This window comes from Trematomus bernacchii, unplaced genomic scaffold, assembly GCF_902827165.1.
Source record: "Trematomus bernacchii unplaced genomic scaffold, fTreBer1.1, whole genome shotgun sequence".
Classification (NCBI taxonomy): Eukaryota; Metazoa; Chordata; class Actinopteri; order Perciformes; family Nototheniidae; genus Trematomus; species Trematomus bernacchii.
The window spans coordinates 1,253,085-1,397,263 of NW_022987668.1; the positions used below are offsets into that span (position 1 = coordinate 1,253,085).

At 40.9% G+C, this 144,179-nt stretch overlaps 2 protein-coding genes across 2 annotated transcripts in view; both read right to left on the minus strand.

Moving 5' to 3' along the window:
* Positions 1 to 2,551: 2,551 nt before the first annotated feature.
* On the minus strand, positions 2,552 to 72,940 carry LOC117487213 (contactin-associated protein-like 4). Its single transcript, XM_034135884.1, has 26 exons — positions 72,827 to 72,940; positions 68,933 to 69,029; positions 65,143 to 65,253; positions 59,719 to 59,912; positions 46,797 to 46,944; positions 42,566 to 42,769; positions 36,583 to 36,758; positions 31,875 to 32,015; positions 30,746 to 31,013; positions 29,403 to 29,552; positions 28,668 to 28,839; positions 22,377 to 22,483; positions 21,644 to 21,763; positions 21,003 to 21,203; positions 20,346 to 20,508; positions 18,138 to 18,265; positions 16,481 to 16,651; positions 15,122 to 15,340; positions 10,953 to 11,192; positions 7,516 to 7,622; positions 7,293 to 7,389; positions 6,770 to 6,903; positions 5,798 to 5,885; positions 4,277 to 4,480; positions 3,627 to 3,698; positions 2,552 to 2,772 (listed from the first exon to the last, which is right to left on the minus strand). The coding sequence occupies exons 1-26, from the start codon at positions 72,938 to 72,940 to the stop codon at positions 2,612 to 2,614; spliced, it is 3,987 nt and encodes a 1,328-aa protein (XP_033991775.1). The 3' UTR covers positions 2,552 to 2,611.
* A 57,220-nt stretch (positions 72,941 to 130,160) lies between these two features.
* LOC117487263 (zinc finger protein 253-like) overlaps positions 130,161 to 144,179 on the minus strand; it is an 18,256-nt gene continuing 4,237 nt past the window's right edge. Inside the window, exons 2-4 of the mRNA XM_034135954.1 lie at positions 144,136 to 144,168; positions 143,627 to 143,675; positions 130,161 to 131,038 (exon numbers count right to left, since the gene is read on the minus strand). Of these exons, the coding sequence (XP_033991845.1) occupies positions 130,172 to 131,038; positions 143,627 to 143,659 (900 nt within the window). The 5' untranslated portion in view covers positions 143,660 to 143,675; positions 144,136 to 144,168 and the 3' untranslated portion in view covers positions 130,161 to 130,171. The remainder of the gene's footprint in view (positions 131,039 to 143,626; positions 143,676 to 144,135; positions 144,169 to 144,179) is intronic.

Consider the following 144,179-nt stretch of genomic DNA (forward strand, 5'->3'; position numbering starts at 1 on the left):
CAGATGCATGTTATATCCAACAGAAAAGTCACATGGTGAAGAAAAGAGCCATCAAACAGCAAGTCTTTAAGTACCAAACATGAAGAGATGTACATTTTCTGAGGCTAATTTGCTGTGTTTGAGTTGTATTAAGGCCGCTACACACCCACCTGAGACCAAAGAACGCGTACCGAAGGCGTCCCGACTTTTACGTCAGCTACGTCGCCTGCGTCGGCTACGCCGCCCGCTACGCCGCCCGCTACGCCGCCCGCTACGCCGCCCGCTACGCAGCCCGCCTACGAACACACCACAAATACTTCAGTCGACGAGTGGCAATAACTGTCCTTACCAGCAGGCAGCGGTAGTGTGATCAGCCAATCAGAGTGATTGCTTGGGCCGACTTTCTCTGAAAGTCGGCCCAAGCACACACGGCGCGGGAGGCATCGGGAGGTGTGAAAATGTGCCGTAAAGAGACGACGGTGCGGGACACTCCAACCTGAGTAGGGCGCCGCGAATGCTCGACTGCCTCTGACGGCCTCTGACTCCCAAAATCGGGTTGGTGTGTAGCCAGCTTTAAAGACTCCTGTGTTGTTTACTGCCGGAACATAGTGACATCATTATTTTACACAAGCGCTTCTATTGGCTAGGGCTCAAACACATCGTACGGGATAGGCTAGGAGGCGGGACATCTCTAAGCGGTTGATCAATCACAAAAGAGCCAGCCAGCTAACCAATCAGAGCAGCTCTGGTTCCAGACAGAGGGTGAAAAGAGGTGCTGCAGCCCAGGCAGTAAGAGAGAAATACAAAGGTTTTTGAACATTAAAGCATGGAGACATGTCACAGAGACACTAAATACTATATCTATGAATAGAGAAATTAATGCACATTTAAATGTTTGCCAACCTAAAAAGAGTTTAAAGGGTATCTATTGATCTAACTTATAATCTTGTGTTGGTTAAGCATCTCTGCATTTATAAAACAAGGTGTCTGAGTCAGTAATAAAACTGTAGGATTGTAATTGACTCAAAAGAAGAGAAAAGTCCGTCTCATAAAAAAAATCACACATTTATTTTTCACTGAACAGTTTTGTATTTCTTACTAAAATATCTGTACAAGTTCAAATCTCACAGCGAGTCACTCCACCACTCTGACATTACAAACATCCTCCAGACCATGATGATGTGTTTCCAGGAGAGAAACTAAACCACAAACTCATTCCTCAATTTAAAGTGACGTTCAGTAAACAGTTCACTCTGCATAAAGCTTCCTCCATTGTCTCTATCTGTGTTTATATGAGTTGTGTTTGTGTTTCTTTTCCCCTCCAGTAGATCTGCAGTGAGGTGCATTATGAGTGTATATTTTACATGTTTGATTGTTATAAATACTATGGATTAGATTTTTTTAAAGGTGTCTTTCTGTGTTGTATTTGGGTCAATGGTGGAATTGTGTTAGCCCCAGATCCACCTAAGGGAGTGGCGTAACACTTGGTAACAGAAAGTCCAACATAATTGCATCCTTCTCACTTCAATACCTACTGTTTGAAACAAAACTGTAAGCTGGAGGCACAGGAAAGCCACAGAAAGAAAAACAAACAAGCAAAAGGAATACAAAGGAAGAAAAATAAATAAAGATTTACGTTTTTCATTTCATTTTTTCAGCGACAACATAATGAAAACATAATATTGATAGGAAAAACTTTGAGATAAAATGAAAAATGTTCAATGTGAACGGATCAATTTTGCCTTGCCACAGTTCAAACAGTAAGCAAACAAAAATACAAAACACAAACTTTAAATATCCAGCAATCCAATGTATTTAAATAACTTAAAACCAAACACTGCTTCCTTTACTTTAAAAAAACAGTTCCTTTTATAACCGTTTTAAACATTTCAACACGACCGATTTATATTAAAGGGGACCTATCATGCAAAATGCACTTTTGTACGTCTTTTATACATGAATATGTGTCCCCGGTGTTCCAGGGAACTCACCAAGTGTCAGAAAACACAACCCTCTCTATTTTCCTCCATACCCAAATCTCTAAAAAAGGGGCTGCAACGGATCTGATAAAAACTGATCCAGATTTGAACACTGTCCTGACGTCAGGACGGTGGCGCTACGGCTATTGGGCCAACTCCACCAATCAGGAGGAGACAGCCACGGCCATTGCCGTTCGAAAGCGCTGGAGACGCTGTAGTACATATGCCAGGCCTCTAGATGGTGCTGTTCTCACAGAATCTGCCCTTGCACAAACAGAGCTATAAATTGTCAAATTGAGCAAAATGAGGCATGGCTAAAATGCATGATCTGTTTGGTATTTAAAAAAAAAAAAAGTATAAATATGCCTTATATAGGTATGGTCCTACACTATATTATTCAAATATAGCATGATAGGTCCACTTTAAGTCATTATTTTGAAGATTCACATCATTAATTAAATATTTACAATTCCACTGCCAGTATTGACATATTATAAACACTTTGTAGTTGTGCATCTATTTACAGTCTTTACAAAAGTACAACCACAGTAAGAGAAAAACCAAACGTAGGAACATGAGTGTAAAGTGTGTGTGTCAGTCTGTAAAGCACTGAGGCTTGACAAGGCATCGGTCTGTCTGGGTCAAAGCTCCTCCTAAATGTAATATTCTCTCTGGTTCTCGCTCTGCACACCGCCCTGCAGGCTGTCCTCAGGCTTCACTTCCTGGTTCTGGCACGTCCCTTTCCGCCTGTAGAGGACTCGGGCCGTCACGGCTAACGCTGACACGGTCACAAAGATCACCACCGCGATCACGCCTGAGAAGAAGAAGAGGAAATAGCAAAAAGAATTAGCGGCTCAGTGGAAACATGGGATTTTACACCTTGTTTTATGTGATAAATACTATAATAATAATACATTTCATTTATATAGCACACTTTGAAAACAACGTCATCTCAAGGTGCTTCACAATGCTATAAGGAGAAAATAATAAAAGAAATACAATTAAAAGATATATCTGTGGAGGCGTGTGGCGCAGTGGATAGAGGCTTTGTGTTGGGATCAGGGGGTCACAGGTTCAAACCCCACTGCAGTCAGCATGTCGTTGTGTCCCTGAGACACTTCACCCCAAATTGCTCCTGTGGGGATTGCCCACAGTATTGAGTATGTAAGTCGCTTTGGATAAAAGCGTCTAACAAGTGACATGTAATGTAATGTATCTAAGAACATATTGAATAATATATGGTATGAAAAAAAGAAATGTTTTATGTGATAAATATTGTTTTTCAACTCTGAGTCACAGTTGATTGATAAGGATGTGTTTACTTACTTACTTAAATACAAATAACAATGTTATGAAGGACAGCTCAAGGCTTTTATTGAAACTATCACCAAAACACTCACACATAGATCTTTATCATCTTTTTGTATACTTGCATTGTTTCTAACCGAGTGAGGTTTGAATACCTTACGTTCACCAATTTGACGTTACATAAATTACATTTCTTTCCCCCAAAAATAAGCAGACAAACACATAATAAATCAATAAATCAAATTAAAGAAAACATTTGTTGTCATCACATCCAATTGCATCCCCACTCACACAGGGACACTTTCTGCCTGATGAGTGATATTAACATTAGTGTGAGAGTGAAACACGTTGCTGCTTTACCTCCAATCAGAGCCGAGTCGCTCCTCATGGCGTTCACCAGAGGCTGACCTGCTCCCACTGATCCGGACTGACCTGCAGCACAGAGACAAGAGACATGAGACACAGAGACACGAGTCAAGAAAGCACAAAGAGAAACTCCCTCCCACGGGGATTTTAGGCTTTGCAGACCATTTACATGCACTAAAACCGATATAACACTACAGGAAAGAGAAAACGCCAGATAGCATAATAGGTCTGAAAATGACCTGATCAGATTTTGGCCACTTTCTGATGTCATAACGATTTTTTGTCTTGTGTAACCATTAGCCAATCACCAACCAAGGTAACCCCCCCCCCCCACCTTATCACCTGAATCTCCTCCTAGAGCACCTTTGTGTTCTTTGTAACCAAATCTCTCTCAGAGGGGCGTGGGGAGGGGCTCCTTATTTTCATCTAAAGTAACAGACAGAGAATCAGCACTTTGGAAACAGGGCTGAAACAGAGGGGATTATGGGTAATGCTGCAATGATCTGTTTGGTGTTTCAGCCAATCAGAGATATGTTCTGTATATATCTGAGACCTATAATATATTGATGAAAGACAGTATAATAGGGGACCTTTAAAGTGTGAATGAAGTGACCAGTACAGAAAACACACATTTCTCCTCTGACCTGACAGGTGGTGTGTGGTTTCTGCTGCGTAGGGATTGGCTGAAGTGGAGCCACATGTGTTCGGGAGCAGAGGGCCGGTGACGAGGTCCGGGTGGAGCAGAGCGGCTTTCAGAGGGCTGACGGAGTTAAAGAGGACGGCCGACAGACAGCCTGTGAAGCCCAGAGAGGAGAGACGAGACATCTCTGGGTCCAACTCAACAGAGTCTGGAGAGGAGAGAAACATATATTAAAGATGGATCAGGAATCAGGAGAAACCTGTGGTTTGAGATTTGACCGAAAGATCTGTGTTTCTGAAACGTATTATAATGATATACCGCCTTTTAAATTGTTGTTTTTCAGCCAAATACCAGCGCAAAACATATTTGGAAGCACAAAAAAACATTTATATCATACAGTGCTGCACCATTAGTGTCTAATTTACTCAACGACAACTTTATTTCGATGTATTGACCCCTACCTGACTTGTAATGCCTGTTGTAAAATGCCATTATATAATGTGTTTTTACTGTATTTATTCCTAAAAAGTATTTTAATTTGTTTTGTAAAGCACTTTGAATTGTCGCGTACAGAAAAGTGCTATATAAATAAATTTGCCTTGCCTTGCCTTGCCTTGCCTAAAATGTTAACAATACATACATCTGACTTGCACAATAATGAACATGCAGGTAATTCACTTGAAGTGAGCATCTCCACTGTACGTGTTGGTGCATTAAAATACAATAATACCACGATAACCCTACTGCATATGTCAGCACAATGTCTGTATCATTTTTAGTTTGTTAGAAAATATGTAATGTTTTTAGTGTTTGTTGTTTAGTGTGTAACTTCCGGGAAAAGAAGGAAATCCAATTATAGTCAAATCTAGCATAAATCATGTCTTCTCTTGTTGAGATGAATGTATTTTATGCACGGTCCTTGTTGAATAAAGACAAAATAATAACTTTAATAACAACAATAAAGAATGCTGCTACAGCTTTCCAGAACAAATGACAATGCAATGTCTTCCTCCAAAGAAGATGCATTATGTAAGAAATAACAGAAGCATCCTGAAAGAACCAACATCTTAAAGGGAACATCCTGAAAGTTGTTGTGGCTTTTGTTCCTCTCGCTTCTTGTGAAAAGTTTGAAAACTAGTTGGGAATATTCTTTCTAAAAGAACATATTCAGAACATTTTGAATGCATCTTTGAATAATAGATACAAACTTCAGTTCATCCGGCTGAGTGGTTGGAATATGAATGATCTTTGTCGTGTAAAGATTGTGCCTTTTCTGTTAGTCGTCTGTCTGCCTTTTTTCTCTGAAGCAATTCTCTCAGTTAAAAGCTAGTCCGTTGCATCCATTGTGTGCGTGTGGTTTTAATCACATCACATCTTAGTGCTTAAAGGCTCCAGTATTTAAATGTATTTCTTCGTAGAGTACAAACAACAGCTGTCCCTGGGATGATAAAAGTTAGCAGCAGCGGTCTGAGAGACTGTCTGAGTGCTCTGAGCTGAAGGCCTCGTCTGGTTTCTTCAGACTCACCTGGCACTCTGCCGAGCACTAGAGACCGGAGGCCGTTCAGTTCTGCATCCGACGTCAGATTGAAGTCCTCTCTGGTGTTCTGGTCAATCTAAAAGAGGTTATAAAAAAGTGTCACTTCAAAATAAGCAACCCGAAAAAAACCTGCCAGAATATAAATACTTAAAAGGATGATTACAGAACTTTGGCAGAAGTAATTCACTATGAAACCTCCATGTTTTTGCAGAAAGGATGCTTTAGTTTTTTGTGATTTTCCTTATTATTGCACACTTAATGCATATTTATGTGTGGTAAAAAACAACCATGCAAGACAAAGCAAAAGGATGCCACATACTAAGGATGGATTGAACTTCTTATAATTGTACTGACAGGACTTCAGAATCAGTGAGACAGTTTCATCTGGTTGAAACACAGTTGAAGAACCAGCTGTGTATCATCAGCATACATCATGTCTAACTGCAAAGTGCTCTCATTTATTACCTTTCCCTCTGCAAGCTATTTTTAACTAATTATGCTTATAAAAAGTGGGGTGTACAGAATTGGCAATATCCAAAAGTGAGGCGGACATGTCTCCAGCATCCCCAGCGTAAACGACACGGACCTGACAACTAAAATGAGACATTTTAAGCATGAGGCTCTAGTGCTCAAAGCTTAAAAAGCTAGTCTTATTTTGAAGGTAAGAGAAAAAGCCTGCTTGTCGGAGCTGATAACACGTATGAGTCCGTTGTTTCACTGCGGCTCAGATTTATTATCTGTGAGTATTTCCAGCAACTCGTCCCTGCATGTCGTCTTCTTGTAGATTCTCCCGCTGGTCACTGTAGTAGACTGACAGAGAGGCTGCTGGGAACTACAGGGTGACTCTGGTTTTAGTACTGACAGTGTGTGTGTGTGTGTGTGTGTGTGTGTGTGTGTGTGTGTGTGTGTGTGTGTGTGTGTGTGTGTGTGTGTGTGTGTGTGTGTGTGTGTGTGTATTACCTGCAGAGAGACAGCGTCTGCCCTCCTGCTGATGCTGACAGCATGAAGCTGTGCGTTGTTGAGGTTCCTCACTTTGCTCCTCAGGATCTCTGCCTCTCTGCTGCCGTCCAGCCTGTAGCGCACCTCCAGCTTGTCTGAACACACACACACACACACACACACACACACACACACACACACACACACACACACACACACACACACACACACACACACACACACACACACACACACACACACACACACACACACAAGGCTTAATACAAATACAGACTTTGTGTAACACAGTTAAAGCCCTTATCATAACAGCACAATGCGTGTGAGCGAACAATATCAATATAAATCCTGTAGGCACAAAGGAGCAAAACATGTAAAGTTACCAAAGCTGTGGATTCAACAGAACAGGAAGCAAAAGGCTGCTCCATTCGGCAGAGAGACAGACATTAACCTCATACAGATCCTAAAGGCAGAGCTACAATCGTAAGATAAGTTAGTCTTTTTTAAATAAAGGTAAGAGGCTCACCGTGCTTGTTGAGCAGCACAGCGAGGTACTCTCTGTGGAAGGAGCTGACGAAGAGAAGCAGAGCCGGACTCTGACTCGTCCTGAAGCTCAGGGAGATGTTCTCTCCTCTCAGGGAGATGTTCTCTCCTCTCAGGGGGATGTTCTCTCCTCTCAGGGAGATGTTCTCTCCTCTCAGGGGGATGTTCTCTCCTCTCAGGGAGATGTTCTCTCCTCTCAGGGAGATGTTCTCTCCTCTCAGGGTGAAGTCAGAGGAAACGGAGCTGCCGTTCAACACCGACTCCCTGAAGGTGTAGCTGACGGATGTTCCCGACTTGAAGCTGGCTGAAACCTCTGCAGAGAGGGAGATGATGTCAGGAAGTTTAATAACAGGGTGGTAGGAGCGATTGTCTCCTTTGTAGCATTATAGTAAGCAGGTGTAAAGCATAATAGGCCCCTTTAAACGCTGATACTTCGATAAGGTTACTGTCTTTAGGGGAAATTAGTCATTTTTACCTTTTACATTTTTAATCCCATGATAGCAAACACCTGAAGGTAAACTACATCAGTTCATCTGGGGGATTTTTCACTATCCATTAGGCAACGCAAGTCAATTGATATAACTAGTTTCAAGACAAGGCAATTCAAAGTGCTTTTCAAAAAACATTAAAAGCATTAAAACAGTGTTAATGATTATGATTACAGTTGAAAAGACAATTTAATTTGGCAGAAAAAGAGAGAAAATGAACACTAAATAAAGATAACCCTATTTGTTTTCTTTTCGAATACAGATATCACAATATTACTGCTATTATAAGTTTTGTGTGAAAATCTGAATATTTTGACAGCCCTGTCAGTTTGCTGCCTTCAAGGTGTTTTAACACACACACCTAGTCTTCTCGTTAATTACGTTCTCACGGGAACAAAGAGTCGTCACATCAGAAACACAACCTCCTATGATTAAAAAAGCACACCAGCTGTTTTTTTATGTTAAGACATTACAGGAAATCACAGGTCTGGGTGTTTAATTATCAGATTAATTTGGTCAGCTGCTTTCTGCTGAAAGTGGAGCAGCAATTATGCGTTGTCAGAGCTGCTGTTCAAACACTACATACATCACTGAGTTATAAGATGGAGAGCAAAGACATACAGTGGCTTTATACTCATTCAAATGATATGATCCCTGCAAAACTGTGAACCAAACCTAACTTTAGTCAAACTCAACTTTTAACAGTAAAGGCAAAAGGCAAATTCAGGCAGTAAGCCAAACCTATTCGAATGAGTGAAAACACACAGAAAATTAATCTGTAAAAGCTTCTTGAAATTAAATGTTGACCCTTTGAAAAAGACAATATTTTAAACAGCTTTTACTGTATGGTAATGTTGTTCCTAATTTCTCGTTCCAACACAAAATGATGGTGACATTTCCACCCTAACCCTAAATCTAACCTGTTACCCCCCAAAGCTTGTTTGCAATGTAACACATTCAGTATTCAGTTCAGCAGGTCAGCAGTTTTTGGACATCAGCCACACACCAAAAGCCAAACGTTTCCGAAGATAAGCATATGTCAGGATTAGTTTCCAGGGAAATGTTCATCAAACAAAGATTGGAAGAGGAAGAAATTGTAGCAAGATCATTTTGCCACAAAAATTACTTGAAGGTAAAATGATTTCCCCAATTTTTCATACTGGTACAGTCGACAATAGGGTCCTTAAATCCCCATCATTGTGCCCCAGGTGCTGCTGGGAGATTAGGCGTACCTCCAGAGACGGCAAAAGTACACACATCCTTTACTCAAGTAGAAGTACAGATACTCGTGTTTAAAAATACTCTGGTAGAAGTAGAAGTACTGACTAAAGTTCTTTACTCAAGTAAAAGTAAAGAGGGCTTTGAAATGTACTTAAAGGGGACCTATCATGCAAAATGCACTTTTGTACGTCTTTTATACATGAATATGTGTCCCCGGTGTTCCAGGGAACTCACCAAGTGTCAGAAAACACAACCCTCTCTATTTTCCTCCATACCCAAATCTCTAAAAAAGGGTCTGCAACGGATCTGATAAAAACTGATCCAGATTTGAACACTGTCCTGACGTCAGGACGGTGGCGCTACGGCTATTGGGCCAACTCCACCAATCAGGAGGAGACAGCCACGGCCATTGCCGTTCGAAAGCGCTGGAGACGCTGTAGTACATATGCCAGGCCAGTAGATGGTGCTGTTCTCACTGAATCAGCCCTTGCAAAAACAGAGCTAGAAATGGTCAAATTGAGCAAAATGAGGCATGGCTAAAATGCATGATCTGTTTGGTATTTTGAAAAAAAAAAAGTATAAATATGCCTTATATTGGTATGGTCCTACACTATATTATTCAAATATAGCATGATAGGTCCACTTTAAGTAAAAGTACCCATAACTAGCAGCTGTTTTAAAGAGTACCTGACCTCCCTTTATATTAATAGAACAATAATGTCATTGTTAGCTAATGAATGTTTCCATGCTGAACAACGGCAACATGACAACGTTTTCATTGGTCCCTCTTCTTTAGAGAAGACCAGGAAATGATGGATACACGGATCGTGTTCAAATCAATAGGCACGCAATGACTCTAAATAATAATGATCACGCCACCAAACACACATTCAAACTAAAGGAACCAGCCTGTTTGGGAAATGTGAGAAGTAGAAAGTACAGGTATTTGTGTTCAACATGTAAGAAGTAGAAAGTACAGGTATTTGGGTTCAAAATGTAAGAAGTAGAAAGTACAGGTACTAGTGTTCAAATGTAAGAAGTAGAAAGTACAGGTATTAGTGTTCAAAATGTAAGAAGTAGAAAGTACAGGTATTAGTGTTCAAAATGTAAGAAGTAGAAAGTACAGGTATTAGTGTTCAAAATGTGAGAAGTAGAAAGTACAGGTATTTGTGTTCAACATGTGAGAAGTAGAAAGTACAGGTATTTGTGTTCAAAATGTAAGAAGTAGAAAGTACAGGTATTTGTGTTCAAAATGTAAGAAGTAGAAAGTACAGGTATTAGTGTTCAAAATGTAAGAAGTAGAAAGTACAGGTATTTGGGTTCAAAATGTAAGAAGTAGAAAGTACAGGTATTAGTGTTCAAAATGTAAGAAGTAGAAAGTACAGGTATTTGTGTTCAACATGTAAGAAGTAGAAAGTACAGGTATTTGTGTTCAAAATGTAAGAAGTAGAAAGTACAGGTATTTGTGTTAAAAATGTAAGAAGTAGAAAGTACAGGTATTAGTGTTCAAAATGTAAGAAGTAGAAAGTACAGGTATTTGTGTTCAAAATGTAAGAAGTAGAAAGTACAGGTATTAGTGTTCAAAATGTAAGAAGTAGAAAGTACAGGTATTTGTGTTCAACATGTAAGAAGTAGAAAGTACAGGTATTTGTGTTCAAAATGTAAGAAGTAGAAAGTACAGGTATTAGTGTTCAAAATGTAAGAAGTAGAAAGTACAGGTATTTGTGTTCAAAATGTAAGAAGTAGAAAGTACAGGTATTTGTGTTCAAAATGTAAGAAGTAGAAAGTACAGGTATTTGTGTTTAAAATGTAAGAAGTCAAAGTAAAAAGTCGTTAGAAAAATAAGTAGTGGAGTAAAGTACTGATACCAGAAAAATGTACTTAAGTACAGTAACGAAGTATTTGTACTCCACTACTTCCACCTCTGGGCGTACCTGTGTGGCAGAAGGCTCCGGTGAAGGCAGAGGAGGAGCAGTCGCAGGAGAAGCTGAGCGCTCTCTCCACACAGCGACCCTGGTTCTTACAGAGCGAGCCGTAGCTGCTGCAGTGACCCGGACACCCGGCCTGGACCCCGGGGGTGATCCTCGCCCTCTGATCCAGATCCAGGGTGACCCCGTTCAGCTGCAGAGAGCGAATACACCCCCGAAAACCCTTCTGCCTGGACGCTGTGCCCCCTGAAGAGAAGACGCAGAGGAGACACTTCAGCATGCTGTATTGCATCTTGCCTTTTCTCTTTTTATATGACTGTTAGAAAAATATCACTGGTCACCGGCTTGAGCTTCAATAATCAGGATCCATGTATTTATTATCCTCTCCAGAATGGAAGTAGTCATCACATACAGAGCATCAACTAGTTCCTGAACAGTGTCCTTCACATGCTGATATCCAAGAGAGGGAGTTACACAGTCACAAGATGGAGGAATAGAAAGCAGTATTCAATGTTTACTTCAGATTAGCTCCACGTCAGAAATGATCATGCTTGTCATATGTCTATCTCCATAGAGGCTGAATCATCATGTTAATCACATAGCTATCATATGCCTAAAACAGTCCTGATGCTCTTCTAGGTAATCATACATCCTGTCACGTACACAGCTACAGTTGGGATACCTTTGTTATCATGTGTTACTCTGATATTGGAAGAGTACATTCAGTATTTTCCCAACAATGTCTCACTCTCTTCTTCACTGCAAAAGCCGTTTTGCAGACAGGAAAAAGGAGTGTGATTTGAGGAGATACAGATTTGAAATAAGTGTAATAATCTGCCAGTTCAGCGAGATGATTAGGCTAACAAAGAAATCTTAAAATAAGAATAAAAATGATTGAAATAAGAAACATATCTGGATGCTAGAAAAGGGACGAATGTCTAAAAATAAGCAGAAAAATACAGATATGTTGTTGCTTTAGGAATAGTTGTCATGGTTTCTCATAAATAAATACGAATCTGACTTTAAAGGACCCCATGTGATTCTTAACACAGAAAAGATCTGCGGTATTCCCGACTTGAGTTATGCTTCCGACAGAGGACATTTACTTTAAAAAAAGTTAAATTGAACTTCATATTTAGTTCACCTTATTTCTTTCTTTTCCCTGCAGAGCCTCTCAGACATCACTCGTGCAAAAAGGTGCAGTTTTTTCAAGCCTGATGCTCCTAGAGCCAAACTATTTTGAGCAATTATTCCGGTTCAATAGCCCGTCTAACTCGGACAATTTAGGGCCATTTTGTGCCACTTTACTTTATGTTCCCGGAAGAATTTAATTGACGAGTAGATGGAAAACTTTTTGACCTTTAGACACGATAAATGTGAAACCCATACTAATGCTACAGCAGCTCATTATAGGAGCAAACCTCAAATCACAATGCTTTTTATAACTACTGACTATTTGTTCAAAGGAAAATGTGCTTTTTAATGTAAATTCACACTTTCCAAGCAGCGTTTCCTTCGTTTCTGAATAGTATTAAACTTCCTACCTAGTTTTAATCACAAAGGTTTCATTATTTCCTATTTTCTAAGTGCAGATTGATTTGAAAAAGTCTGCACTACTTGAGTTGATAGATATAATTGGGAGGGATGAAACCCTCTGTAATGGTCACACATGCAGAGTGAAATGTGTTCTCTGCATTTAACCCATCCTAGTACCAGGAGTCTAGAACCAGGAGTCTAGTACTAGGAGCCACTGCTCCTAGTACTAGACTAGCTATTGTACAGCGCCCGGGGAGCAATGGGAGTGATGGGGGAAGGGGGGTGTCCGGTGCCTTGCTCAAGGGCACCACGGCAGGGCAGGAAGGGAACTGGGAGCTCTCCAAGTAGCAGTCGACACACTATTTTAGGTCTGGTCGGGGACTTGAACCGGCTCCCCTACAGCTCCCAGTCCAAGCCCCTACTGACTGAGCCACTGCCTTCATATATTGATATATCTCAATCAAATATAAATGCAGATGTGATGTTCTCCATGATGGAGTATGCAAGCCAAGCAAGCCTTTTCTTACCATATATTATTTAATCGAAATAAAATCGTATTATTTCTGTGATCAAATTGCAGGGTGACAGTGACTGATATCACATTTTATAATAAACAGCTACATAAACAAAGATTTGTCACCACCTTCAAACTGAATTTCTGAAATGATGAGCTGATGAAACGCTGTGAAACAAAAACTGGCAGGTGAAAAATTCAAGGCTTTTCATTGGTTGTTATCACCATACTGAAGCTGGCAAGCCGTCAATCTTTCTGACAAATCTCCCGTTCTGCCTGGCATGTTTTTCCCCTTCCCAGCGCATCATTTAGACTCCAGAAGTTATTGTTTTCTCACATTACAACCTCGAACTGTCCTCCAAGTTTACTCTGCTACCATATAATTGTCTCAGAGCGCCAAACTGGCAACTTGGAGACGTTTATGATGAGATAAACAGCTTTCTGGGACTGCAGCGCTGATGAGGTTCATATCAGGGCTCGGAGTTTCATCAGGAGCTGTCAGGAAAGTTCCTCCACTAATGGACTCGATATAAACTCTGCACCAAGGTTACTGGGAGGAAACTGACCACTACAAACAAGACATCATCCTGAGGACTTTATCTCAGTCTATTAGGTGTTTATAAAGGTATCAGTTTCATAACCTTGGCCTGTGTTTCGTTCATTTGCTGAGGTTTGGGATTGATTGATCTTTTTTAAATCTGTCCGTTTCAATGTGGATCAATAAGCAGACAGCTGCTCCCTGGACAGAGTGAACTAAGATAGGAGCTTTAGTGAGGAGTATTGCTGAAGGCTTAAAGTTTCCATCACTATCTGTTTACTTCAGGAGGCTGCCAGCTTCCCTTGGGGTCAATAAAAAAAGCAATACCAGTACAGAGTAATCTTTGTGTGTGTGGGTGAAAGAAAAGGTACAGAGTCAAGGAGAGAAATTGAAAGGAAGGCAGAGAGAGAAATATGGTTTTCATTGAAGACTGAAATGAAGGGGAGGTTAACTTCTAAAAGTTTTTTTTTTTTACATGGATATAAAACATTCATAGTTTATTAAATATTAAGATTCCTTAGACGTTGTTTCCTGCAAATGACGCGTTTATCCGCCCGGTACCGGGGGGGCGGTGCGTAACAGGTTAAAGCAGTTTTGAATTGCATTTAAATTAAGTTAGCTACATTTTCATGAAAACTGGGATGATCAACTTATTCTCCTTGGACATGTACATCGTTATATTAATCAAAGCAATCATTAAAACGTGCGGTCAACAAAAAGTACAACGGCCCTGTGTCACCCTCTCTTCCACACACACACCTCACGCAGGTGAACAGGATTATAATGAGTGCCGCCCATATCCATGCGACCCAAGCCAACCAATCAACAGAGATCAAACAAACACCCTATATCAAAAACAAACGCATTGCTATATACGTTTCATGGCTCCTACACATCCCTTCATCTGTTCATCCCCATCGCCTTACGGCCCGTCCACACAGCGGCGTGCGTTGAAAGCTTCCCCATTCACTTTGAATGGGGTGACGTCACTTTTCGCCGAACTGCATTGTGGGAAGCGAAGCGGAGCTTTGCTGGCATGGCTCGCTGCAAAAGCTTCTGAAGCTTCGGTGGAAGCGTCAGCCAATCAAATCCCGTTTATGCAAATCTGCCAGTACAAGCGCTAGCCAATGAAACCGCGTGTATGCTGGGAGAGACACACTGCAGGTCATTTCCTCATATTCAAAAAAATTGAGCAAGCTTCAATGCACGCCGCTGTGTGGATGGGCCGTTACTCCCCTTCATTCATCCCCCCTCCTTCATCTCACACTTCCTACATCCCTTCTTCCATCTGTACATCACCACATCCCTTCCTCCCTACATCCCTTCATCCCTATCTCTCTACATCCCTACATTCCTTTCTTCCTTCATCCCTTTCATCATCCCTTTATCACTTCCCCCCTACACCCCTCATCCATTCATCCTTTCCTACATCCCTTACAATCTGTCATCCCTTCATGCTCTTCCCTCTGTCTCACATAATCCCTCTATTTAATGTTCAATATCTCCTGTAGATAAATCTTAGTACTTGCTAGTGAGCATGTGTTCAGCAGCCACACACACACACTCCATACACACACACACACTCACCTATAAATAGCTGGCTGTTGAGCTGCAGGTGGATGTGCCCGTCAGCCGGCGCCTCCTGAGTGGCAGCCGGCAGCTCGTCGAGGCGCAGCGACGCCTCTTTAACGTTTCGCTCGGCGCGGATGCGGTGCCACCGGTTATCATTCAGCGGAGAGTCGGCCTGCACACGAACCTCCAGAGGACCGTTCCCCACGTCGAAGGAGAACACCACCTCAGAGGAAGCTGAGGAAAAGAGGCAAGAAAGTAAATTCAAGATTCAAGGCTTTTATTGTCATGTGTGCATAGCTACAGTGGAGTTATGACAATTACATTCTTAGGTCACAGGCTCCTCCCACAGTGCAACACAATAAAACAGATGAAATAGTGCGAGTAAATAAAATAAAATATAATATAATAGAAATAGTGCAGAATAGTCTATATACAAGTAATTGGAATATGGATATATATAAGTATTCCTGCACATATTTAACAAAGCCAAAGCCCTTTCACAGCATATATTCATGTGGTGTTTATTCGTGGATTGGAAAATGACGTACATTTCTCACTTTCTGTTATTATTTGTGGGAATTGAGACTTATTTCTCTCCATATGCGATGCAAAAAAGTGGGATTTGAATTGGCATAAGCCGGAAAATAGTTAATGTCTTGTTGTGAAAGCCTTGTGACTTATGAAATGCCTCGCTGTGTTTCATCATAATTTGGCAAAACTGAAACCAACACTAAAATAAATCATTTGAAAGAATCAGATATTTGAAAAGAATAAGTAAAGGCTTTAGTCTCAAGGCAAAGGGTGTCATTTCTTTGTCAGTCCAAATTCTGCAGCTTCACACATTACTAACAAACATGCCAACTTTCAAGAGAGACATCTGATGGCCGGCTGCAGCCTTAAATCCGATTTCCTGCATAAGCTAGTTTCTTATGTGGAAATATTAATATATATATATATATTTGTGTATAGGTGTCATATAGGTATCATAAAGAGTGACCTGTCTACAGATGAGTATTTTCTTTGAAAGAGTATATTAAGGGCTGTTGTCATAAAGCACATAACACACTATGTGATCTACCATATAATATTACAGCCAGATGATTTCAACAGTAATGCACTACAGTGATAATATAACTATAAACCATGGTGGGCATAAAGGAAATGTGTTGCAGTGGACTAGAACAATGGCACTGCAGTGATTTCCCAGAGGCGCTCTTGGCTGAAACTTGTTTTATTTTTAGGGTTGAGGAGTTCTGAGACGGTCACCTCGAGCCGAGTTCAATCCAGGTGAAACTTTAACACCCGGGTCGATCCCTCCTGCTCACATCTGAGCGCGGTCCGGATTAGACTTCTAACTGGACGGGTTTTACTTACAGCTGAGTTCGATCCGGATGAAGTCTTTGATGCCCAAGTTTTCCAGGAAGACTCCGGAGGATGAGGTGGTTTTAAACAGGAAGGAGACGTCTGCACTCAGCTCTGCGTGGAATGTGGGAAAGTGGAGGTACGACGTCTCCTTGTCGAAAAACGCAGCATTCCAGACATTTTCTGGGGATAAATGGAAAGCTATAAGCATCATCCAGGTCAGGGGTGTCCAAACTACGGCCCGCGGACCATTTTGAAGCCCTCAGCAAATTCAAAAAGCATAATGGAATATGGCCCACAAATGAAACTTGTGCTTGTCTTATATTGTAATACTTAAAGGAAACCTATCATGCTATATTTAAATGATATATTGTAGGGCCATACCTATATAAGGTATATTTATACGTTTCTGTTTTCAAAATACCAAACAGATCATGCATTTTAGCCATGCCTCATTTCGCTCAATGTGCTGTTTGCTGTCTACGGGTCTGATTTTGCTGACCACGCCCCCCTGCAGGAGAGGGTAGCCGTGCTCTGATCAGCTGCTGGGCTGACAGAAGAGGGGGAGAAAAAGAGATCTCCGTGTTTTATTATATAGAGTCGTTATTCATTTGTTTTAAAGCTCAATAAATAACAAAGAAGACCTTTGACCGGCACTTTTCTAATTTTGTCCGGAAGATTTAAACTTTAACGGACATCTTGACCGGCGAAAGAAACTGAAACTGAAACTCTGCCGCACGGTCCCCTCGTTCCTTGGAAGAGGCGGAGAGGTGGGTGTTTGTCATCTGCTGGTGGACTAACCGGAGAGAATTACAGTGCTTGCCTCGACGGGGAGGGATTGCATTGAATTAAAGCAGCGGGAGCAAACGCTTGCCTCGGGGAGGGAGAAAAAAAGCCACAGCGGAGAATAAACAGAAGGGTAACCATGGTAACCAAGTCTTCTTCGCTGCTTTTGTGGCAGACTACAGCGCCACTTACAGGCCTGGCATATGTACTACAGCGTCTCCAGCGCTTTCGAACGGCAATGGCCGTGGCTGTCTCCTCCTGATTGGTGGAGTTGGCCCAATAGCCGTAGCGCCACCGTCCTGACGTCAGGACAGTGTTCAAATCTGGATCAGTTTTTATCAGATCCGTTGCAGCCCCTTTTTTAGAGATTTGGGTATGGAGGAAAATAGAGAGGGTTGTGTTTTCTGACACTTGGTGAGTTCCCTGGAACACCGGGGACACATATTCATGTATAAAAGACGTACAAAAGTGCATTTTGCATGATAGGTCCCCTTTAAATATAGTATTCATGTGTTAGTAAGACCACTTTTCAAATAAATTCAGTCAATTCAAGTTGGAAACATTTTCTAACATATTTTAGTTGATAAGAAAAAAGCCCAATGACTTATTTACATAACAAGCTTGAAATATACCCTTCATATTTCTCCTTATTATAATCAATGTGAGGCTTCTGTTTTAAGGGATGAGCTGCCATCACTCACAAGCATCATCTACCTACATTTGATTGATTTTGCTAATTTATAACTGAACTTATGAGGCAGTATACCTCTAGTGAGCGGCCCAGCCCTTCGTATATTTTTCTGTATGTGGCCCTCGGTGAAAAAAGTTTGGACGCCCCTGGTCCAGGTCTTTTGGTTGCAAAAGAACAAAAATATTGACTTACTGTCCCCGTGGCAGCGCAGGGGCCCGACCCTGAAGGCGCTCTCTGAGCCCGGTCTGTGGACGTCTCCAAGAACCAGAGAGCGGACCGGGAGGGTCTCCTTATGGGTCAGCAGCCCCGAGTCATTCGCCCTGAGAGGTGGGGAGGAGACGAGAGGGGAGGAAGAAGAGGAAGAAGCTGGATTTAAAGAGGAAACCAAAGACTTGAGGGTGAAGAAATAAGAATAAGTTGGAGAAGCTTGTGACCTAAGATTTTCATCGGCATAACTATACACTGTAGCTACGTTCGTATGACAAAATAAAGAACCTTGAATCATGATCTTATTATAGGATAACTTATATTTTAAGTGTTTTCTGAGTATGGTAAACATGCCTTACGGTCAATTAGATTTTGTAGCCATGAACTTGAAAGGTAAGTGAAAGAAAAAGGCTTTGCCCGGATAATCTTCATTCATTACAAATATGTTCCGTCTGTGAAAGAGGGGGGAAATGGTTGTTGTTGCCAGGAGGAGATAAAAAAGTCCATGCTATTAAAACTAAAATAATGTATGTTCCTTCCAGGTGAGTTATTAACTTCTACAAGCCCTAACACAAAGTTATTGTGTGTGTGAGCAAGTTACGTAACATTACTGTGTTGCTGCCTTTGAGCACAAAACAAAACAAATCAAGAAAATCCCCTAATGAACTTTTCAAACATGTTTTCGCAGATGAAACATTGGAGAAAATTATCCCAGATTTTTCCTTATTTTTCTTACTGGCTTTAAAGGTCCCCTGTTATTCTGTTTTTCATCAATATATAATAGTTCTCAGATATATACAAAACATGTCTCTGAAGTGTTTGGCTCCAAACACCAAACAGATCATTGCAGCATCCCATAATCCCCTCTGTTTCAGCCCTGTTTCCAAAGTGCTGATTCTCTGTCTGTTACTTTAGATGAAAATAAGGAGCCCCTCCCCACGCCCCTCTGATGCCCCTTTCACACCGGCGCTTTTTCCTGTTCACACCGCAGCGGCGGCGCGTCATAGCTCCGGAATGCGGTTCACTTCCAGCTCCAAAATATTGTCGGTCCAGAGGCAAGAGCTTCGGAGCTATGACGCGGCGTCGCTTACGTCTCTTACGTCTCTTACGTCTCTTACGTCGAGGCGTGCAGGAAACCTTACTTTGACCATCCGTTCGCTGTTATTGATCATTGTGGAGATACATGGGCTGTACAGGTTGTCATGTCCGACTATCAGAAGTAGAATCATAATGAAAAATACACCGGTAAAATGTGCCTGTAGAAAACGGCTTAGCAAGTAGTCAGTTTAGCTTCGGTTGCTATGCTAACATCACCCATGTTATACCAGAGAAACTTTCATAACAGCGTTGTGATGCCAAACAGCGTCAATTCAGACTGACACACATTCACTAAAGGGGAACTGGGGATATGTATCAGCTGCTTGTGTGACAGTCAGACAGTGAATACTTTAGAGCCGTGTGAGCTAACCCGGAGCTAACGGGAGAATAAACTCCCGTGGAAGAGCAGCAGCACTGCAGCAGTCGGTAAATGCAGCTGAGACACATTAATAAACAATGAACCACGGCACTCTGGAGAAAAGTATAAGGTTGGAGAAGTCGTTATTTAATTTAATCTGGCTTCGTATGAAGCAACACGATCATCGACCCGACACAGTCCCCGGCCCGTTGTTGTTGTGGGAGAAAATCAGCGACGTAAACGGTGACGTCATGACGCAGCAGCGGCAGCTCTGGGCAGTGTGAACAGAGCGGGAGCTGAAAAGGGAAACCGGAGCTGAACCAGAAAAGCTCTCGCTAGGAGCTAGAAAGGGAAAAGCGCTGGTGTGAAAGCCGCATGAGAGAGATTTGGTTAAAAAGAACACAATAGTGCTCAAGGAGGAGATTCAGGTGATAAGGTGGGGGGGGGGGGGGGCTACCTTGGTTGGTGATTGGCTAATGGTTACCAAGCCAAAACATCGTTATGACATCATAAAGTGGCCAAAATCTGATCAGCTCATTTTCAGACAGGTTTTTATATAAATGGATCAGGACAAAAAGAGAGAGAATCTTTGTTCCTGAAACGTTCAGAATCTCTTTACACAGAGGGGACACATGTTGATGTAGAAGAGACGAGAAGAAGTGGATTTTGCATAACAGGTGACCTTTAATGCTTCCCTTAATTTGTAATTCGTGTTGCTATCAGTAAGCGTAAAGTACCAGTGAGTGCGTCCAGCGTCACAGTTGCAGTAGTGTTTGGGGTCCACACAGTTCTGCTGCAGACCACAGGCACACTGCTGACTTCCTGCTGGAGCTCCGCCCCAATACGTCTGCACCTGTCCTCCACCCGGACCCCCCACCCACCAGCTGAGCAGAGGGCCGTCTGCAACACAAAACACACACGTTTTTACATTTCTTCCTTTTTTCTGGACAATGAACTATGCAGCCCTTTACTGCTGGCCTCATCAGTGCTGCTTGGTACAGTATATGTTTAAATGTGTTGTTCTTTATATGATTTGTATGTATTTTAACCTGCACATGTAAAGTCTTGAGTACCTTCCTAAAAGCACTTGATAAATAAAATGTATCTTTATCATTATCATTATTATATGTGTGTTCATATTCCTAATTTAGTATATCGTACAGGGGGCTAGCATGGCTGTTAAACTTTAAACTTGTAAAGCTTGAGAAGTGCTATTAAAATAAAGTAATTGTTATTATGAAATGATTGTTTTAATTAATTTAAGTCCGTCATGAGCAAACACACTAACATCTTAGGAGTCATATTCATTTACAAATCCTAATTCAGCTTTCTTTTTGGTACTGAAACTTTATATTAAACTCTATGATGTTTCACAGGATACTCCACATTTGTACCTGGTGTGTTGAGGAGGCGGGACTTCCTGCAGAGGTAGATCACTTCCTGTTCGCAGTGCTCTGATTGGCTGATGATGGCAGTCAGCTGCTCCTCTTCAGCCGTGTATTCAAAGTGAGCTGAGTGCTGATTTTTCCCCGGCGACGGTCGGACCCTCGTCAGATCTGTGTTGTTGTGTTGGATCACCGTCCACGTCTGGTCCTCTGGAGGAGGGAGACACAGAAGAAAGGACATTTAAAAAATATGCATTTATTTAATGTTTTATTTCCGTTTATGTGGGACATTTAAATGCCTTTAGAGGTCATGGCTGCAAAACCTGTCTTGTATGTATTTCATCCCATCCTTTTGCATTTTATAGTTTTATAGTACAGTTTAGTTTGCTGGTATTTAGTTCATTTTATTATCTGTGTGTGTTTATTACACTTCATGTGTTCTGCTTTTACAAGAAAGCAACTTTTTACAGTTTGAAAGATGCTATATAAACACATTTTATGATTAGATATGACAATACTAGGCAAGAAATACGGACAAATATAATGGGGAATGAAAGAGACTGTACAAAGAGAGAGAGAGTGTGTGTGTGTGTGTGTGTGTGTGTGTGTGTGTGTGTGTGTGTGTGTGTGTGTGTGTGTGTACTGTATACCTGTCATGTTGCAGTATATCAGCTGTGGTCTGATGGGCCCGCTGCCGTCAACATCAATGTAATAAAACCCAGACGTGTTTCCTCTGTGTTTGTACGCCTCACAGGACTGCTCGTATATCGCTGAGGAGAGACACACGGCATTATCTTCAACATCATAAAGATCACAGTCAATTATGTTAGCTGTCTTTTGTTGGAAAACTGTTTTTCGGAAGTATTTCTCGAAAACAGTCAAAGCTTTCCTCCCAAAACAGGCATTGCACTGCACTCAATAATTATTATCTTAAGTAGATGTCACTACACACATATTGAATCTTATATAATTTTAAAAAATCTCTTTTACAGCAGAGGGAAATAAAATGTTATTTTTAATTAGTCCCTTCATTTTTAAAACCGTTTTTATTATATATTTAGCTTCCTGCTTTTTTCCTATTCTAAATCCTCTCCACCCTCACAGCCTGACCTTCTGCAACAACGTCTGCAGGGACTTTTCTTAAAAGCAGCATTTTGTCTCACTACAGGAAACATGTGGACACACACACACACACACACACACACACACACACACACACACACACACACAACACACACACACACACACACACACACACACACACACACACACACACACACACACACACACACACACACACACACACACACACACACACACACACACACACTCCATGCTGTGTGTGTGACCTTTAAACAACAGTGAACAGAGCGTTGCTCTTACAGCTGTGACAGGTGGCTCCGCTGTACCCCGTGTCGGAGCAGTTACAGTGGAAGGAGCTCCAGGACTGACTGCAGCTGCCTCCATGCTCACAGTGACTCAGAGAACACCTGAGAGACACACGGAGACACACGTTAAGGTCAGATACCAGCATCCACTGACCCACTTTACTCTGTTTGCGCGATGGGTTGAGGGTCTAATAATAATAATAATACATTTTATTTAAGGCGCCTTTCATGAAAACAAAGGACACCGTACAATTTGTTAAATATTCTAAGAGGTAAAAGCAACAGAACATGATAAAAACACAAACAAACCATCATGGAGAAGACAATTAAAGTGGACACAAATGATAGGGACAGGTTATTCAGGGGAAACGGATGATAGGAAGCACGACAGTGAGTAGGCTGATCTGAACAGGTGGGTTTTGAGGAGGGACTTGAATGTGGTGATTGTGTCAGACTGTCGGATGTGAAGGGGGAGAGAGTTCCATAGTTTGTGTCTACTACTTTTAGTGCTTTTTCAAACCAACAAGTAGAGAGGTGGGAGTGGAAGTTATAAACCCTCCAACAGGTAGTTATAAAAACCCTCAAACAGCACCTTAGCATCGGTCCTGATGCCCCAGGTAGTGTGCCTGACGTTGAAGCAAATGTTCAAGGTTCTTTATTGTCAATCTGACATAGTTACAGAGTAATTATGTAGTTGAAAATCTTATGTCACAGGCTTCTCCAACAATGCAACATAATAACATAATAACAATAAGAGCATGAGCAATACAAAAATAATAATAGTTATAAAATGAAATAAAGTTATGATGTGGAATAGTGCAATAGAGTCTATATACAAGTTATTGGAATGATATATATATATTAGGTATTAGATACATACTACTGAGTAGCAGATGAATGTTTGATGTTGTTTCAACAGTTCAATTTTTTAACAGTCTCACTGCCCGCGGGAAGAAACTGTCTCCGAATCTTCTTGTCCTTGCCAGGATGCTGCGGTAACGTCTGCCAGACGGCAACAGAAAGAACAGTTTGTGGCTGGGGTGATGGGGGTCTTTGATAATCCGTAGAGATTTCTTCCTGAGCCGCTGGGAGTAAAGGTCCTCCATGGATGGCAGCTCCGTCCTGGTGATGTGCTGTGCAGTTTTCACCACCCTCTGTAAAGCCTTACGATCGAGGTCGGTGCAGCTGCCGTACCAGGCCGTCATGCTGCCAGTCAGGATACTCTCTATCGTGCACCTGTAGAAGTTGCAGAGTATCCTGGAATCCATTTTGAACCTCCTCAACCTGCGGAGGAAGAAGAGCCGCTGTCGAGCTTTCTTGGTGATGGTGGTGGTGTGAAGAGACCATGTCAGGTCCTCAGTGATGTGGAACCCAAGGAACCTGAAGCTGCTGACTCTCTCCACCGTAGTCCCATTGATGGCGATGGGGGCGTGTCCCTCTCCCTGCTGCTTCCTGTAATCCACAATCAGCTCCTTAGTTTTGCTGATGTTGAGATGGAGGTTGTTATCCTGGCACCAAGATGTCAGGTTTTCGACCTCCTCTCTGTACGCCGTCTCGTCATCGTCTGTGATCTGGCCGATGACGGTCGTGTCATCAGCAAACTTCACGATGGTGTTGGAGCTGTGTGTGGCCACGCAGTCGTGAGTGAACAGGGAGTAGAGGAGAGGGCTGAGCACGCAGCCTTGAGGGGCACCGGTGTTTAGAATCAGGGTGGAGGATGTGATGTTTCCCACCCGCACTGCCTGGGGTCTGCCCGTCAGGAAGTTCAGGATCCAGTCACAGAGGGCGCTGTTGAGCCTGAGGTCTCTGAGCTTGATGGCCAGCTTGGAGGGCACAATGGTATTGAATGCTGAACTGTAGTCAATGAACAGCATTCTCACATATGTGTTCCTGTTCTTCGGGTCCAGGTGTGAGAGGGCAGTGTGGAGGGTGAGGGCTATGGCGTCGTCAGTGGACCTGTTTGCTCTGTAGGCAAACTGCAGGGGGTCCAGAGAGTCAGGGAGGGAGGAGGTGATGAATAATTTGACTAACCGCTCAAAGCACTTCATTATGATGGAGGTGAGTGCTACTGGGCGGTAGTCGTTGGGGCAGGTGATGATTGTCTTTTTGGGGACAGGAACGATGGTGGAGTGTTTAAGACATGTGGGGACTACAGACTGCAGCAGGGATCTGTTGAAGATGTCTGTGAACACCTCTGCCAGCTGAACTGCACACACCCTGAGAACACGGCCAGGGATGCCATCAGGTCCAGGAGCCTTGTGTGGGTTAACCCTTTTAAAGGATTTACACACATCTGCCCTATTTAAAACAAAAGGGCAGTGTAGCTCCTGGTCCCTCTGTACCTCCACAGCCTGGCTGCTCTCAAAGCGTGCAAAAAAACTGTTCAGCTCATCTGGGAGAGATGCGCACGCAGACACTCCCGCAGCACCCCCCGCTGCTCCTTTGTAGTCAGTCATTGTCCTTAGTCCCGCCCACATATTCCTAGTGTTACAGCCTTTGAAGTCAGATTCCATCTTTTCTTTGTACTGTCTCTTTCGAGTGGCAAAACGAGGGTACAACAATTTCTGTGTACCCTCGTACGCAAGTTCGAACGCTCAATGGACTTCTGGATGATCATGGTATTTTTGTACCTAAAGTAAGGGAATTTTGGCTTTTATGCGCTACTGAGCAACTTTCATAGACGAGGCCCCACATTTAAAGCTGTCCAGTTCTTGTTATACATCTATGACTAAACCAGCTGCCCTACCGCGCTGTGAAAATATACTTTGGTGCAAAAGTATGTACTAGTCAAGTGTGCATAATTAGATCTAGCTGGTTGTGGGAACTGCAGCGATTTATTGGATTGTAAATAAGTGTCTGTCCTCCAACTTCACATAACATTTATCATGAACTGTGGCATCTAAAATACAGAAAGTGGAACATGCTTGAGCTGCTGCTGTTAACTTTCTCAGAGTCAGGACTGAGCTGTGGGCGGAAAGCAAAGAAAGGAAACCAAAGGAATAACAAAGGGTTATGACATAAGAGACAGAAAGAGGAAATAGAACAAAATGATGGAGACACTGTGGAGAGAGAGAGAAATCCAGGAAGAGGAATTAAGGTTGAGAGACGGATCGAAGGAGGAAGCAGCGACGTCAACAAAGGGGATGAAGGTTGGCATGAATGGAGCTCAGCGGCCACTGTAAACATATTTTTAAGGAGAAATTAGGTCAGCAAAATGTGAATGCAGCGAGACTGAAAGAGAGAGAGAGAGAGAGAGAGAGAGAGAGAGAGAGAGAGAGAGAGAGAGAGAGAGAGAGCAGCTTGTATTTTTAATCTTTAAATCAGTGGGAAATTCACTGTTAGAAAAAGCCTGACTCAGCGGACTGAGTTGTCAGATAAAGGTTGTTTTTTTTGCAGCAATTTCTTTTTAACTGAAAGTAGACATGGAGGTGCGTGATTATGTATTTACTCCACTAAATTAAATATATGCCATTGTTGTCTCCTTATCTGCAAACATACATACACGCACTTCTTGCAGAATAAGTGTATTTTTCCAAAGTCTCAAGGTAAATTCAGTGTGCGTACGGTGAGTGCTTTCAGAAAAGAATGCAGGTTTCAGGTGAGGGGCTGGAGAAATGTTAATCCATTTTTCAAGACGACATTTATTGCAAATAGAGCTGCTCAGAGGATAATTTGTATGCCGTATACCAGTGAGCTGGAGTGATTTATAAAAAGGTCTAATGTCATGTTTCTGAGAACAATGTGAACAATGTGCTATTGCTCACACTCACAATTTTTTTGCAATTAAGACGAGAGGCTGAAAAACATGTCAATAATATTGATTCTGTCAATAAAATAGATTTTTATATTGAACAATAATGTGTCTTGGTTCACCAGAGTTTACATTCTCATGATTTATGTCTGTATAAATAGTTCTAACCAGTGGCCGTATGTTATGCTCAAGTATATTGTCATTTTGAGGTACTTGAACTATAACTGAGTCTTTGACGGTGGCTAACAGGTTCAAACATGCTACAACAGCATGAAACATTTTCCCTCAAGGAAATGAGATACAGTTTCAAAAAAAATAATTGATTCACATATAAAATGACAAACGAGCCAAAACACATGCAAACGATGAAACATCTTCTCCAACAAGACAACAGAAACGGGAACACTGAAAAGTGACGCACTAAGCCAAAGCACATAAAGTAGCTACAAAGCTATAAAGTTGGCCAACTGTCACTGTAGCTGGAAATGTACAGAATATATAAGTTTTACCGGCTTATTTTAACAATGTGATCAAATCTCTATAACAAATCACCTCTGGCTGGCAGAGAAGTCTCTGCTCCATAGTTTCTCTTGGAATAAAATCACACTGTACATTTTACATTTATATATTCAGTTTAATATTTAATATTCCATCCGTCACATACTTATGTATATATTATACCTTGCTAAAGCAATATATAAATATCTTGTTATTGTTCATTTGTAAATTCAACATGTATATTTTCTACTTTCTTGTTTATTTCTTGTCTTTTAATTTGTATTGTACAATGCCATGTCTTTTTATATTGCTGCAACACAAACATTTCCCAAATTGGGATCAATAAAGTTCTATCTTATCTTATCTTATCTTATCTTATCTTATGATTCCATCCCTATTATTGCAGAACTGCTGTAAGCTAGCTAATGTAGCTAACCTAGTTATTTCAAATAAACTTACAAAATACAAAAACTATGAAACAGACCAATCCTGCGAGTTAATCTAATTTAATATAAATCATTCAGACATTTGGTGTTTCTGACTTGAGTTCAGAAAACTCCCTCAAAATAGTGCTAAAAGTAAGTTATATAACTTTAAAATTGGTTTACCCAAAGTAAAAGTTGGCCTCCATGTGCAATGGAGTCCTGACAATCAACAACAATCAGCATAAGCAAGAAGTGTATCATGATGATGATCATCTGGCAACAATATCTGAACAGCAGTAGCAGAAAGAAAGCTGTTTTTTAAACCTGCCAATAATCTCTTTTACTGACAATAACGTCGAAACAATTTGTCCCCAACTCAATCCCACACTGAGACATAGAGCCAACCATCTCCCAATGTTGGTGTGTTTGAGTGTGTGTGTGTGTGAGTGTGAGTGTGAGTGTGAGTGTGAGTGTGAGTGTGAGTGTGAGTGTGTGTGTGTGTGTGTGTGTGTGTGTGTGTGTGTGTGTGTGTGTGTGTGTGTGTGTGCGTGTGTGTGTGTGTTCTTTTAACAAATTATGCTTATAAAAAGTGGGGTGTACAAAATTGGCAATATCCAAAAGTGAGGCGGACATGTCTCCAGCATCCCCAGCGTAAACGACACGGACCTGACAACTAAAATGAGACATTTTAATGAGGCTCTAGTGCTCAAAGCTTAAAAAGCTAGTCTTATTTTGAAGGTAAGAGAAAAAGCCTGTTTGTCGGAGCTGATAACACGTATGAGTCCGTTGTTTCACTGCGGCTCAGATTTATTATCTGTGAGTATTTCCAGCAACTCGTCCCTGCATGTCGTCTTCTTGTAGATTCTCCCGCTGGTCACTGTAGTCGACTGACAGAGAGGCTGCTGGGAACTACAGGGTGACTCTGGTTTAGTACTGACAGTGTGTGTGTGTGTGTGTGTGTGTGTGTGTGTGTGTGTGTGTGTGTGTGTGTGTGTGTGTGTGTTGTGTGTGTGTGTGTGTGTGTGTGTGTGTGTGTGTGTGTGTGTGTGTGTGTGTGTTTGAGTGTGTGTGTGTGTGTGTGTGTTTGCGTGTGTGTGTGTGTGTGTGTGTGTGTGTTTGAGTGTGTTTGAGTGTGTGTGTGTGTGTGTGTGTGTGTGTGTGTGTGTGTGTGTGTGTGTGTGTGTGTGTGTTTGAGTGTGTGTGTGTGTTTGAGTGTGTTTGAGTGTGTTGCTTCTCACAAATAACTCATAAAGTGAAACCACATTTCAGCTCAAAGACAGAAAGCTGCGTCTCACTCCGTCTGAAGCTTTATAGACAGAACAGAAACTGAATTGTTTTCTTAGCGAGAAAACATTGAGACTGGGACACTGCCGCCATAATCTCTCTGTTTCCAGTCCTCTGCTGTCTAATAATCCATGAGCAACCCAATTTCACAGGAAACCAGTCACAGAGCCTTCAGGGGGAGATTAGGAACTGAAAAGGCTTTTTGACACAAACTATTTGGTATTACATATTATACAAAGTGCCTAAGATGGATAAATAAATGTAAGAACCAATTTACTGCAACGTTTGCTTTTATGTCAACTTTTCCTGAACAAACTGATGGTCTGACCTGTCGATGATGCCGCACATGTCGATCTGCAGGTGACTGTAGTTTCCCATCAGCCTTTGCTGCACCTTTTTTAGGTCCACAGGCTGGTTGTCGACAGTCAGGAGACGCATGCAGCCCTGGAAAGCCTTGAAGGGGTTCACACACTGATCGCTGCTCCCCTCAGAAGGACAACCTGACCCAGAAGAGGGAACAACGTCAGAAAACGTACAATTCCATTCAATTCAATGCAGTTTAAAAATACAGGTAAGGTATGACAAAAAACGACGGACAAATGTCTTGTAAAATCTAAAGATGCAATGAAATGTGCAATAACCCCAGTCTAAATCAACACATTATGATTATTTAGAAAATGTATATTATACAAAGCTTGAGAATTGGAACACTAAACAGAAGATATGTTAAAATATATTTCACTCATACATCTACTGTAGAATTGGACGATAAGGTTTATGTATTATACACAGTAGCATTGGCACGCTTAAAAACACCTAAAACAATTCCCTTAAATCTAAACTAAGCTAATTCTAACTAAATGGTTAATTGTATCACTCTAAACAAAGGTTTAATGAACAGAAAATATAATAAACATATCCACATTACAAGGGGAAATAAATGCATTTCAGCGTAAACTTGTTCTTCACTCTTCTCTGAAGTTTAAAAGTCCTCTGCAATTATTTCAGATGATAAGAACCTCTGACGATTGTGCATGTGTTCATGTGTTTGTCCCTCTCTTACCACCAAAGAAGAGTTGACCGTCAGTGGAAACAGGAAACGGGGGGCTGGCGTTGGCCGTGTCTCCTTCCCACCCGTCCACAGAGACGGAGAGATGTCCTCGTCTGGAGGTCAGCTCCACAGAGTGCCACTGACCGTCATCCAGAGCTGATCCTAAGTACACAGACATACAGAATAGAAGATAATAGAATAGAAGCATTTATTGCCATTATACAAGCACAACGAGAAGAGTAAAGCTACTCCTTTTAAGGTGCCATCAAAACATTCAGAAAAGACAACATACAACAGTGACACGCATGCATTCATACATACATACAATAATAACAGAAATATACAATATACTGTCCACAAAGATACAGATATACAACTGTCTGGTCTTTATTTCCTGGAGGTTAGGATTATAATTCCAGTCATTAACTTATCGATCTCTGTAGGGAGATTTCCCGTGATTGCCTTGGGCCTCAGGGAGGTCAGAGGTGGAGTTTAGCTACGAATCAATGTTGTAAAAACTGGTGAGGATTCAGTATCTGGCTTAATCACCCTACAGGAAGATGGCTGAATGGATTTTTCTGTTCTTCACGCCTCAAGATTGACATTTCCATATTATTTCATAGTTACTACTACATCAAAAGTGTGGAAATGTATTTTAGTCTGTTCTGTCAGCTTTCTGTCTATACAGAATATAAAGTAACCTTGGTATTGTGCCAATTCTTCAGTTTTTAAGATAGAAACAAAGACCTTGACATGCTTCAAAATCAAGCTATTCAGAGTTTCTTTAATAACTCAAAAGGAGCTCAGAGTGCAGACCAGACAAAGGCCAAATGCTACTTTTGCCCTGCTAAGGAAAGTGAAAAATAAAGTCTTTATCTGCTCCTTGATTTAGATCGTCTCCAAATATTTAAAGGGTCACTCTGTTGCCCATGCTCCAAGTGTAATGAATATTCTGTCGTTTTTTTAGTGAGACCATAACTAATAGTATTACAGTAATCACATTTATATGTAATAAAAGTGTGCATTAATGAATCTGTGCTAATGAATTGGCCGTACTCTAGCATTATTTTTGAGATGATAAAATCACACTTTTGTTATGTATGTATGTGGTTAAACTCTAAATCAAATATAACCCCTTGATTCTTAACTTGTTGGCAAGGATTTCAAAGTAGTTTTTGAAGTTTTGAACCCTGTTTCTCTGTTTGAGCTTCAGAACAAACAAGCAAGAGTTTAGTTACGTATGTCCTGCTTGAGCTGAAGAGAATTATCTGCGATCCATTGCTTAATATGTAAAAATACAGTTAAAAAGGGGCAATAATTGGTCCTGAATTTGGTTGTTTTGGGGTCAGACTGACCTGCACTGAGCTCCAGTGGCGCTCTCCCAGATGTGTGGATCTGTAGATGAAGCCGGGTTTTACTCAGGTACAGCCAGACCGCCCCTCCTTGCTTCGGGAGGTCAAAGGTCAGCAGCAGCCCCTCCTCGTTCCACGTCCGAAACTGAAACCCCACCGTCATGCTCGATGAAGACCGTTCACTCATCCTCGGTAACCAGAGGAAGCTTTGGGGACTGGTGAACGTCATCGCAACAAAAACGGGTTCATCACAGGAGAAGGTCACGTTGCCCTGAGATATGTGGAGAGGAGGGAGAGAAATGAATACAGAAAAAAAGGGAAAACTCGATAACGCATGAATTTGAATTAATTTCCAGAGCTGCATGGCGGCGCCCTGATGCAGAGATCTCATCAGCAAGAGTCCTTAAAAAGCATGCGAGTATTACCATAATGATAATAGCTCTGAATAAGCACCAAGAGATCAAGCTGAATTTACCCCAAGGTCAGAGAGGAGGACAGAAAAAGAGAAGAGGAACGAGAAATAAATAATAAGGGACTGGGAGCATTTGGGCATCTTGTTTGCCGCCCCATTGTCAGTGGTAGAAAGTAACTAAGGGCATTTACTCAAGTACTGCACTTAAGTTTTGAGGTAATTTACTTCAGTATTTCCTTATTATCCTACTTCCTACTTTTAATCTAATACATTTTCTTGGTAAAAGTTGTACTTATTACTCCACTACATTCATTTTACAGCTTCCGTCGCAGATTCACATTATTAATATGAACAATAAACTGATGAATCAATGTGTTTCTGAGTCAGGAAGTGACATTTTCTGTTCTGACACCGCAGTATCCATCACACTTCCACTTGCACTCACCATTACACTCAAAGTTACTGGTATTGGAATGAACTTTATCTTTGCCTGGTTTGTGGAGGAATACATGGTCAGACGATTTTGTTTTTGGATTCTCTGTGCACGACCAAGTGTTTTCTTCCCATGTTTACCCCCTAGTGGCTTTTTTTGTACAGCCTAATTGTTGGTGTCTCCAGGATCACATTTTTCCATAATGATTCACACTCAGACTCACAATGTTAAAGCAATAGCAGCAGTCGTTAAAAAACCTTTTATTGGCACATTGTGAGCCATTTTACCTTCAGAGTGATGCGATGGTCTCTCTGCTTGGCGAGGTCTATCATGTTCACGCCGTTGTACTCCAGGTTTTCCAAACAGCCGTGGAAATGTCTGTTGATCGACCTCTGAGAGCCGAGAGCCTGGTCTGCTCCCACACTCATCTGTACGGAGGAAACGTGAGCATAAAGACCAATACGTCAATACAACTCAAGCAGGTGTGAATGTTAGTGTCAGAAACGTATCACTCGTCACCGGCTTGAGCTTCAATATCATGATACATGTATCTATTATCCTCTCAAGAATGGAAGTAGTCCTCACATACAGAGCATTTGGTCCAACTAGTTCCTGAACAGTGTCCTTCACATGCTGATATAAGAGAGGGAGTTACACAGTCACAAGATGCAGGAATACCGGTTGTTGTAGGTAATCATACATGCTGTCATGTACAAAATACTGAGTTTTTCTGAAAATGTTGGCTTTTTTCTGAAAATCTCAAATTTCTGACTTTTTCTCAAAATGTAAAAATTCTGACTTTCTCTCAAAATCTAAAAATTCGGACTTTCTCTCAAAATTCTGACTTTCGGCGCGTTTACACCGCAGTACTTTTCCCACTTTAGTTCCGATATAGTTCCGAAATGTTGCGTTCACACCAAAAAGAGCCGGAACTAAAATTAGTTAATGAGAACCTTTTGTACCCCCTTTTCCGTCCCTGCTAGAGAGCAGGGACTTTCGTGGGAGAAAAAGGTTCCTATGTCTGATTGGCTGGGCGGATTGCAAACCACGCCCCGTAAAACTCCAAAAAAGTTTTGTGAAGCCGCCATTTTATTATCCTCGCATTAGCATTATTAGCATTAGCATTAGCCCAGCTCAGAAACGCAGAGAGACTAACTTATGGCAACACAAAAGAAAACATGGGAGTGGTGGAGATGAGGAGGTGTCGCCAGTCCCCAACTACGGGGACTTCCGGCCGGGGACTTCGGGTGGCAATATACGCCGTGAAGTTGTTTGCGGCCTGCCAGTAAACCCAAAGCAGAAGAAGAAGAAGTGACGCTTCATTTGCCTAATCCTCGAGAAGGGTCTAGCTGCGGCCGCGGCCAGTACACGACACTACACGACACGCCCCCTACACGACACGCCCACCTGACACGACACTACGGTGGCTGAGAGACATTACCGTACATGGCAGATTAAAAGCGAATTGACGACACTGACGCTGACGCAAGGATATTTAAGGAGACATGAGGTTTACAGAGAACAGACAAACAATATGGCGCACCGAGTACAGGTAATTAACGTATTGTGGTTTTAGATATAATTACATACTATTTAGGTTCTCGTTTGTTTGTCGATGTGGCTGTTTAGCGCAGTGTAATTGTGTTTATTTTGCTAATTTGTATTTTAAATATTAAATGTAAAGGAATGGAATACATATATATATATATATATATATATATATATATATATATATATTTTAGCTCTTAGCTTGACATGCTCAACGTTCAGTTAGCATATATGCTAACTGAACATGCTCGTTCAGTTAGCATGTCAAGCTAAGAGCTAAGATATATGTATATATATTAGCTTGACAGATGGAACAATGCATGTACTCGCATTTTTACAAGAATCTGATTTTGTGTAAGTTTTAAATATTCATTGAAGGTGTCTTTCACATTTGAATGTTTTAAAAAAACAAACATGTATTAGCTGCTATACTGACATGCACATATGTATAATTATATTATTATTTTAAGTGTGGTTTAAAGTTAAATGATATATAGTTATTGGGTAGAGCCAAGTAACCCAGGTGGATGCAATCAGGCCTCTGTTTTTAGATGGGGTTTGTGGCCATACTGTAGGCCTGACATTTAAACCATAGACTGTATATATAAAGATGTAAACTAGCTGAAGGGCTTTCTGTTCGAACCACAGTGACATCTAGAGGTTGTTTTGTGCATAACATGTCAACCAAAAGGGTAGAGCTGGCTGAATCAGATGGAGTTAAACTTTTTTTTTTTTTCAACAAGATATCAAGACACAAAATGTGCTCTACCAATTTAAATAGGCTTTAACCCCCTGCAGGTCAATCCTGGCTGCTTACATTTTTATTTAAAATCATGTTGATTTTACTGTTGGGATCAATTTAAAAGGTTATTATTATTTTTTTAAGCAGACCAGCTTGAATAGTGCCCCTCTGATTTTCCACATGATGTTCTGTTCAATAAATGTTCATTGAGGAAAACGGTATCAGTGTCTTATTGTATATTCATCACAGTGAATGCAGTGAATGCTGAACTTGCCGGACCATATACTGTAGTTGAAAGTACACAATGAAACACTGGCTTGCTTGTATCAAATCAATACAATTCCCACATGCCCTACCCCGGAACCTGCGGTCTTCAGACTCTGGCCCCCCGCACCAACCTGCGATCCTTCGGGGACAGAGCCTTCAGTATGGCAGCCCCCACTCTCTGGAACGCTCTCCCTGCGGAGATCTGCAACATCCCCACGCTTGACGCCTTCAAAAGGGCCCTCAAGTCTGCCAAGGTCTTTGGCTCCAAATCTATTTGTTTTGTCTGTCTAACTGTTCGTCTGACTGCCTTTTGTTATGTTTGTTTCTACTCCTGTTCTTTTTAAAGCGACCTTGGGTCTCATGAAAGGCGCTATATAAATCCAAGTTATTATTAATACATCATTGGAACGGTAAGAATCTCAGCTACAACACTGACTAAAGCCTTCCCATCTCCAGTATGCCTACATGACAAGCATTTTTATAATATACAGTAAACATATCTTTGACTTATTGCAAAATTATAAAATGAAATTCACCCCTGCTGTCATTCTGGCTTTGACTGTTCAAATGAGATGTCAACCATCAAAATGGGATAAGGGGTTCCAGAAATATCACTGTGCAAAACACACCGGCCAATTTTGACCGATAATAGTATGGGAAGGGGGGTATGACCGAACGCAAGAGAAGAGACAATCATCAAGCCAGATACCAAGGTATTTACAACAGGCAACCACTTCAATTACTTTTCCTTTATGGTATTGTTATTTGGTTTTTATTAGTGCTTTTGTCGTTTTGAAGGAAATTAAAATACTGTATTGAGTTAGTTTCTTCTGTTTTGGAAGCCTTGTATATCTTTTTGGTCTTGTTAGAAATACCCCATGGTAAAACTGTGTTCTAGCAGCAGTTAAAGAAGCTTAGTTTGCTGTCTTAGACTGCCAAGATGTATTAAGATGGTTTGTTCACAATTTACACATAAAACCTAAATGTTCATCTGTTTATTGTTCTTCTTCCTTTATATTCAAAGCATGTTGATTGTCTATTGGCTATATCTCGACATTATGTTAATTTGATCATACTTGCCATACATTTATTTTAATTGATGCGATTCCTTCAAAGGTTTTGTAATAGACCCCTAGTACTTTTAATTTATAAAGTAATAATAATACATGTGAATGATTGAGCTCATTAGTGGCCTGACTGGCCCTCCTAATTTGTTCCTTAATGACCCCATGATGTGATTATGTATATCTTAAAACCTTTAACAACTATATTTAGATGTTCACAAATATCTACATTTATGTATAAAATACATGTGTAGCAGTTAGACAAACATAATCAATAGATTATCTCATTAATACCTATTTTATATATTAAAAAAAGTTTACTAAACCACCGTTTGTTGACAAAATGATTTGGGTTGAAAGTTATACTGTTGTGTCTCAAACGGATAGACTAGGTTATTAATTTATTTGCCTAATAGTTGCTTAAAATGCTACAATAACATTTGCAATTCGTTTTTAATCTGCCATGTACGATCTCAATAATAATAAGTGTCGTCAATTCGCTTTTAATCTGCCATGTACGGTAATGTCTCTCAGCCACCGTAGTGTCGTGTCAGGTGGGCGTGTCGTGTAGGGGGCGTGTCGTGTAGTGTCGTGTACTGGCCGCGGCCGCAGCTAGACCATATTGTAATCCTCCCTCAGGAACTTATTCCGGTGTGAACGCGTTAGTTCATGAGAACGAAAGAGTTCTCATGAATTAAGTTCTCATGAACCTTTGTGGGAAAAGTACTGCGGTGTGAATGTGCCTTTTCTCAAAAAATTCTGACTTTCTCTCAAAATCTCAAAATTCTGACTTTCTCTCAAAATTCTGACTTTTTCTCAAAATTCTGACTTTCTCTCAAAATCTCAAAATGTGGACTTTTTCTCAAAATCTCAAAATTCTGGATTTTTCTCAAAATACTGACTTTTTCTCAAAATCCTCACTTTTTCTGAATACATACAAATGTTAATAATCACTCGTCACCGGCTTGAGCTTCAATAATCATGATCCATGTATTTGTGATCCTCTCCAGAATGGAAGTAGTCATCACATACAGAGCATCAACTAGTTCCTGAACAGTGTCCTTCACATGCTGATATCCAAGAGAGGGAGTTACACAGTCACAAGATGGAGGAATAGAAAGCAGTATTCAATGTTTAATTCAGATTAGCTCCACGTCAGAAATGATCATGCTTGTCATATGTCTATCTCCATAGAGGCTGAATCATCATGTTAATCACATAGCTATCATATGCCTAAAACAGTCCTGATGCTCTTCTAGGTAATCATACATCCTGTCATGTACACAGCTACAGTTGGGATACCTTTGTTATCATGTGCTACTCTGATATTGGAAGAGTACATTCAGTTAGTGTGTGTTTGTGTGTGTCCCTCACCTGGTCATGGTCCCAGCGGGTGAGTCTTGGAGGGATCTGCACCCACAGAGTGTTCTTGTCCACGGTGAGGTTGAGGTGGGTGCTGTGGTGCTCCACGGTGACCTGGTGCCAGTGCTGGTCGTCCAGCAGGCTGCCCACAGACACCATGTGCTGGCTGTCAGGGGAGGAGCTCCTGCCTGGAGAGCGGGAGGAAGACGAAGAGTGAGATGAAGAGGGTGGATGAAAAGGAGCGGTAACTCCAATTTAAACTTTTTTATTTAAGTGCATTATTATTTTTTTTTTCAAATCATTATTGTTTATAATATTATTATTTATATAATATTTTATTTTTTTAAACAGCACTGTATTTGTCTTCACCTGTTCTGTTATCGCCCAATAAAAAATACAAAAATAAAATACAAGAATAAAATGCTTAAAACCTCACATTGATTTAAAAATATTTGAGGTTTATTCCTACAGTTTTATTCCTGGTGTTTTATTCATTAAAATAGTTGTACCCTCATATCTGCAGTTTTTTTTTAACAGCATAGGAAATACAGCTTCTTCACCATTGGTTCCCCATCTCTCTAGGAACACAATATCGCAGTTTACTTGAGGTTAATGCTGTTTTTATGTCTCTAAATTAGTAAATTAGTGTCAAACTTTTCAGCAGGGGATTAGATCTCAGGATAAACTGATACAAAAAAACCTAAAATGAAGGTGACAACACATAATGAATACTAATGGTGGCAGAGATCGAGGTAGAAAAGTGTTATTAAAAAGGCAAAGTGAAGACTGAGCGCAGAGCTGAGAGAAGGAGGTGAGGAGGAGACGGAGCTTAAGGCACTCGGGTCATTAAATATGAATTAGATATTGTTTGAATGGAGTCTGTGTGGTCAAAGGAGTCGAAGAGAAAGAGAGACAGAGAGAGTGAACCATGTTCAGTGATCAATCATCATTGATCTGTGAGACAGATACTGAGCAGAGGAGAGACCACAGAGGCAGAGAGTACTTCATCAGGAGGTAGTGTGAGAGAATGAGAGAAACAGGGAATTGATGTCAAAGTCAAGTGTATTAAGTTACTGATCTTTCCTTGCAACCCTGTCTCCTATAAATAAAGCTTTATATCCTAGAGATTCTCATATACAGCTAGCTTTCAGCAGCAACTACATTTCAAAGGAAACACAATGACGTTCAATATCAGCCTGTTGCAACTAAAGCATTGTTTAACTTTCCTTTAGTTATGTTTATGCACTTAGCATTTGGTTAAGTTTTGGTAAATCGCTTTGTCTTGGTCTTTACTAAAACATTTAATTTTACTTTACTAAACTGTACTTTGCTTTACTCTAATCAGCTTCACTTCACTTTACTTTACTTACCTCTATATTTACTTTCCTCTATATTTACTTTACTTTGCTATCTGAACTTGACTTTACTTTAAAACACTTAACTCACTTCACTTAAATGTACTTTACTTTCCTTCGCTTTGCTTTACTTACTTTACTTACCTCTATATTTACTTTCCTCTATATTTACTTTACTTTGCTATCTGAACTTGACTTGACTTTAAAACACTTAACTCACTTCACTTAAATGTACTTTACTTTCCTTCGCTTTGCTTTACTTATTTTACTTCCCTCTATATTTACTTTCCTCTATATTTACCTTATTTTGCTTTTCTGAACTTGATTTGACTTAAATTTACTTACATTTATGGATATGTGTTCATCAATCGTTAAATCACAAAAAACTTCTGTCATAGATTAACTTTGAATTGAAGTGAATTTGATCACTGAGCTAATCTTAATTCATAGAAAGTTTGGTGAACTTGACACGCAGTGGATCATATTGCTATCTGTGCTGATGTTTGAGGAAACAAGACATTTAGAGGGTTTAAAAAGCAGGAAGATAATATATTAGCACCGCCTCATCTTCCAATGTTAAGGTCCTTACACACCAAACTGACACCAAACTGACACCAAACTGACACCAAACAGACACCAAACTGACACCAAACTGACACCAAACTGACACCAAACTGACACCAAACTGACACCAAACAGACACCAAACTGACACCAAACTGACACCAAACTGACACCAAACTGACACCAAACAGACACCAAACTGACACCAAACTGACACCAAACTGACACCAAAGAACACGTCCCCACGGAACGTCGTCTCACGTCTCCTGCGTCTTGGCCATGTGTCGCACTGGAACACACCGCAAAGACTTCAGCCGACGGCCAAGTTGCACGTATGAACTGCGCATGCGTGAGTGGCAATAACTCTCCTTACCAGCAGGTGGCGGTAGTGTGTATTCGTCATTCAAAAGAGGCAACAACCGGAAGACAGACTGCGTGATACACCGAGAGAAGAAGAACAGACTGCGTGATATAAACAAACAACAAATAGCGTGTGCGTTCCATTTTCACTCTACAGCGAGAAGCTAATGGGGCTTTCCTGAACCTGTGTCGAGAGCTGGAGTTAAATGAAATCTCAGATTTGCCTTCTTAACAGTTTGTTTGGGTTCCTCACTTCCGTTTCGCTTCTCATGCACTGATTCGCTAGCTGAACAGCCAATCAGAGTGATTTCTTTGGCCGACGGCCTTTAGCCGAAGGTGTCGGCGCGGCCGAAAAGACACGACGGTGCGGGACACACCAAGACACACCAATCTGAGTAGGGCGACAGGACGCTCATCGACGGCCGACGGCCCGACATCTATCGACATCTATCGACGGCCGAAATCGGCTTGGTGTGTAAGGGACTTTATACGATCTTGCCAAAAGGAGCTTTCTTTTATCCAGTAAGCAATGAGATGAACAATCAATAACTAGGATTAGTAACTTCCTGGCCTCTAGGTGTCTGTTCGCTCCATCATGGTTATGTAACCTTTTAAGAAACAATCTCTTCCAAAACTAAAACTCATGCAGACACTTCCCATTTCCTAAATCTCCAGACTTACTAATGGTTAATGTACTGGTTTTCAGGGAGCATCCACAGAATTCATGCTGCCTTTTCAAAGGGACTTTTAAAGGTAAACTATGTGAGAAGCTGCTTAAAGTTCCTTGAAATCTTTGAACTCTTTAAAGTGCAGGTTGTTAGATGACTTCTGACAGCTCCCCAAGGCAATATCACCTAATCATCTGCTGTCTGCTGCTGCATTACGACTCTCCACAGAGACTCTAAATCTAATTTTGTTGGAAGACAAAGACAGCTCTTATCAGATGACAGACTGTAATTGTTTCCGTATTTCCATTTCATTTCGTTCATCTTAAACGATTCAGACGGAGCGCATGCACGCAATCAGTCAACACAAGAATAATATGTGAGAAACAATCTGCTCACAACAAAAGCTCCAGGAAAACAGTTCAGGAAGGTTTTGTGTTTGAAGACTTCCAAAGAAACCTGGCATTAAAATGAATCCTGAGAAGAAGTCGCCACTGCATTGATATTCCACGGCTGTTCTGCCTTTTGTGAGTCTTTCTTAAGATGCATGAAAACCATAGCAAAGTTTGACTTTCTGTCATTCTACGTGGGTTGTCACATTTTCGAGAACGGTCTCTGCTGATAGAAACAAGCAGACACTGTAATCGTTTCTTTCATTTTTTCCATTTCATTTTCATGGCAGTGGTGTCCTCAAAAATCATAGAACACCATTTTTAGAAGCGATAGAAACACCTTCAGAACAAGTTTTAAAAGTCTCCTAATATGCTATTTTTAGGCATATATTATGGGTCTCAGATATATCAAAATATATATAAAACATGTCTATGATGTGTTTTGCTCAAAATGCCAAACAGATGCATTTCAGACATCCCTCATATCGCTCTGTTACAGGTGAGTTCCTTTTTTATTTCCTGCTTTTGTACGCATACTCTCTCCAGTACAGGTTAGCTCTGAGTGTTAGCGATGCTTGCTAATGTAAACAAAGACCATATTACGTCCAAAACACGTCGGCATTGTTTCTGATAGCAACGTTTCTGATAGGGCCGTGGGTCCACATTTCAGATATTACGTCATATCGGACGCAAATCTGGATCAGCTCCGTTGTACCCCCGTTTTAAGAGATTTGGGTACGGAGGAAAAGAGAGAGGGTTTTATTTTCTGACGTTGCGTGAGTTCCCTGACACACCGGGGACACATCTTTATATATAAAAGACATTAAAAAAGTGCATTTTGCATGATAGGTCCCCTTTAATGAGGACATATTCTGCTCATTTCCAGGTTCATATTTGTATGTTGTGCCTGTGCCGCAGCACCACACCAGTACTTTTGACTTATTTCTGCCCCTTTACTGCCTTCAGTCCATTATTACATGATGTATTCTCCTCCAAATGCAACTGAGCCTCCAGCCCAAGCTGCTGTTACACCACCACAAATCAATCTTCTCGATTTCAGCAGCTTCCACGTGAACCTCTGAGCCACACCAGCAGCTCCCGTCTGCTCCTCTGGGAAAATGTGAGCCAGGTCAAAAGTTCATGCATAAACTCTGCAGACTCATACAGTGAGTAAGCTGTGTCTTTCGTGCAAACATATTCCGCATTTAAGCAATTAGTGTTGCATCTTGAAATTCATGCAATGTCAGCAAGCTGCAGTGAAACGACTCTGTGTACATAATTTATATCCGGAGAGCTTTTACTTTCTTAATATAGAATAAAAACACCAAGTTTTAGCTTGTCTTCTTGTTTGAAACCTTCCTCATTCGTACTAAAGCTCAGCCAGGAGGCAAGAAATCAGTGGAAATTGATCGCCAGTGTATTTACTCTTACTAAATAATCCAGTATCTGCTCTAAATAATGAAGCTAGTGAACTAAACACCAACATGACGAAGGTACAGTGAAGAGGGAAATTTACTTTTTTGGAGAAATGTCATGTATTTTAATAAGCTGTTGTATTAATTAAAACTGTTTAGACAGTACGATGCAAACAGTGACTAAGCATCTTTTTTCAAGTGATGTTCGGGATACACAGAGGGTACAAAATTCTCAACATTTTGTTATGGTGATGGCCACTGCAAACACTGATGAGGATTCAAAGCAGGTAAAGATGGAAATTACTCTCTGTGATTACTGTAAGATTTAAAAGGGGTGAACAATGGCATGAAATAAGAGAGGCTGGCAGTTAGTGCCATGGAGGAAATAAGTTAACTAACTCCTGTACTGTGCCTGAGCCATTTGAAACATGAGTTTGAGTATTTTCAGGATGGGAGAAACACATTTCAATTCTCATGTTCAATAAAAAAAGTAAGTCCTTTCTTCTCTTTCCCTTTTTGTAAAATATCATGTTTTTGTCAAATATCATGTTTCACAGAAATAGTGTCTTTTTTTTAACATTTTAAATATTTTTCAGGATAAAAATTTGACATTTTATCAGTATTTTTCGTGACATTTTTAGCAGACTAATAAGTGTTGAATCAGTGGATCAACCTAATAATGAATAAAACCAAAGCAAAGGCAAAGGAAATCTTATTGCAAGTCACTTTGGATAAAAGTATCTGCTAAACGCAATGTTACTTAATGCAAAATATGATACAACGCTATACTGTACGTTGCGATAATACTTGTTTCCAATTTGACGGTAACAATTCAAATTCACCGCACACTTAGGGCAACAGCAAAATAATAGAAACTAGTGGTCAAAAAACACCCAGCAAGGTTCAACCACCTCATAGATTACTGATGTTTCCACGCACACAACTGCAGGCTAATCAGAGCGAGAGATATGAATAATATGCATGTTATCACAAGCAGTAAATAAAGTGACATGGTTGATGATAAATCATTAATTACAGTCTGTAGGTGTTATGGCTTCTCATATAAAGTTACCATAGATGTTTGCATCATCTGGAAAGTCTTTAAAACAGTATAGTATAGTAGCTTGTATAATGAAATATAACAGCACCAATCGGAAAGCCCCTGTCAACAAAGAACCTGTTTTAAATCTCATAATGACTTTTAGTGATCATGACATTGTGAGTAAGAGGGTTTCGGAGTCGTACCTCTCCGCAGCGTCAGGAGGAGTCTTCCTTTCTGAAGCTGCAGACTGAGGCTGTGTTCGCTCCGTCCCTCAGCGTGAAGCAGAGTCCCCGAGTCACTCAGAGCTTTAAAACTCAGAGAGAGGCTTTCTCTGGTCGCCTGCCTCGGCCTGGGGATCAGCCTGTAGAGGAGACTGCTGCGGCCGTCAAAACTCACCACGTCAGAGTCTGAAAAACAACAAAAAGACACATTATATTTGGGGACTTTTGGATATTATCATGCAAACTGAACATAAAATAAAGAGTACAACTGATTTGAGTATTGGGACTGTGGGAAATGTCTAAATAATGAGAGAATATACACATTTTATACATATTTTTATACACATTTGTATTTTTATATTCGGGATTGTGGAAAACGGAATTTCGATCTCTCTGTCTGTACACACAAACTGAAAGATTGACAATAAAGTTGCCTTTGAAAGTGCACTGTATGTACATAAGATTTGCACTTGCACATATAATTATAATCACTTTGTGTTCTATGGTAGTCGGACGTCTCTTACTTGTGGATTGCTCCCAGTGAGCTGATCCTGTTTTGTATGCTTCCACTGTATTATTCAATAGTTACTAATGGTAGTTCTGAAAACACTTTTCAACTTCTTTGAAAAAAACTTCTATACTTCGAGCAGGATTTCTGTTTGTTATTATTCGGTTCTCAAGTGTGGGTGTACTGTAGATCATAGTTTTTAACATTGTGGATTTTCTCGTTTTCTGCTCCGAGCCGTGAACTAAATGCCAGAGTTTCAATAAGAAAGTGGGCGAGTCATTGAGCTCTGAACAAAATGCTGTTATTTCACAGAGCTAATAGTGTAGTTGATGTCTGAATATGAGAAGCAGATTATAGACTAGGGAAAATATCTCATATGACTCAAGAAAATTATACACTAACCTTGCCTATCATGGCTTTGAGCATCGATGTGCTACAAATCTCCCGCCTATCGTGTCGAAAGCATCACTGAAATACATCAATTTGCATCAACTGGTGCATTTTGAGCGTTTATTGCTGACAGTGATGATGGAGACAATACAAACCCCGACACTGATTCAAAAGTCAAACCTGGACAATGTTCTCTTCCGCTTTAACGTCTGAATTCAACAAAGAAGTGTTGCCATTATCCTCAAATTCAAGCAATTTAAACCCATTTCAACACACTTGCTTTCTTCACCAACCAGGGTGACCAAAAAAACACTAATATTTCCTAACAATGATTCATCTATTGAGCCATTTTAGCCCCTCATGTGTCTTTAATCCTATTTATTTTCAATTGTTGTTGTCTGGTTTACAAATGTCATCATTTACTTTTGCAGTTTTCTCATTTTACACTGCTTTTGTCCACAGAGTTGAACAGGATTTCATTTTTGTATCTAACTGCAATGATGGATTTGCATGACAAGTGTGTGGAAATCCTGTTTTATGGGGGCCAAGAAGAACTGATTAACTTTTCACACCGGCTTGACTTCTTTCAGACAGATTACTTCTGCCTGTGTTCCTGTAATGAAGTTTCCTCTGGCAGACAGCAGACCTATGAAGAGGTCCAGAGCTGTCGGAGCAGCAGCTGTTGTCCTCTCTGCCCGAGTGTCTTTTACAAAACTCGCTCTCATTTTTAACTCACAGGTGCAATAGGCTCACTGTTTTTTACTCCTTTAGATTATTCCTACTCTATCTGATCTGCTGCCTGCTTAACATCAGCTTCATCTCCAGTCAGTGTTGTGTGTAATGTATACATATGAGGTGTGTTTGAATTCAATATATATGCACATCTTTCATTTACACTTTGAATCTCAAATTTGTCTTGACAGATTCTTTAGGAAAAAGAAAAACCAACAAAGAAATTGCAAAGAAGTTTTTGATGGTTTGTGCTCTGATATGCACTGTCAACTGTGGGACCTCATATAGACAGGTGTGTTCCTTTCCAAGTCATGTCCAATCAATTGAATGTACTACTGTACAGGTGGACTCCAGTCAAGTTATAGAACCATCTCAAGGATGATCAGTGGAAACGAGCTCAATTTTCAGTGCCAAAGCAAAGGGTGTGAATACTTACTGTATGTACATGTGATATTTCATTTTATTATTTTTAACACATTTGGATGACTCTTAGACCCCGGCTCCACGGGAACCCATACGGCAAAACGCATCGGAGTAACGCAAACGCAACCGCAAAAAACCTTCCGACCACACGCAATATACACCGGATTGTGTCAAGCTCCACGAGACGGCTCCGTTTACATCCAACCGCTGGAAAAGCTGCAGTACATATGCCGAACCTGTACGTGGCGCTGTAACTTCCTCCACAAAAAGCAGCAACTTCCTCCACAAAAGCAGCGAAGAAGAATGGTTGTCATGGCTGCACTTCTGTTTATTCTCCGCGGTGGGGGCGGAGGGAACCGCGCAGAGTTTTTCGCCGGTCAATGTGTGTTAAAGTTTAAATCTTCATGCTTCCTCATGCAGCAGCTGATCCAGTAAGTAAACCCGACAGTAAAAATAAACATATTTATAACTAGTTTAGGTAGTTTGAGAGGTAATTAAAATAGCTAAGGGTGATGATCTGACTTGAAGTGTGTGTTTTGCTCTCGCTGCTTCACAGCCGGAGGAGCTGCGTGTCTCCGTCCTGTCAGATTAGACTTCACTCGCGTTTATGTCCATATCGAGATAAAGATATATAATCTGAATTCATTGTGCAGTGTACTTTTGCGGGGGTGAGCAGCAGAGGTGGGGAGAGGCGGGGCTAATGAGTCGTCATTATCACAACCCACAATAATGGTGCAACCCTGCGATCCGCCATTGTTGTTGTTAACGAAACACATCAGCAATGATGCGGGGTACGCGGAGAGGTGGGAAGAGGTGGGGAGAGGTGGGGAGAGACGGGGCTATGAAACGGATGACCGTATAGGCGACCCCACGTCCCCGTTGGACCCCCCAGAGCGCTCCGTTCCCAGATCTATCCACCTTTGGACCCGTTGTCGTTTGCGGGGTCTGTTTCTTACATTGTTACATTTTCCAGAAGGTTCGGTTTGCGTTCACACGGGCAAAACTCAAACGGACTATAAACTTTAAACACAAGTCATGTGCTCGGAAATGCTGTTCAACCATTGGTCAGACATTAAGGGGGTAAAAACGCAAATCCCGGCAATTTCTACCGGAGCCTCCGCCATGGAGCATCGGCAGGTTATTTTCATGCTGTTGTTAATCTGGAGAGCATATCAACAGCAACGGCGCATATGATTATATAATCAGACAACGTGCGATACAAAACATTATAACATATATAATGAGAGACGTTCTGCAGTAAGGAGGGGGTTTCACCGACGGCAGGTGGCTCTGACTTTTATGTATAGTTTTTAGTTTGATAGTTGTTTTTACTTTACACGACACTGTTCAACACTTCATTCTGCTTCACTCTTTCACTAACGATTTTGAAGACATCCGCGTTCTTGTGACACGTAAATACTACGCTTCCTATGTTTTGGTGCGGACTGTGTTCACACCAGCGATGAACCGCTCCAGCGTTCGCAAGCAAGCGTTCCGAGATCACCTATTTTAGCGGACCAGAGTCCGGTTGTTTAGTTCACTTCAGAGGTCTCAGACTGTGTTCACACCGACCCAAACGAACCGCACCAAGCGGCTAAACGCACCAGGGTTCGATTTAACCGGACTATACAAGGCTGGTGTGAATGCGCCCTTACTCGTGGATTGTTCCCTTAACTTTTCTTAGTGAACTGATCCTGTTTTGTATGCTTATACTATTCAATAGTAACTACAATTTGAATCTCACATTTTTCTTGACAGATTCTTTAGGAAAAAGAAAAACCAACACAAACATTGCTAAGAAGTTTTGGATGATCATTTTAAAATACAATATTGTCTATGTCATTGTTATTGGATTGCCCTGATATATAACGGTTACCCATGCTTGACTTGAAGTAGGTTATCCTGGTGAAGTTTAAATTGTCAGTGGGATACACGAACACAATGAAGCTTGATTTCATCCTAAAAGGGCAGGTGATTCAAGACTTTACATTTGAACTAAAACATATATAAATGAAGAGGATGATTGGTAAGCTATTAGCATGCTCAAAAGTGTCTAGAATTTGAAGAGGAATAGGGAAGCTTTTGTTGGTTTCCACCCTACTCTAATCTTGTCAGTTCATGCTGTACTGTAAGGATTTGAAACAGAAAGCCCAGACTGACTGTAAGGACATCCGAAGGTCTCCAGTCTGAGTCCGATGCGTCCGTTGGGGTTCCAGTCCAGCGGGGTCAGGCGGACGTAGCGGCCGATAACCGGCTGCTGGAGCTTATGTTGCACCACACTGTCTGCATTACTGTTCCCTGGGAAGGCCTGCAAAACAAACAGCAGCAAGTTAACTATTTTTCTTTCTTTCTATGCATGCATCTGTCCATCTTTTGACCACAAAGATATCCGTGATATTTCTCCCTCTGGTTGTTTACTGTCAGAGGGACATGGATATTGCCAGAGGTGGGAAGTAGTGGAGTACAAATACTTCGTTACTGTACTTAAGTACATTTTTCTGGTATCAGTACTTTACTCCACTACTTATTTTTCTGACGACTTTTTACTTTGACTTCTTACATGTTGAACACAAATACCTGTACTTTCTACTTCTTACATTTTGAACACAAATACCTGTACTTTCTACTTCTTACATTTTGAACACAAATACCTGTACTTTCTACTTCTTACATGTTGAACACAAATACCTGTACTTTCTACTTCTTACATTTTGAACACAAATACCTGTACTTTCTACTTCTTACATTTTGAACCCAAATACCTGTACTTTCTACTTCTTACATGTTGAACCCAAATACCTGTACTTTCTACTTCTTACATTTTGAACACAAATACCTGTACTTTCTACTTCTTACATGTTGAACCCAAATACCTGTACTTTCTACTTCTTACATTTTGAACACAAATACCTGTACTTTCTACTTCTTACATGTTGAACACAAATACCTGTACTTTCTACTTCTTACATTTTGAACACAAATACCTGTACTTTCTACTTCTTACATGTTGAACACAAATACCTGTACTTTCTACTTCTCACATTTTCCAAACAGGCTGGTTCCTTTAGTTTGAATGTGTGTTTGGTGGCGTGATTATTATTATTTAGAGTCATTGCGTGCCTATTGATTTGAACACGATCCGTGTATCCATCATTTCCTGGTCTTCTCTAAAGAAGAGGGACCAATGAAAACGTTGTCATGTTGCCGTTGTTCAGCATGGAAACATTCATTAGCTAACAATGACATTATTGTTCTATTAATATAAAGGGAGGTCAGGTACTCTTTAAAACAGCTGCTAGTTATGGGTACTTTTTACTTAAGTACATTTCAAAGCCCTCTTTACTTTGACTTGAGTAAAGAAGTTTAGTCAGTACTTCTACTTTTACCAGAGTATTTTTAAACACGAGTATCTGTACTTCTACTTGAGTAAATGATACTGAAAGTGTACTTTTGCCATCTCTGTTTTTTGTAGTAAAGCTTACGACTAAATAAGTGAACCTGTTCTCTCATGTTTTTATTGAAGCTGCCTTACAACCCCCCAAGGCTTCAGTGAGAAGAGATTTTCCTCCTAATGAAGGGAATATTGTGCAGATAGAGTCACGTTCCTGCTGAATGGATTCTCAATCAGGTAGAAAATTAGATGTGTGAAGCACTAGTTGTAGATGCATATGTTTGAGATGCTTTGGTAAACACTTCATCCATGGAGAATAACATGTATTAACCCTAACAGCACTATTCCTGGATTGGTTCATACATAAATACAGTCTTTAGTTTTATCATTTTAACCCAGTTGGATTTGATGTTAAGCATTTTTATCACCTTTAAATTATAAACTATAAACAATTGCTGTCTTCTCTCCTTGTATCTGTTCTTCTTCTTTCTTAACAACAAACAAGTAATAGTTTTATATCGTTTTCAGTTTGATTATTTCTTTCTGACTGGTTACTCGTCCTAAATTACCATTGGATCTTGATTTCCTTCTCTCTCTTGGCCTGTTGCCATTTCAGTGTTTCAATTTTAAAGAAAAGTCGGTACCACTTTACAATAAGACTGCCCTTATAAAGGGTTTACGAATAGTTTGTAATTCGTTTATTAATTAGGTTGTGAACACTTTACAAATCCTTAATAAGCTTTTATAAGACATGAGATAAACAGGGCAACTGTGACCGGTTGCTTGCCAAATATTGAGCCCACATGTATCTGAACCGCTAAGCCTTAATAGAAATGCTAGTAACTCATTAATAAATGGGAATGTGTTTTACACTTTACAATAAGGCTCCCTTTTGGCTGTTATAAATGTTAGTAACTCATAAATAAATGGTCATAAAGAGATGCCAAGAAACATCAAGATGGATGGGGGGGGAATCAACTCAGTGAACAACAGATACCAAGGATGCTGGCTGATGAAGAAGACGAAGTAAGCTAGGTAGCCAACAAAGACTTGGCAGTACAGATAAATGTGGGCTCTCTATTTGGCAAGATGACTAAGCCTTATTTTGGCTGCCTAGCTTACTTCATCTTCTTCATCAGCCAGCATCCTTGGTATCTGTTGCTCACTGAGTTGATTCTCGCTAGGTAGCCAATATAAGGCTTAGTCATCTTGCCAAATAGTGAGCCTGTGTTGAAAACTATGCTAGAACTGGTTTATAAATGGTTCTTAAGGATTAATAAAGTGTTTACAACCTAATTAATAACCTAATTATAAACCCTTTATGAATCCTTTATAAGGGTAGTCTTATTGTAAAGTGGTACCGAAAAGTCTGTATCCTGCCGCTAATCGCTTAATATGTTTTACATTTAAATACAAATACTGTACACTTAACCTACAAATAAACTGCAGGATTAGAGCACTGTCAAAAGTAAAGGGCCTGCAGGGTGGCTGTTACGTCCCCACTAGGGGATGAGGAAAAGCAACATACACCAGTTGGAATTGGTAATAATTATAAGGAGTTTATTAAATAACGATGTAACAAAAATGGCAGGCAAGCAGCCTGGAACAAACTAAAAGGCCACAAGGGCGCAGGTTTAACTGAGCAACCAAACAAAGGGAGGACTCTAAAAAGGGAGCCTAATCAAATACAAAGGAATAGATATTAATACACAAAAATAGCAACAAAACAACTCTCACTATTAAAGTGGTACAAACTAACAAAAAGGAGGCTGTAGGAAAACACAGCTAAGCTAGAGGACAACAGTCAACGTAATTCTAAGCTACTCTAGACACATCTAATCATAACAACACTAACTAAATACGGACCACACGAGTTTAAGCACAGTTAACAACAACAACAACAACAACAACAACAACAACAAAGAGCAAGTAGCGAGAGGCGTCTGTTCACACAACAGAGCCTCCCGACTGATCGCTGTCCCCAGGCTTTGTAGTCGTCTCCGGAAGGTGTGCGCTGGATGTGCGCTGGGATTGGAGCGCGTCGGGCCCGGCATGCTCCAATCACGATCTTCAGGGGCGGACGAGGAGATGGGTAGCCAATGACATCAGGGCAACCGCACAGCTCATTTACATATAAAGGCCCAGACACACCAGGCCGAAATCGGCCGTCTTCGTTAGTCGGACGACGAAGCGTGCCCTGTCGCCCAAACTCAATTTGGTGTGTCCCGAACCGTCGGCCGTGACACGCCTTATTTGGCCGACGCACGGCCGATTCAACATGTTGAATCGGCCGTGCGTCGGCCACAGGCAGTCGGACAAAGAAATCACTCTGATTGGCTGTTCAGCTAGCGAATCAGTGCATGAGAAGCGAAACGGTTGCTTGAGAATGTCTTCCACAAGCAACACTCCAATGGCTGATAGCTCCAGTACCGCACGAAACATGTTTTGGAAAATGGAACGCACACGCTATTTGTTGTTTGTTTAGATCACGCAGTCTGTTCTTCTTCTCTGTCTTCCGGTTGTTGCCTCTTTTGAATGACGAATACACACTACCGCCGCCTGCTGGTAAGGAGAGTTATTGCCTCTCACGCATGCGCAGTTCGTACGTGCTCGGCTGAAGTCTTTGCGGTGTGTTCCAGTGCGACACATGGCCAAGACGCAGGAGAACACGGCGACGCAACAGTCGGCGTCGGCGAGTTCTCTGGTGACTGCTTGGTGTGTCAGGGCCTTAACACAGGCAAAACAGAGTTAACAGTGGCTTTATAAACAACGATGTCCTTTAAATAAACCTAAATGTATAAACCACTGAGTCCCTCCTATCCTGACCTATTGCCTCTCTATGGAGGTGTGCAAAATAGGAGAATATCTGCACATACACCTTTTATTTTTACAAGTTACATTACATTTTTAGTCAATCCGATCTTGAATTAGGCAGAAAGTTAACACACGTACAACATAGATTGGATTTCTTATGTGGATGGAGCCCTTTTGTTGCATAGATAATGTCAGAACTCAAGTGCATCTATATTTACAAAACTGTACGTTGAAATGCTGAGTAATGGGTGTATATTCTCATCATCTGAACCATATAGTGTGAGTTTGTGTTTCACTGACTTAACAGCAGAAAACCTAACGTCCACAAATGACTGTTTCCTGCTGAGAAAGAGCCAGCGAGAGCTCATTTAGACACTGGCTTTTGAAATCTGACCTGAGCGGAGGAAGAAAATCCTCCAGAGGGAGTTTGATTAGAGAGGGGGGAGTAACAGAGGGTGAAGGTCTGAGAGTCAGAGAGCAAATACAGAAGGGAGAGAATCTCCCACACAATCTCTGATGAAATGGGTTAAAGGAAGAGGGATGAGGCCGATTTATGTTGGAAAACACAAAGCCACAAAACATTACAAGGTGGCACAACACAGCATTACATGGGACCAAATGATCCCTAACAAAGAGTGGGATTATATGTATATAATAAATTTGATTATTTGCTGTGTGTGTGTGCGTGTGCGTGTGCGTGTGCGTGTGCGTGTACTCTGGTGGCTTTAACAGGAGCAGATGGCACTTGTCGTTTGGTCGTTTTAATAAAGAATTGAACCCTTCTTTTAAAAGATACAATTAAATGGAAAGCAGACTAAACGGTGTTTCTGTGACTGAAAAGTTTCAACTTGATAACTTTAGATGACTTAACTCAGTTGAATTAACATTTAAACACTTAAAGAAGGACTTATAAAAGATTATTAAACCAAGTTCAATTAACTTTGATTGTGTAAATCCAGCTTAAAATGATGGTGCTGTTCAAAATGTGTACAACATTGTAAAAAATCACTAATAAAAAAACATTTGAATGACAGTCAAGGTTCAAGTTTAAAAGGATCCCACTTCCAATTCCTCACCCTCCACTCCTTCACTGTCTACCTCCCTTTTAATCATCACCTGGTGCCTGTTAGCTTTTCTCACTTCTCCACACATACTGTAACTTCTTTTAATAAGCATCATTATGAGATGAAAATATACTCTTCACCTGAGCTACAGGGACATAGATAATGTACCTCCACTCCCTTTACCTCCATTAACACCTTGCTTTATTCTCTGGAGAGTGTGTATTCCCACACCTCTTACACCTCTGCAGTGGAGGTGAAGAGAAGAGAGGATGAAGAAAGAACAAGAGGAATTACTCCGCCTCACAAAGTCTCTGCCTCTTAGCTTAAAGGAGAGCGAGGTCCGGGAGGAATTGTGACTGATGAAGCATCTCTGTTCCCCGAAAGCCACAATAAACCAGGCTGACTAATATGCAGAGCTTTGGAGGGGCTTTGAAGACATGCTGTGGATTTATCCTGATTTATGCTGAGTGTGAAATCAACAAGCTTTTAAGCCGACAGAAGCCTTTCCTTTCTCTCTGTGAAGAAATGTTAGACTGACATTAGTTTTACCCTCACTGTGAGAGGCTCATCCACTTTAAATTGAAGCAGTTCCTCGCAGCATCACTATTAAGGAAGGGGGGGGGGTATATGTCTATACTACGAGCTTTAAGGTAATGCTGGACTGCTTCTACCTACTACAGTGTAATGTGGTTAACAAAGCGAGTGAGAAAGAGCCCCTAGGTGAACATTTTAAGAGACATTTACGAGTAGATGAGATGCTAATTCCTTCAGATTTTATCGAGAGGGTTTTTATTTTTACGTTTATTTCATGGCAGAGTTTTTCTAAATAAGTGCGCTGCTCCAGTGTGTGTTGTGTCCGTGATATTTTTATAGTCCATCTGATAAACATAAATAATCATAATTAAAGGTCCCATGTCATGCTTTTCTGGTTATTACCCGTCCCCTTGTGTGTTATGAAGGTTTTTCTGCATGTAAACGGTCTGCAGAGTCACAAACCCTCAAAGTACACCCTGTAGCGAGTAAAACTCTAACACAGAAAAGACCTGTCTATGCTGCCCCAGAACACCTCGTTGGGGATTTCTCTTTTTCCATTGTTTACTTCTTGGGTATAGTGATGTATTTCGGGTATAGTGATGTAACGGAACGTAACGGCGACCAATCTGCGGAGCCGTTACATTACATTACATTACATGACACTTGTTAGACGCTTTTATTCAAAGCGACTTACATACTCAAGTGGGCAATCCCCACAGGAGCAATTTGGGGTGAAGTGTCTTGCCCAGGGACACAACGACATGCTGACTGAAGTGGGGTTTGAACCTGTGACCCCCTGATCCGAACACCAACGCACAACCCACTGCACCACACGCCTCCCGTTACGTGACGTCCGCAGAGCCGTTACGGTTGGACCAATCCGCGGACTTTCTCACACACACACACTCGGCGGGACGTTGCGAGGCTCGCTGGAGCGGGACAGTTTGAGCTGGCTCACTGGTGTGGGGGGTCGGCGAGACAGCGAGACACCGCGGAACTCAGCCTGGGCACACACACAAACTCCCAGCCAGGCTGCGGGTGTGTGTGTGTTTCGGGCTAGGTTTCGCTGTGTCTCGCTGTCTCGCAGACGGCCAATGGGCTCACAGGGAGGGGGGGGGGCAGTAGCTCCAACAAGCCGTTTAGGACAGAGAGTGAATACACATACTATACAGAGATGCTGTATGAGAAACCAATGTGAGTTTGGAAAATTGCACAATATAAATCTATTTTAGTAGACCTCAACAATGGAATTATGATCAGTAGAAATGGCCATGACATGGGACCTTTAAGGGGAAAAAGGTAAAATGGCTGGTAATAACAGCAGTCTCTTCAGCGCTGGTTTGGTTTTAAAGCTGTTATTTTCTGCACAAGGTGCTGTCTGCAGGATGAAGCTTTAGGAATTTTAAAAGGGGCTGCTTTCAAATGAATATCTGGTAAATGGACTGCCTTTATAAATAGTTTTTATTACAAAGCTTTATAATTCTGCTTCTCATTCACACACACACTCACACCATAATGTCCAACCTTCAGGAGCTATTTTGGGTTTTAGTTTAGCGCCCAATTACGCCCTGACGTGTGGACAGGAAAAGCCAGGAATCTACCTTAAATTCTTGCAATACCTTCCCTACCTCCTGAGCCAGAGTCCATTTTATAATTTGCAATATAACAGCATTGCTTCAAATACTCATACTTTTGACTAGGGATTTTTACCATTTTGTCACACTTTGATTGTTGTGTTGATGAACTTTAGTCAAAAAATGGTGACAAACATTTTGTATGGGGAGGCTGTGGCGCAGTGGACTAGTGCGCTGGTGTTCGGATCAGGGGAGCACAGGTTCAAACCCCACTGCAGTCAGCATGTCGTTGTGTCCCTGGGCAAGACACTTCACCCCAAATTGCTCCTGTGGGGATTGTCTACAGCAGTGGTTCCCAAACGGTGTGCCGTGAGGCAAGTCCGGGTGTGCCGTGGGATTTTGTGACAACCATACGTTATTATTGCAATATACAACTACACAAAAATAATTATTTTTTAATTTACTATATCAGTACTTTGTATGCACTCATTTCATAATACAGAGGCAAACTCTATACCTAAAAACAATTCTTTAAAAAAAAATCCTCACAGAACCCCATATTTCGCTGTTAACGCAGTTGCAGGTGGGAATTATAAGACCGTGACACATCGAAGGCTGAAGGACAACATTAAAACAGAGAAACACGCAAGAGGGAAAATGGAGCGTTTTCTTGTGCGGAGCAAACCACCAACCACCAGTGCAGAGACTGCCGACAACCCACCACCGAAAGAAAAGAGGAAAAAAACTGTCAGCAGACAGTATCATGAAAGTTACCTGTCTTATGGCTTCAGTGGCGAGCGGCAGATTTTCCCTACAAATAGACGAACCTACTGACATAAGTGGGGCTGCCCAACTTCTGGCAAACGTCAGATATGTTGATGCTGACTAGGGATGCCAGAAACTGAAATTCAAATTTTCAAATTCGAAAATCGGACAGCCCTGGCGAATATTACTCGATTATTCGCCGCGGGAGAGAAAAAAAAGTCTTTTCGCAGAGGTTGCATTTTACTTCATTTGCACTAGTCACTTCGCTTCTTTGAACGTGCCGCTTTGTTCATCTTTAGTTGTGTTGTTCTCACTGTTCTGTATATCGCCAATTGCACGTGTGACGGAGAGAGAGGGGGGGGGGGGGGGGGGTCGGTGTGTAGCAGGCTGCAGCAGGCAGCAGCAGTCTGCACTCTTCCTCCAAGTTTACAGTAAAACAAACTGGTGGTGTGACCAATGGCCATTTACAATTATTAATACTATTACTATTAGCATTAGTCTATATTTTGGTTGAAACTAAGCCAGAAAAAAGAAAAGAAAAACATAAATAATAATAAAAATATATATAAATAAAATCGAATTTTAAAAATAATTTTCGATTATGGAGACTGTAACGAATATTCGAAAAATCGAATAATCGCTGGCATCCCTAATGCTGACTCTATCAAAGAGACGTTTTTCTTTTGCAAAGAAATGGAAAGCCATACTACGGGAGAAGAAATATTCAGGGCAACTAATAACTATTTAAAAGAGAACAGTCTGACCTGGAATATGTGCGTCAGTCTTTGCACAGATGGTGCGGCAAGCATGACGGGGAGAGTGAAAGGATGTATTGCTAAGGTGAGAGCACAAAACCCACATATACTGGAGACTGGAACACGGATATGCAACGTAAAGACACGTCCGTCTTCAAGTCCTTCAGTAGGATTTGTGATCAGCCAGCTAATCACCCAACCCACCCGGGTATGTGAAACAACACAAACTACCATTGATCTCATTCTGACCTCTGACAGGTCCAGGATCTCCAGTAAAGGGGTTATAGCATGCGGTTTAAGTGATCATTATATGATATTCTGTACCCGCAAAAAGCTAAAACAAAAGGCCGGCTGTCACAAAACAGTCATATCTAGAGACCTCAAAAACTACTCTAGCGAGGCCTTTAACCTAGAACTGGAGAGCCTGGACTGGTCAGATGAGCTCAGTGGTACACAAGTTGAAGAAACATGGCTTGGTTTCAAAAACAAATTCTCTGCAATACTCAATGATTTGGCCCCCCTAAGAACAACCAGGGTAAAAAATCGCGCTGAGCCGTGGATGCACTCCGGCATACTGACCGCCATGAAAACCAGAGACAAAAAATGCTCTGAGTTTCATAAAAGTCAGTCAATGCTTTCCAAAAGCACGAGCAGTGAACTCCAGGCCCACGTGACTGAACTAAAAATTGAAAGAAACAGACTAAGAAATTACGTAAGCTCCATGATCAAAACTGCCAAAAAGAATTTCATCAATGACAAAACTGAGGAAAACAAAAATAAACCCCGTGAACTTTGGAAATTACTCAATAACCAGCTTGGCTGCAGTAAAAAACTCAAAACGAGATTTTCAAACTTAAACATAAAGACAGATAACAGGCTCATCACAGACAAACTGGATGTGGCCAAGTACTTGAACATTTTTTTCACAAACATAGCCACAACTCTTGTAAATAAATTACCCTCCCACTCAGGGCTTTTTGGAGTAGATCACATCATGACCTACTACAAAAACCTAGGGGTACGCAAAGATGATTTCAGTCTAGCAAGGGTAACAACAGCAGAGGTACTCATTAAACTGAGCGCCCTCAAACCTAACAAGGCCACTGGCCACGACAATATCCCCTCCAAATTCCTCAGAGACACAGCAACCGCCATCTCACCAGTCATAGCTCACATAATTAACCTCTCCATAAAACAGGGAAAAGTACCCAAAGACTTCAAAATTGCAAGAGTAACCCCCCTGCACAAAAAGGGCAGCAAATTGGACCCAGGCAACTACCGCCCTGTTTCTATACTTACCTCCATCTCGAAAGTCATGGAAAAAATAGTATATGAACAGGTCGAAAAGTACCTCGCAGAAAAGAAACTAATCTATGAATTTCAATCTGGCTTTAGAACATCCCACTCCACTGACACATGCCTTCTTTATTTGAACGACCACATCAAACAAGAGGTGGACGAGGGTAAATACTGCGGCATGGTGATGCTGGACCTACAAAAGGCTTTCGACACTGTCAATCACCCCATTCTGATTGACAAGCTAAAAGCAATTGGTTTTGATAAACTATCGGTGGGCTGGATGCAATCCTACCTGGAGGGGAGAGAACAGATGGTGGAGGTAAACGGTACTCTGTCCCCCCCCCTCCCAGTGAGCTGTGGTGTTCCACAAGGAAGCATATTAGGTCCGTTACTGTTCCTAATTTATGCAAATGACATGTCATCAGCATGTGACTGCAACTTGTTCCTGTTCGCGGACGACTCAGCCCTGCTGGTCTCTGACAGGAGCAGATTGCAGGTTGAAAAAACCCTCAGCTCCGAGCTCGGCAGAATCTGCACCTGGCTCGCCGATAATAAATTATCATTACACCTGGGTAAAACAGAGTCCATTCTCTTCGGTTCGAAACATAATCTCAGCAAATCCGACGACTTCTCAGTTGCAGTGGGTGACATTATTGTCACAAGTAAGAAGGAAATTACATACCTAGGATCTATTCTTGAGGCAAACCTCTCCTGTGACAAAATGGCATCCAATGTAATAAAAAAAGTCAATCAAAGAACTAGATTCCTATACCGGATCTCCTCTCTGGTAAACAAAAACACCCTGAAAACTCTGGCAGGAGCACTCATTCAAGGGTACTATGACTATGCTTGCACGTCATGGTACCATAGCACCTCCAAGGCGCTAAAAATAAAACTTCAAACATCGCAAAATAAACTGGTCAGACTACTGCTTGACCTTTCATCTAGAACCCACCTCACCTCTGCCCACTTTGACAACCTAGGATGGCTTAGAGTAGACGACAGAGTACAGCTACTTGCAATGGGCCTGGTCTACAAGATCCACTACACCTCTATGGTACCCATGTACATGTCAAAATTCTTCCCAAAGGTCAAGGAATACCATGATCATAACACCAGAGGGAGCTCCACAAATCATGTAAAACCCAGATTTGGCACAAAAAAAGGGGAATACACGTTTCGCAATTATGCCACATCAAGGTGGAACGCTCTTCCCACAACTGTAAAGGAAAGTAAAACTATACTTACCTTCAAAACCTCTCTTAAAGAGCACCTTCGGGGGAAAGCATTGCAAAACTGGCCCCGGTAATGGTACAAATCTCAACCTGTCGTACAATGGACAGCTTCCCCCCCCCATCTATGTATATACTCGCATTTTAGACTCTGTTACTAACTGTATATCTGTAGACTTGGTATGTCTTAAATGTCCGGTTAGGATGTATTAGAACGAAATCTAAAATGAAAATTGTAAATAAGCCATCTGTATGTAAAAAACCACCTGTATGTAAATTGTAAATAAGCCATCTGTATGTCAAATATGTCTTATATGTCTTAAATGATATGATGAATTGGAAATGGGGGACCCTGATGTAAACAAGACGAAAGTCTTTCTCTGGTCTGCATCCCCTTAACAATTGTATGTTTTGAGCTGTACTGTACTGTACCCAATATACAAGCTGTTAATAAACTTTTCAATCAATTCAATCAATCAATATCGTGACAAACCACTGCATTTTGCATAGAGAGGCATTAGTTGCCAAAACCATGCCCCCGGAGTTGACTGAGGTGCTGAACCAGGCTGTGCAGATGGTGAATTACATCAAATCAAGGCCCCTGAAATCTCGCCTCTTCTCCCAGCTGTGCGCCGAGATGGGAGCCGACCACCAAAGCCTGATCCTCCACAATTTTTTATTTTGTGACCTGACTGGTTTAAATGAGTGTGTTGCTGCTTTGATGAAGCCTAATTTGATAAAGTTTCAAATTAATTTCTGAAATATTTCGTTAATAAATATTTCATGAGTAATATAGTTGTCTTTGTCACATTTTATTTGGCATTAGTAAATAATTATGCACATTTACAGATATTTTACATGATATGAGTGATAACACGTGTTTTAGGGCTATTTTGCACAATAGGTGTGCCTTGAGATTTTTACTTGTCCTTTGGTGTGCCTTGGGCACAAAAAGTTTGGGAACCACTGGTCTACAGTATTGAGTATGTAAGTCGCTTTGGATAAAAACGTCTAACATGTAATGTATCATGTGTAGTAACTATACATTTAAGAGTTAAAGTAGGTAAAACATATTTAAAATAATTACAGAGACAGCAATGGGAAATATAAACCCATACACTTTGTCTTTTTCCGGCTTTTTTACTCTTTAAACCAGCGTTATTTTTTACAGCTGTGTGTTTCGGCTGAATGTTTTCCCCTTGGTTTTGTTCTGCCTTCTGTTCAGCTAGACTATTATTAATGTGGCAATATTGACTTTCTAAATGAGAGAATTCGGTATAGGTCATGTCAGAGACATTTTATTCTACACTTCTTCAATTTACATTTTTCAAACTTGTTTATTTCACGGATAAAAATGACATTATAAAGCCATTTATAATGTCAGGGAAAAACATGAATTATCAGCAAATTATATGCAAAATTATTCATGTCAACATTATTGTTTTGACACAGGTGTGGTTTTTAAATAAATCACATGATGACTGAATTTGGTTTGAGGGTCCCTGTCTCACTGCCACACTTGAATAAAACAGAGCCATTGTTAATTATATATGCTTTCATACACTGACATGTCAAAATGTCTGTCTGTTTTGATGCTTTAGTGTCAGATTCTTCCACTTAACACAGCTTTATTTCATGTATTTAAATCACTCACCCCAATACTGTCTTCCTGCCGGTACTGTCTCCAGTTGTGTCCCGTGTCGCTGAACATCAGCAGGTAGGCCGTCAGCCAATCAGAGCTGCCGTAGCGACCCTGCGTGGAAACAGCGGTGATGTGTGTCCGCTCCCCGAGGTCCACCTGCAGCCACTGATATCTGTCCGAGCTCAGAGGAGACCAGCCTCCAGCTCCTGCAGGGACACGTGCACAGACAGCATGCTCAGAAATATGAGAAGCTTCTGTTTCAACATCACATCATATTTGGGTATTTGCAAAGAAAATGGACGGAAGAAAAACTGATAATTGCATACATTCTTAGCACACTTTTCTTAAGAAACTCAGTTGGGAGTGCAGGGAAATTAAAAGGGAACCTTTTTTAAAACATGCTGTTTAATTTTAGAAAGTAACATTTGTTTAATCTGTGTCTTAATGATTGTTCTGTGAATAATGTTAGCAGCAGATGAGCCATTTCGGATAACAGCCGTATACAATATTGAAATGTTAGTCCATGGCAGAGCTTCATATATTCTGAGTATGAGGCAGAAGACCATACGAAGGAGACATTACATTATTGAAGTACCAAAAAGGTATGTGTGTGTGTGTGTGTGTGTGTGTGTGTGTGTGTGTGTGTGTGTGTGTGTGTGTGTGTGTGTGTGTGTGTGTGTGTGTGTGTGTGTGTGTGTGTGTGTGTGTGTGTGTGTGTGTGTGTGTGTGTGTGTGTGTGTGTGTGTGTGTGTGTGTGTGTGTGAACGTGTGTGTGTGTGTGTGTGTGTGTGTGTGAACGCATAAGGATAATTAGCATTTCCAATCACCCTTAACCTAGCCTCTTTGACAATTGGCCATCCCTTACTTCAACCATGACTTTGGGGGCCACTCATTGTAAACCACTTCTGCCAGAAATGGCCCTCACAAAGATAGAAGCTAAAAGCGAACGACCACTTGGAAACACTTTTTCAAAATCCCATGACACCAATTTTGGAGAGGCTGTGTTTTTGATTCTTTCAAAACTTCTCTCTATATTTGAAAAAGCTCACTTCAGGATGATTTTGAAGTGCCGTCCCTTTGTCCAAACTCCCTTTGTCCAAACTCCCTTTGTAGTGACTGCCATAGATGATAGAAATATATTGATGTCTGTAAAAAAGTTCTCAAAAAGGATTTGAGTCTGGGCTTTCTGCCAGTCGAGTCACTTATCAGTGGAGTGAGAGGATGTACAAATGTTGTGCTAGCTTTGGCCTTTGTATCTCCTCATACAACTCCCACATTTCCCTTAAGAATTACATTTGATGAATCAGACCCTAAGGTCAGAGTTTTTTACTTTCAAACAGTCAAGTTTTTTGGAGCTGAGACCTCATGATCATTAGAGAAATCTGATTCTGTCCAGAGGCAGTTATTGTAACTTTGCCATTCCCAAGTTACATGACTTACTCCTGCGTTGGTAGAGATCACTGTATCAATGCAGTATCTGTATGCCCGGAATAAAATATGTTGAAATGCCCTCTGCACATTTTGAAGAGTTGAGATATCTTGGATTCAATGTCTGGATAACAGCTGGTGCAAGAGAGGCAGAACCAAGTTATTCTGCAAAACAGTGCTGACAGCTTCACCACAAGCTAAAGAAAAGTCCCTTTGGCCATCAATAATGCACTCTTATTCTGACAGGACGTCTCTTATTCTGACAGGACGTCTCTTATTCTGACAGGACGTCTCTTATTCTGACAGGAAGTCTCTTATTCTGATAGGATGTCTCTTATTCTGACAGGATGTCTCTTATTGTGACAGTCTGTCAGTCTGAGAACTGTGGAGCTGGATGTCCAGTAATTTACAGTAAGTGCTTATAAAATCATATTTTGTATACAGATGTTAATCATCAACTATTTGGATTTGCACTTTACATTGATACAACAGAATAAGAGGTTTTACCTTCAGTGCTTTACCTGCTTAGTCTCATCTAATATAAAGTATGTCCCTAATGTCACTAAATTAGCGTTCAGTTCTGCCCGAATTATTATATTTGGTCATTTCAATAATGTTTGAACATTTGTAAAATAACATCCGGCAGTGCTGGAGAAAAAGCTGCAATGTGGATGAATGCGGTTTTATTTAATTTTCAGCCACAATGGAGATTTTAATGTTATTAAACCAACTATTCTAATGGCAATAGGTTTTTATTGAAAAATATGAAAATCCTGGTGCAGTCTTGCTTTAAGTCAATTTAATGTACATGTAAGTGTCCCTGGGCGATAACAGTTTTTTCAACATACTTTTACTAGAAGCCTCCAGGTAAAAAAAGGAAAACAAATTAAAATACGTGTTTTTTATTTAGATTTGACCTGAGTCACGCAGTAAAAACAGCCGACAAATTGCCTAAACAAATTATTTGTAATTGGAAAATATGCATCTTGAAAGAGTAATATTTTAAATGTGCATTCACCCCAAAGCTCTAATGGGTTAATCCAAAAGTTAATAGAGCACCAGCAAGTGTTTGCAGGAAGCAGAAAAAGCTCCTCGAAGATTCCCTGCTCATTTAGCTGGTAAATTAAGTCTGAAAGAGGCGTCTCCTCCTGCAGAGTGACTGCAGAGGATGAGGAGCAGCAGCTGGAGGAGAACAACCACCGGGGGGATGTTCATTTATTCAATGATTTATACAGAGAACAGCTGGGAATCTGGAATTAGAGCAGTTTTGGTTAACGTGTGTGTTTGCTTTGAAAACTGCTCATTAGATTTATTGATGAGTTTAATTCAATTCAAATCGCAGGCAAGTAATCAATAAGGTTTTGCAAACTGAGAGCTGTTATTGTTAGCAAGAAATCATTGACAAGGAAAAACAAGAGCTAAGAGGGGAGATTTTAGGCACTGAAAGCTCTGCGATTGCTTGACATCTATAGGCCCTATTATGTACATTTTCAGGTTCATATATATATGTAGTGTCTCTACTGGGACATGTCTCCATGCTGTAATGTTCAAAAAGCTCTTGATTTTTCTCATACTACCTGTGCTGCAGCACCTCTTTTCACCCTCTGTCTGAAATCAGAGCCCAGTCTGCTCTGATTGGTTAGCTAGTCGGCTTGGTCAACCGCTTAGAGATGTCCCGCCCCTCAGCCTTTTACTATTATTATTACATTGCATTTAGCTGATGCTTTTATCCAAAGTGACTTACAATAAGTGCATTCGACCAAGAAGATACAAACTAGAAGAAAACAGAATCATATAAGTACATCAGGTTTCATAGAGCCAAAACATTTCAAGTGCTACTCAACTAGCTTTAGATAAGCCAGTCCTTAGTTAGTATATAAGTGCTTTGTTAGCAATTCTTTGTTAGTAATTCTATCGCTTTCTTGACAATGTGTTGGAGCCAATAGAAGTTACACAATGATGATTTATCTTTCCGTCATGTTTCATTTCTTCCGCATCTTTTTGCTTCTCTCTTTTTGCTTCGTGCAGATAAACTCACTTCTGGCACCACACCATCTGATTTCCCTTCCCTTTCTCGTTAACGAAGATTGAACTCCAATCAGTAAACAGCCAGAACTACAGTGAAGGAACTCAACATGTGTGTTTGCTCACAGCTTCTCCCATCACACACACCCAGAAGACAGCACCCTGCAGAGTGTGATTCCTGCAGTCTCCCAGGTGGAGAGAATCATTAATATTGTTTATTGTATTAAACACAAAGCCATCCTAACTTTTCCGTCTGATTCTCATCTCCGTTCAATTATCCTGCCGCAGCGTGCAAAAAAACAAAGGTATGTATCCTCAAAGCCCCCCACATAAAGTCGTTTTTGCTACTTTTTGCAATCCTTCTGGTGACAAATAACCTTTTGCAAAGTGTTTGATTTACACCTGCATCACAATTACCTGAAAACTAAGAAAACACCAGATATACTTTGGTTTTTAGTTTTATCTGTTATTCCATACCCCGTCAGGTGTCTGTCTGTTTGTGTGTCTTTGATGTTGTGTGTCCTGCAGGGTGCTACATTATGGGGCGAGCAGTGCCGCTGCAACGCATCAGAAACAAACAGAAACACAGGGGAGCTTCCTTTCACTACTTATTTTTTGGTGGAAACTCAGGGTGTTCAAATAAATACATTCATTAAAAAGAGTGAGGAGAAAAGAGGACAAGATTGCAGCGATAATTTATTGATGTTAAACTGCTAAATGTTATATGCGTATACTCCGGAGTATAGCTGAGCGAGAGATGGAATGAATGAAAGATCACACTGCGGTGCGAGCCTAAGGGGGTGCTTGTTCCTTATTAGCAGCAACATGCAGTCCCTTGATGGTGGGTCAGATATTATCATGAAAATCCTTACTTTACCTTAATAAACCTTTATTTCTGTATATTTTCTTCAAACACAGTATGCTACATAGGGCTGTGCGATTATGGCAAAAATCATAATCACGATTATTTGGGTCAATAATTGATATCACGATTATTAAATACGATTATTCATTGACTTTGAAAACATCTATTTATTGAACTTTAAAACAAATACAAATAATAATTTGAACAGTATCTTTTTAACTGTTGATTACCCTGAACGTATAATTCAACTGAAAAACCAATACAAAAATAAATAAAATAAATGATACATTTAAATAAATAATATCAAAATAATAAATACCAATAAACAAGATCAACAAATATTTTGGAGCACACTTCAACAAGCTACTAAACATATATAAATATGATAAATAAAAATAAATTAGATAAAATATGTCACAACCTAGCAAAGCAAAATAATTGTTTTTTTTCGATTATGTTGTTTTCGTAATTGTGGCAGGCCAAAATCGTAATTGCGATTAAAATACGATTAATTGCACAGCCCTAATGCTACAGGTGTTTTTGCATGTCCACAACCTCATGCGGCACTAATGAACTGTGCATCTGTATTAAGGTAAAGCTGAAAAGACCATCACTAAGTTCAGAAACTGAAAGAAAATCAACATTTTGGAAAATGTATTCGCAACCAACATAAAGAATAACAACCCAAGGTCCAACATTTTCAGTTTGATTAGCATGAGCTAATAGCTAACCTATGAGCAATGAAGTGCTCACTAAGACATCAAGCAGACACAGGTACTCTCACAAGACATTTAGTTTGTTAATATCCTTGTTGAGGCCCAAATATAGCACAGCAAAAACAACAAACAAAGCAAAGAAATAGATTGGAATGCTGTTATTAGCTTGTTAGCATTGCTAGCTTCTGTTTTTATCTGATTACAATCCTGCACTAGCTATTTCCTGTCCATTATTGCTTTTGGCCACAAAACGTCAGTAGATTACACATTCTAGATTTCGTTCTGCAGCGTAAGACGGATGCATGCAATCAAACAAATTGTTCAATATTTGTTAGTCGAACAGTGAGAACAGAGTGCCACCGGAAAATATCAGCAAAGATGATGGTAGTCACTGTCACTCACCTTCTCTCCGGTTCAGTTTAGCAAACCCCGGGCCGTGGCTGCCCGACAACTGTGAGGAGCTTCTGAAGGACGATGGCAGCAGATTGGATACGAGAGGACTGTGACACACCTCTGTGAAACACAACAGAGGAGACAAATGGTTTATAATAACTACAGAACTCTTAGGAAACATACCACTGATCGTTGAGGTCCTTTCAGTCTTTTCAAAGTAAGAACGCCTTCCTAAAGTCTGAGATTTATTGAACTTTATCCCCAATTATTAAGCCTTATATATCAACCTTGTGTTAACTGCTTTTTGACTGACAGAGACATTCATTAGACTAACTGGCCTCTGAGGTGGCTTACCATACCATATACACTCTGATGGATATAGATTTTGTAAAAAGACACACCCTGTTTCACTGACTCACAGACACTAAAAGATACAGTTTTTCTATGAATATTTCTATACATTAATGAGCATTTATATGCAGGAGCCTTAAATTGTTAATGGATGTTTCCTCTATCGCTGAGAGGAGAATATCTCTGAGAGCAGAGATGTATCTCTTGGGGAGATTATATTAATGAAGGATCTTGAGCTGTCTTTACTTTGTTTAGTCAATCGTTAATCAGACTTGGCCTCGCTGCTTTGATATTGGATTCCTGCCCGTTGAGGGAACTTACAGAGATGCTTTGACTTTGGTCTCTCTTTCATGGGGCTTTGATTTTATCCGGCTTTTGTTTATCGTCGTGAGTTGTCTGCACGCTGTTAGAAAAATCTGTTACAATAAGTCTGAGGTATATGTTCCATCATTGTGCATTGCAAACCTGACATGAACTGTGACATGTCTCCATGCTTTCAGGTTCAAAAAGCTCTTTATTTTTCTCATACTGCCTCTTTTCACCCTCTGTCTGAAACCAGAGCCCAGTCTGCTCTGATTGGTTAGCTGGTCGGCTCTGTTGTGATTGGTCAACCGCTTAGAGATGTCCCGCCCCTTAGACTATCACGTACAATGTGGGAGAGATTCCCTCTGGAGGAAGCTTTGGGATTTTAGCCTTTGCAGACCATTTACATGCACAGAAACCTATATAACACACTACAGGAAAGGGAATACAACCAAAACGCATAATAGGGCCTCTTTAAGTAATACTAAAAGTATAGCAGCAGCAATAATGTCACAAGAATATAAAACATATCTTCTATCTTTATCGCTGTACCAATTATACATTATTATAGACCCAGAAATAATGTAAAAGCTTGAGGGGCAAATTGCACTTCTGGCCAGTGGCTAAGAGACTCAGAGGAGACACTACAAAAGTAGAGGAATTATAGGATGTCTTGTGGTGGATACAAAATGCTGCTGACTTCCAAAATATGAAACTAATTTCTTCTTCTGACTTGACTAAAACCAGGGAAGCACAAAATCGTCTGACACATCATCAGCAAGTGGAGATAAATCTTGAGCACAAACCTCTTCTCGAAACACTGCGCAGTAGTGAAGACAATCCTGTGAAAAGTTAAAATAGATATTACTCTCTCTTGCATACATGATTTACTCCTAATAGCTTTAAGGAGAGCTGGCCTGGACAAACTCAATTCATTTAGTGGTTTAAGTAGGGCAGTCATGTTTAAAATAGACACTTAGTATGTGTCCTTTTTATTCAGAATCTTTAGAAAGAAATAAGCAGAAACCTCTATGGACACGCTTCAAATGTTGTATTACCCTCATATTAAAGGTGACTGCAGTATATAGAGACTGGATTGAAATGCTATTATTGATCAGCCTCACAGGATAAAATAAAGAGACTCTTCACACTGAGCCTCTGAAGAAATATATAAGCGTAATAACATGGTGCATTTTCCACTGAAAGCCATCAATCTGCACCTCAATCAGCAGTCAAGTCACACACTGAAACACTTAAAATGTCAAACTGATCACCACAGTATCGATCAGATTCTAGCAAAGTGGTGCACTCTTCATTTGACAGTCCTATACATGTGGAAACAATGTGAGATGTCTTTTCTTAGAGCGGTAATGTCTTCCTGCAGTTTCAGTGCAAATCAACCGTTTTATTAAAATACGGGGCTCTCAACAGCTCACTGAATATAATAATAATGTTTCCGAACCTTGATGTACGTTCACCTCATCAAACATCTAACCTACTAGAAAATGAAAAATTATTGTGTAAATCTGCTTTTTCCTCTAGCTAGCTTTAGCAGTAGCATTAGCTCTGAACTCTCTTTAGCTCTGCATTGGAAAAACTAAGCTTAATACAGCCCTAATAACATCACTATTGGTAAGAAAAGCTAAGCATTGCAGAGAAATAAGTAGAATGCTAATAGATTGTTATGTTTGGTTACACAGGCACTGTCTCAGTAGCTCATCAACTGCCAGCTTAGCTTAGCCTAGCTTGTTTAGCTCTACTTGACTTCCATGTTTATCTTTAAAAACACAGAACAGAATCGAACAGAAACCATTCAGTTGTTCGTGAAACTGACTGCACTTTTGGTGAGGTTATTCTCTGACACACCGAAACGTTTTTTGTACTTTTGACACAGACATGGACACAGAGGACTGGATATAATGCCTGCTGAAAGAGTTTTAGCTCCACAGCCCCTTGGCTTAAACAGAGGTATTGTGAATCATCAGTTTTCCTCACTCTGTCAGCTCTCACAATGTCACAATGAAAGCTCGAGAGCACAATAAAGCTCTCAGGACTCTCAGCACACCCATGACACGTGTCTAATCATTATTTATCGCTTCACCAGTATCCTTTCATCCATCCCTCTCTACATCCATAGCATCCACTTTGCTATGTTCCTGAAATATCAACACTAGATGGGGTTGAATCAAGCTGAGAGCATATTCTTCCACTTCATCAATAGATATACAGTACAGGGTCCTGGTCATTCACAGTTCAGTGCAGCTCACTGTGCATCTCTCACAATACAGTATTCATTAAGCCATGCATCTCCGAGCACAGTAATCACACCAAAGCCTGCTTTTGCCCTCAAATATGAACCATAATCCTCAAAATAAATTGTGTTTTTTGCAGACCTGCACAACCTCAATCCGTAGTTTGACCAAGCAGAGTCAAGGCCGCGGCTTCCAATTAAATATGTGCATTTGTTTTAATAATGTGAATAATATACTTTTTCTGTTTTGAAATCTGAAACTGTAATGAAATGCATGCTTTTTTTCTCCACCACTTATGCACTCATTTAATTTGAGATGTTATATAAGGGTAAAAGGACAGAAGCGAGAGCAGCATAAATAGTGCATGCAATGTATAGTTACATCACGATTTACATGTCAGATTTAGATGTCATTTTTTATACAAAGTGACATTCTGAGTGCATGAAAGACCCTTTTAGTAAAGCACTCAGTTTTAGTCAGCACTATTGCTCAGAAACTAAATAAACTGAAGGATTCCCAAGTATTTCAGACATAATAATAATCATTAAACATCTTAAAAATAATTAGGATCTCTAATTGAACCCAGGAAAGCTGTGTAAGCACTGCCATGAAATGTTTTCTCTTACTCCTAAAAAAACATTATCAATCCCAGTCAAATATGTACGTTTTCTGTTCAATTAAATTGATTCCTTTAACTACTATAGGGGTAGCAGAGGGACTTGAGTATGTGGGTGTGTGAGTACTAATCTTTAATTAAGAATTGAGGAGCAGAATTTGAAAGTTTTCTGCAGCAATCTCACTAACTTTTTTGAAATGTCCGTAAGCTATTTTGACTTGAGTGTGAATTGTGGCGCTGCACTTCATCAGACCGGTCTGGTGTTTTCTGCTCTGACCTGTCTGGCTGCCTCCCTGCACGCCTCGCTGGCTCGAGCAAAGATCCTGTCTGTCAAACTGATTCTGAGCTACTGTGGGAATCAGCACATCCTCTGCCTGCAGGCGGCAAAACAATGCTTCCAGCTTCATGAGAGTCATAAAGCAGAAATCTGGTACACCGATGTGACTCTTGCCTTCTGAAGCTTATCCATCCAGAAAATGTCAGTCAATATATTTGTGCAAAAATATATATACAGTAGAGTGTGTGTACAAGTAAGATCACTTACAGTAGAGCGTAATCCACTGCAAAAGAACAACATAAAAGTATTGCAAGTTATACTATTGAGGTGCTGTTAAGTTCAGTTAGTAGTTGCCGTTATCATGTATGAAACAGTATGTATTGCAATACGATAATAATTTATTGTCAGATCAAGTCTGAAACTTGACTTGCATCACAGCAGCTCCATTTGCAACATCAAACAAGGACAAAAGTGAAGACATGATACAAGGAAAACAAACATTTAACATAACACCACGATACAAGGGTAGTGTATTCAATTGCATCGACTACATTTGGGTGCTACTTGCTTGCAAAACGGATAAAAGGTAAACTGACAAAACTGCATTATCTAACAAAAGTGCATTGACAAAATCAAACTATTTAAAAAAATATATATATTAATAATCTGACGTGCAAATCTGAAAACTTTCCCTTGTACCAATCACATAAAAAAATCCTTGCAAAGTTCATAACATGCAGAAAAACCAACAAACTCAAGTTCCTGATGATGTTCCTTCGACACAGATTAAGTCCACTGGGTGTCTGCTCTGAACAGAAAGTGTTTGTTGTCCGCTCCCCTGCTGGGAGGGCCTGACCCTCTGCATACATTGTTGAATTTGAAGGTTGAGAAAGTGTCCATGCAGGAAATTGTCAGAAACAGCAGTTGTCTTTCCTGTTGGGGCTGCTCTTGTGTTCACTGATGCATGTCCTAACTGTGCTCACTGGCTCACCAACAACTAATTTGGGACAAGGGCACGGAAAACATAAATAGCACCTTGGGAAGCACAAGACAAGTCTGGTTCAAAGTCCTTATTAGTTTATGGATTCACTAAGTTTGTGGCAGAATGTCAAGTGTGCTCCCATCATCACAACGAAACTTCTCCTCTATTGGAGCAGCGCTACAATTTAAAGAGGCCCTATTATGCTTTTTGGAGTCTTTCTTTCCATGTAGTGTGTTATATACACCTGAAATGCCTCGATTGGACTCCTTTGTTTACTTCCGGAAGATAGTGACATCACTATGTAACACAATACAATACAATACAATACAAAGGGGTTTTATTGGCATGACCACATTTTGAACATAGTATTGCCAAAGCATTCCGCACAAGGCATTATAACAAAACAAAGACAAAAAGAAACATAAATGTGAACAATACATGTGGCACAACAGCACAACACAAAACATACTACACTCGTGCTTCTATTGGCTAGCGCTCCAACACATTGTACGTGATAGGCTAAGGGGCGGGACATCTCTAAGCGGTTGACCAATCACAACAGAGCCGGCCAGCTAACCAATCAGAGCAGACTGGGCTCTGGTTTCAGACAGAGGGTGAAAAGAGGTGCTGCAGCACAGGCAGTATGAGAAAAATAAAGAGCTGTTTGAACATTAAAGCCTGGAGACATGTCCCAGGAGAGAAACAAAATACTGATATGAGCTTTTTGCAAGCACGAAAATAAAAACATTTACTAAAGATTATACCTAAATCCACTTTCATGCAGAAAATGCCACACAAAGGGCAAAATATAATCATAAACTAGACACCATATACCTGTCCACTTGGCGCCCTTTGTCCAGGTCAAAGACTTTTTCAAATCCAACGTTTATGTGTGTTGCAACTATCAAAGTGACAAAACCACAGACAGACAGAAATACTCATGGCAAAGTCTCCCATGATGACACACACGCACATTCAAGGATTAAAATGTCCTTTTAAGATATTGAGATACCAAGATATCACAAGATAACAACAATGATTAAAATCTTGGAAAACGAAAGAGTGCAACTCTTCAGCAAATCCTTTTTTACTCTGAGTTGGGCAGGTTTAACTTTCATCCCATCTACAAAGACAGAAAACTGAAACCCCCACAGCTGCAGAGTTACAGAAGGTTACAGAATCTGGCTCATGAATGGAAAATTAGACTGTAATTGCTGAACTGGCTTGGAAAACACGACTGACTTTATCCCTTGAACGACGCATTTGAAGGCTTTTCCAGTGGAGCGAAGCATGAATAAAGAAATCCTAAGTGTATTAGACGAAAAGCTTAATGTTAGTCCATGTTCCATATTCATAATTTAAAAAAGAAGTTAGACTCATTTGAACATTGAATCAAACAGCATACATCTTCAAAATAGCTGGCAGCTACTACTTAATGACATGAACAAGAACATGACTCTTTACTGTCACAGAAAATGGCTCTCATTGCATAAATATTTTAATTTTCGTCATTTGAGCAAAAACGTCCTCAGGCTTTTCAATGTAACCAAATCAGAGAAGATACAACTATATTCACCATAAAGAAACCTGAGACACAGGAAACCAGAGGCAAAAACATTTCTAACACACTGCAAAACAACTTTTATACAGAAGGGACTTCACTTCTTTACCCATGATATTGATGCCAGTCGGACTTTGTACATTCAGAGTTTGTACAATGCTCACCATTTGCACCCATTTAGCCTTCAACACTGCAGTAGCCTAGATTAAACATCAAAGACAGACTGTGTGTGTGTGTGTGTGTGTGTGTGTGTGTGTGTGTGTGTGTGTGTGTGTGTGTGTGTGTGTGTGTGTGTGTGTGTGTGTGTGTGTGTGTGTGTGTGTGTGTGTGTGGTGCAGGTCAGTGACACATATAGCTTCTTCATCTCACTGCCATCACTATATGGGCTCAGAACAGTCTCATAATACACTCATGCACACAGAAGGATTCAAACTTGTATTTCCGGATCCACACTTGTGTTTGTCAATGCACACACAAATGTGTTCCGTTTCATATACATGTAAATAAAATCCAAATACAGAAAAAAGTTTTACATATGTATTTTTGATCCTCACATATTTGTGTTCCGTTTAAAACCTCTGAACCTGCAAACACAACCCGCTTTCTGTGCATGGATCGCTGTGCATTCGTGTGTGGGTTTTTTGAGACTCCCCTGACGGTCACCCGATTCGTAGGCCTACTTGTAATTTTTTCTATCTATAGCCAATCAGATATCTCCTTCATTCTAAGCCAATCACATGAGGGTATGATTTCTTGCGTTCATGACGTAGCACTTCATATACGCATTTTGCGCTGTCCGGAGCTGACAGGTCCATGGAGCCTGCAGGCGCTAATCTCAGGACCGAAGGACCGTAGCATAGTCGTCTTTATTTTGACGGTATTATTATTCAAAGATAAATAAGGAAGTGTGTGTTATATGAGATGGCAGAGAGGTTTCAGCTCCGATTATTAAATCAAAGAGGCTTAATGTTTTCGATTATATTATTTCACTATAGCTACAGTATGTGGACGGTGTCAAGGTCCAATGTTGACAAAATTAATTAATAGCGGGTGTAACTAAAATACAAGATGTTTTTATTTATATATATATTATTATTATTATTAATAATAATAATAATGTAAAATATTTTATTTGCGTGCATTACCTGTTCGGAAAGTGGCGCTGTACTGAGAGTGGCGATGTTATTTTGTAATTATATAATACTTGTTGTAATAATGGTGCGTTCACACCGGACGCGATGCGAATAATCGCTCGAGTTTCATGCTGGGAGTCAGCTTCTCGAGCCGTATCTGGCCGTGCAACACTTATACTGTATGCCGAAGCAGTGGCGGACTGGCCATCGGGACGTACCGAAGTGGGCCGGTTGGGCCACTCCGATCGGCCCACCTCGGTACCGGTAGGGGCGGACTGGCCATCTGAAGTTGCTTTCTTTCTCTCTAGGTCGTCCGCAGACGAGCCCTCCATCGTCGCTTCCAGTCATCCCGGTTCTCCATATAGGATTTGGGATGGCTTTGTTCTTCATGGTTGGCTTTACTATGCTGATTAAGGACTGGGGGGCGCAACTCCTCTCAGTCCTGGTTTTAGTTCAGAGTATCCTTCTCCTAGATGGGTTGCCTTCCATGGCTTTGAGCCCCATCTGCCCGGGGAGCATTGTAGGGAACGGTGCCTTGCTCAGGGACACCTCGGTAGCACTTGGTCTTGCCGTGACCTTCCAGTTGCCAAGCCAACTCCCTATCGACTTCGCCACCACCGCTTTGACAGGCGACAGAGGTCCACCAGTTCACTGTCTAGCACCCACGGAAAGTGGCAATGTACCTTAATAATATAAAAGCTTGTATTTGCGTGCATTTCCTGTTCGGAAAGTGGCAATGTACTGAGAGTGGAAAACAAATATGTGAGGATCAAAAATACATATGTAAAACCTTTTTCTGTATTTGGATTTTATTTATGTATATGAAACGGAAAACATGTGTGTGTGCATTGAAAAACACAAGTGTGGATCATGAAATACAAGTGTGAATCCTTCTGTGTGCATGTGTATATAATGAGACTGTTCTGAGCCCATATCACTACTGCTGCAGTCATACTTCATTCTGTATTTGTGTTACGCCCTCTGCCCCCGAAGAAACGTTAAAACATAATCACCTGTTGAATACTTGAGCTCTGATGATCTCCCTCTAATGTTTCCTCTTATTGATTCCTGAAGCCGTATTTCACAGGTGGAACAGTGTGTGTAAGCTACTGATCAGCAGTTCTTGACAGGAGTTGGCAGGCGTTCAGTTTCACAAACACATTTCAGAAGAGGGGTGCTGAAACAATGGTCTCCTAAACGTCATCCTGCTGCCGCTGTTTTACACCCAGAGATTTTAAAGAGGATTTAGTGCTAATTTTCAGGTTCATATGTTGTGCCTCTACTGAGAAATGTTACATGCTTTAATGTTCAAAAGTTTGTATTTATTTATAATGATAAGAAATGAAGACACACTTGTTATCCTCCTCTTTTTTAACCTACTTTGAAGGACAGGGATTATCTTGTGGCCATAGATGATTACACATTTGAGCGGACAAATATGAAGTGTGGAGTTCCTCAAAGCTCCATTTCAGGGCCTCTCTCATTAGCATCCTTATGTGTTAGCTCAGATCCTTGTGTCCTTACCTGCCCACTCCAGCTTTGTTGTGTTAATGTAATTAGTCCCATCTCTATACAGCAGTGGCGAACCGTCAGGGCCTTCAAGGTATTCAGAGAATACCCTGGAACACTCAGATAAAACAAACAAAAAATCGATTTCATTATATAAATAAAATGTAATAAAATGTATATAAAATGAATAAATGAGAATCGTATCTGTGTTGTTGATCTGTAATATTACAGTGTTACGTTGATTTGTTTGTCCTTCTCGGACCATGCACTACGCATTTCAGTGGTTTTGTGTTAGAAAAGAAAAGCAATCAATCAGATCTTGTTCTGGGTCTCTGGGTAGAATATCCTTCAACCAAGGTATTCTATATCCTTGAGAGAATGCCCTTGCCGTTGCACTGAATGAGAGCATACGTTTGGACTGACAGTTTGAGCCACTGCTATACAGTATATGACTGTCTGTTAAGTTTTCTTTGTCAGTCCGATGCCTTTGTTCCCGTCTGGTTCCTGATTCCCTGTGTTCCTTTCAATGTTCCTACTCGTGTTCCTCATGCCATTCCTGCTCTGTGCATGTTCAGTTTATTCTTTGTTGGATTTTACATTGCCTGCTCCCCATGTTTTGTGATAGCTTGTTTTGTATATTCATTTCATTTCAATCTTTATTTCGAACAGATTAAAAAAAATAACAAATAAAAAATAACAAATGTGAAAAACAGAATACCGTATTGTTAAAATACAGTATTTATCCACATTCATGATAATATGTATATATTCAACAAAAAAGTCTTCATATTAATAATAATAATTAAAAAAATCATAAAATCATATGTGTCCGAAAGGGAGTAGGAGGAAGCAAATGCTTATTAATTCCCACCCCTTACTTGATCAATGATTGTCCTTTAAGTCATTATGTAAGTTATTCCTACTTACATTTACATTTATACATACATATACAATAATTTCTCATCTTCAGTCACCTCTCTTCATTCTCATAGTTTTCCAAAAAAGTGTTTCTGTACATCCTTTTAAACTGAATTATGCTTGTGCTTTGTTTTAAATCCTGCTCCAAACCATTCCATATATCAGATTGTGATGAATAAAAGCTCACTGTGTAATATATATACCTGCTATCCTCTTTTTACTACTTTTGTGTCCAACACCCTGCCCAAACCCTGACACCTACAGTGGCTGCATTGTGGCTGTTCTGAATAACTAACACGTACCTAAGGTAGCATAAGGAGGAAGATTTTTTCAGCAACTCTGGAGGAACTGCAGGCGTTCACTCCTATATATGCGCTACATCTTCCATCTCATTAACTTGCTCATTAAACTGCTCGCGATACGTTATCTCTGTGGCATCTCAGAGTTTGCCTTCGACTCAGCTGCGTCCTGTGGTGTTCAATGTCAGCCGCCGCCGCCTCTGATACCAATAACACTTCTGCTACGCAAATTAATTAAGACACAGCATCTGATCTAATTATCTCTCATGGCAGCGAGGAGTGTAGGAGGGATCAGATCGTGGATAACACTCTGAAGGAATACGGAGACAGCTCCTGTAGATCTTCGGTTAAATTATGCCAAGGGCTATGTTACAGTAAAGATATACAAGGCAATATATGAAAAGTTAAGTGATTTTTAAGGGTTAAGCCCAGGGTTAGACATGATAATGATTCATTGATGTTTCTGGTTGCTGGTTCAATTCCAGGCAGAAACACAAGCGTACAGCAAGCAAACAACTCTTATACATGTTCACAAGCAAGGTAATAAATTACTTTCATTTATCTTGATCCACTTCATCATCTCCATGGTCTCCTTCTTTATCTTCGTCACCGTCATTATACCCTTGATCAGTGTCAACTCTGTTCTCCCTCTCCAGTTACAGCTACAAGGCAAAATGAAACCCTTCAACTTGTAATTTAAACACCAAACCTGAGCTTCTGATTACAAATAAAAACACATTTTATTTATAATAAAATTAACTATAAAGGAGAATCTGCCAAAAAAGATAGAGGGATCTTGGACCAGCCTTACCTAGACCTTCCCCCCTAGACTAAAAGGCAAATGCATCAAATGGGGCGAAGCCTGCGAGCTAGTTCAGGTAGTCAACTCGAGCACCAATCATACATTAACACGTGACGCACCTCGTCCCTCTTACAACCAACCAAACACATTCTCCTAAACATGCCGCTCTATTGAAGCTGCCAGGTCTTCCTGCCTCTGCCTCGCTCATGCTGCTGCTGCCACTGCTGTGTTCACTTGCTATTGCTACGTTCATGTTGCTGCTGCTGTGTTTCATGTTGCTGCTGCTCGCCTGCCCCCCCACCACCCCAGCTCCACCCCAGCTTCCACCCCAGCTTCCACCCCAGCTTCCACCCCCAGCTTCCACCCCAGCTTCCACCCCAGCTTCCACCTCAGCTTCCACCCCAGCTTTCACCCCAGCTTTCACCCCAGCTTCCACCCCAGCTTCCACCCCAGCTTTCACCCCAGCTTTCACCCCAGCTTTCACCCCAGCTTCCACCCCACCACCACCCCAGCTTCCACCCCAGCTTCCACCCCAGCTTCCACCCCAGCTTCCACCCCAGCTTCCACCTCAGCTTTCACCCCAGCTTTCACCCCAGCTTCCACCCCCGCTTCCACCCCAGCTTCCACCTGTAGGCTCGGGGGATAGTTATCTAATCATCACTCAATGTTCTTTGTAAATCTGTGGAGTGATGAGGCCCGAGCCTAGACGCCAAACTCAAACTATATGCTTCTTCTAATAAACATATTAAGAAACACGTGAGTTGTCTGACTGAACTAAACTAAGAAACAAAGCGGCGAAAACTGAACTAGCAAGTTCTCCATCCTCGAAAAGAAACAAGAGCAAACTAGGGCAAAGAAAAGAGTAGAAATCCTTGAACCAAAATCCACTGAGGACTGCTCAGTCTAGCAGCAAATCTTATATAAAGGTGATTAGCTTTGTCAACATCATCATCATCTTCTTTCAAAAAGAGGCACATTTTAAGTAATGATGTTTACTCTATAACTTTATTAATCTTAATCACCTCACTTGCAACCTTGATCAACAGGTATATCAGATAATCATCAGATTGAAGGGATTCCCGAGCATTACTCAAGAATAATTCAACAAAGAAGATGCTTTTAAGGTAAAGCTGAAGCTGCTAATACTCTACTAACACCTGGACCTGCACCTACAGACAGTTTTGTTTGTATGCTGTCTAAACTACGACCCCCAGGGGCGCAGAGAGTCAGAGAACCGTAACCTGAGTGGAGTCTGAAACCATGATGATGACAGGACCCTTTGAAGAGTGATGATGTTTAGGGAGCCAGAGCACCAGAGGGACTGGCCTCCAGCAAACATCAATAGGTCCCAAACTAAGATTTATAGCCTGCAGGCTTCAGTTTCATCACTTCACTTCTTGTAGCTGGGTTAATACATCTAGACTCCTGCCTGACAGATACAGGTTTACCCCGACGTACGACGATGATAATATAATGTAACCAAAAAGCATGATTGGGCGTCCAATGAGTCATTTTGTTTATGTGTTAAAGCAACAATTCCTCATATTTCCCGATTAAAATGTGTCAATTTTGGTCATGGTGAAACTTCTCAGCAAGTGACAGCACAACACTCTGTTAGAATGAGCATCAAAAATACAGAATTACCTACCATTTAGCTTAGGGCTGATTAACCAAACACACCAGCGTCTACAGCCAGCCAACAGTTCCCAAATCTAAGAAGCTCCTGCAAAGTGACATGAGAGACGACAACACTTCCTCTGCCCCTTCTCTCTGGACTGACACATTAGCTTTGGCGTGAGCACTCTCTTCTTGGAGACTGCTGGTGACTGTGAGTCATTCCTTATCTGAAACCACATGTGCACACAGACACACTAACCACATTTATAGCCACACAAACACACACTACTGCATCGCTGCTTAGTATTCCCTTACCCGCCTGTCATGATGTTCACACATGGCCATTAGCTCCTTATCTCAGGACACACACACCAAAACATGCACACCCTCGAGGACACACATGTGCACAGGTTAGTATCGCATCTGACATAAGAAAACACTCCACTGACTGAAATCCCACTCTGGAGAAACAGAGAGAAATGAAAAGTGTCCTGCACTCTGTTTTAGAGTCTAAAGTTGAGTGTGAATTTTCTCTATCAGACACGGGAGGAGTGCACTCAGAAGCACTCTCTGAATGTCAGTGAGGAGTGTTTCTGCTGATTGCTTATGCTTTTCAGGGAGCATTGTGCAGATAATTGCAGGAAATAAGTGTGTGTTCATTCGTTTTTTTATGCAGCATCTAATTTCCTTTCTGGGCAAGAAGATTTCAAGTAAATCCCATCACTAAACGTTAAACTGAGCTCTGCTCGCAGAATGAACCTGAAGGCAGTCATTTTCTGGGTGTATCAAGAGAAAATTAGAATAAAAAGCAATTTGCTCTTATTTCAATTCAAGTAAATATGTTCTAGCGGGATAAACATCTTCAAATGGTAAACTTTATATGCATTTTTAAAAAGGTGTACTAATAATGAATGAATGAATAGAAACAAATATGGCGATAATCTAAGCACCTCAGCTGCAGTTGCAAATAACAAATGAAGATAAATGATTTCTGAACTGTAGCATTCACTCCAGTAATGGATTGCTAGGCAACATATATCTGCAGGAACAGGTTTGTATAAATGAATTGCAGTTACTGTTTCTACTTCTCATCTGCAGTGAAAGGTTACAGACGTCTCCTTCCTCAGCCAATTAGCCTCTTAGCTCTCTGACTCTCCCAGAGTCTGCGTCGAATGAGAAACATGTTATTTAAAGTGGACCTATCATGCTATATTTGAATAATATAGTGCAGGACCATACCTATATAAGGCATATTTATACTTTTTTCTTTTCAAAATACCAAACAGATCATGCATTTTAGCCATGCCTCATTTCGCTCAATTTGCACTTTTTTTTTAGCTCTGCTCTGCAAGGACAGATTCAGTGAGAACAGCACCACCTACAGGCCTGGCATATGTACTACAGCGTCTCCAGCGCTTTCGAACGGCAATGGCCGTGGCTGTCTCCTCCTGATTGGTGGAGTTGGCCCAATAGCCGTAGCACCACCGTCCTGACGTCAGGACAGTGTTCAAATCTGGATCAGTTTTTATCAGATCCGTTGCAGCCCCTTTTTTAGAGATTTGGGTATGGAGGAAAATAGAGAGGGTTGTGTTTTCTGACACTTGGTGAGTTCCCTGGAACACCGGGGACACATATTCATGTAGAAAAGACGTACAAAAGTGCATTTTGCATGATAGGTCCCCTTTAAGGTAGAGTTTCTATCTTACAGTAAGTCTTGCTGATCGACATCAATCATGTGATTTGCTAGGTGTTGAGATATGGTTTTAAACACAATTTCCCCACCTTTTAACATTTCAGGATGCCCCCAGTCAACCATTCCCTCCACATGCAATGTGTATACCAAATGGGCTTTTTGCTCAATTGCCTTTTTCCTAAAAGTTTCTGCTGAACGACAGCTCTAGTGTATATGTAACTTAAGTAATTGTATAATATTTGGTATCAACCCTGTAAAGACAAATATGTCCAAATCTGTAGATATGACATGTGGCAATGCATCTAGGGCATCATCCTACACAGTTTGATGATAGGTGGGTCTGTATCAGGAATGAATTAGCCTCAGTAGTGTGGAGTCACATTAAAGTTTGTACGATACATCACTTTACAAAGCTCTAAAATAACCTGCATGGTTCAAATTGGATTTATACGATTTACTCAACAAACGCAATGTGTCATCGTAAAAAAACACAGGTCTTGGGTCAGATTGGTTGCTCTTCAGGCAGCTGGGAAATGGTGCACAGTTGCAGGTCCAGACAACTTTAATAAATGTACTTACTTTTCAACACAGTCCAGCGCCAACATTAATCCAAATTGTATGTCTTACAATAGCTTTGAATGTCTGCTATGGGACAACATCTCCAGTCTCCTGCATGAAAGCCAGACACACACATGGGCACAAAACGTCCTGTATTGGCAATGGATTGGATGTGAGGTGAACACCCGTCCAATATCAGTCTACTAAATCTACCCTGACTGTATATCCCAGAGATATTTGTCACTAGCCATCAATGAGCATATGTTGTGCCTTAGTGCTCTCTGTTGGACCCTTTGCTTCTTTATAAAGGACACAGTTGTGCTCATGAGAGACTTGTCGGCCTCTCGAGGCTCAAACTTCATGTCACAGAGTTGTCTCTCTACCCACGGCCTCCTAAATCCTCTGCTGCTTCAGAGCAGGGTCACCGTGCCCGCCCTCATGACGCTTTTACCTCCTTTGTTCACTCTGACAAATAGCTTGAGTCAAACCTTGCCTGTGGTGGTGGATGAACACGAACACAAAGTCAAATAAAGTGTGGAGAGGTCTGGGCATCAGAGATTATACATTGGATGATGTACTCTATGTTTGCTCTCAAAGAGGGCAGGAGATGGTTTGAAGCAGTGCTTACATTTGAGAGAGACGGTGACATTTTCTTTTGGTTGTGGTTTCTGTGTTCAGTTTTTTATTCTCAAGTCAGAAGTTGATAGACCAAGACATACATTTAAAAGAAAATATACTAAAAACTCCAGAATATCGACGACACACACAAAAAAACTAATAAAATATAAGAAATAAAAACTCAAAATGAAAAGAAAATATATAATATAAAATCATATATATTAAAATAAAACAATTAAATATAAAAAAGCAGCAGGCCTACAGTATGTTGACCAAATGTGAAATGTATTCTGTTATATTTATTACTCACATAGCACGATAACCATTTTATTTCTTATGATTAGTGGCTGCTATTAGGGATAAGAGTTCTTCTTTACATATAGGTGATCATCTGCACATGGCACAATGGACATCAATTTAGCAAATCATGCTAATATGGTTTGTGAATTTGTGTTCATGAAAGATAAATCTTTTATTTTACTCTTTCAAAGCCCATTGTGTCAGCGTGTCTCTCTCAAACAGCTGTTGTAAATCAAGGGATATATAAACCTGACTTTGTAATATCCATCATTTATCCATGCCCACTACACCCACACTGTATCCCTTAATGGCATTTCATTTCCTCTGATGAAACATCATTTGTTCAGGCCTGTTGACATTTAGCTTCTTCTGACACACACTTTATTGTACTGTGTTTGCAGGATTGTCACTATGATGTCAGTGTTTGGCACATGCAAACAGCTTCTGTGTCAAACTGTTGACATTTCTATCAAAACAGTGTATAACCAGGGTGCCAGATAGTTAGAAAAATGATGCCGTGAAATTCTGTGACTCAGGCATTATGACTCTTTTTTCCAAAATCACAATTTACCAATAAACTTGTTACTCAGATTTGACAGCTTGCTTGCCAAATCACCACACTGTGACACGATTAAACTAAAAAAAGGAGAGAAAATCTCTTTTTTTAACTGCATTGAAAACAAACAGGTTTCCAGAGTGCTAATGAAACATCCCACCATGAAATAAATTAGATTAGAACTAAAGATAACAGAAAAAATACGAAATAATACATCTCAAAAATGCTTTTTGAGCCAGGTGAGCCATCTCTCCTCATACTGGTGTTTTTTTTTCTTTATGAACACTGAATGCATTTTGATCCCTAACATTAGCCTCTAACAAGAACTAAATTATGAATACTTAAAGAAAATAAAACATTCTCACATTCACCTGCAAGGAACACTTCAAAGTGCTACTACGGACTTCTGCAGCCTTTGCAGCTCCACAGCAGGTGAGGGTCGAGTGCCTTGCTCAGGGGCAATGTGCGGAGTGAGAAGAAAGTGTTTCTCATTCACCTCCTGCACACGCCCCCCACTGTGCCACTGAAGAGCCGTGCATGCATAAAATGTATGAAAAGAAAAATCGATGGGAAGATATTGCTGTGCATGTGAAAAATCTCAAAAATCAGACGCCTGTCAAAAAGACTTTTCTGGATTAGTTGATTAACAACATGCACAACTAAAAACTTGTTTACAAGAGAGAGACAGATAGATAGAGAGATACCTTTTTGATATTGGTAACTCATACACTACTTTTTCAGACATTTGAGATGAATGAAAACTGATCAGCTCTCAGAAGATCTGATCTCTTCTGTGACAGAAAATAAAGTATCACTGAACTCACCTCCTTTTGTTTCCCCGTTAAAGCTGAAGACTATCAGGGTGACCTGCGTAATTATTCCCCAGACTGCTTTACTCCAGAGATCCATGATGAAGAGGAAGGATGCTGCTATTTACTCCACTCTTCCTCCACACAGTCACACTTTCCAGATCCCTGTTCTGTGTTTGCAGCGCTGAACAACATGCGCCTGGCTCCACAGCAAGGACAGCGAGAGCAAGGGAGGCTCGTCTCTGTTTGGCTGCACTCTGCAGAGTGAGGGGGGAGAAGGGAGAGGAGGAGAGACACAGGGAGGGAGAGAGAGAGGGAGAGAGAGAGAGAGAGAGACTTTTACTGTGTTCACAACTCCAGTTACTGTAAAGCTATTGAAAGGACTTGAAGACCCTTTGCTCTGACAAAATGTGTCAACAAAAAACCGACGGCAAGCTACAGATCTCCGCTCAAACCAAAGAAAGTAGAGCATTCAGGTCCCATTAGTCTCCGCGCTGCTGCTCTCAGTCTGTTTGTCATCGTGTAATGTGTTATCACTGTGCACAAAAGCATCAGCTAAATGAAGCATGTGTAATGAAATGCAGCAGTTAAAGAGGCCCTTTTAAGCTTATTGAGGTTTTTCCCTTTCTTGTAGTGTGTTATTTAGGTTTAAGTGCATGCTAATGGTCGTCCCCCCCCCCCCTGCCTGAAACGCCTCCATTGGACTCCTTTGTTTACTTCACAAACACATTGACATCACTATGTCACACTTGCACCTCTATTGGCTAGCACTCCAACACATTGTACGTGATAGGCTAAGGGGCGGGACATCTCTAAGCGGACCAATCAGAGCAGACTGGGCTCTGGTTTCAGACAGAGGGTGAAAAGAGGTGCTGCAGCACAGGCAGCATGAGAAAAATAAAGAGCTTTTATGAACATAGAAATATGTCGCAGTAGAGGAACAGAATACAAATATGAACCTGAAAATGAGCAGAATATGTCCCATTTAAAGGTCACAGAAGAAAGCACTGTGTGATTCAGTCAATGCAAATCAAATAATGTATCCCACAGAGAAGATACAGCAATTAAAATAACTATTCAAAATGTAATGAAAGGTTTGCTCGGTTTGGATTTGACCCCCTCCATGGAAAGAAATTGGCTGTTTTTCTGTGAGATTAAAACGTCTCTTTTAAGACCTGAACAAAATGCAGAATTAAGCATTGCTGTGACTTTGAATCCAATACAGAAAATAAAAAGGCTAAGATAGTCAGAGAATAAACGATAGACTGGGCTGATGAACTGATGAGAGGCAGGTTAGCAGCCGATTGATGGTGTCAGGGCCGTGCCTCCCTACAGGCTGATCATGCAGACTGCGTGGGGCCTCACCTTGCAGAGGGGGCCTCATCTTGCGGAGGGGGCCTCATCTTGCGGAGGGGGCCTCATCTTGCGGAGGGGGCCTCATCTTGCGGAGGGGGCCTCATCTTGCGGAGGGTGCCTCAACTGAGCCGAAAATGCGGCGCACCTATGCGCTTATGCGGCGCAATTAGTGTGGCGCTCGCGAAACAGAGGGCCTCATCATATAACTTTGCGTGGGGCCTCATGTTGGCCAGGGACGGCCCTGGATGGTGTGTTCATCTGCCAATAGGGAGTCCGATCTGAAAATGCTTCAAATAAATATTGTCATTTAATCTGAAGCTTCAACTTTCTAGTGTGGCGAAACACTGGTGGTCAGTAAATTATGTCCTTCCTTATTTAGAGATGCAGGATCTGAAGATCTTGAGGTGGTTTCAAATGGTTTCGGCTTCAAAACATAACTGTAAACCGGTGAGGAAGCACAAAAGATAATGAGGGATATTAATTTCATTACATGTTTAAGAGGATCTTTTTGTTATCATTTCAAGTACCTTAAAGGTGGGGTAGGTAATTCACTTCAGAAACACTTGTTGTTATATTCCATGGAATGCTCTTAACATCCCAATAGCAATGAATATATTAAATGTTTTGGCAATAAATACATAACAAATATTTCATCTGTTGAAGCCGTGGCGCTGTAAAAAGCACGACCAATCATCTGAGCCGGCCCGGCTAAAATAACTGGATGGCCTACCTGCCTGTCAGCCTTCCATCTCGTGCACAAACTTATCTCGTGCCCTCATTGGTCATGTGTGCGTTCGTGTGTGTTGGAGGAGGGGCTCTGTTAGGAAGTCTGAAGGAAGAGGCAGATTTCTTCCGGTTGTGAACTTTCAAATTCTAGCGCACTCAAGCTGGTTTCTCCATTCTTATAACTACCCTACCTTTAACTCTTTGTCAAAGTTTGATTCAAATCCAACCTCAAAAATATGATCTCAGTGTTTTCAGTTGTGATTGATTGAAAAGCATTTAAAATACAAATAATGAGCAAACTGATTAAAAATGTTGAGAGAGATCACTGAGAAATCGCTAGAAGTATTCCAGTCTGTATCCTAAGAGAAAAAAACGTTCAGAAAGTTTTAGTTTATTTTTTTATTTTACCACTTCCAGCTTTTGTGATTAAACAAAAGGACGTAGAAGAGAAGACTGATGATATGTCTCATGAAGAAAGGACAGAGTTTTTTTTTACTTCATCTCACACAATCACTCCACAGTCATCTGTCATTTGAAAACCGCGGCACAATAGGAAGGTGAGAGAAGTAATTTCTCTGTTCAAATTGGGTTTTCACATACAATACTGAGTAAATATCTCAGTTCTGCAGGGGGAAGAAAGCGATTACGCCGCAGTCTTTATCAGCATTATCACGGTTAATATTACAGCTTCTGGATCACGTCACTGTGCTTGTTTTATCTGTCATAATGACTTACCACGCTGCTGCGGGATGTCAGAGCAGCTTTACAGCAGCAGAGAGTCGGGCGGCATGTGAATGAGGCTCGTGAGAGGAAGGGAACAGAGATATGGAGCAATGAGTCATTCTGCAACTGGAGATTTAGTTTTAAATGTTTTATAAAAGCTTGTCCCTTTTATAAAACATTTACAACTAAATCTCCCGTTAAAAATGTGCATTATGCATCTGTTTGTCTCAGAGATGGAGATGTAAAGGGTAACTCGACACAAATATGCATAGAAGTTAAAAGTATTTTATGCTTTTATGCAGATGCTATTTGCACCCGGGTGGTGGTCATTTAAAAAAAAAAAATGGTTAAAGGTCACCTATTATGCAAAATCCACTTCATGTCTCTTCTACATCAACATGTGTCCCCTCTTGTTCATGTCTCTTCTACATCAACATGTGTCCCCTCTTGTTCATGTCTCTTCTACATCAACATGTGTCCCCTCTTCTTCATGTCTCTTCTACATCAACATGTGTCCCCTCTTCTTCATGTCTCTTCTACATCAACATGTGTCCCCTCTTCTTCATGTCTCTTCTACATCAACATGTGTCCCCTCTTCTTCATGTCTCTTCTACATCAATATGTGTCCCCTCTTCTTCATGTCTCTTCTACATCAACATGTGTCCCCTCTTCTTCATGTCTCTTCTACATCAACATGTGTCCCCTCTTCTTCATGTCTCTTCTACATCAACATGTGTCCCCTCTGTGGAAAGAGATTCTGAAAGTTTCAGGAAAAAAGATTCTCTCTCTTTTTGTCCTGATCCATTTATATAAAAGCCTGTCTGAAAATGAGCTGATCAGATTTTGGCCACGATATGATGTCATACCGATGTTTTGGCTTGTGTAACCATTAGCCAATCAGCAACCAAGGTAACCCCCCCCCCACACCTTATCACCTGAATCTCCTCCTAGAGCACCATTGTGTTCTTTCTAACCAAATCTCTCTCAGAGGGGCGTGGGGAGGGGCTCCTTATTTTCATCTAAAGTAACAGACAGAGAATCAGCACTTTTGAAACAGGGCTGAAACAGAGGGGATTATGGGATGCTGCAATGATCTGTTTGGTGTTTCAGCCAATCAGAGACAGGTTCTGTATATATCTGTGACCTGTGATATATTGATGAGAAACAGTATAATAGGGGACCTTTAAATTAGAATATTATTGATGTCCAGCCCAGTGGCGTCGCCTGGCCTGGGCATCCGGGGCTTTAGCCCCGAATGTTTTTTCTGTAGCCCCGGACAATTCTCCCTCAATAATATAATACATTAACCGTGCTTTACGTGAACCTCACCATGACACAAGAGAGGACGGCAGCACTGTAATTTCCCGTGTTCAGTGAATGCAACAGAGGCATGACACCAGACCAATTAGAGAGTTGCATGGAAATAAACGTGTGCTTGTGTCATTCAAGCTCGGCTCTGTGTGTGTGTGTGGCAATAGCGCATTTAGTGTGATAGAGAGAGAGAGGGAGAGAGGGAGGGACCGGTGTCAGCATGGACCGTGTTGTTAGCATCTGGTTAGCTAGCTGCACTAACGGACATAAGGAGCTGTTTGTTCCACAAGAAGCTGGAGGAGAGTCCTCTCCTCTCAGACTGAGAGACTCAGGTGAGCTAAAGGACTCTCTGAGTGTTTAGATACTTAACTTTAGTCTAAGTTATCTCAGTGGGTCTCAAACGGTTTGGTCACAAATTATTCAAAAGATTATTTCCGCGGCACACCTTCATATGATCATTATAGTTATTAAAAAAAAAAGAATAAACGAAAAACAGTTATGAAATACTATATGGCAGTAAAACAAGAATAGAGTTTAAAAGGGGAGTGATTAGTAAAATATCCATAAAGAAAAAGTACATCTGTTTACAGTTCTGCTTCATATGGGTGCTGAGAGAGGTATCCATAGATCTCTTCATTTTGCTCTCAAAGTGCACCAGATTGATGCATTTAACTTCAATATTTAAAAAAAAATCTTCCCAGGGGAGCATCCCCCCGGACCCCCCTAGAGGAGGTGAGCCCCACACTCATAAAAAATACCACTTTACCCCTGCCTATATGCCGTGAGCTGATTATCGAGCCTTCATTGTAACAGTCGCGGGTGTACTGTGTGTGTGTGTGTGGGGAGTGTTGCAGTAAAAAATGCCACTGTAGTGCCGCAGCCACTGTGGGCTAAGCCCCGAATGTTTTCAGGTCCAGGCGACGCCCCTGGTCCAGCCTACAGTATGTTGCAACAAACACACCTTTTCAAGTATACAAACCGTTGCATTATTTTTTTTACAATCACCCATTCCTTGCAATCTTGTGAGAGAAAAGTGAAAAGAAACTATATATGTACCATCAAGGTTATGATTACTTTAATATTGAGTTCACCACAGGATTCTGCAGGATTCACTGTATATGCATTTACAAAGTCAATAACACTTTAAATGAAAAACAAACATTGATTTGACACTTTGTTGATGTTTTTTGATAAATTGTTAGCCTCGACTTTGTCACTTTGCTCCGCAGCTGTATTCCAGCCCCTCTGCAGCCCCCTGCCAGGCCTCGTTTTGTATAACTCATTTTAATTTTGCACACCAAATGAAGCTGGCCATATATAATGCACTCCGATTCTACTTTATATTCACAACACCTGCTGCAAGCTGCGTTTTAGGGAGTTTGGCTTTAGACAGCACGCTGGTTGGCAAAAAATTGAACAAGACTCATAGTTTGTTCAAAAGCTGGGATGTTTTAAACGTTATGGTAACAAATAATTGTATAGAGAATTTACTTTCTATCCACAATTAATAAAAAGAACTTAGTAGTGAGAAATGCTTCAGAAAATGCTTCAGAAAATGCCACGTGATTCTGCTTCTGGCGGAAAATTGTTAATTTTGGCTGCAGACACATTTCTCTTCTCTCTTAAAAGATGCCCTACTATGCTTTGTTCCCCCAAAGGCTAATAAAATATAAATATAAATCATGATCAGAATGATAGCAGATTGCTTCCAAGAGAGCCTTGAATACGAATGAAAGATTATCACTGGATACGGGACCCGTAGTAACACACCCCGAAAAATCGTCTGATTTGTTGTGTACGTGCAGGCGGAGGCAGTTTGAGTCAAACATCGCAGCCTTCAGAGTTTTCTCATACTGTAGCTGGTTTGATAAATGTGGCACAACAAACGCTTATATGTTCTAAATGTGTTCTTAGCATGTGAAGTATGTGTGGAGAAGCTCCTTCACATGTACTATAAAGCAGGGGTGTCAAACTCAAGGCAAATCTGGCCCGTGACTTAATTTCATGTGGCCCCCTATAATATGTTTATACGTTTACATGCCGATTTACAGAACCACGTTGCCCATAAACTACATGTCCCACAATGCATCTCTCATTTGACTTTTTTCTTAGAATTTGACTTTTCTTCTTCAAAATGTTACTTTTTTTTCTTCAAATTTCACTTCTTTTTTTGGTTTTGACTTTTTTTTCTCCAGAATTTGACTTTTCTTTTAAAATAATTGTGTGATGCGCACTGAAGAGACTTGCAGTTATTTGCCCTAGACTTCTGCTTTCAGACGTAGTTAATTATGAAGTTATTACCCTATCCGATAATATTCCAATACAGAGGCAATAATGTAATATAATACATTATTTTATATATATCAAATATTTATATATGTATTTGTATATAGTCTTAAAGTTACAACCGGCCCTGTGAGTGCAACCATAATGCTGATGTGGCCCGTGATGAAATTGAGTTTGACACCCCTGCTATAAAGGCACCTGAACCACCCCTGCGTATGTTTCGGCCAATAAATCTATGAAATCCAACACAAGAGATGTTTCAGATTTGTTTACGAGGAGTCTCCGCACAGCACGACCCACATGTCTTCTTTATTGTGCCGCCATCGTAAAAATGGAAGCATAACTTCACCCTCATCCCTCTCACTGAAACACGAAACAACCACCTCCTTCAGGTTGATATGCAGCTCATTACACAGACGTGGCTTTGTTACCATTATCGACTTCAGTTTGTTTTGCATTATTGACCAGAAGAAAGTGTTGTTTTCTTTCTAGTACAGCTGACCTCCAAACAGATACCTTGGATGCTATCTCCTCATGAATAACTGAATAACGGGAATAAAGCATCCCTACGAGACTCTTATCCTCTACCTTTTAAATACCCATGCCTTAAAACTTAAAGCTCCCATGTCATGCTTTTCCGGTTATTACCCGTCCCCTTGTGTGTTATGAAGGTTTTTATGCATGTAAACGGTGTGCAGAGTCAAAACCCTCAAAGTACACCCTGTAGCGAGTAGAACTCTAACACAGAAAATACCTCCCCAAAACGCCTCGTTGGAGATACGTCACTGCCCATTTGAGTCTTCCATTTAGTTCCGGGTACCGCCTGATGTCATGCGAACGAAATGGACCAATCCCGAAGAGCTATGGCCACACCAGCAGCGGCGTGTTCCTCCAGAGGTTCGAAGAACTGGCATTTCACAGACAAAAGCTTCCAAAACATTGCCCAGTTTGAGGCCGGATATGCACAGCTTGTTTGGACCGTTTGGAGCAGGGGAAGATTCGGGTACACAACCTGTGAGTTTAAATGTGTAAACTGTGTTGGACTGCTAAGCCATTGACACAGTGCTAACTAAGTTGCTAGAGTTTCCATATATCAACTCTAATATCAGCAGATGGCCTTGCATACATGTATCTCATAGCAGGAGAATGTGCATTCACACACAAAATACCTATTGACAGTATACTCCGGGTGATTTGCCGTGCGGTCAGTCGCGAAACGTAATTACATTATAGCTGGCGTAGCGTGTATGCAACCGATCTAACACACTAGCACTAGGTAGAGCTAGGTTTGGTCGGAAAAACATTTTTGTGATGCTACGTTGCTAGCGTTTAAATATATCAACTACAATGTCAGCAGATGGCCTTACATGTTTGTCATGGCAGGAGAATGTCTGCAGTCACACACACGGAATACTCATACAGTATACTCCGGGTGATTTACCGTACATTGTGACAGTACATATACTGCATGTATAGCTAACGAGGCTAGCTGTATGCTAGCGCAAAACAATGTATTCATGCAAGTTACATTGTATGGTAGCAGAATACCCGTATACGATTGCAATTATAAACACGTTATTGCTAGCCTAATATGAACCACTAGCTTTTGTTCATAGTAGTTTTATTACACTGCATTATAGTTGCCTTTCCTCCAAGCTAACGTTCATATCGTGTTAGCTACCAAGGTAAACAAAGCTAGGTTAGCATATTAGCAGGCAAGCTGTTCATTACACTCCTACCACAACTACTACTAACGAATCTAAAACAACTAAGTTTCTCTAATATTTTGTGATTTGCATTTGATTTCGTCCAGCCAGATCCTGGCGGACAATCCATGACGGGGACGGGACTTCTACTACTACTGAGGCCTCGTGCTAAAAGGCACCGCACCGGCTGTGCGCAGGCAAGATGCGAGGAGGAATGGATGATATACCGTGTGTATATATGTATATTTATGTTCATTTTGTACATTTCTAAAAATAAAGTTTAATGGAAATACTTAGTAGGCCTATCCTTTCTTCCCTGAATTATTTGCCCCTATAACATATCATTCATATATAGCAAACCATGATTTGATTTCTCATCAAACAGTAGTAGTTTATTCCAGGTAAAAATAACTTACTCTTTGTTATGACCGGCTCGTAGGCCACAACGGAAAGGCAAGGAGACATACACGAGTTTACAAAACCACGGCACATTTATGTGGGAAATGCAGAGATAGGTGGTCGAGGGGAGAGGAGCGCTGAGTTCGTCCTTCTGCAGCCGCTTTGGAGAGAGACTCCGGGCCGCTGGGATTAATAGCACCGGCTACGGAGGTGTCCGTGATCGCGCTGATTACCCTCTTCAGCTCCACCCCACCGTAAGCCCTGCAACACACCTGCACAAAGGCCCTGGGGCCGTCACACTCTTCTATAACAACAGTTGTAGGTTCAGTTCGGTTAGTTAGTATAAAATATCAGCTGTACCGACGCCATTATTACACTGATGTTCCCCGAAAAAAGCGGGCGCAGCCTCTCTGGTGGTTGACTAATCAGAACAGAGTGGCCGAGCTGACCAATCGGAGCACACTAGGCTCACAGGGAGGGGGGGGCAAGAGCTCCAACGAGTCGTTTAGTGGAGAAAGTGAATACTGCTGAATACACATGCTTGACAGAGATGCTGTATGCGAAACCAATGTGAGTTTGGAAAATTGCACAGTATAAATCTATTTTAGTATACCTCAACAATGTAATTATGATCAGTGGAAATGGCCATGACATGGGCCCTTTAATGAAAGTTAATGTAAGAATCATTTATTTGTGAATTTCAGTTAGGGTGTTGTAATTAAAGGGGCTCTATTATGCTAATGTTCTGGCTCGTTATGTTGCCTTTACTGTGATGTGTTTGCATGCTTTAATATACTTTCATAACAGATGATCAGCTAGATGAGGGAGTCAGGGGAGTGGAGCAGTAACTAATTCTCTAACCTAAAATATTTTACTAAACTCAGGTTAAGTGAAATTACTGAGTTCCATTGATTCACTTATATTGATAAAGCAACTACGATTGTGTCGTGTTTAGTACAATCATTTGCATCCTGTAGCATTTACTGTAGACATATTAATACGTTTTAAAGGTCCCATGTCATGCTTTTCTGGTTATTACCCGTCCCCTTGTGTGTTATGTAGGTTTTTCTGCATGTAAACGGTCTGCAAAGTCACAAACCCTCAAAGTACACCCTGTAGCGAGTAAAACTCTAACACAGAAAAGACCTGTCTGTGCTGCCCCAGAACGCCTCGTTGGAGATTTATCTTTTTCCATTGTTTACTTCTTGGGTATAGTGACGTATTTCGGGTATAGTGACGTAACGTAACGGCTCCGCAGATTGGTCCAAATTGACCAATCTGCAGAGCCGTTACGTTACGTCCGCGGAGCCGTTACGTTTGGACCAATCTGCGGACTTCCTCACACACACACACTCGGCGGGACGCTGCGAGGCTCGCTGCTGCGAGGAGCGGGACACTGTGAGCTGGTGTGGGGTCGGCGAGACAGCGAGACACCGCGGAACTCAGCCTGGACACACACACAAACTCCCAGCCAGGCTGCGTGTGTGTGTGTGTGTTTCGCGCTGGGTTTCGCTGTGTCTCGCTGTCTCGCAGACGGCCACTGGGCTCACAGGGGGGGGGGGCAGGAACTCCAACAAGCCGTTTAGGACAGAGAGTGAATACACATACTATACAGAGATGCTGTATGAGAAACCAATGTGAGTTTGGAAAATTGCACAATGTAAATCTATTCTAGTAGACCTCAACAATGGAATTATGATCAGTAGAAATGGCCATGACATGGGACCTTTAAATACTTTTTCCAATGTTTTCAACCTTGTGCAACCGGTTAACAACACTAAATTAAATATATGTTGTAAATGTGTGCATCAGGTGGACGGGAAGAGAAGGACAAAGAGGCAGAGTAATATGAAACTATACTGGTAAATCTATGTAAACCACCATACTTTACTGAACAGTAAGGTGTGGAATATAGTTGCATTGTGTCTCAAATTAGCTTTCTGCAAGTATGTTCAAGCAGGGGCCAATTAAACGTCATTTAGCGTGACTGATAGTGAGATAAGCAGAACCAGCTAATCACTGCTGACTAATGCCATGAAGGACAGTGGATTGTGACAGTTTGTGACATGAATTCAATAAACCGCGCTACAAGCTGTGACTCCTTGACTGACTGACTGCATGACTAGCTAACAGGCTGTCTTGCTGACTTACTGACTCTCTCATTTCCCTCCAGACAAACGACAGCTGATTTCTCCTTGCTGGATTTGACCTCGTTGGGCAGCGGGGTGAATGCATTTCTGTCCTTTGCTGTTCTGGGAGCGTTTACGGGCTGAGCGTGGCTGTTTTCTGCGGGGGACTATTGACGGGGTTGTGAAGCGTGATATTGGTGTTCGCGCCGGGACGCCCCGAGGCCTAACGATCCCCGAGCCTCGCTGACCTGCCGGCAGACTGACAGGAGCCGCTCAGCTGGAAGAAACACCGCTTTGGGCCTCAACAAGGAGAGAGTCAGAGGGTGAAGTTAGAATACAGAGTGGTAAACAACATGGGACAGTTCATACTTGCTGAGTAATGTAATGACATGGGTCACCTTGGCTAAACGAACATGAAGATGCATGAGTGTAACATCATTCAAAAGCTGTTTCAAGCCTTGTTGGGTGTATGATTTGCCTTATTTAATTTGAACTGTTTTTTAGAAAGACACATAGAAAATACATTTTGTACATTGATAGGTTAGATTGAACAGTGCAAAGCTACTAGTGTTCAGCTTAGTCTCTACTATTGTACATCAATTGACAAGCCATACACAGATGATCTTCACTTGAAGGCGACATTATTTAAACCACAATTATTAATTTGAGTTGCTTAATACAAATTTGATTCTAGCAGAATAGTCTTTTATTTTACTAACTTCAACAAGCACTCCAATTCCAGCTGTGTGCTTAAGTGTCCTGTTTCCGTTGTGTTTTAAACTTCTTGCAGTGTTTTGTTTTTAGTAAACCCTGCACGTTATTACAGTTGGTGAATGTTTTCAAAATGCAGTGCATGTGTTGTCAAGACGGTGAAAATGTTTCTTCATTTGCATGTGTTTTGGCTCATTTGTGTTTTTATATATACGCGTTGTTTTTGGAACTTCAGCGCGTTTCTCCTACACTGAAATGCTGACATATAGCCTGCCATACATGTCTGAGAACTTTAAGCAGGCTGGTGCCCTTAGTTTTGTTTTGACCCTGCTCCCTAGAAAGTCTGACTTCAATTTGACCTCTATCATTCCTGAAGGGACGGTTGCAAACTCTAAACTGCAACCACACTTTAACAAAATATACAAAACAAAATTCAAAACAGTCCACACAAGCTTGCATAAAATCATGCAGCTCGGAATATTTTGATACTGTATGCCTTGTGTTTCTTTTTCTGTGGAAACTGAATATGTAATGCCTTAGTTGTTCCACTTTTCATTGTGAGTTAAAACATGTAAGACTCGTGTTGCTTTTATTCATAGTTTTTGTACAAATTGAAGCCTTGAGAGAAATGTAATTTAAGTCTGCTTGTCGATTATGAGACGCTTTGCTGTTTTACAAGCACGGTGATGTAGTTACTATTTTGAAGTTTGAAAGAAGGGAAACACAGACTGCTTTTAACACTTGTTTCTCATAAAGCTCAGTCGCCTGAAGAAAAACAACACGCATCTAGTTTCTGTTCTTCTGCTGTGTGTCGATTTCTTGTTAACATCTCACACGATGCAAAATGGATGCTGCTCTGTCTGGCTGTATCTCTGTTAACAGCATTGCATGTCGTCAGTAAATCCGTCTCAGTGCCGACCTCTGATCTCTGCAGTGGGTTGGTTTTTCGTGTAATCATTCAGTATATCGAACCGTACAGATGTCTTTTCCTCTCTTTCTCATTGTTTGATACAGCAGCACTATAAATACCCTCACATATCTGGCTGTTCTCTGCACTAAATGTATGAAGGCGGTGAAGATCTCTCTCAGAACGCTGTGATCGGGAACAGGAACATTTACAACGGAGACAAAGATAACCTCTGCTCTCCAACACACTCTCCATCCATTTCAGCACCAACGATTCTCTCTCTGTCTCCCTCATTTGTCGTTGTCTCTCTCTGTCTCTTCTCTGTTCTTGATCTTTAGAAACCAAAGAGGATAAATGTCTACAATTTCCTGATTTTAAATTGTCTGATATTAATCTTAGTGTCTGTAATAAGTTAAAATATCTTGGACACTTTATTACAGAACAAATGACAGATGATGAAGATATTTATAGGCAATGCCGCATGATGTATGCACAAGCAAACATTCTCCTACGTAAGTTCAGTGCATGTACAGATGGAGTGAAGATGTCTCTGTTCAGAGCATATTGTACACCACTCTATTTTGCACATCTGTGGTCAAACTACAGAAAAGCAAGTTTACGGACACTTCAATAGCTTATAATGATGCCATGAGAATATTGCTGAAGAGACCTCGATGGTCTAGTGCAAGTGAAATGTTTGTGGCTGCAGGAGTCAATACTCTACAAGCTGTCTTAAGAAATCTCATGTATAAATGTATTTGCCGGCTTAATGACTCTGATAATGAAATCCTCTTGGCCTTATCAAACATAAGGTTTAGTACTACACGCTACCAATCATAGCCGTGGAGACATTGGTATAGTTGTCTCTTTGTAGGATTTAAATTATTCTTAAACTATGAATTTTTTTTATGCTGTGTATGTAATTTATTATTGTAATGCCTTGTCTTTTATCTGGACCCTGAGTCTGTAATAAAGTTTTCATTCATTCATTCTGTGTCTCTGTTTCTTGGTTGTTTCCTCACAGTCTTTCACTGTTAACACCTGTTTCCTCTCAGCAAATCTCCTCCTGACACAAGCAGCTTTAATCTGAGCAAATTGGAGGTAATTAACAGCAGGGGTTTCTTTACTGTATGTAACAAGGATGTGAAGGTTAAGTGCAAAAAAGTAGGTGTTGTGGCACAAGAAGAGCACACTCAATTTCAGCACTTTGTTTTAAAGTCAAACAAACGTGGCATTTCATGACCACTTACAAGACAGAAGCTCAGCGCAAGTTCAATCAAGGAGACTGTCTCTATATTCATGTCTCCTAAAGTGCTTGGCTTGTCCCCCACCTGAATATATATTTCTTCACGATGGGTATAGCGGCCGAAATCATACAAATATAAAGCTTAAAATCCCACCGTGATATCATCATATTGTTTCTTTGGTCCCACTAATCAAATTCCACTAAAGATGTCCTCCAAATCTGATCAATAACAGAGAAGCAGCATATCCTAACATTTGAGAAGCTTAAACAAAGGAATAGTTTGCTTTTTTCCACATTCGTATGACTTGTTTGATTGAATCCAAATTCCTGTTGTCAACAGACTAGTTGATAAATCAGCTATTTGTTGGATTTATAAAATCTAATAATATCTTGAAAGACAAAATCTGTGAAAATGAAAAACAGCCGCACCAACGTGTCATCAAAAACACAAATAACTCAGGAAGCTAAATTAAGAAGCTAGTTATTATAATCAGGTGTATTCAACCCTTCTGGTAGAAAGACAACAGGTCGTTAAGACATATTTTTTTAATGATATTCCCATAGAAAATGTAAATCCCTTTTCCAAGAATTTGCAAATTGTTGCTCAGCTGTTCTTTTTTAATGAAGCAATAAATTAAAACACATTAAATCGCTTCCTCCATGTCAACACATTCCAAGCATTCACTGGTTAATTCTGCATTGTTATCCTCTAAAAGCTGCCGTTTCTTCCACGGAGATCCATCTCAATCACATTTGATCACTCTGCTGTTTGAAATGCTGGCAGCTTATTGCGGTAAACCGGCAGAGAACGGAGGCGACGACTTAATGGAGAGACTGACGACGGTAATGGAGCTCTTTGTGCTTCAGAGCGTCAGGTTCACAGAGTTAATGCAGTATTACTCGTTTAAAACTGTGACGGGGTGTAAACTGCCGGTAAGAGCTGTAACGCAGAAGAGAAGAAAGAGCGGAGATGGAGAGGCAAAACTAAAAAGAAGAGAAAGAAATTATCCTTTTTTATTATGACTCATTCAAAGTTTTCAAAAGTTAGTCTGGCAGCCTCTTCGCTCTGGCACCTCTACAGAAGAAATGCATGTGTTTGTGCCATAGACTGTATATATATAAAGGTCTTTGCATACCTAAGACCTAACCTATTTGTGTATATACTATGACAGAGATTAAGCCTCGTAAAATATAAATTGTAGAATAATCCTAAGCACATGAAGTTAGTATAATGTTGTTTTAAATACTGCATAAAACAGCAATACAGTCCTTTCTGCAGATCTGGAAATGTGTTGTTTTGGAGGGCTTGGACCAACAACCTTTTTAGACATACTGGGTGTTTCTCAATGTCGAGGACGCTTGCTTGGTAGCACATGTCTTCCGAGTCACTTGCTTCAGAAGCGAGGCAAGAATACTTCCTAGCTTCGGAAAACGAAGAATTGTGGAACAGGCTAACAGGTGTGCAGGTGTGCGTCATATGCGAGGCCCCACCTTAAATGGAGCGTGATTTCCGCCAAAGATTTGGAAATTGGTCCGTGCGGAAAGCATTGTGAGGATTTTAAGACCGCGGAGTCTAGACATGTTCAGCCTCGAAATTTCTCGCTACGAAGTACACCGGCCTCGGTAGAATTCCAAGTATGCTGGAAATTGGAACAGTCCTTCGGCGGCACTCGATGACGTAGTATACTTGAAATAGTGGCTCTGGAGCAGCCTTCCTCGACATTGAGAAACACCCAGTTTAATTTGGAGGTTTTTTTCAAAATGACATGCCAGCTAAAGGATAAGAGTTTTAGATAGTTTGTAAATGTTGTCTGTAATGGCGCATTTCCACTACACGGTCGGCCTCGGCCACGCTCGGTACGGCTCGGTACGGCTTGGCCTTAACAGGGCCGACTCACTTCATGCTGCGCTTCCATTACAGTTTAGGAACTGGGGTAGTTACTATAGTAACGCAGTGTAGGCGGAGCCGTGACGTCATCTTCAATGAGAACTCCAGAAACACAACACAGCCGTTAGCTGTTAGCACTCAGAGCTCACAGCTCCTTATATATGTTCAGAAACTCGACAAAAGTTAAACAAGTACACACCACAGACTGCCTGTGTCATGGTGAATACAGTCGCTGCTTTATTTATGTCTGTATAGGCCGTTGTTGTGAGTGTGGACGGTCGGAGCATATACTGCGTTAGCTTAGCCAATCTCCATCTAGAAAAACACGCATTTTAAAAGGTGTTTCGCCTGCCGTCTGTCTGCAGACTTGTCAAAGCATTCATTCATGGTTTTTACTAACCGGTATCAGTATGTTGTTACTTCGGCATCATTTTGAAACGTGTATTACAATTAAATCACTGTCAAATATGTCCATCTTGTTGTAGTTGTAGCCCCCTTGCCAGCGCTCCTCTCTCTAGTTTAGCATACTCAGCCCGACTCAGCCCTGTTTGTTGGCCTCGATAGAACCACAATTTTCTCGGGCCAGAAAAGACGTGAAAAAGTGGCCCCGGGCCGGGCCGGGCCGGAACTAGGCCTAGTGGAAGCGCAACCAAAAACGGGCACGGCACGACACGGCACGCTTAAAGCGAGCTCCGCGCTGTAGTGGAACTGCGCCATAAGAACAGCTCGCTAGCAAACCATGTAAGAATCTAAGCCTACAAGTATGCAAACGACTAGAAGCAGCTGTTATGATATTCAGAAAAATATTCACAACTTTATACGTTTTAAATCCCCACCTGTTTTTTGGTTTCTTGCAGTCCCAAAAGAAAAATGTTGTTTATCTGAAATCCAGTCCAGCAGAACATTTTCCATTGTTATTAAAATCATGCAAACACTGCCAAACATAAATAATGATATGTTATTCTGCAGGCTCTACAATATTTAAACCTTCAGCTTCTCTTACCCTTTTTGTTCTATGGATTAAATGTATCCACATATGGCTCGTTGTACTTCTCACGGTCTTCCTGTTGTGTTTCTGCCCACTGTTGCACTGAAGGTCGCCATATGGGCAATTTTTCATCTGTGCTGAAATTAATTCTAGCCGCCTGCCTTTATCTCTGTCTCTCTGGCTGTTTGGAGGAAGAAGGCGATAAATCAGATAACTTTTCCTTTTGTCTGCGGGGGCAAAGAGGTCTGCGGAAAAAGAAGAAGTCAAATAAAAACGTTATCTTGGCTGGAGTGAGAAGGTGACGTGTTTTAATTCGGGGCCATCGCTGGTGACCTCTAGACGGAGTTACAGTGGATGGATTGTTTTTGTTAACTGGGTTTGGCACTTATATAACTGTGACTGTCCAGGAACAGTTCATTTGATCTACTCTGCTCTTGGCGGGGGTATAAGGAAGTGTGTAGTGCACTTCTTCTTCTTTTTTTACTTTTGATTAGCTGGAAGTTCATGATCCGAAGCTTTTGTGTAGGAAAAGGAGAGATACTGTGCAAAACAAGTATGTATTTGCATTTCTATGTGCAAAAGGGAAAAGTATATTTGGGCTTCATGCTTGTGTGTGTGTGTGTGTGTGTGTGTGTGTGTGTGTGTGTGTGTGTGTGTGTGTGTGTGTGTGTGTGTGTGTGTGTGTGTGTGTGGTGTGTGTGTGTGTGTGTGTGTGTGTGTGTGTGTGTGTGTGTGTGTGTGTGTGTGTGTGTGTGGGTGTGGGTGTGTGTGTGTGTGTGCGTGTGTGCAGGTTAACATAGGCCATTATAGCGAGGAAGTAGGCAATGTGTCCATTATTGACTTGACCGAAACATTTCTCACACACACACATAAGATATTGGTAACATGTTGTAAACTGACTTTCAAAAAGTGAGTTAATTTAAGGAACATCACCTTTTTGCAATTTTAAAACACCAAGTACATTTAAATAAACAAAATCTGAAAAATCATGATAAAAACAAAAAAATGTCGCTCAATGGGATTTTAAGCCATCTGTAGGAGCCTTCTTTTCTGTGTGTGTGTGTGTGTGTGTGTGTGTGTGTGTGTGTGTGTGTGTGTGTGTGTGTGTGTGTGTGTGTGTGTGTGTGTGTGTGTGTGTGTGTGTGTCCTTCAATTTCTTTTCCTGCCGGAGGACTCTTAACTAACTCCATCTCTCAACTTCTTCTGCCAAAAACCAACATGTACTTGAAGCTCACAAACGACTGAGAATTGGCCCCAAACAGCGTCTCCATTAAAGTATCAAATGACCAACAAACAGCTCAAATTGGGTCCTTCATGTCCATTTTCCAGATGAAAGAGCTGCATTCAGTCGGACCACGCAGCGGCAGCCTGTCTAATGTATTCCTGAGCCTTTGTACATTTGTCATTTGTTGCATTTCAGTTTGTCGCTTGCAAACACTGATAAAGGAAATGGGAAAGGGAGGCTTGGATCTGCTCCAGGTTTTAAAAAATGATTTCCCCCTCTTGTCGTCCTTCATTTTGGAAGGTCTCACACACTCTAAACATTTGGAGCTTCATCAGAGGTTCTTAAAAAGAGACCATACGAAACGTGATGACGTACTGTAGCAACAGCAGGAGTCAGCGACCGCTCTTTTTATCAAATTCACCAAATTGAGAGATGTTAAGGACAAAGTAGGAGGCGTGTGGCGCAGTGGGTTGTGCGTAGGTGTTCGGGTCACAGGTTCAAACCCCACTGCAGTCAGCATGTCGTTGTGTCCCTGAGACACTTCACCCCAAATTGCTCCTGTGGGGATTGCCCACAGAATTGAGTATGTAAGTCGCTTTGGATAAAAGCGTCTAACAAGTGACATGTAATGTAATGTAATGATTGAACTAGTAAAACAAACAATGACTAAAACACACAGCAATGTCCAATCGTAGTAAAATATCTCAATGCAATGCCACTGCCGCTAATAAAACATAGGATGAGATGACTGATGAGACTGATGAGACTGATTTAACGGCCCAATGTTTTTATATTTCAATAAACTCTTGGACTCTACCATATTATAAAGAAATGACTGCAGAAAATAGTCCCAAAACATCAGCAATGTTAATTAAGTTCAATCTAAATACATGTGCTGCACAGTTAAAGTATGTTACTGTTATCACATACTTTAATATTCTTAAATGTTCCTTAAAGGTAGGGTAGGTAAGAATGGAGAAACCAGCTCGAGTGCGCGAGAATTTGAAAGTACGCAGCCGAAAAAAATCTGCCCCTTCCTTCAGACTTCCTTATAGAGCCCCTCCTCCAACACACACGAACGCGCACATGACCAATGAGGGCACGAGATAAGTTTGTGCACAGATGGAAGGCTGACAGGCAGGTAGGCCATCCAGTTATTTTAGCCGGGCCGGCTCAGATGATTGGTCGTGCTTTTTACAGCGCCACGGCTTCCACAGATGAACTTTTTTTAATGTATTTAATGTCAAAGCATTTCATGTATTCATTGCTATCGGGATGTTAAGAGCATTCCATGGAATATAACAAAAAGTGTTTCTGAAGTGAATTACCTAGCCCACCTTTAACATTAAGAATTGAAGGCATATCAGCTGCAGTAGACACATGTTTTAATGCGTTAACATAGACATTCAGACTTTAAAAAAAGCAGAATACCTCAATAAGTAAAAAAAACAAACACATTTAACATAAAAAGAGACCATACTGTTGTGAAGGATGTTTACTGTAGGTCCCTTAAATGCAACGCAAACCCACTCTGCATGACTTTTTTATGCTTTTTATTTATTAACTTGGTTTGTCCTTACGTGTACTTGCTCAAAGTACAACACGTACTTCTTTACTGGAAGTATAAGTAAAACAAAACAAAGACACATACAATATCGTGTGCCTCAAATCTTAAAACTTTCTTTGTTTTCAGCGTGAATGAAAGGCCGTGCATTACTACCTCTTCTAAAGGATAACCAACACTTTGGAATAATAATCCAGGCTTTCTGTTGTTTTGTGTTTATTTAAAAATCAGTCCAAAATATATTTTACAGAAACTAACTACTTGCTTAGTATTTTTATTCATTCACCGTGAGTGGGACTGCTTTGAGATTCAGAACAAGCGCTGCATCTGGGACTGAAAATACTCTACAAAATACATAACTTCAAATGAGTTGTGTCTGACATAGTGGTTGTTGTTTGGCAGTTGACATATTTCCAATATCAGGCTGTCCTTGAACACACCACACAGGGAGATTTTATCCCAAAAGATCCCTTCTGGTAAATGTGATAACAAAAACTTCGTACAATGTATAGAGAGGACATATTCTGCTAATTTTCGGGTTTCATATTTGTATTTACAGTAGTGCCTCTACTGTGACATGTTGACATGCTTTTATGTTCAAAAAGGTCTTTATTTCTCTCTTGTCTTTTCAGGAGATGTCATGGAGAGAAACTCTAACGGAGCGTCCACACAGCAGCGTTAAAAAATCTTGGACGTGGGCGTATCTGAAGCTTGGGGATTTTTTGCGAGCAAGGCACCAACAACCAATCACATGAATCTCCCGCCCCCGACATACGAAGCAAAAAAGCCCGAAGTAAACTGGATATAAACTCCCCAAACAGGCGAAAACCTACCACTGTCTCTGCCACCTCCCTCCATGCCTGGCTCCTCCGGTTTATATCCCGGTAGGTAAATAGGGACTGGTCATAAAGCACCGGGTGATTCCCTACCGCTAATTTCTCCTCCATGTTTTGGATATGAGGAAATGACCTGCGGTATGTCTCTCCCAGCATACACGCGATTTGATTGGCTAGCGCTTGAACTGTCAGATTTGCATAAACGGGATTTGATTGGCTGACGCTTCCACCTCAGCTTCAAAAGTTGAACATTGCTCAACTTTGAATCCTGAAAATCCTGAAAATCTCCGCTCGCCTGCCCACAATGCAGTTCGGCGAAAAGTGAGGCAAAGTGACGTCACCCCATTCAAAGTGAATGGGCAGAAGCGTTTCAAGATTTTTTAACGCTGCTGTGTGGACGGGCCGTAAGGGAACTTAGGGATTTTAAACTTTTCAGACCATTTACATGCACAAAAACTCCAGTATATAACACACTACAGGAAAGGGAAAACCCCAAAAAGCCTAATAGGGTCTCTTTAATGTACAACAAGTCCTCATTGTGGCTTGGCGTCGCTGCTGCAGCTGGGTCATAATTCTACTAATATTATTCTCCTTTTTCTCTCATCACTGCTTTAAATATATGCTCAAAATGATAGGGGATATTTAGTGCAGATGCAGAGAACATATGGGAGTGAATCAGATAAAGTTTTGTTCAGTTTGACCGAGTACTTTCAGTAGCATTGGGATTCAGCACAGTTTTTAATCATATTTGGCGTTTGCTGGCCATATTTCACGGCACAAATCTGTTAACTTCCATTTCATAGTCCACTGATGGAGCAGTGCAGCAGGCGGCTGCTCCAACTACTGATTGGTTTGAAGTGTGTGTTCGTGTCTGTGTTCGTGTGTGTCTGTGTTCGTGTGTGTGTGTGTGTGTGTGTGTGTGTGTGTTTGTGTGTGTGTGTGTGTGTGTGTGTGTGTGTGTGTGTGTGTGTGTGTGTGTGTGTGTGTGTGTGTGTGTGTGTTGTGTGTGTGTTGTGCGTGTGTGTGTGTGTGTGGAGCTGACGACAGGTAGACTCCACAATCACAGCTTCCTTTGAACAAACAAAAGAAGCTAAATGCCGATGAAGCAGGCCGACTCGTCTGCCAGCTCGACGAAATCTGTAATTTTTGTTTTAATATGTAGCGCCTCTTGGAGCGGCTTTGATTTTGCAGAGCAGCCAAAATGACACAGTGTCTGTTTCCACAGTCATAAACAGAATACCAAATGGCAGCGAGGAGCAGATACACTCCGAGTTAAAAGACTTTGAAGAACATTTTGAGGTCTTTTCTTCTGCGATTGCACACCAGCGGAAATCCAAGAAATTCCTTCAGATGTTTCCATCAGACTTTGATGGTAGAATGAGAAAAGTCATATGAGATAGGGATCAATATAAACTGTTTGATGGGTATTATTATTATTATTATTACTGGCTGCTACAGTACTACTTTTGCACTATTTACCATTACCTGCCTAAAACACCTTCATTTGACTCCATACTTACTTCTTTGTGACATCACTATGTAACACTCACGCTTATTGTCTAGCGCTCCAACACATTGTACGTGATAGGCTAAGGGGCAGGACATCTCTAAGCGATTGACCAATCATAGCAAGGCCGGCCATCTGAATAGAATAGAATAGGGAGGGATGAAACCCTCTTTAATGGTCACACATGCAGAGCACACAGCACACACAGTGAAATTTGGCCTCTGCTTTTAACCCATCCTAGTACAAGGAGTCTAGTACTAGGAGCAGTGGGCAGCTATTGTACAGCGCCCGGGGAGCAATGGGAGTGGGGGGGAAGGGGGGTGTCCGGTGCCTTGCTCAAGGGCACCACGGCAGGGCAGGAGGTGAACTGGGACCTCTCCAAGTAGAAGTCCACACTCCATATTTAGGTCTGGTCGGGGACTTGAACCAGCGACCCTACGGCTCACAGTCCAAGCCCCTACTGACTGAGCCACTGCCGGATCTGACCAATCAGAGCAGACTGGGCTCTCTCAGACAGCTCTTTTGAAACAATTGTACAGTGTGTTCAGCTTACCAGTTTAAAAAAAGTTCTGGGCTGCTTCTTATCACAGAGACCTGTCATAAGAAGCAGCCACTCTAATCATTTCTTTTATAGCAAGTACTGAGAACAAAGCAATGCTGAAAACGTGGGAAATACTAACAGAAAGTAGCTCAAACCCTGTCAGCATCATATTTCCTCAACAGATGAGCCTGTGTTCACTTCCTCTGTTGCATTCCTGTGACACGTCTGGCTTGAGCGTCAGGACGGATGTTTCAAAGCAGACAGCTCATCAACATGAGAGACAGCAGAGACGTCAGCTACTGAGGTCAAGTACAACTGGAGTCAGGCATTCAGTGGTTGGAGGCAAAGAGTTACATGGAGTCACTTTAATCATAATAATGTCCTATATTCCTCCCTGTGGGGATTTCTCTTTAAACTCGTCCTCTACCAAATGTTCAAAGGTCACGGTTTAGCAGCAAACAGCATCAGAGCTGCAGAGAGTTCAGTGTATTGAGACTTTCTAAAGCTCTGCGTGCCTCTGGTGGACTTTGGAGGTTTTATTCTGAATAAAAAGCTGGATTTCTTTCCTGTGCATATCCTCCTCTGGACTTTCATCATCCTTCAGATCTGCACTCAAAGCTCCTTGAAGTAGATTAAATCACACCATGTGATCAAAACAGCAGTGACAGATGTGTTGACTGAAGAGACAAAAAAACATCCGTAGAGAACCCTAATTTAACCCACACAGACTTCATTTGAAAATACTTAATTTGCAGTCAAAATCGTTGACTTTTTGGCTAATGAGAGTTAGATGATACATCTTAAATGTAATATTGTTGGGATAAATGAATATGAGGTTTATCAAATAATGAAAGCATTCATTGCAGCATTAAGACTATATGGCTCTGTAAAGGGATGGCCATGGCTAAAACACGAGTAAGGGTCATGTAATGTACAGTATGTATCAGGGATCACGTTAGCTGGGATTGAGCATGCCAGCCAACTAACACACATAATTAACAAATTGCCTACTAAAGTAGACATTTGAATGAAACACCAACAACAATAACCAACATACTAACATCACAAAATAATGAAAAGTAATCTAAATACTTTCATTATTTTGCAGAACATGCATATCAGTATTTGTATTATTGTTTCCTACTGTAATTCTTCTATAAGGAGGTTGAGCTGATTTAACGGCTGCTGCCTCTCTCCCTCACTGCAGATTTGATGCACTTTAATTAATTTCTATCGAGGTGTTACGAGGAGCATGAATTACGCAGGATTTCTTTCCGCCTGGATCTCCATATGCTCAGTCATATATATATATTCCATCTTTGTCCTGATGTCTCTGTTTTCCATCTGTTTCACTCAGTCTCCCTCGAGGTGTCACACACACCCAGCATGTGAAACGCAAATGTGTGCATATTGTACTCAAACTATCCCTCAATGTATTTCAATTCTAGTTGTAACTTGCACACTTAAATAATGTATACAGTATCCATGTTGATATATTTCCATCTTAGTGATAAGTTGGTCTAATGCAGTGTATTCTAACTTATTCTATATTGCGTATTCTTTTGATTCTCTATAGATATGTATCTTTCAACTGTTGACATGTATATACTCTTCATGTTTACTTGTTATTGTATTTTATTATATTTTAACTAATGTACAATGCCTGCCGAACATACTGCTGTAACAAAACAAATTCCAATGTTTGTGATCATTTAATATAATCTAAAAGGTGTAGGTTGTGTGTGAAGAGCTTTGGACACTTCACTGTAGGATGTTAGGAGGGAAGTGTGTGTTATTTTTGCTTCATTAAAAAGCAGCAGTGGCTCCTCTTGTATCAGCAAAGTGTCAACAGAGAGTCAGCGATACGATCCGTGAGTCTCTTCAGATGAATAAACTGCAGCGACACTCTGACGGATGATTACCGCCCGCCGGCTGAATCTAATGCATCGGACTTTATCACTGTGCAGGTGTGTGAAGTGTTAAAGAGGTGTGTTTGTGTGTGTGTGTGTGTGTGTGTGTGTGTGTGTGTGTGTGTGTGTGTGTGTGTGTGTGTGTGTGTGTGTGTGTGTGTGTGTGTGTGTGTGTGTGTGTGTGTGTGTGTGTCGTCCACTTTTGGAGGTGATAACTGAGGCTGATGTTGTATTTTTGAATCAGTGTTTCCCAAAACTTGTTCCATACTCCCTTGAAAATATTTTAAAAGCTCATATAAAGAGGTACAATTTTTTGAAAATGACCACAACCTTTTAAGACTTTTAGAAGCTGCCGTTTTGTTTTTGTTTTTATCAAATCTGAGGCCAGAGCATTCAGATGTTGCTATCTCACACACTTAGTACAGCAAAAAAGGGGGATTTTCTAAATCACCGTTTCCCAATCTTTGTTCAACAATATCAGTAATATATAAGTACACCCTGATCTTGTCTTTTGGCATACAAAGCAAGCCTATTTAAAGGGGACATTCAGCACTGCACAACAACCGTCTGAACATTTAAACAACCTTGTAAGAACTTTTAAAAGCTGCATGACGAATATAAGAATCAGTAAATTCATGACATTTGTTATTATCATGCAACACGAAGATGGCATTGTTGCATTAAACTGCATGTTTTTTAATAAGTTGCAGCGACAGACATTACATCAATTAGCTTCTTCCTTTCATTACATCACATGTTACTTGTTAGACGCTTTTATCCAAAGCGACTTACATACTCAATACTGTGGCCAATCCCCACAGGAGCAATTTGGGGTGAAGTGTCTCAGGGACACAACGCCATGCTGACTGCAGTGGGGTTTGAACCTGTGCCCCCCCCTGATGCGAACACCAACGCACTCGTCCACTGCGCCACACGCCTCATGCCTTTCAGGTTTAACATCACATTTCTCTGGTAAGCCACTGTAGTATTTCACATGTTGACGTCCGATCCTATCAAAGCCTGCCATCAGTTCCACGTCCAAAACCTCCAACAACGAGTTGAATTAGACACTATCAGAAATTAGAGTTTAAGTTTGTTTAAGGTATGAAGCAGATTTAAATGCACTTAATTAGCAGGACAATTATTCATAACAAACAATGAAACACAAAGGGGAGAATCAGAGGTTGCAGCGCTGCCAGCGGAGGGAAAAACAGAAATACACAGAAATACGAAAACAACTCTCAAGGTCAATATAATGTGTTATTTAAATTCTTCAATTTGCATCATGTAAATGTGCACCCCTCAGCCTCTGACTGCCCACAGAGAGCCTCCATGTTTCTCTCAGCGCTCGCTTGGTTTCCTCATTATATTCAATATTTCATATTCTATTCAATTATATATGCTCTGCATGTTTCCAGCTCAGCAGCTCTTGAGAGGCTGAGAGCCAGGTGCTGCCTTTACCTTTCAGATGGTATGGATTCAGATCAGTGGTACGATGTGATAAAGTACATTTACTCAAGTATTGTGCAGTACAATTGAGGGGCTTGTACTTAAACATTAACATTACATTTTGGAATATTGCAATTAGTACTCCACTAGATTTATTTGACAGCTTTGGTTACTTTACAGATTCAGATTATAAGCTTATGCAAAAATTAAAATCAACTAATAAATAAACATTGAGTTATATTTGTATAGTTAAAAGTATCCAATATAGGCACTGTTTGCCCCCCCCAAAAAAAAATAAAAAAATAATAATAAAATAATAAAATAATAAAATAATAAAATAATAAAATAATGATAATAATAATAATAAAATAAAAAACAATAAAACAATAAAACAATAAAATTATAAAATAATAAAATAATAAAATAATACAATAAAATAAACAATAAAATAAAAAACAATAAAATAATAAGAATAATACCATTAAAATATCCAATATAAAGTATTTCAAATGAGCTGTGAACACATTAATGAATTCATAATCATAATCGAGTAATCAATACACGTGATAACATACTTGTTTTTGTTTTATATAGGCCTAATCTGAGTACGTCTTCTTAATGTAACTGTAACGGAAAACAGTAACATAATCCTGTTACATGTAATCCATTACTCCACAAGCCTTCAAGCCTACAAACCTTCCCATCCCACATGTGTCCTGTGGCTGACTGCTGCACACTTTGGCCTTCCTCCCTCTCCACTGTACCCTCGTCTTCCTCTGAGTGTTTGGCTGCAGAGTGTGAAGAGCAGCCATCTGTTGGAGAGCAGCGCTCGTCCTCTGGCTGGCTCTTTGTTGTCGGACAGAAAGGGTTCCCAGTTTATTTTGTTGTCCTTTTGTTTAGAAAACTTAGCATTGAAATGGAATCAAAAGAGCTTGAATTTCAACAATTTGGATGTTTTGATTGCGATTGTTCACACTGAATAATGTGCTCATAATCTTGTTGAACCAATAAATGATATAAGGTGCCATGCAACCAGAGTTTGGGTCCAGATGGAGACTGATGGGTTGTGTCTCTATCTAATATTGATTTTCAGTTAAAGTAAGGTAAAATACAAGCATGAGGAGGCCCTATTATGCTTTTGGGGGTGTTTCCCTTTCCCTATAAAGGTTTTTTTTGTGCATGTAAATGGTCTGCAAAGGCAACAATCCCCCCCTGCCTGAAACGCCTCCATTGGACTTTGTTTACTTCTGTAACATAATGACATCACCATGTAACATTCACACTTCTATTGGCTAGGGCTCCAACACATTGTACGTGATAGGCTAAGGGGCGGGACCAGAGGTTGCGCTAGACTTTTTCGCTGCCCGTCATTGTGATGGACAGGATTGCAACATTTCCGTCAAAATCCATTATTACCCGTCGTCCTGTACACAACTCTCCCGGGGGGTGGGGGTGGGGGGGGGGGCCAGTTCGCTCGTGAACTGTTAGCGCCGTGTTATGCATGCCCACAGCACCTCGGGGCACAGCGTAAAGCAAATACTTTTGTTGATCTGTTCGGCAAAGTTAGGTTTGGAAACGATATAATTTCCTTTTGGGCGGGCATGCATAACACGGCATAACACCGGAGCCCCGCTACGGGGAAACTTTGGCGTTGTTCTGAGTTTGTTCTAATCTGTCAAAATGACGGACGGCTTTCAGATTTTTCCGTCATTGTTAAAAAATAGACGGAAAATATTCGGTTAGCGCGACCTCTGGGCGGGACATATCTAAGTGGTTGACCAATCACAACAGAGTCGAGCAGCTAACCAATCACAGCATGGACAGCTGGATGTATTTTTTAATAAAATAATCCTTATATATATTTTCAATTAGCCATGTTACAAATTGAATAATATATCCTTATTTTTAAATGCTGCTTTTTCACTACTTTGGTTCTTTTCCTACTTGAAAAAGTTGAATAGAATTGGGAAAGCACAGTAATTGGCAAAAAAAAGTGCAATTTAAAATATGAACTGAATCTATTTAAAATACATAAGCCCGCAATCAATGTTATTTAATTAATGTTGGAGAAACATAATGTTCAAATAATTAATGTCCTTCTGGGCAGCTGTTTCTGTGTAAACAGGACCTTGCTGTTGCACCCTGGGAACTCCAGCAGTTCCTGCTTGCTCACCCTTTAAACTGTGGGTGTTTCTCAATTGCGAGTAAAGCTGCTTCAGAGCCACTATTTCAAGCATACTACGTCATCGAGTGCCGCCGAAGGACTGTTCCAATCTCCAGCATACTTGGAAATCTACCGAGCCCGGCGTACTCCGTTTGGAGAAATATCGAGGCTGCACATGAATAGACTCCGCGGTCTTAAAATCCCCACAATGCTTTGCGCACGGACCAATTTCCAAAATCTGTGGCGGAAGATGTAAGGCGGGGCCTCTCATATGACGCACACCTGCACACTTGCTAGCGTGTTCCACTCTTTGTTTTCCAAATGTCAGGAAGTATTCTTGACTCGCTTCTGAAACAAGATGCTCGGCAGACATGTGCTACCAAGCAAGCGTACTCGCGATTGAGAAACACCCAGTGTGTATTATTCAGCATTTAAGGGGCTACTGGGGCCTCATTAGCAGCCATTCATTTCCCTGAATTATAGTCGTAAGAAGCCCTCCATTATATTGCACCCTGTATTTTTCAGAAGTGCCAGTTTTATCTAATCATCTCGCCTTTAACCTGAGCAGTTACTCCATAAAAAGGTTATTGTGCTTCAGGTCATTGAAAACCTTTTGAGGTAATTATGAATCCTTTATTCTGAGCAGCTTAAAGTCACAAAGGTTTGAAACCGCTGTGTCCTCGGCACTGAGGATGAACAATATGAAGCGCTGAGGATGTTCCTGCTTAAATCGCACTGATGGATTTTGGTTTCCTCTTCTTGAAGTTAATGGTCTTTTAAATGGGTTTTATGTTAGAAGCCTGAAATAAGGTCTATGGTTAGCACAAGCTGAATTCATCTTCAATGTCCTATCAGTAAACAATGGTCACGTGAGTTTTATTGTTCTGATAATACACCCATTATTTTTCAGATTATTCCATACAGCTTTTTGTTGCTGATCCCTTACAATCTGTAAAGAATCACCAAGGCTTTATCCTAGGTTTAGATATACAATGCATCACTTGCCGTGTTACTGACATTATTATGGGTTTAATATCACAGCAAATGCATTTTATGATCAAAAAATACACACACTGATTGAAACATTTACAGGCTGCCAGGAGTGTCATGTTGAAGCAGAATCAGCTACACTAATCCGCTCTAAAATAGCTGCACTCTGAAGCCGTTAACATGCCTAACATGGAGCAGATTGATTTTCTCGGCCTGATTAGTCTCACCTTGGCGATGATTGCTGCAGCTGTTTGGCTGCTCAGTGATTTCCCATGATTCTGCGGCTGTAATTGCCAGGGCCGGTTGTGTTGGCGCAGACTTCATCTGAACACAGATATACAAAAGGAGAGCGCAGAGAACACACATCTTCACTTCCAAACGGATTGATTACCAATTTACAGATAGCTCTTCTCTGCAGACAACAACCCTCCTCCAATGTTTCATGTTTTGTTTTGTTGAAGCAAAAATACTGTCAGCGGCCAGATGATCAATAACTGTTGTGAGTAAAAATACAAAGAAATCAAGCTGTGTGCTTTCCACACTTCCACCATCTCTGAAATAAATTAGGTTTATAAATTGCTTAAGAGTTTTCCCAATTATATTGTGGTGACTCATAATTGCTGAATTATTTTCCGATGCAACGTTTTGATGAATAAATGAAGCGTTACATTTATCTATCAGAATGCATCCCGACTAGAATGTATTATATTGAAATAAACGAGTAAATAACATTTACTGAATTTATAAGTAAATTATCAAACTGTTTACAACTTCCCACACACGTGTATTAACATTCACTCATTGTGTTGGTAGAAAATGTAATCCTACATGCTTTTCCCTATAAAACACATCCATAAAGCTCACAAATAAATATATAAACTAACGCTTACAATTGCTCGGATACACAGTTGAACTCCTATACTGTTTGTTAGGCATGAATCATTCCTTCGCTTTACTGTATAATCAAAGCTGAATGTAAATAAGTTTTAAATAGCAGCAATAATTTCCGTGCAGCTCATAACCCCCATGTCCTTGTTATAGCAAATTGTTTTCTAAAGTAAAGAACGTACACCACAACTTATGAACACACACACACACACACGCACACGCACACGCACACGCACACGCACACGCACACACACTTACAGGAAAGGAGGAGTGTGAGAGAGCAGATGCATGGGGAGGAAACACGTCATGTGTAACTTGTTGAGACGGATGAGTGGAGGTGGGGAACTTGTCGAAATAATCACTGTAGAAGGCACAACCTTGTGAACAAGCAACTGTGAGGGTGTAATACACACACACACACATACACACACACACACACACACACACACACACACACACACACACACACACACACACACACACACACACACACACAGCAACAGATGGCAGGTGCTGTGGAGATTTGTGATATGAATTCAGTCCCGTACGCTGCCACACGTTCAACTCTCCAATAAATCACAACCCCAATTTCTTGGGTAGCAAAACAACACTTTGACAAAGCTTCGTCTTGAGGATAACTCTTACCGGTACAACTCTTTTTCAAACATAATGCAATAAATGTATTTGTAATGGATTGTGCTTTGCGGCTTGTTTTGCCCTTTGTTTTCCTTCCCAAATTAAATCTCCAGCTTTTTAGAAAAGGGCGAGCTGCTGTTATGAATTACTAAACGGAAAAGTAAAGTAAAACCTCAGTTTCGGTCAGGTAACACATTCATCACACAGAGTACACAGAAATACGTTTTTAGGTGTATGTCATTAGCTGACTATGATAAAGTAGCAGTGATTCACTTTTTTATAATTAAAATGTTGATATTGAGTCAACGTCATCTCCAATTGGATGAATATGACTCTGCATTTATTATAGATCAGATTTATAATATAATTGGCAGCAGATAATACAAATTATTGTTTGAAAGGGAACAGCAGAAGAAGACAGAATGTAAACACTTGCTAAACATAAAAGACACGCAGGACATACAAGTAATGAAATACTGAAAACAAAGGCAAAGTAAACCTTCACTTTTTCAACTTTGAGGCCCAGAGTTATTTTTTCAAAAATATAAAAATGTTTGAAAAAAGATTTTCGACGATGTTATGCTAATCTGCTCTAATATCGGATTAGCATTTTGTCCTTGGTGGAGATCAGTGAACCCCCAAGCCTGTTGGTAATGGAGCGAAGGGATTACACTGTGCAATCGGGTGGTAGAAACACACACAAACACACACATCTGATTATGATTAGAGAAAACACACACATACAGTCTCTAAACAATCCAAGCCAAATGCCTAAAGAGGGTTTTATACTTCATGCAAGGAGTAAGTGGGAGTCCTGTTTTAGAGACCGTCTGCACAAGGCAAGGACGGTTTATTGATGTAGCACATTTTAACACAAGACAATTCAAAGTAAGTCCAAGAGAAACCAAATAAAACGGAAAGGATGGAGACAAGCAGTGGCCGGAAGTTTTGCCGGATATAAATAGGGGTGGCCGTGGTTTGAGGCGGAGTTTTAGGCGTGGCCATGCTCCTGAACCTATGTTAACATTTTAACCTAATTTATCAGGCTTTTTTATTTAAAATGGTCTAACTGTCACTGTGTCTGCACATGTGTCTAGTGTAGATCCATGGCACTTCTTTGTGTGTCAATACAGGAGAAGAGGTGTTTTGTCACTATTGAGAAAACCAGACTAAATGAGGCAAAATGTTGTGAGAGAATTTTGGACATCACATTCATCCATCCATCCATTTTCCATCGCTCATCTGTTCCAGCAGTTCCAGCAGAGGGCCCCAAACCTCCCTTTCCCTATCCACAACAACCAGCTCCAACTGGGTCTTTCCAAGGTACTCTAGGGCCAATATGGAGATATAATCCCTCCACCTGGTCCTGGATCTGTCCCTTTGTCTCCTCCCTCGTGGACGTACCTGGAATACTTCCCCCGGTCACATCCTTACCAGATTCAGCAGCTCTACTCCGAGTCCCTTTCTACTGGATGACTGAACTTCTCACCTTATCCCTAAGGAAGAGGACAGCCTCACTCCAGGAAAAATCTAGACATTTTGGCAGCTTGTATCCACGATCTTGTTCTTTCGGTCAATACCTATCCTTCATGACCTACAGTACGGTGAGAGAAGAGACGCATACTTGAATCACAAAAGTATTTTTGTAGGATTCAACTTTATTTGATTGTGGAATAGAACCACATTAGTCTTGGTTTGCTCTCTAGATAGCATAATATCTCCTCCCAGCTGGACGTACCTGGAATACTTCCCCAGGTGACATCCTTACCAGATTCAGTATTTCTACTCCGAGTCCCTTCCTTCCAGATGACTGAACTTCTCACCTTATCCCTAAGGAAGTTGACAGCCTCCCTCCAGAAATAATCTAGACATTTTGGCAGCTTGTATCCACGATCTTGTTCTTTCGGTCAAGACCTATCCTTCATGATCTAAGGTGAGAGAAGAGACACATACTTGAATCACAAAAGTATTTTTGTAGGATTCAACTTTATTTGATTGTGGAATAGGACCATATTGTTCTTGGTTTGCTCTCTAGATAGCATAAGATCTCCTCCCAGCTGGACGTACCTGGAATACTTCCCCAGGTCACATCCTTACCAGATTCAGCTGCTCTAGTCCGGGTCCCTTCCTTCTGGATGACTGAACTTCTCAGCTTATCCCTAAGGAAGAGGACAGCCTCCTTCCAGGAAAAATTAAAACATTTCGGCCGCTTGTATTCGCGATCTTGTTCTTTCGGTCATGACCCTTCCTTCATGGCCATACTGTGTAGGTGAATGAATTCTGCATCACATATCAAACTTATTTTTGCAGGATAACAGTGACTTCATTTGATTGTGAAATAGGTCCAAATGTTTCTTGGTTTGCTCTCTAGACAGCATTAGATGTCCAATTCAATTACTTACTGTTTTCCATGCAAAACTCCCAACAATCAAAACTGAAGACAGAAAAAGTTGTTGTTTCTTTCTTCAGAAGATGTTCTTGTTGGATGTTTCCTCTAATTGTGTATCCTGCTTTTACGTATTTTGTGTTTCTACCTCGAGGTAATGAGATGTTCCTCTTTTTAAGTCTTGTCATGTTTGCATATCCAAGCAGAACCAGCTCTTTACTGTAGCAATGAATTTAATAATCCTCGTTCCTGAAAGTAATTGATTTAATAGTTGGAGGTTGGCATCTTGTCCTCTTGTTTAGCCTTTGGGGAAAAGTCAGCTGTTCTGGCCACTAAACGATCAATTTAAAAGCGGAATGGCTTTCGATCAGCAGATTGGCCTTTCTGGATAAATCTCATTAACTCAGGAACATGCCATTCACATGCCGTCACTCATCTAGCCAAAATGTCACAGAAAATTGGCACCTTTGCTCCGGGTACAGCCAGGGAGAATTTATATGAGCCTAAGAAGGAGTTCAGCACTCTGAGACCTCTTGTTCACCGCTTTAAATGGAGGGGACATCTTTCAACTTTTACTGCACTCACTTATTTCATAAATACAGGACATTTAGCTTGTTATATATCACATCTGAAGTGGTTTACATGCCTGCCAAAAATGTAGAAAGACTTTAATCAAATTAGAGCTGCACCGAGAAATGGCTGAGAAAGAGTGTTAATGGACAGGATGTATCTCCTCTCACTGTAGCCTCTATAACACGCACAATAGGAAGGTGGCCTCAATCTTCTCCCCCAACCCACAAACAAAATTGAGTCAAACCTTTTCTTTAAGAACCAACGAAAGCCAATCCAATATGTTATGTCTGTGTCATTTATGTCTGCAGGCTCGTAGCCAGTCTCAAATCCCTTTTGATATTAAAACAGAATCTGTGAGCTTTTGAATAAAATACACTAATGCAGCGAGTTGTCAGTTGTTTCAGGCCAATCAGATGTCAAAGGGTTCCTCGGATTTCTGAGTGAAGGAAAGCACTTATTTATCATCCGTGAAGCCTTGCAGGAAAGACGTCCGTCAGTAAATTACTCAGAGACCTTTCTCTGATCACAGCTTGCATTCAACTGACAGTGATTTGGCTTTGGAGTTTTGAAATGCTGATAGATGTAATGTTGCAAAGTAAAAAAAAACACATTGGTTATTCATGTTTTACATCTGAGCAGCTGTTTTAACAAAAGAGGTACAAAATAGGTTAAACGTTGGAAATATGAAAGAAACCAGGGTTACACATGACTGCAGATCTGCTTTCATGTTCAGATGAAACCCAGATATCTGTTTTGAGAAAAGGCAAACTGAGGTACACTCAAACATGTCTCACACGTGTATTCACCGTGAGTCACATCCTGATAATCTGACAGACGCTGATGGAGAGGAAACTCAGCTGAGATTATTTCCAGAAGAAGTTGAAGAAGATAAAAGAGACAGTGGGGTATTGAGCAGTTTGTTGTATTAAAAATATATAAGAAAAGAACAAAAGAAGAGACAAAGTCAGGATGCTTTCTGTTGATCCTCCGGGTGTTTTTGGCTTTCAGTTTGAAAACTATTTTTCAGTGTTTTTACCTTCAGGGAGGGAAGGAAAGTTTGAAAGATAAAAATCAAAACATTTCCAGAATACTTGAGCTACAGGGAGATCTTTGAAAACATCTGGGATAGTAAGGCAGCTGCTCTGAAAAGCCTGAAAAACAGAGAATTATTAGAGAAACAGGGACTTTATTTGGCCTGAAAATATGGCAACTCAAACAGAAATGACAGGTCTAACATTGTGATTTCCTCTGTGGACGCAGCCCAGTGTCAGAAAGCTCGACTGCCAACAGCATCAACAAAACGCTGGCCAACAGCCTTCACCGGTGGAAAATTGATCGTTTACCACATGTTACATACATTTCACACTGAGACAAATATTTATTCCCCCACAATCTGTGATGGGACACCTGTGACACCTCCAACAAAGTGTCATTACAGAGAGGAAAACAGAAGAAGATAACAATTAATGTCCTTAAAACATTCAAAAGATATGCAAAAACACACTATATGCACTTACTTTTACTACAGACGGCAAAGGTTACAAGGGCCCCATTATGCTAATTTTACAAGTTCGTATTTGTATTTACTGCTTGTTCTTTCTGTGTGCAAAACATCTTCAAGAAAATATCTTCAGCAAATGTCAGTGAAAAGTAGAAGAAGTAGAATATAGAAAATATCTTTATTTGTCATCATACAAAGTACAACGACATTTCCTAGGCAACTCTCACTGCAGTAAAAAATAGACACAATAAATTAATTGTAAAAGCAGAGGTAGTAACGATGACAGGATAAAATGCAATGTCAATGTGCATATTTACACTTCTAAATAAATATATATTAGTAAAATAGCCTTAAGTATGTCTAAATAGTGCTTGCGGTCTTTGAGGGGTGTGTGTGTGCGTGTGTGTGCGTGCGTGCGTGCGTGCGTGTGTGTGTGTGTTTCCTGACTGAAAGGGAAGTGAGAACGAGCTTCAGAGAGGAAAAGATGCATGGAAAGCCTTCCCAGTAGAAACAGGTGAAATAAATAAAACAAAGTATTTGTCCCTTTGTTATAATCGAGTCCATAAATAGGACACGGTAGCCTATAAATACAGAGCAGAGCTTTGTGGAGCAGAACAGCCACTGAGGGTTTTATTCAGCCGCTCTCTGCCTCCAGTGTTTCACACGGCTTTGATTTGCTTCCCATTTCTGGCTTGAGAGGCTGCTCCGCTCCTAAAGCCTGCAGTCACCATCTTAATAGAGATCTCCCTCTGAGACAGAACCATATATTGAGTCTCATCACTGTGGGAGTGAATGGCAACTGAAAACAGAAGAGTTAATGATGGGAGCGTCATGTGACAGTGATCAGATGAAGATTAATAATCAATTGCATAGACATAAAGGACTGACTTTGGAAAAAATGAATAAAGATAATCACTTATAATATTTGAAATTGTAGATACTTGATGTGTGTGAGGGACATTTTTTAAATTGAACAGAATTTTCAAAGTATTTCACTTTTAAATTGTACATTTTTCTAAAATCCATCATGTAACTTTAATTTAATTAAGAATAAGTAGGATAGGAGTAAATATAAGTGTGGGTCAGTGTAGTGTTCATATTTAACCCATCAGAGAGATTACTTTATACACTCTATGGGCCACATCTGAGAGAGTATTTGGTTAATTTGGTGGTAAATCTTCATTGAAAAGAGTAAGGGAAGTTCTCAGGACGATTGAGGAGCTGTATGATTTCCTCATAATGTATTATATATTAACTGGTTGATTAAATATATATTGCATAAACATACTGTCCATCCGAGTTGAAATGTTAAAAGGGAATAAATACAATTCTGTGAAAGTGCAAAGAGCTGTGCATGAAAATATGTTTTGAGAGTGTAGGATTCAAAGTAAAACTCCAACTTCAGGTGTATCATACAGATGTGATTTTACACCTCATGTGATGCCCTGTTACTTCCCTTATTAGCCTCTCCTCTACAATACACCCTCATTGATCACACAGCGATATCCCTGCTACCCTAAAAATAAACAAGCGATGTATTTCGGTGCGAAATAGGTCGGAGCTCAGCTGGAAGTTTACACTGCTCTGGAAAACTGAAGGGCTGCTGGAAAAGTGATCTTTGTTTATTATCAAACTATAAGGGTAATAGATAGATAGATAGATGGATGGATGGATAGATAGATAGATAGATAGATAGATAGATAGATAGATAGATAGATAGATAGATAGATAGATAGATAGATAGATAGATAGAGAGATAGAGAGATAGAGAGATAGATAGATAGATAGATAGATAGATAGATAGATAGATAGATAGATAGATAGATAGATAGATAGATAGATAGATAGATGGATGGATGGATAGGTAGGTAGGTAGGTAGGTAGGTAGGTAGGTAGGTAGGTAGGTAGGTAGGTAGATAGATAGATAGATAGATAGATAGATAGATAGATAGATAGATAGATCCTTTGAAATTAAACTCTTGACAACTCTCTTCGCAGGCAGAACATAAGTCTTCATCTTTAAAAAAAAAAAAAAATGAAAACCTGCAAGATAATATTTGAAAGATGCAAAAATCATGTACAAATTCTACACAAAGTGGCTTTAAAGTAAGAATGTTTTCCTCAGTTTGACCTCCTCACAATTCAATGCAAGTCTCTCTCCATCAGACCCTCACACACGGAGATCTGACAGGAAGCTTTCACGTTATAAAAACTAACCCAAAGTGCAGTGGAGAGAGAAATCCAAGGTCTAGAAAAAGTAAAAAGCCTCTGAAATGTAACTGCAGACAGAATAAGAAGACCATGGTGCAATCTTCCAAAACAAAATCCCACACATACGAGCAGTCAAAATGTTTAGCAGTCAGTCGGAGAAATCACAAGTCAACAAAGCAACTGTTGGAAAGCGAAAGCATCGATTTTTCCCTCCAACATCTGAAATATTTCCTCAGACAAAATAAAACCGACTCATCCTCTGCATGAATTTTGGCATTAGCTGAACCAATTGTGTCTGGAAATGTACGACCTCCAAGAGCTCAGCCCACAGCACACTTCAAATCTGAGATCAGAGAGGGCTTTGCACATCATGCTGTGAATTTAATAAACGATTAAAGATTCTTGACATGGTGAGGCACACAGCACCAAATAATTACAAAATAAAGCTTTCTTTCTCTCTTTGGATTTGTGTTGATATGTAAATCATATCAAGGGTTGAAAGGTTGTTCTGCTGAGCTTTTATATTCCTATCAGATTGCTGAATTTTCATTTTGACATTTCAAACACCACATCAATCGCAAAGTAAAAAGACAATCTGTGTACTTTGTTAAAATAAGTATCATGCACCAAAAAAACATATTTATAATATTTATACACCTTACTCCACCCTGCTGTTTATACATCCTATTTCTTTTTAGTTGTATAATGCAGCACAGTTTTTATCTTTTATGTTTGTTTGTATGTAGAGTTTCTTCATATTAAGGTGTGGAGAGGTAGTACAGTGCCCGTTATACTGTACATATAACCAGGGGTGCACATAACTGGTACGCAGGTACGCATGCGCGGCAACAATCTGAAATGCGTAACGTCACTTGTGTCACAACGCGCCTTTGAGTACCTGATAGGTCATCAAAACAAAACACATATTTCGCCTACACATGTTTCTTGTCAATACTCAGTGGAGTAAATTATTAGACATGTCCAAAAAAAACAAAGACATTAAGCAGCCACTTTGCCGTTTCGCTCCCTGCTAAAATCTTCAGACTTTCTATGACTGATTGAACTGGGTGCTGGCCGTGCCGCGCAGGACATAACCGACGGACCTGTGAAGCTTCACAGGAGGCAGAGGCTTAGATCACTCGACGACAGAGTTGGTCGCCGTGTGCACAGACGGAGCTGCTGTTAACGTCGGTGTGTACAACAGAATTGTACCAAAACTACGTCAACTGGCTGCGGTGGGAGACTCCCCTGTGCACATTCTGTGCCCCGCGCACACACTGGAGAACTGCGCAAAATCAGCTGATCACAACGTTCACGCTCTGTGGTCAAGCTGCTGCAGTTTTATTTACAACAAAGTGGAGTAAAACACACAGCTGCAAACTTACTCAGGCTGTTAATGGAAGAGTTTGAAATCAGACAGAGGTGGAAGAAGTGTTACTCAAGTAAAATTAGAAAAGTATTATCATCAAAATCTAGTTAAAGTAGCGACAGTAAAAGTAGTCATTTTGCAGATTGGTCCATTTCATAATAATGTATATGATATGTTTTATAATTATTGATCATTAAAGTGTTTAAAAATTAGTTTGAATGACTTTGTATACTGCAGGGTAGCTTGTGGATTTACTCCAGGTGGAACTAAAGTCTGATTTAACACTTGATTATATTTTCACATCATTCATCCACATCTGTAAAGTAACTAAAGGTATTAAATAAATGTAGTGGAAGAAAAGTACATGATTTACCTCTGAACTGTAGTGGAGTAGAAGTACAAAGTAGCATAAAATAGAAATACTCAAGTAAACTACAAGTATCTTAAATTGTAACAAGGGACAGTACTTGAATAAGTGTACTTTGTTACTTCCCACCTCTGAAATCAGATATGACTTCAAGTCATGTGATAATTTCTTAGTATTTGATCCTTCAACTTGGCCTCAGGAAATGCAAGGACTTCACAGTTTTGGCAACAAGTTTTGGAGAAAGCAAATCGGAGGCTTACAAAGAGACAGGGAGGTGCATCTTCATCATCTTCATCATCTAGCATGCAAGAAGTGTAAATAGAGGACAGTGAAGGAGACACTGCACTTATTAACACCACGCTTCATGTGGGGTGAGTACCAAACGCTGTCTCCTGGTACTCATCTGAGTAACTCACTCAAAAAGTTATGTGCACACCTGCATATAACAATGAAATACCTTGATCTGAGTAAGCTGTTGTGTCTCATCAAAAGTGTTAGTTATGTTTATGTATTATGTCTGTCATTTTCCTGTTTTTTCACGTCTGGTCATGTCTGTTTATTTAGGTTCTTCATCTCTAGTCATTCTCTGTGTTTATTGTCATGTCTCGTTTTCCATTTCCTGTTTTATTTTGTACTTACCTCTTGTCTTTCATTTCAGGCCCTGTTTTCTTCCTCCCCCTGTGTGTTTTTCCCGCCATCATCAGTGTCTGCCCCGCCCCTGATTGTTTCCACCTGTTCCCACTCACCTCATGTTTAAATAGTCCTGTCTCTCCCCTGTCCTGTGTCAGTTCGTCTTGTTTGTTTCTCAGAATGGTCGTGCCAAGCCTCAGCTAAGAAAGGATCGCTTTCACTCATGTCAGGTTTTATTTCTTTTGTTCATTTTATAGGCTTAAGTTCTCTTTTTGTTATGCTTAGTTTTTTCCTCCTTGTGAGCGCCTTTTGTTATTTCCAGTACCTACTCTATTAAAGGAGAGGTGTCATGGCCATTTCCACTGATCATAATTCCATTGTTGAGGTATACTAAAATAGATTTATACTGTGCATTTTTCCAAACTCACATTGGTTTCTCATACAGCATCTCTGTAAACTACGTGTATTCACTGGATTTCACTCTCTGCCTTTAACGGCTCGTTGTAGCTCCCAAAGCTCCAGCCCCCACCCTCCCTGTGAGCACAGTGTGCTCTGATTGGTCGGGACGTTGTGAATCGCGCTGAGCTCCGTGGAGGTGTTGTTTCCTTGTTTAGGATACATAGCGAAACACAGCCAAATTCATACTGAGCACACACAAACTCACATCCGAAGTAAAAACAATAAGTGTGGCTTGATATTGAGTAAGAAAAAGGTTGATAAACGCTGTGAGAATGGGTCTGCAGAGAGAATTTTGCCGCGATCCCAACTGTCTGTTATCAGCCTGCAGCCAGGGAGGAGAAATCAGCTGAGCTCCCTGCACACAGATGTGTGTGTGAGGAAGTCCGTGGATTGGTCAATTTGGACCAATCAGCGGGGGCTTAACGTAACGGCTCCGCGGACGTAACGTAACGGCTCCACGGATTGGTCCATTTCGTTCCGGGTACGGCTTGACATCATGCCGTCCCGGAAGAATCAAATGGACAATGACGTATCTCCAACGAGGCGTTTTGGGGAGGTATTTTCTGTGTTAGAGTTTTACTCGCTATAGGGTGTACTTTGAGGGTTTTGACTCTGCACACCGTTTACATGCATAAAAACCTTCATAACACACAAGGGGACGGGTAATAACCGGAAAAGCATGACACCTCTCCTTTAAGAGGGATTACCTGATCTGTGAAATTAAAATTACATGTTTTTACATTCAAGACTTGGTCTCTGGGTCGTGCATTTGGGTTCATCAGTTTGTGTCGAGATCCTGACATAAGCAGTGTTGCTAAGTTTGCTTTTAGAACTGTACTTCAGGACAGTTTTTCCTCATTTAAATTAGTTCTTCAGTTCTTTATTTTAGGAACATGTGACCTCATGTCTCTGGATTTTGAATAGAGGACAGAGAAGAAAAGTACGGGTCATATTTAGAGAGTACTCTCATTGTTTGCCGCTCTTTCATTGAGCATTTCTTTCTTGTACGCAGAATTTGACCTGACCTTGGCCTGCATGTTTAATTTAGTGAAACACTAATGATCTCCTCCTGTGAAGTGGTTTATATCCAACATATTCTGAACTTCACTGTCAGTGTTCAGCTCATTCTCCTTGTTTTGTTTTTTAAGAAAATCTAATTTTGCAGCCATCAGCTTAACGTTGACCTTGCAATTGTATATTTAATTCAGTAAATCATAAATGATGGAGAGCCTCTCACTTTCTGAGAAAAACACAGAAACTCTCCAATGGCAAAGAAAAGCCTCTAACAAAAATAAAATATGTATAATGCATTATTTGTGCTTCTCCACCGGCCAACATATACATAGAATACAAAGGCTGTGGTCTCTGTGGACTTAATTATACACATGGTAGCAAATCTTCACTTTGAAATATCTTACCTTATTAATTATTAGACGGTGCAGGTGTGCAACACAGTCTCACGGCATTTCGTGTTATAGTCACGAAGTTAATCTATTGATTCGTGTTCACCAACACGATTTCGCCATTTTTTTCGTGTCACACAGAACGATTTTAAAAGCAATGTAAATAATAACAAATTAGAAGGAAAAACAGATTAAAAAAAATACAGATTTCAGTATTCTGACACAGAACGATTTTAAAGGCTATGTATTTATATTGGTAGTATGTTTCGTGCCTGCACCAAATAATAACAAATTACAAGGAAAAAAAGATGACAAAAAATACAGATTTCAGTATTCTGAGGCTCTTTGTCCCATTTATTTTCCTCGTGGACGGCAAAAACACTCCGACATTATACAATTTAAAATAAAAGGGATAGGGTTAGGCTTAGGGTAAGATATTGAATAAGAACATGTTTTTATGAACCACACAGCTTCTGGTCTTCCAAGACCCGACCGGACAAAAAGACGTGGTGCAGGCATGAAACATACTACCAATAGAAATACATTGCTTTTAGAATCGTTCTGTGTGACATGAAAAAAATGCAAAAATCGTGTTGGTGAACACGAATCAATAGATTAAATTTATTTCGTGACTATAACACGAAATGCCGTGAGACTGGGTTGAGGTGTGTCACATGAAACATTGAAAATCAGTGAATTCATACTAAAATCAAGTCAGTCATTGCCATATTATGTTCTTAAAGCTACACAACCACGCAGATAGCTGTCTGTGTGTCTTGAATTGTATTGTTCTTAAGGGGATATTCCTCTCTCCAGCAATCTACATGTCAGAGAAACATACACACACAAACAGCATTAACAACATGGAATGACAGACAACAGTACACACTCAGGATTATTCAGTGAGGTCTGCTGCTATCAGGCTTTTCCCAAAGCGTGCCCATCAATAACACTGGAAATATTTTACGCCAGGTCCATCGAATATGCCAAGTTTTCAAGGACCGTGATAACAAACAAGTGTGTCACAGAGCAGTGCCAACAACATCATTTGTTTTCTGCAAATTACAACCATGTGCTGTTACTGGTTAGCAATAGGGTGTAAAACCACACCTGATTGGAGGAAACTTTGGGAACACCAGAAGGATAGGGAAGAAAGTTTGGCAGATGCTATTTGCACCCGGGTGTCCGTAGCTAACAATGCTATTTACACCCGGGTGTCCGTAGCTAACAATGCTATTTCACCCAGGTGTCTGTAGCTAACAATGCAATTTACACCCGGGTGTCCGTAGCTAACAATGCAATTTACATCCGGGTGTCCGTAGCTAACAATGCTATTTACACCCGGGTGTCCGTAGCTAACAATGCTATTTCACCCGGGTGTCTGTAGCTAACAATGCAATTTACACCCGGGTGTCCGTAGCTAACAATGCAATTTACATCCGGGTGTCCGTAGCTAACAATGCTATTTACACCCGGGTGTCCGTAGCTAACAATGCTATTTCACCCGGGTGTCTGTAGCTAACAATGCAATTTACATCTGGGTGTCCGTAGCTAACAATGCTATTTACACCCGGGTTACACATTAGATACTGTTTTGGATGTATAGGTATTTATGGGAATGTTTCTTTGATAACTTAATTCCCCTGTGCTAGTAGCTTAGCAATAGGGTGTAAAACCACACCTGATTGGAGGAAACTTTGGGATCACCAGAAGGATAGGGAAAAAAGTTTGGCAGATGCTATTTACACCCGGGTGTCCGTAGCTAACAATGCTATTTACACCCGGGTGTCTGTAGCTAACAATGCTACTGTGAATCATCATTCCATCTCTTAACTCATGGACATATCTATCTATGATCTAAACAAAAAATTAATGAATTAATTAAAAAAAACATAAAATAAATAAAACAAAAATCTATGATCTTTCCTGACCTAATGTTAAATTGTTTTTCCTACCCCAGTTTCCCTCAGAAAGGTAAACAGTGCCTTTCGGGTAGCTCTTACTCCTGTTTCCAGAACACCAACCCCTCTCCCTCTCTGCCTCTAAAACTTCATCCTTTCGTTTTTCTCTTTCAGCTTTATAGATGTCACAATGTAATAAGATATGTTCCACATGTTCTTTAACTCCACAGCTCCTACACTTGTCACTGTCACTTTTCCCCATGACATACAGCGTACCATTCAATGCTGTGTGATCCAGTCTGAGTCTAGCTATCATGATTTCCTCCCTTCTGTTTCTTTCTTTATAAATATTAATTGTCATTGTCTTTTGAACTTTGTGATAGTCTTTGCCTTTCTGGTCTTTCTCCCACCTTTTCTGCCAGATCTCCATCCCTTTCTTCTTAATGACTGCTTTTCCTTCTCCAAGTTAAACTGGTAAAGTTATTTCTTTTTGTAGTGCACTTTTTGCTCATTTATCAGCACACTCGTTCCCTTTCACCCCCTCATGTGCAGGCACCCAGCAGAACTGCAGATCTATACCGCCTCTGTGAAGTCTTAACAGGCTGTGATTCAGTTCTATGAAAATGTCTTCTCTGACAGTTGTTGTTGATTGTATGCTTTGTAATATGGACAATGAATCTGTGCACATCACCACCCTATCTGGTCTGACCTCTTCAACCCACTGTAATCCTATTATTACTGTGTACACTGATAATTGATCAGACGGTCTTTTGGAGATCGATACTTTAAAGTCTGGGATGTATATACCAACCCCAACACACTCTTCCTTGTTCTTAGAACCCTCTGTGTACATTTTGAGGTAATTGTAGTACTTTTCGTTCAGATACATACTCGTTTTAATTCCCACTTCATTTATTTGCCACTCTTTTTTCCTTTCTATGATACTCACATCTATTTTAGCTTCTGGGGAAAGCCATGGGGGAATACTGCTAAATGGGGTTGCTTTGGCAAATGTGATGGTCTCCACTCCATATGCCCTCGTTCTCTCCTTACTCGTCCAGCCAAACCCACGTCCCTGGAACTTTGCATATTCCCAGCAATCCTGTAGTTTTCTGTTTGTGATATTTTCCACTCCACTTCCTTGTAGCCTGACCCAGTATGACAGAGCACGTTTCTCTCTTCTGATCTCCAGAGGTGTCTCTCCTGCTTCTATCAGAACTGCATTGATAGGGGATGACTTTATCGCTCCAATACACAACCGCAATGCTTTATATTGTATTCTATCCATTTTTAAGTTATGTTTTTGCTGCTCCTCCATACAACCAGTCTATTGTGGACCTCATAATTGATCTGTAAATGTCTATTAATGCTTGTTTGTCTGCGCCCCAGTTGCATCCAGCTACAGCTCGCAATACATTTAATACTTTTTAGCATTTTGTTTCCACTTGATTAATATGCATTTTCCATGTATATTTGCTATCAAACCACAGTCCTAGGTATTTTAACTCATTCACCTTTGTCATTGGACGATCATATAGTGTTAGCTGTTGGCCATCAATCTTGTGTTTATTTGTGAATACCATGTAGCATGACTTGCTGTCTGACATTTTGAATCCCCAGTTATATGACCACCTCTCCACTTCTTTAATCGCTCTAGCTATATTCTTCATTACGTATGGGGCATTTCTTCCCCTCATCCAAATAGCCCCATCATCTGCGTATAGAGCCGATTGGATGCATGTGTCTAAGCATGTAAATATATCATTAATCATGATGTTAAATAATATTGGACTGACTGCACTCCCTTGGGGGATACCATTTTCTATTTCTAAACAATTGGAAATATCTGCTCCAACCTTTACTCTAAATGTCCTGTCTGTTAAAAAGGCCCTTACCCAATTGTACATTCTCCCTCCAATACCCATTCTACTCAATTTGATCAGTAATCCCTCCCTCCACATAGAGTCATACGCCTTTTCAATGTCAACGTACACTATTGCCATTATCTCTTTCATTTTCAATGTTTTTCCCACATCATTACTCACTCTTACTAATTCCACATCCAGAGCTGACCTATTATCCTGTCTCTTCTCCTTCACGTTTTCATTCTCTGCTAGTAACTGCTGTTTTTGCTGCCTATGAATATCACTGAGATGCTCCCCACTATGTACTGCTGCAAGTGTCCTTCCTAACATGCCTGCCTTCTCTTTATCTGTCACTGCCATCCTCTCCCCATCAACCAAAGCTGGAATTTTTAATGGATTTCCTTTTCCCACTCATCCGCTTAAACATGGACCAGACATCACCTAATTGTACTCCTCTGCCAATGGTAGAACAATATTCTCTCCATGTTCTCTTTTGTGTATATGGTTGTCCTTCGAGCAGCTGCCCTTTTCCTTTGATACTCTATAACATTATTTTGTGTCATGTTTTTCTTTAATTCTCTAACCTGTTAAACCCCACGGACCCGCCGAAGGGTCCGAAAATGCTACATCTGCTAGCACCAGTGTGATTTCTGAAGTGTCATTTATGAAACTATTAATGTGCCACACCCAGCTGACGGGAAGAAACTCAGCTAACTGACTATACGAAATATCAATCTTGATACAGGGTACTTATATGTTATACTTTGGATTCCTAAAGCTTTTAGGCTACTAACCCATCATTCAAGGGTGGTTTTCACTATAAGTAATGTTTTTTTTTTAGGCGGAGGTAAGAATTTACACTTTTTTACTATGTTCCATCTGAATTCACTCTGACACAGAAACATCTATATTGATTCTGACACTTCTACATCCATCTCACAGATGTAACCTTGTTTTGAGAAAAAATATTATTAATTTAACCCTTTTAGAAGTGAAGTTATAGTCATTTGTTCTGGGCATGTCATTTTCGAGCCTGAAACCTGAAAAACATGCTTGGGGCTTAACAGGCTAAATGCATCGTTTCACTCTTTAATAGCCCTGCTGCATTCCTCATTCCACCATGGCACCACTTTCTTCCTACCCTTGGTTGTTGTTTTGGGTATACTGTTCTCTGCTGCATTTAGTATATGTTGCGTTATTTGGCTTGTAATTACCTCTATGCTTCCCTCTGATGTTAGCAGGTGTACCGACTCCTCACACCATATCCTACATTTCCCCTAATCAGCTTTAGCAAAGCACCACCTGGTTATTACACCTCCTTCCTGTATATATACATTAGTATTCATTTTAGTAAGCACTGGATAATGGTCACTTCCTACAGTGGAGTTATTCAAAACAAACCATTCGCATGTATGAACCAAACAGTTTGACACTAATGTCAGATCCAGGCATGAAACTTTCCCCCTGTGTACATCTACTCTTGTGCCATGTCCATCATTAAGGCATACTAGTGTTCTTTCCTCCAGCATTTCTTCCACTATATTTCCGTTACTGTCTGTATGGTTGCTGCCCCATAGACTGTTGTGTGCATTGAAATCACCACACCAAACTTCCTTCCTATGTTTATTGCCTGCTATTTCTTTAAATATATCAGTGGTTAGATTTGGACATGGGTTGTATAAATTGATTATCCTAATGTTATCTTGTTTTCTAGGGTTGCAGATTTCCACTATAATACAGTCTATATCATCAGGAGATTGCACCTCCCTATATGCCACACCATCTTTGAGAAATGACTGCAGGATCTCAGGTATGCAAAGTGGACAGGTAGGCGAGAAAGGCTTTTTTGAGTCTCAGAGACCAAGGTCCTGTACACTTCGCATACATTGACTGCACGACTTCATGTCTGCGATGTGGACAGTACACCTCAAATACATCACTACACAACCTGTGGTATTTGAAAATAAGGGAATGACATGTTTATAATATGCTGCAAAACACAACAAATATGCAGGATTGCGAGTCTGTTTCTAAGGCCATTTTATTTTTGGTAGTCTGATCATTTTAACAAGAGAATAGAATCAAACTGAAAACATCGTAAATATGTTCTAGATACACGAAGCAGATTAATGAACAGTGAAACTCGCTCATGGACTTTAAGGTGAATACTTTAAGAAAAAGTTTTCCCACTCATTGTAGGAGCCATTTTATGGATGTTGTTGGTGTCTCAGTTTACCTTATTTATATGTATAGTGCAATATTATTTTTGAACACTTGGTGGCGGGGTTTAGCTGCACCGGGTGTATAAAAGGGGTCATAGGTGACAGGAGAGGAAGAGGACACAGGAGGAAGAGCATACCGATTCTACCTGACGGCCAGCCCAGACAGCCCCGGCAGATGCTCATACTACAACTATTGACACAGTGTACTTAAACCTTGGTATGTAAAGCAATAAAACATTCTTCTAAAACTGCAGCAAAAGACCGGAACTTCATATGCTTGTGTCTGCGTCAGGATCACTCTAAACCCTCCTGTGAAGTAATGGCAAAAAGATATAGGACACTGGAACATTTAAATGACCATTACATTAAGTAGAATCGTACTCTATGAGTGAAACTGGACAATATAAGAAACATATCACATTGGATTAAGGATCGTTTTCACCGGACAAACAATTGGATTACTTCACAACCGACACCGTCATCCCGGATCAGCTGGACAACACGCCACAATCAGCTGGAGATTGTCACCACCTGCGCTCATCAAGACGGCGAAAGGAGACGCCGAGAGCCAAGGCTGGGAAAGCGGCCGGGTATGTGCAGCATTAAAACTGGATTGTATATTGGATACATAAGCTGTATTGGACAATGGCTTGGATTTAATGCTGCAATAATGTCAGCTGTTTGAAACAGCGTGCTGTCGGCAGACGGACAGCCAGAAAACAAAACTTAAAGGAACAGTGAACATTATGCCTGTCAATTCTGACGTTACATCAACAGATGGCGCTGTTGGGATGGGATCTGTAATGGGAAAAAAGGATTACCCAACACATGGCCAATAGATGGGAATTGTTTATTGTAAACTGTGAAAAAACAAAATAAGCTTAAATGCGGCTCCTACACTCTAAAAACCACTATGGTTTTTCTCCAGTGTGAACACGAAGATGTGATTTGAGAGTATCTGATCTAGTGAACGTTTTCCCACACTCTTCACACCAGTACGGTTTTTCTCCAGTGTGAATACGGTGATGTGATTTGAGTGCACCTGATGTAGTGAAAGTTGTCCCACACTCTTCACAGCTGTAAGGTTTTTCTCCAGTGTGAACACGAAGATGTGATTTGAGAGTATCTGATCTAGTGAACGTTTTCCCACACTCTTCACACCAGTACGGTTTTTCTCCAGTGTGAATACGGTGATGTGATTTGAGTGCACCTGATGTAGTGAACGTTTTCCCACACTCTTCACACCAGTACGGTTTTTCTCCAGTGTGAACACGAAGATGTGATTCTAGAGCACCTGATGTAGTGAAAGTTGTCCCACACTCTTCACAGCTGTAAGGTTTTTCTCCAGTGTGAACACGAAGATGTGATTTGAGAGCACTTGATTGATTGAAAGTTTTCCCACACTCTTCACAGCTGTACGGTTTTTCTCCAGTGTGAATACGGTGATGTGATTTGAGTGCACCTGATGTAGTGAACGTTTTCCCACACTCTTCACACCAGTACGGTTTTTCTCCAGTGTGAACACGAAGATGTGATTCTAGAGCACCTGATTGATTGAAAGTTTTCCCACACTCTTCACAGCTGTACGGTTTTTCTCCAGTGTGAATATGTTGATGTATTTTGAGAGCACCTGATTGATTGAAAGTTTTCCCACACTCTTCACAGCTATACGGTTTTTCTCCCGTGTGAATACGCAGGTGGCGCCTTAAACTTCCAGATGTTGTAAAGGATTTGTCACATTGCTGACAGCTGTGACGTGTCTCTCTTCCTTTCGGTTTCTAGAACAGACGGACAGAGAAAGAGAGAAAGTCAATCTAAAAAGCATAAATACACAAGTTAACACAATAAAAACTCACTTAATATAAACCTTGAGTTAACAAAATACTACTTTTCAACTGTTTGTGTTTATTATATTTGTATTATATTTGATATAGTAATATTCTAACCACAGTATATAACAGAGGTGGGGGACTCGAGTCACATGACTTGACTCGAGTCGCATATTTTTTTACTTGAGACTTGCTTGACTAACATTGATAAAAGACTCGACTTGACTTTGACTTGGTATTCATGACTTGAGACTTGACTTAGGCTTGAGACAGATGACTCGAAAGGACTTTACTTTTTAAAATAAAAGATTTGCATTTGTTTTTGTATTGTACGAAGCCCCTAGAGGGCAATGAAAGAAAGAAAAAAGAGAGAGAAAGTATCTCGTTCGCAGGAGAAAGTAGGAAGTGGAGCGCACAGGAGACAGCCGTTTCATTGCAGACTGTTATGTTTATGTGGGGAAATACATACATTATTTGAGATATATTTCAAACTCGGACTTCATTTTAGGGACATTTCGGCCAGGAGCACCGGATCGGCAAAACAGGAGAGTCTATGAACCAGTCTGCCTTGACCTATGTATTCATGTCTGTGACTCTCACAGTATCTGCTGCCCACAGCTGTTTTATAGAAGAAAAACCTCCTTCACTTCATGAAATCTCTGCAGCACCAGGAGACAGTAACGTGTAACTCAGCAGAATCTGAGAAGAGCAGCATCAGCTGCAAAGAGCTGTGCCTTCACTGTGTTTACCTTCATTAGAACAGCTAACGAGCGGCCGCAGGCTGCTACGTTTTAACCACACGCACCTGAACTGCCCAATTATTCCCCCTATTACCTGTTTTATTATTTCAGAGCCCCACTCTCCATTGTTGTTAATGTGGAAAATAAAACTCTAGTTTTCATAACCACTGTCTTTTAACTGATTTAAATGCGGAAACTGGGGTTATTCATCAGGATTTCGTAGGACTTGACTTGCTTGACTCTCACCCCAGTAACTTGAGACTTGCACATGTATGACTTACTCCCACCTCTGGTATACAGGAGACAGAGGGAGACGGCATCCTGTCACTGCGAGTCTTAGTATGCTCCGTTCGTCTTGTGTTTTGTTTTTGTTTTTTTTGTCTAATTATTGTCTAAACTTTGTTGTGTCTGTATGAAACGTTATTTTGAGAGACCATGCTTTTGATCCTGTGGATTACATTTGCCTTCTGCAGACCATGTCTGGCCATACAACTTTCCAAGACACACCTGAGTGACAGCACGAACAGGTATGGCGAGGAGCCCCGGCCTCTACGCTGCTACAGCCGCGAGGCTATGCTAGAGCAATGTGATCGGCCTCCTACGAATACACCAAGCCATCTGTGCTCTTCGTTATTGGATGAAATCCCTCGGGAGCCGCTTAGAAACACCAGGTAAAAGAGATGAGGAAGGAGGGGAGGCGTTCAGAATCGCGGAGATTCAGCCGGCCAACAATTCCATCCATCATTCTCACAAACCTGCGCTCATTGAGCAACAACGTGGACACACTAAGGACATACACAAGGTACTGTCATGAATTTCTTGAGGCCTCTTTATTATGTTTCACGGAAAGTTGGCTACAATCTACAATGCCTGAATCTCTCTTTGAAGTACCCGGATTCACCCTTGTTCGAGCAGACAGGGATGCGAACTCGGGGAAAACCAGAGGAGGCGGTATTTGTGTGTATATTAATGATCTGTGGTGCCGATCATACTCAGTAAAATGTAAAACCTGCAATCCCAACGTAGAAATTCTCGGCATGACGTTAAGACCCTTTTATCTGCCGAGAGAATTCGGGTGTATTTTACTGTTTGTTGTTTACGTGCCTCCCAGCGGCAGAAGACACTGTGTTCACGAGCTGCAACTCAGCCACCCCGATGCACCGACAATAGTGCTCGGGGACATGAAGCAATGTCGCCTGGAGACTGTGTTACCTGGGTTCCAGCAGTATGTTAGGGATCACAGCAGGAAAGACAATATCCTGGACAAATGCTTTGTTAATGATAAAGGAGCCTATACGTCTAAATACAGACCACCAATACTGAACTTTGATCATAATGTTGTGAATATGATACCAGTGTATAAGACCAAACTGAAGGGAAGTCAACCAGAAAAGAAAGTAATAAGGACATGGACAAATGAAAGTAGGGAACAGTGGAAAGCCTGTTTTGATTGGACAGATTGGGACATTTTTCAGGAAGGTTCACTAGATGAAATAACTACTGTTACCAAAGACTATATTAACTTCTGTGTTCCCACTAAAGAAATAAAAATCTATCCAAGTAATAAATCATATGTGACTAAGGACATTAAAAAAAAGTTATAAAAACCAGGAAAATAGCTTTCAAAAACAAAGACTATGGAGCACTTAGACAGAGAAATAACTGAAAGTCAAATTGAGGGAATCAAAACTGGCACACAGAGAGCTTTTGGGAAATGCTTTTAAAGCCAAAGACTCCAAAAAAGTGTGGGACACCATGAGAACCATGACCTCTTCAGCTAAACCTATTGTGACGGACAAGACATACTTGATCCATACCAATTTGCCTATAAGCAAGGGGGTGGTACTGTTGCTACTCTGGTTCATATCATTACTAAACATTTAGATAAACGTCACACCTATGCAAGAGCCCTCTTCCTAGACTTCTCAGCAGCATTCAACACAATACAAGCAGACATCTTGGTGTCAAAAACGGCCAAAATGGAAGTAAATCCATACCTGATTTACTGGTATGCCGCTTTCCTCACCAGTAGAGAGCAACTTGTGAATAGAGATGTCCCGATCCGATCACGTGATCGGGGATCGGAGCCGATCACGTGATTTTCAAAAGATCGGAATCGGGAGAAAAAAATCAAGGATCAGATTTTTTTTTTTTTTTTTTTTTTTTTTTTTAATATATTTTTCTTATTTTATTTAATGTTACAAAACAAAAATGACCATGTTCACGTCTTAAAGTCATCCTGAGGCCTTAGTTTTGGTTTAAAATTACACAACATCATGTATGTGTTGCTTCTTTTGGGCTTGTTTTCATAGACCTGGTTGCTTATTTCTCTCAAATCTGGCAACAGAGTGGGCGCAGTGTCTAATAGTAGCAGTAAGCTAACGAGAGGCTACGTTCAGCTGGTGACTCGGGACAGAGAAAATGTCAGGAGTTTGGAAGTATTATAAAATTGAAAGCGAAGGCAGTGTAACAGCCAGATGCAATGTTTGCAAGGCGGAGGTTCCGCGTGGTGGAAAGAACAGAGCTACGTTCAACACGACCAATCTAATACGCCACCTGAGAAACAAACACCAACAACAACACAACGAGTACACAGCGGCCATTCAGGTAACGGCACTGAAACAACCAACACTTTCAGTGTGGATGACCAGCCGTTATCTGTGGTGGAGAACGTGGGGTTTAAGGGACAACTTGAATGCTTTTCTCCTTTTTTTTCTCTTAATGCATTGCATAAAGATCGGATCGGGAAAAATCGGTATCGGCAGATTGTCAAAATCAAATGATCGGAATCGGATCGGGAGCAAAAAAAGGTGATCGGGACATCCCTACTTGTGAAGGTTAACAAATCCCTGTCATCTGCCATCACAACCAATGTAGGGGCCCCCCAGGGCTGCGGAGGCTGTAGCTTCTTTTAGCTTTTTTTGATTACTTTACTGAACTGCTGTCTATAGTGTGTTTTGACTTTGACAGTCTAGTCATTGTTGGTGATTTTAACATCCATGTTGACAACCCCCAGGACAGAGGGGCTAAAGAACTGTTTTGTGTTCTTGATAACTATGAACTGACTCAGCATGTGACGGAGCCCACGCACAATAAGGGGCACACTCTGGACTTAATGATCTCAAAGGGTCTGAATATCTCTGAGGTTGTGGTGACTGATGTTGCACTCTCTGATCATTCCTTTGAGAGCTCTATTTCTGTTCACACAAATGTTCAAAAAGAGGTAACCACAAAGTGATATTTAACTGAAAACACTAGGGAAATGTTTACTCAGAATGTTTCTTCCACACTTGCCCCTGCTAACATCTCAGTAAATGAGCTAGTAGATCATTTTAATTCAAAAATAAAAAATGTTATAGATGCCATTGCTCCAACTAAGATAAAGGAAGTGACTGGTAAGAAAATATCTCCATGGAGAAAGGCCATGACCGTGAGAACAGAAAAAAGAGAGTGTTGAAAAGCTGAACGCAGGTGGAGAAAAACAAATCTCCAGGTTCATTTTGAAATCTATAAAGAGAGACTTGGCTTTTATCATTTGGAATTGTAAATTGCACGACAGTCTTTCTTCTCTGACATCATTGCCAAAAACAAAAACAACGCACGTGCCTTGTTTGCTACCGTCGACAGACTAACAAACCCCCCAGTGTCAGTAGCCTCTGAACTTCTATCCACCAGGGCCTGCAATGACTTTGCCTTTTTCACTGACAACATTCAGAAAATCAGACAAGCAGTCAGTGCCTCTGCATCAGGTACAGCAAATGTGTTGTCCCTGAGTCCAGTTGAAATAAATTCAAACACCATGACACAGTTCCATCAGATTAATGATGAAAACCTAGAGGACATTAAACAACATCTAAAATCCTCCTCCTGCTGCCTTGATATTATTCGAACAGGATTTTTCCAAGATGTTTTTCCTTGCATGGCCTCAGATCTACTTCACATAGTAAACAAGTCTCTTCACTCAGGTGTTTTTCCACAGGCCCTGAAAACTGCAGTCATTAAACCGCTCTTAAAAAATAATAATCTAGATGCTTCAGTAATGAACAATTACAGGCCCATATCAAACCTCCCATTTCTAGGTAAAATCATTGAAAAAGTTGTTTTTCAACAGTTGAGTAATTTCTTGCATTTAAATAACTGTTTGGATGTGTTCCAGTCAGGCATTCGTCCAAACCACAGCACTGAGACTGCTCTTGTAAAGGTCTTCAATGACATCCACTTATGGCGCATTTCCACTGCAGGGCCTCGCACGGCTTAGTACGGTATAGCTAGGCCTTGGTAGGCCAGGCTCACTTTATGCTGCGTTTCCAATACAGTTTAGGAACTGGGGCAGTAACTATAGTAACGCAGTGTAGGCGGAGCCGTAACGTCATCTTCAATGTGAACCACAAAACCAACATCAGCCGTTAGCTGTTAGCCCTCAGAGCTCACAGCTCCTCATATCTGTTCAGAAACTAGACAAAAGTTAAACAAGTACAAACTAGGGATGGGAATTTGAACGCAAATGTATATTCGAATATTCGACCCCCCAAAAAACGGTTAACCGGTTAACCGAAAAGTACATATCCTACAAAAAAAGAAATTGGGTAAAAAAAAAAAAAGAATTCGAAAAAAAATGTTTCAATAACTTTTGGAAATAAATAAATACATGTTCAAATAAGTATTAAGGAGTAGGGAGGAAGAAAAAAGACACGGGACAATGGAAGAAGAGGCACCACTTGAGGGAGCCGGGGCAACTGAAAGTGAAGGGGATGAGGAACAGTCCGAGTCTTATGACGCCATTAAAGCAGCAGTGTTAATGAAGTTTAATGTTACTGAAGAGACTTACAGACAGCGATTCCGGAGCACCATTTTGCCGGTGGGAGAGACTGTAAGAGAAACCTACAACCGTATTAAGGGGCTTTACAAAAGATGGATGAGACCGAGCAGCCGTACTAAGGAGGAGATGGGAGAAACCATCGTTTTGGAGCAGTACCTCCGTGTGCTTCATCCAGACGTCCGCACCTGGGTCAAGGAGCACAATCCCCAGACAGGAGAAGAAGCAGCAGATCTGGCAGAACGGTATGCAGCGGCCCACAGGGAACCTTCAAAGAAAAGAGTGACTGTTGGGAAGCCAAGGTATGGGGAGGGCAAACCTCACAGTTGGCCAGCTGTTGAGAGCATGGACACTGGGGTTGGTAAGAAACCTGCATATGCAAACTTAAAAACAAACTTGATATGTTACTATTGTCAGCAACCTGGACACAAGGCTTCATTGTGTCCAGTAAGAAAGTCTAAGTCGGTTGAGCTGTGTTCAGTACCCCGTGCAGAAAGTGATGACCATGCTAATGTAACTGATAGTGGAATTGTTCCACATAGACATGTGGTAGTTGTCACCGTAAATGGTCAAGCAGTGAAAGCCCTAGCTGACACTGGTAGTTCACAAACCTTGGTGAAGTCCAGCTTACTTGGCAATGCAATAACTGATTGTGATGGCAGTGTAAATATCACCTGTGTTCATGGATGTAAAAAGGATTACCCAACTACGGATGTTACCATTGTGGTTGAAGGACAAGCCTTTGTGCTAACTGTTGGTGTGTTAGAGCACCTAGCTTATGACGTGATCCTTGGGGATGATTTGCCAATCTTAGACCACTTGGTACAGCAAAACTCACTCGCATACTCCTATGTAGCTACGCGCTCTATGGCTAAGGGGTTAGAACCTTTACCAGATGCAGATGATGATTTATGTGAAGGGGGTGGTAAGCTTAAGAAAACAAGGCGGCAGCGCCGTCAAGAGAAAAACAGAAATCACGATAAGGCTAAATGCCCTGAGCATACTCTCCCTGTAACTCCCCTCATCGAGCCCCAATGGCAAATCCCAGATAACTTCAGAGAGAGTCAGGAGAATGACCCATCTCTAAAAACTCTATTTGCAAAAGCATGCAAAGTAGATGGGGATGAAGATGCAACCACAGGGGGGCTGAAAAATCTAATTGGGGATCCCTTCATCATAAAAGACAATCTTTTGTATTTGGCAGACAGAGAGAAACCTAGGCTAGTCATTCCAAAAGAGTTTCGCCAAATAATCCTGCATGTGGGTCATACTGTGCCATGGGCTGGGCATCTGGGACAGGCAAAAACTTATGATCGCATTGCTCAGCGTTTCTATTGGCCAGGATTATACAGAGAGGTAATTGATTACTGTAAAACGTGCGTTGAGTGTCAGGTTGTAGCTCCTAACAAACTTTCAAACAGAGCCCCTCTACAAGCATTACCAATAATGAGTGTACCTTATGAAAGAATAGCCATGGATATAATTGGTCCTCTGCCAAAGAGTAGCAAGGGTCACAGGTTTGCCCTGGTTATTTGTGACTACGCCACCAGATATCCAGATGTCTATCCACTGCGTTCCATGCAGGTCAAACATATAGTGCGGTGTTTGGTAGAGCTATTCTCTAGAGTTGGCATCCCTAAAGAGATCTTAACAGATCAAGGTACAAACTTTATGTCCCATCTGATGAAGTCACTGTACTCACAACTTGGTGTTAAAGGGATCAGAACAACTCCATACCACCCTGAAACTGATGGTCTCGTAGAACGTTTTAATGGTACACTGAAACAAATGTTGAGAAAATGTATTGATGATACTGGCAAAGATTGGGATAAATGGTTGCCGTTCCTTTTGTTTGCATACAGAGAAGTGCCACAGGCTTCAACGGGTTTCTCCCCTTTTGAGTTATTATATGGCAGACAGGTCAGAGGCCCTTTGGACGTGCTGAAGGAGAACTGGGTGGCTGGTGAGGCAGTGGCAACAACAACCAACAGTGTCATCTCCTACATTCTGCAGATGAGAGACAAACTGGACAGTTACAGAGAAACGGTCAAAGAACACATGCATGAAGCTCAACGTAAGCAGAAGGTGTGGTACGACAAACGTGCTCGTGAAAGAGAGCTGAAAGCTGGCCAGAAAGTCTTGATACTGCTCCCGACCGGCCCAAGTAAGTTACTAGCCAAGTGGCAAGGCCCTTATACAGTAACCCGAAAGGCAGGCCCTGTGACCTATGAAATTCTCTGTGCTGATAAAAGAAAGTGCAAACAGTTGTTGCATGTAAACCTTTTAAAAGAATATCATGACAGGAAAAACCAGAAGGCAGGTGGAGAACATGTTCTGATGATCCAAGATGTCCAGCTGGAAGAGGAGGATGTGTGGGAAGCAGAGGGGGCTGACATGGTGCCGCACAGAGAGAAGTGTAAACCCCAGGCCCCTCCGGAGCTTCTGAGTTTGGATCAGTGGCATCAACTGGGTGAGCTTAAACAATCCTTCCCAGCATTGTTCTCAGAAAAACCTGGACGCACTGATGTGATAAAGCATAACATTGTACTGAAGGACACTAAACCTGTTCGCCTGAGGCCTTACAGAATTCCTGAAAGAATGATGGAACCACTGAGAAAGGAGGTACAGTTGATGTTGGACATGGGAGTCATTGAACCATCTAGAAGTGAGTGGTCAAATCCTATAGTGCTTGTTCCTAAGAAAAACACCACTGAACCTCGGTTCTGCTCGGACATGAGGAAGCTGAACAGCATTTCCTGTTTTGATTCGTACCCTATGCCACGGATTGACGAGCTACTGGAGAAGTTGGGGAAAGCTAAGTACATCACAGCTTTAGACCTCTGTAAAGGTTACTGGCAGGTGCCTCTTGAACCAGCCTGCAAAGAGTATACAGCTTTTCAGATTCCAGGAATGGGTTTGTTTCACTACACTGTACTACCCTTTGGTCTTCATGGAGCGCCTGCAACCTTTCAAAGGTTAATGGACCTTGTTCTTAATGATTGCACCAGGTTTGCAGCAGCCTACCTAGATGATGTGGTAATCTACAGTGAATCCTGGGAAGAACATCTGCAGCATCTTAAAGCTGTGTTGGGCAAGATACAGGAAGCCGGGCTAACCCTGAATGCCAACAAGTGTTCCTGGGCTCAAGAGGAGGTAAAATACCTTGGATACCTGGTTGGACGTGGGCAAATACGACCACAAGTTGAGAAGATAAAAGCCATACAGGTAATACCCAGACCCCAGACAAAGAAGCAAGTGAGGTCCTTTTTAGGCCTGGTGGGGTGGTACAGAAGGTTTGTTCCCCACTTTGCTACATTAGCTGCCCCACTTACTGATCTAACAAAAAAATCTCCCACAAAAGTTGTGTGGAATGATGAGTGTGAAAATGCCTTCCAGGCATTAAAGAGGCAGATCTGTCAAGCTCCTGTGTTGCAGAGCCCGGACTTCACAAAACAATTTCTTGTGCAAGTTGATGCCTCTGGTGTTGGACTAGGAGCAGTGCTAGCCCAAGGAGAGCCTGGCGAAGAGAAGCCTATACTGTTCCTGAGTAAGAAGTTGTTTGACCGGGAAAAAAAATACTCTACCGTGGAGAAAGAGGGACTGGCTATAAAGTGGGCTATAGATTCATTGAAGTATTACCTTCTTGGAAGAGAGTTTGTGTTGCAGACAGACCACAAACCGTTGAAGTGGATGCAATCTAAGCAGCATCAGAATGCAAGGATTCTACGTTGGTGCCTAGCCCTCCAGCCATACCACTTCACCATACAGTATTGTCCCGGTAAGAATAACCTAATAGCTGACTATCTTTCTCGCTTGCCTGACCTGTGCAAGCCAGAGGGGGAGGAGGTGTGAAATGTGATGAAGCGCACACACTCCCTCACTAACATTTTGGCTTAACAATTTGTTTGTTAAGAAAGGTAGTACATGTTTCTTCAGAGTTGTCTTTATTTCAGTTAAAGTTATAAAAACAGTTTACATAGAAAAACTAGTAAAGGGCATCTAGATTAATTTGTCAGTCTGTAAAACACACAATCACAAAGTAATCACCATTTCCTTTGTTCAGACCTGGAAGCCATTTTGTGTCACTGCTCAAAGGGGGAGCACGCCTCCAAAGTACTCCTTATGTGTGCCGTATGAGTAGGCGGAGTCTTGGACGTGATTGGTCAGGAAATGAGTGATTTTATGAGTGTCAATTAGGTTCAAAACTATCCGTTTTAAGCAGAACTTGTTGTTTCTGAAGGTACAATGTTTATGTTGATGCAATTATGAATTTACTTAAGCCTTTAGGATTGTATTAAATGTAGACCACAGTGTTTAATTTTGTATTTAACCCTTCAGTCCGCTTTCAGAACCATGACCTGATTGGCCAGGTTGGATTGGGAAGGCGGGCAGTCTCCTATAAATGTGGTTGGGAAGAGAGGGGAGGACATTTTGGTGTTTGTTCCTTGCTGGTGAACGCAGCACCAGGCATGCAGTTTTTGTTTCTGTGGAATAATGTGGAAGGCTGAGAATAAAATGCCTGTCTATTTTTGCAAGAAAACCCTCTTTCCACGTATCGTTCTTTCACCTGCACCTCACTTTGTAACAAGAAACCAAGTCGAATTTGTCAAATTTGTCAAATGTATTGAACTGGTGATCACAGTTTGACAGCTATAGGCCTACAGCTTTCATGTGCGGAGGCGATTCACAATCAGGCCAGCTGTAGAGAAGACCCTCTCAGCTGGAACGGAGGTTGCGGGTATAGCAAGGTATAGTATGTATATATATAAGTTTAATTTGGCATAGTTTGCACTCTACACCGCACTCACTAACCTGGTCGAAATATTTCCACACATTACTCCTTTTTGACGCCATGTCTGTTGTGTAGGACTCTTCTTGAGTGTAAATAATTACCGGACTATGACTGGTAAAATATGTTGAATACCGACAAAACTAAATCTCTCCTGTCAAAATGTCGATGTACTTTGCCGCCACACACGGTTGCCAAGCAGTGCTTATTGTTGTTTAGGCTGGCCACTCATGTGTCGCGAGTGTTGACAGGGGGCGGGGGAGCACGCTCATGAACTGTTAGCGCCGGAACCTCGCAACGGCTGCGGAGCGCATTTGTGCCGCATTTGGGCATAAGATGAGGTTTGAGTCTGCATGATTTTCGTGTAGGCAGGGGCAGCAGCCATATCATTAGCTAGAACTAGCTAGATCTGATGGATTTGGACATAAACGCGAGTGAAGTACCGGACGCGAGAGAGAGAGATCAGCACCTGCAGCTCTGCCCGCTGTGAGGGACCGGTGAGCGGAACAAAACACACCTTTAGACGTCACCTAACACATTTAGCTATGGCACTGTTGTATACATTGAATTATTCAATTTGATAATATGTAATCAACTTAGGCATCCCTACCAAAAAAAAATAAAAAAAATAAAAAAATTAATAAAAAATATTCATAACTCATATTCGAATACCTGAATAATTATTCGATTAATCGTTCCCATCCCTAGTACAAACCACAGACTGTCTGTGTCATGGCGAATACAGTCGCCGGTTTATTTATGTCTGTATAGGCCGTTGTTGTGAGTGTGGACGGTCGGAGCAACGTTAGCTTAGCTGATCTCCATTCAGAAAACACGCATTTTAAAAAGGTGTTTCGCCTGCCGTCTTGTCTGCAGACTTTTCAAAGCATTCATTCATGGTTTTTACTAACCGGTATCAGTATGTTGTTACTTCAGCTCCACCTGTTAGAAATCTGCTCAAAGATTGTTGGTCACCCTGTCAGAGACTTTCTGACTCACAGACCATAATAACCTGAGAGGCTGTCCAACAGCATCATCTGGGACCCAAAGCATGCTCTAACAGAGAATCTGAACTGCTACCATCTAATGGAGATTGAATAAAGTCAGACTGAAGCATCCTTTGTGCTCCAGTCAGTCCTCTCAGTAAACACAGAGCTGAATCCAGATCAGATGCACGCTGAAAGCTCTTTGAGCAGCTCTCACTGATCCTGCTGTTATGTTACATGTTTGTTGTTTGTTTCTCATGTATTGTGTTTGTCTTATGTGTCTATGTTGATGTTACACATGGAGCTGCTGTGATGCAAGTCACATTTCAGACTTGATCTGACAATTAAAGAATCGCATCGTATACAACAACGTTCTAACCTATATCTAACCATATTGTGCATTCATATTGTATATTTCAAAACAGGTTGTGATCTTTCATTTGGGGATAACAGTGTTAGGCATTTGTGAGGTGCAACAACATTAACATGAACCTTTCTATTGGTCGCTTGTTAGCAGACCCTCCACGCGATAGCAGAGCGAACAGGTACAGCAAGCGAGGGATCATTGTCCACTAGTAAATCGATTGCAGATGGCGTCGTGCTCGCGGACGGATAAAAAAATTAAAATAATGAATGGGTCGCGAAATATACTTTGGTGGCCGTTAAACCTGGGCGGCCCAAGTAAAGTCTATGTGTGGGAAACCCTGGACTTGAATTTTGAATTGAGCCGTCCCTTATAGATACTATCTCTTTACGTATTAGTGATGGGAATTCCGGCTCTTTTTAGTGAGTCGGATCATTTGGCTCGGCTCACTAAGAAGAGCCGGCTCTTTCGGCTCCCAAACGGCTCTTCATGTTACCACAGTTTACCAGAGCCTCAATTTCGCCGCTGCGAGGCTCAGGCGCTCGCAGTTCACGCGTGTGCTCCACTAGCACCCCTAAGGCTCGCCGGCAGTACACTTTCCGTCACAGGAACACGCTTTGCTGGCGGTGAAAAGAATCCCACCAGACTCCTTTGCCCCTCCAACAGAGGGATGTCCTTGTCCTTTTTCCTTTTCGTCATTTAAAGCGATAAAAACTCTTTTGGACGCCCTCGGCTCGAGTTCAGGGCGTTCCGAGCTGAATAAGGGCGTCAAATGACGGCAAGACGCCCACCTGGCAGAAACGCTGGAATTAGGAATATATTGTGATGAAGTGCACACTGACCTGAGCTCCAGGGGTCTCTTTGTTCTCCTCCATGCTGCTCCAACTACAGCTGACACAAAACAAGACAACTCAATACAACCGACAGACACAACAAAACTAATCTACAGCTACTTCGTAGGTTCATAGCAGAGGTGAAAAGTAACTAAGTACATTTACTCAAGTACTGTACTTCAGTACTATTTAGAGGTACTTTTACTTTACTTGAGTATTTCCATGTAGTGCTACTTTGTCTGCGACAATAGGAGACAGTAACTAGAGAATGCAATTCCTGAAGAAATTGCTAGTGGGAATGCTTTATGCTGAAAAGCTGACGCTAAACTGCTATGCTGAAATATAATGTGTAAGAAGAAAGTGAAGAATTTAGATTGAAATGATACATGAACACTGGGGGCTTGAATGTGTGATGAGTGAAGAAAAGAAAGTAAAAAGGCTTGGAAAAGCAGCAGAATATTTTAACTGCAAACTTTTGAACTAACTTGTTCATTTCATTTTCGATTGTCTTTACTCACCAATCAACCGCAGATTCTTTGTGTTCTTCTTGTCTATAAGAGGA

Bases quoted from the DNA above. Each gene is read 5' to 3' on its own strand.
- LOC117487213 (XM_034135884.1), bottom strand. From the start codon at position 72,940: ATGGAGGGCTCGTCTGCGGACGACCTAGAGAGAAAGAAAGCAACTTCA. The intron at 16,652-18,137 runs GTAAGTCAATAT...ATTTATCCCCAG, and splicing joins CCTGCGCTGCCACGGGGACA to AAAATGTCTGGAATGCTGCG. The intron at 3,699-4,276 runs GTCAGAGGAGAA...TCTGTGCTGCAG, and splicing joins AACCACACACCACCTGTCAG to GTCAGTCCGGATCAGTGGGA.